We start from the raw sequence: 121,896 nt of genomic DNA, 5'->3' as shown, positions 1-121,896 counted from the left end.
TAACTTCAGATGAATACAAGTCATAAATATCTACCTTACCTAATATTAAGGTCTGTTCCTGCGCACTCAGCCTACATAGTGTTATTCAGGTTACACGTGCTGGCTGGCTCGCTCTGTACCATTTTCTTTAGAATCCCTCGTAACATCAGGGCAACTGCTTCCTTCCATACATCGCATTGAGAGAAAACATCTCCCAAGGATTCTTAAAGAAATAGCTCAGTTTCCCTTACGGGTGAAACTGAAAAAAGGTCCGTCACAAAAACTCAGTCCAACACTACCCCATCTGTCCGCAGGTCTCTGAGATTAAAGGGACCCGCGCCATAACACAGCTGACGGAGCAGAGTTGAAACCTTACTTTTTATCTTTCCCGCCAGTCTCTGAACGACCAACCGCACTGATAGTCCGTCAGGCTCCGCGCCACTTCCGTTCGCGCACTTTAATTGCGTCACCGCATCAGCTCTCGCGGTATCATCCGATGTTGGGGGGGGGGCGCCCTTCAATAAAGATCTCGCGAAATTTGTCCTGCAGCTCTAAGCTCGCCTCTCGCTCTTCCCCGACCCCACCCCCAACCGGCCCTTCCTTTCCCCGTCTCAGTCACAAAACTCCCCCCTCCCCTTTCTAGAGCTCACAGCCCTCCTCCAGTTTCCGATTTCAGGCCGGAACCGGAAGTCCAGTGGGCGGGGCCCGGCGGCGGAAAACGCAGCGGAGCCGGGGCCGGGACTCGGCTGTGGCCGCTGCCCCTGTCCCCCGCCACGGATCGCCGTGGCTTCAGGCTGAAGGTCGGTCCGGAGGCGGGTGGGCACGGGTCTCCCCCGGAGTGTCCGGGTGGCAGCCTCCCCGGGCCCCCCGGGCTCCGCGAGGGATCATGTCTACAGCCTCCGCCGCTTCCTCCTCTTCCTCGTCTTCGGCCGGTGAGATGATCGAAGCCCCCTCCCAAGTCCTCAACTTTGAAGAGATCGATTACAAGGAGATCGAAGTGGAAGAGGTGAGTGAGGCTCGGCATGGAGGCACCCGAACCGGCCTTGCCTGGTCCCAGCTCTTCAGGGGGCTCCTCGGGCCCCTGCGGTTCTCAGGGCCCCGCCGGGTCCACCCGGGAGTCCCTACCTACCCAGGCCAGGTGGAGAGAGGACTTTGCCTTCAAATGCCCTGGGGAAGCTTGCTTTCTTCTTCACTGCTGCCCTCCTCTTCTGGGTCCGGGGTCTGGAGTTCGATCACCTCAAACAGCAGGACGGACTGGTGAGATGGTGTGGTCCACCGGTTCCTAAATACATAGGTAGCAGGTTCATCAAAGACCACGGCCGTTTTGGAGTTTCGGTTCCCCGAGACTTGGTGCTCTTAAGGGCCGAGGGTTGTATTACGTCTGACGTATATAGCTCCGTACCTAGTACGAACGCTTGGTAAAGGAATCTGTCATCCTGTCGTATACAGCGTTTCCCCAGCTACCGAATGATTCTCATTTTGGCCTATTCGATAGAGCAGTAGACCTAATAATAAACGTTCTGTCCTCTGTTGGACTAGCCTGGACAAATTTTAGCATCAGTAATGTAGACTACGGTGAAACGATGTCTCAAGGTGGCATATTCCGAAGAGCTAACTCAGTGATTTCAGTGACAACCACAGTTTAACACCAAACCAGAAATCGCTGTTTGAAAACCCAAATCCGTCCTTTATTCTGTAAGAAGTTATTTTAGAGAAAGGCAGTTAGGTGCTTTTAACATGTCGTTTCTTTTCAAATATATAAAGTAGATTGGATCGGGGCGCCCGGGTGGCGCAGCGGTTTGGGGCCTGCCTGCAGCCCAGGGCGTGATCCTGGGGCCCCGGGATCGAGTCCCGCGTCGGGCTCCCTGCATGGGGCCTGCTTCTCCCTCTGCCTGTGTCTCTGCCTCTCTCTCTCTGTGTCTCTCGTGAATAAATACATAAAATCTTTTAAAAAATAAATAAAGTAGATCGGACCACACAATTTAGAAAAGTGAAAACAATGTATATTTTAAAGACACACTTTAGAAAGTGTTAAAACTTTAGTTGAAAATAGTATCTATCAGTTACCATGTATTCTTCATTTTTAAAATTTATTAAGTACTTCGCAGTACATAGTCCTTAAAGAACACTGTGTGTTCTGTGTCACAGACTTCAAGGAGTTACCTCTACTTTAAAAATCCAAAATTATTTTTAGGCAGTGGCAGGGTAAAGTGGTGAGATAATTTTCACTCAACAAATAATCTTTTTTTTTTTTTCCTATGGCATGTTTTGGAAGAATAATGGATTCTTTAAGCATGTCTTTTTATTGCATAAAGTAATCATGGAGAACAGCCTCATTTTACAAGAGAGCGTAAGCAAGGCCTTTGGAGTTAGAAGAATGTTCAGTATATCAGGTATACCATTTATTAGCTGTGTGATTTGAAGCAAGTTTCATAAACACTTTGAGCATTATAGCTTTATCTCTTAACTATAAATATAAAACAGGGATAATAATTTTTATTTAATTTTATCTGTATAACATCCTGTTAGGCAATATAATCAAAACCCAACAGGGTACCTGACACTTACTACTAGGAAACTGAGTTCCTGAGAGGAACAGTGACCCTCTTTAAGGTCACATGGCTAAAAGAAGGACCCATATTTTGAAAAGAGGGAGGAATTTATTTGTGTGTGTGGGGGGGGGTGATTTCTATTGAGGCTATGATAAATTCCTTTTTCAGAAGTGGATAGTTGATCCAGCTTTCATGGCTAACTTTCTTTTTTAAGAATAAAAATTCAATGAGTCAGTATAAAAGAATTGCAGTTTTTAAATAAGCATTTACGTCTACTCTGTGGCAAACTGTGCTGGTTGACTACAAATTGTTATATAATAATAACTTGTACTTCATGGTCTACCAACTGCTTTCACAGATTTAAACATCATTTGATTCTTACAGCCTTTATATTGTCACACTACTTTCTAAAGCATTTTACATTATTGCTTCTTGGAAGAATGGAAGTTACTGAGGAGACATCATTTCATATTACTGCTCTTCCCAGAGAGCCATTTAACTTCTGATAAGGTTTTAAGTTTCTAAAGATTCTTCTTTTGACTTAGATATTGTTTGAACCTTTTCTTTATTATATTTAGGACATTCCTGAGGAGTACATTTTTGTTTTCAGATGAAAATTTCTAATATTAGCTTGTTATCTTATTTATTTTTAAAAATATTTTATTTATTTATTCATGAGAGAGAGAGAGGCAGAGACACAGGCAGAGGGAGAAGCAGGCTCCATGCAGGGAGCCGGACGTGGAACTCGATCTCTGGTCTCCAGGATCACACGCTGGGTTGAAGGCAGCGCTAAACCGCTGAGCCACTTGGCCTACCCCTGGTTATCTAATTTAATTTTCATTTTTTAATACTCAGTTTATTTTCACTTTAAAGATTGAATTTGGACCTTTCTAAAATTAAAACTATTACATAGTTCCCATTACATTCATTTGCACATGTTAAAACAGTGTTATATAATCCATAGTGTACTATAGGCACTCAGTGAATAACTGTTTCTCAATTTAGATTTTGCTTCTAGATTAAAATCATAAATAAGAGACTGAAGAAAGATGACCAGAAAAAAAAAAAGTATTTTACATTGCTTTCAGTATTTTATATAGTACAAATATATTGCCTATAAATAAAATCCTGTTCTGTATTTCTCAAATAACAATGCGATTGAAGGGGATCCCTGGGTGGCTCAGCGGTTTGGCGCGATCCAGGGTGTGGTCCTGGAGTCCCGGGATCGAGTCCCACATCAGGCTCCCTGCATGGAGCCTGCTTCTCCCTCTGCCTGTGTCTCTGCCTCTCTCTCTCTCTCAGTCTGTGTCTCTCATGAATAAATAAATAAAATATTTTAAAAAAAAAAGCAATGCAATTGAAGCAGAATTATATTGATTCAGTTAGAAACTATGTAAGAAAAATACTCCAGCCACAGGCCAAATATGCAGTCATTTAGTAGATGCATATTTTTAAGGCATCAGCTGATTATAATCCTTACATTCCTAATCTTGTGACTCAGTAATATCAGGGTGGCACTTCCTAAATTCAGTTCTGATACCAAATTATAGGAGGTCTCAGCCTCAGAAACTTACATAGGTAGGTACCTTGTCCTTTTTTTAAGCCATCTAGTTGTTACCATTCTGGATCTGAGTGAAGAGAATATCAGAATAAATTAGAGGTATGCACATTGAAGACTAAGTTGCAAGAAGTGGTAAAGACAATGTGGTGTGGTAAAAAGTGTACTGGGCTGGGTATTTTTAAAAATTGGATGTCATACTGATTTTGCCAAAATATATTTCAGTAACCTTGAGCAGGTAACCTCAATTTTCTGGGTCTCTGACTTCTCAGGTAAAATGAAGAATTGAACGTGGTATTTAAAGTGTCTTCCAGTTCTAAAGTGAAAACACATTTGTTATTTCCATTATTTTGGTATGTTTCCACAGTAAGCTTTACATGATCTCTTGTGGAATATAGTTGGTGACAACCAACCCTGATTAGACAGGACAGATATCCCCATTTTATATTGACAAATGGTCATAGGGTTTGATTTACTAGAAGCCTGATGTCTAAGTAAGTGGTAGAGCTGGAAATTGAATTTGAGATTTCTCACTCGTGTCAATTGTTCTTTCTACTATATTTACAGTGTTACTTTAGTTCTTTATGAAGCACTCTGACCAAACCTTATTCTGAAAGTGGAGAAACAATACTGATTTCCTTTCCTACAGTGATTGGTCCTATGCATTTAATGAACATTCTTTTCTGTATACAATACTGCTAAGGTACTGTGGAAGATGAATAGAAGAATTCTAGATTCTCTCCTTGAAATTTTTGACTTAATGTCAGGCTAGAATAAACACAGAACAGTTAATAATTAACATTTTCAGAACCACAAATTTAAAACTGTGGCTATAAACTGAGCACTGAAGGCATAATTTGAAAGTAGAGTTAATCACAGAAGACTTAGGTGAATAGAAAGTAATCTGAAACTCAGTTTTGAATAAAGTAAGCATTATAGACTGGGAAAGGCACAAACGTGAATTGTCTTTGCAGTTGTTCCTCTGCCTAAAATTCTCTTCCCCCAAGAACTTCACATGGCTGACTGCTTTCCCATTCAGGTGCCACTTCAAATGTTTATTCCTTAGGGATACTTTGCCTAAGCAACCTAGATCTTTGTCAGTTTTATTATCCTTTGTGGCACTTAACCAGTAAGCAAAATTGTGTATCCCCCCAGCAAAATATAAGGTGCCTTATTCACACTTGTAACACCAATGTGTAGCACCTATTTTTTCTGTAAATATTTGGTGAAGGAGTAGTTGAAGTTATCACAGCATAATCATGAGGATTTAGTGCTCATCCAGTTCTTTATTGTATGTGATACAAACCAGAGGTTGTGATGAGTTTGTGATTTGGCTAAGGCAGCATTTACACTTAGAAGTGAAATCTGATTCTCTATCCAAATGTTGATTCCATTATACTCCATTATACCTAGCAAATACTTTGGTTTAGCAGGGGTTTTAAAAACGCCGTGAAGGGTCAGATGCTGTAAGTAAACCACTAGTGAGTTATTACTAAAATCCTAAGAAGACCCTATTTGGTATAGTTGCTTTTTAAAAGGGAGACCCACAGTGTTGACCTCAAGTATAATATAATAAGCAAGGCACATATAATCACTACAGTACTTACATGTTCTTAAACTTTGTTATAGAGACCCAAAGGTTTTGTTTTAAAGGGAAATATAGAAAGAACTTTTGGTAGTGATGTTTATTTTGTAGTTTAGATGTTTATAGACAACTGATAATGGGAAAAAACTTTGTTTATAGCGACCTGAAAAAACGGAGTCTCTAGATTTGTTAGTATTTAATTGTGGGTATCAAAAATTACTAATAAACTCTTCCATGTGAAACTTTTTTTTTTTAAGATTTTATTTATTTATTCATGAGAGACATACAGAGAGAGAGAGAGAGAGAGAGAGAGAGAGAGGCAGACACAGGCAGAGGGAGAAGCAGGCTCCATGCAGGGAGCCTGACGTGGGACTCGATCTCAGGTCTCCAGGATCACACCCAGGGCCAAAGGCAGGCGCTAAACCACTAAGCCACCCGGGCTGCCCTCTTCCATGTGAAACTTTATGATCATTGGTTTCATTTGAAATCTGGAATTGTTATCACAGTGAAGATAGGTACATGATAACTTTTATATTGTGTGTGTTTAGCTTAAAAGATGACATGGGCATATAATTTGAAAGAAAGGCCTACTAACTGTGTCAGATGTCTGTGGCAGGTTTTAAAAAACTGCATGAAAATTCAAAAATAAGTTTGAATAATCAAAGCTTTACTTCTATGTTTTCAAGACTGTCTTGTCAGCAGATGGCAGTTCTACTCTGCCACAGTTTATTAATAGATATTGAAGTTCTGAGTTCTGAAATAGTTGGAAGCTCTAAGTTCTAACACATTAATGTAAGATCTGTGCTTGTTCTGTCATGTTCCGTATTTCTAGCCAGAGCAGTGGCAGCATAGCCAGGGTCCATTCACATAGTCCATAGAGCAGGGCCAAGTTGATGTGACAACTAAAATCACTGAACTAAAAATAACATGAATTGGGGACAATTAAGAATAATATTTCATAGTAAATTAAGAGCACAAAGACATCCTTTTCCATTTAGTATAGTTTAAGTGGGTTTTTTTGTTTGTCCATTTGTTTTTAGTAACATGACTTGGATAAAGGAATAGTCTTCCATCCTAAAGAAATTCGTTTTTAAAGGAGTTGCTTTCTTTAAACACATAACAGAATGAATCCTGATTTTGATATTTGTGCTTTTTAATATCAATTGCTTGATAATAGTCTTTGCACTCTCATTCTTCTTTTCTTTTTTTTTTTTAAATGACATTTAAGGGACGCCTGGGTGGCTCAGTGGTTGAGCGTCTGCCTTTGGCTCAGGGTGTGATCCTGGAGTCCTAGAATTGAGTCCCACATCAGGCTTCCTGAGTGGAGCCTGCTTCTCCCTCTGCCCATGTCTCTGCCTCTCTGTGTGCGTGTCTCATGAATAAATAAATAAAGAATTTTTAAAAAATTACATTTAAAAATTACATTTAAATCTGCTTTACTATATGAAACTAAAGTTGTGGACCCAAAACCAAGAAGACTACACCATGGGGGTGGGGGGGGAGGTAGATGCATGTCATAAGAGAATTAATCTAACAACATTTTAATTTAGAATGAATTCATAAATTTAGGAGGAAATATTTCTAAGTTGACTTCCCTTTTAAAGCCAAAGTCCTCTTTGCATTCCTTTTGTTTTTCTGTTTTTACAGATGAGGGATTGTGAAAAATATCTAGTATTTATTTCTGAGTTTGCCATTTTGTATGGACGTGTGTGATGGGGAGAGATACTTGTAATTTGGATATGTGCCCTTTTTTACACCCTTGCTGAAAATTGATCTTTGGAGAAAGCTGTCATTCAAAATAATTGTTAATGATAATGTGTCAGAGAAACTTATGTTCAGATAGGAATTCTATCCAAAAAGCATATTTGATTTGTGAACTTGAATTAAAAATTTAGTAGTAAGTAAAAAGTGACTTTCTTTCCTTGTTTTGTAGTTTGAATGTTGGATTTTTCATTGTTTACCTTAGTTGCAAATGTGTCTCAATTTGCCATGTGTGCCACTCATTTCTACTCATCTACTGTGTATAAGGAAAAATATTGGATTGTTCACAAAAATTCCCTTTTTCTCCTTTCTTCCCGCCCAAGTTGGCATCTTAGTGCTCTGGAAAACTTTCATAAATAATATCAACAACAGGAGAGGACTCCCTGGTCTATGTGATAGCTTCCACCAGAGTATCTTGTTTCTCTGTTAATTATGTTTTTAATATAACCTAGTATTATCATTCTCAAACCAGAATCACCTAAAGAGCTTGTTAAAACATAGATTGCTAGACCCTACCCTCAGACTCAGTACTTCTGAGTTGGAACCTGAGAATTTATATTTCTCACAAATTTCCAGGTGATACTGATGCTTTGGATCCAGAAACCACAATTTGAGAGCCATTGAATTAATGCTTTTGCTGGTTTTGCATTTGGTTTCTTTTTGGAAGTCTTCCCTTGGGTTCTTATGACACTAATCTGATTTGCCTGCTACATTATTGACCGTTCCTTCCTAGTTTTTGCTGTTTTATTCTCCTCTCTTTTCAAGATGTTAAAGTTCTTCAGAACTCAGTTCTGGGGCCCAAGTATTTAGAGACTACTTTTTTGGTAATCTCATCCAGTTGATTCACTAGAAACAACTAAATGCTGTTATTTAGTTGCTAAATGTGTTATTTTACAAAAATCTGCCTACTCTCTTTGTTTTCCTTCATTAAGCTGTTGCCTAATCTAGACATTATCCTTAATTCATCTATTTTCTTTCTGCCCATCCTGCCTGCATGCAGACCATCAACAAGCTCTTTTTTTTTTTTTTAAAGATTTTATTTATTTATTTGAGGCAGAGAGAGAGAGAGAAAAGTAGGGAGGGAGGGACAGAAGGAGAGAGAAGAGCAGACTCCCCACTGAGCAGGGAGCCCAGTGGGGGGCTCAATCCCAAAATCCTGAAATGACCAGAATCAGACACATAACAGACTGCCACCCAGGCACCCCTGCAAACTCTTTTAAACTTATAATAAAACATACCCCAAATCTGCCTGTTTTTCTGCTCTACCATCAACCTTGTCCTAAGCTATTCTCTCTTGCTTAAACTGTTGAAATAGCCTCTTTGGTCTCTCTATATAGTCTAGCTTCCCTACAATCCATTTTTCATGTAAGAGCTAGAATGATTTTTTTTTTTTTTTTAATATGCTTCCCATTGCACTTAGAGTGAAATCCAAAATCCTTTTCATGATGCAGAGAGCCATTCAGGATCCAGACTCTGCCTGTCTCTCCAGCCTTATCTGGCATCACTCTTCCCTTTTTCCACTGTGCACCACCCACATCAAACACTCCAAATATTTCTTTAGGTCATCACTAAAATGTCACCTTTCTCAGTGCAGCTTTACAGGACTTCCCTGTTTAAAATTGGCGGTGTGGTGGGGGCGGGGGTAGTGCATTTGTGTGTGTACACACAAGAGTTTGCTCCTTTACTTCTTAGCACGCTTGTTATTTACTAAAATGTGTTTTCTTGTATGTCTTGCTTCATTTGTCTCTCCACAAGAATATAAGCAGTAGGAAAAAGGATTATGGTTTATTTCGTTCACTTCTATATCTTGAGGGTCTAGAATACCACCTAGTCTGTAGACAGCGTTCAAATATTGTTGAATAGGGAATGGGGTTTTTTTCCCCCTCTTAGGGCCATCACATTACTTGTTTATTCTTCTTTGGTTGGTTCCTTGTATTATTCAAGTATCAAGGTAGTAACCTCATCAGATGGCCTTACCATACTATCCATCCCAAAATTTCCATTAGTCTCTTTGTTCTATCATCTTCCTTTTTTGTTTTCTACATGACTTTTTTTTTTTTTTTGCAATCTGGTATTTTTCTCATTCATCGTTTTGTCTGTTGTCTGCTCCCCAGCCCCAAATGAAAGCACATTCCATGTAGATCAAGGCCTTTGTCTTATTTATTGCTCTATCTCTGGTATCCTAAATGGTAGCTAGATATAGTAGACCAAAAACTACTATTTTAAGGAGTAAACAAATGAAGTTCATTATTTTCTTGACATGAACCTCACCTTTACCGCTTTGAAAGGAGAAATGATTTATTTCTCCCTTGCTTACTGACTAGGTCTTACCCTTTGGTAAGATTCTAGCTGATTCTCCAAAATTTACAGATGCTTCATTAGACAGTATGATTGATTAAATCTTTGGTCATTGGCAAGTGATCTGACCTCCAGCTCCTCTCCTTTCTTCTCCTCTCCTGTCCTTAAAGGTCAGGAGGATGATTTCACTGATTCTCCAAAATGTAGCCAAGCTCTACACTTAGCTCCCTGTACTTGAGTTGTCTGCCATCTCACTGCCTGTGATATAGGTTCCAGCAATTTGCCCTGCAACAGCCTCCTTCCAACAGTTCAGAAGACTCTAATTTTCAGTTGCCTCACTTTTCTCTTGGCAAGAGGTTTTTGTATCATTTCCATGTTCTTTTGGGGCTGAGAGAACCTGAGTAGGGCCTCCCTTTGTTTATCTCCCTTGCATTCTTAATCATCTGCAGCTTCCCTTGTGGGCTAAGCTGTGTGAGGCTACCCTCTCTTAGGGATCTCTTTGAGAAATGGGAAGGGTAAGTCCTTTTTGCCCTCAAATCCCTAACCTATCCTGAATCCCTGAACCTATCACTGAAGGGGATGGGGTGTTTCTTTAGGCACCCTCATAGACTCACCTTTGGCTCACTTCAGCTGGTATTTAAAAAATTATTTTAACAGTGTTATTTTGTCTTGAGTTGTTTCTCTACCTCACAGGGGTCAATTCTGTATCTTTTTTCCTGTTAATGTCTCTATAGTTATGCTATTTGGAAAATGGGAGGTTTTTTTTGATATTGCAATCTGAATGACCAGATGTATATTTCGTATATATATTTGACTTTTGTCCACAGTTTCTGACTCAGAGTTCCTAAGTGAAGAGAGATACCCTCAGTTGTTCCTAAGTGAAGAGAGATACAAAAACCCTCAGTAGTTCCTAAGTGAAGAGAGATACAAAAATCTTTCTCCTCCTCCCCTTCTTTCTCCTGTATGTCGCATATGTGTGTTTTGTTATGGTAATGAGGTTACTTTTGATGCCTACCAAAGGATGGGGCTCCTGCTAGGAGAACCTACTTTGTGATGAGAAGTTTGGAACTTCAGTTTCAGCCTCCTGACCTTCAAGGACAGGAGAGGAGAAGAAAGGAGAGGAGCCAGAGGTCAGATCACTTGGCAATAACCAAAGATTTAATCAATCATACTTGTCTAATGAAGCATCTATAAAAACCCAAAAGGATAGTGTTTGGAGAACTTTCAGCTTGGTGAATAGGTAGAGGTAGGTGCAAGGAGAGTAGCTTGCCTGGAGAGGTCATCAAAGATCTGCACACTTTCTGCATACCTTACCCTCTGGTTCTCTTCCATCTGGTGGTTCCTGGGTTATATCCTTTTATAATAAACTGGTGATCTAGTAAGTAAATTGTTTGAGTTTTGTGAGCCACTCTAGCAAATTAATTGAACCCAAGCAGGGAGTCATTGGACCTCCACAGTCTGAAGCCATTGGTCAGAAGCACAAGTGACACCTGGGCTTGTGACTGGCATCCGAAGTTGTGGGAGAAGAGGCAGTCTTATAGAAATGAGATCTTAACCTGTAAGATCTGATGCTACACTATCCAAATAGATAGTGTCAGAATTGAACTGAATTATAAGACACCAAGCTGGTATCTGAGCATTGCTTGTTGGTGTGGAGAAAATTTCTTTTTATTTTTTTTAAGATTTTATTTATTTATTTGACAGCATGTGCACAAGCGGGGGAGTAGCAGGGAGAGGGAGAAGAAAGGAGAGGGGCTCCCTACTGAGCAAGGAACCCGATGTGGGGCTTGGTCCCAGGACCCAGGATCATGACCTGAGCTGAAGGCAGATGCTTAACCTACTGAGGCACCCAGACACCCCCAGAAATTTAATTCTTTAAGCATTAACTCTGTGTTTCTAACCTCTCCTTTGAATTCGTAGCAATTTTTTTTATCATGCATTTCAGTTTCGGTGTACAACCTTAGGCATCTTATACTTTCTTTACTATCATTTTGTATCTGTTGTTTCACTATATATGTGAAATATCTTATGGCTCTAACATGAGTGGATGCTTTTTAAAGCCATGGGCTTTTACCTTACATGAATATGCTTGTTTTATAGTTCAAAGTATTCCCAAAAATTGCTTTCTTAAGCAAATGGAAGAAAATTTATTGTGTCCTCACTTGTCTGCATTTTGTTCCCATGATTTTAAATTGAAAACTCAGACTCAGCCATTATCTCGGCACTAGATGGCACTTGTGCATCACAACTAGTCATACAACACCTAACAGTTTTTCTGACAAGTGAATGATCCACAAATATAATGTTTGGAATCCCTGCATGGACATTCCTGAGAATAGGAAAATGAAACAGGAGGAGACCTACTAAGTACCAGTTGCTTTGAGGTATTTTTAAATACATGGTTGAAGAATATTTTAAATTCATAGTCATTATTTCATAGTTTTATCAATAGTCTGGTCTCCATCCCTACCTTCTTAGCCTAATGTTGCCATAAAGTTGAAATTTGTCTCAGGACCTGTTTGCTATTTATCATGGTTAATTGTGAGAGAAATGATTAGTACAGCTCTCTTACACTTATTCATACCCAACTCTACACAGTTTTTCTTTTGTAGGACTTAAGAAAACGTGTGGCTTTGGCTCACTTAAGAACCCTGTAGATATCACTGAGAACACTGTTGAAAAACACAGAAGTGCAAAGATGTTAATCTCCCCAGCATTAATAGCTAATAGGTAGACAGAACCTATATTCAAACTCAAGTCTGTTGAGTTTTAGAGCCTGTGTGTACTCTTTCCCATACTCTGATGTTGCCAGGGTTAGCCAATAACCATTCATGTTAAAATAGCTGGATGACTAGTTCAAATGACTGATGTGGTTTCTTTCTCTTATGAGAGATACAACTCAGTGCTCAAGAACAACCCAATTAAAAAATGGGTCAAAGACATGAACAGACATTTTTCCAAAGAAGACATACAGATGGCCAAACAGACACATGGAAAGATGCTCAACATTATTCATCATCAGAGAATGCAATTCAAAACTGTAATGAGATCACCTCACATCATCTGTCAGAGTGGCTAAAATCAAAAACAAGAAACAAGTATTGGGGAGTATATGGAGAAAAAGGAACCCTCATGCATTGTTGGTGGGAATGCAAACTGTTATAACCACTGTGGAAAACAGTATGGAAGTTCCTTAAGAAGTTAAAAATAGAACTACCCTATGATCCAGTAATTGTACTACTATTTACCAAAAAAATGAAAACACTAATTCCAAGGGATCCATGGGCCTCCTTACATTTATTGCAGCATTATTTACAGTAGCCAAGATATGGAAGCAGCCCAAGTGTCCATCGACTGATGAATGGATAAAGATGATGTCATGTACACACACACACACACACACACACTGAAATATTATTCAGCCATAAAAAAGAATGAAATCTTGCCATTTGCAGCAACCTAGATGGAGCTAGAGTATTATGCCAAACAAAATAAGTCAAAGACAAATACCATATGGTTTCACATATTGATATGTGAAACCTAAGAAACAAAACAAATGAACCAAGGGAAAATAAAAAGATAAACAGACTCTTAACTCTAGGGAACAAACTGATGGTTAGTAGAGGGGAGGTGGGAGATGGGATTGGTGAAGTAGATAATGGGGATTAAAGAGTGATGAGCACTGAATAATGTATAGTTTTTGAATCACTATATTATATACCTGAAAGTAATATACTGTGTAAACTATTCTGGAATTAAAATTAAAAACTTAATAAAAAATACTTAGAGATAGGGCGGCCTAGGTGGTTTAGCGGTTTAGCACCGCCTTCAGCCCAGGGCACGATCCCATGGTCCCGGGATCAAGTCCCACATCAGTCTCTCTGCATGGAGCCTGCTTCTCCATCTGCCTATGTCTCTGCCTCTCGCTCTCGCTCTCGCTCTTTCTCTCTCTCTAATGAACAAATAAATAAAATCTTTTAAAAAATACTTAGAGATAATAAAATAAAATTAAAATAAAATAAAATGGAGGAGAATTAAATGTGTTAATGCATGATTAGCACATAGACTAGTACTTGGCACATGGTAAACATTCAATAAATGGCACATGGTTAACCATTTGGGTGATTTTATGCATTATTTAACATGAAAAATGTCTATACTACTTTGTGTAATGTATGAAGTAGAATTTGAGCTGTGGGGCACCTGGGTATCTCAGTTGAGCATCTGCTTTGGGCTCAGGTCATGATCCCAGGGTCCTGGGATTGAGTCCTGCATTAGGCTCTCCATAGGGAGTCTGCTTCTCCCTCTGCCTATGTCTTTGCATTTCTCTGTGTCTCTCTCATGAACAAATAAATAAAATCTTAAAAAAAAAAAAAAAAGAATTTGAACTATGGCTAGAGTGGCCATACATCCCAGTTTACAGCTACTGTCCTGGTAATTAGCACTTCCTTCTTATGCTAGAAAGCATTCCGATGAAAATAATAAGTTATCTGATCACCTTAGCCATAGCTAGCTTTGTTACAAAAGAGCTTTGTGCCCAGGGATTTGTTCTTGTAAGTTTATCTGAAGTGAAAACTCCTCCTCCAAGGAAAGATAACTGTTACCTTTCTGACATAGAATAGAAATATATGTGTACATATATTAGGATTCCTAACATTCTGGTGTTAAAGTCTCTGGCATCAAACTGCACTAAGTCTTTACTAATGTAGCCTTGGGCAGTTTACTTCTTTAATACTAGGTGCTTTACAGTAAAATAAGAATAGCATTAGTACCTGTCTCTTGTAGTTGTGTAAATGAGGTAATGTATGTAAAGCACTACACAGAAAGTACATCATAAACGAGAGATGTACAGAGAGGTAGATATTTCACTTAAGCAAAAAGCTTTGTGACACAAAGTACTTAGATACATTGGAAGCTGAAAAATTGGAGTAGATGGCACTTAACTAAGGTCCTTTACAATGATAAACATCTAATGATTTTGTTTTACAAGTATCAAAAGCTATTCTTTTGTTGATTTTATATCATGGCAAATTTCAAACATTGGTAAAAGTAGAAAGTATAGTGTGAGAAAGCAGTGAACCCATAAGGTACCCATCACTTAGCTGTCAACAGTAGATGGCCAATCTTCATTTTATAACTTGCAAAAACAACTTTAATGAGATATTTTACATATCATAAAATTCACCCATTTGGACTGTTTAGTCATTTGTACAAATTTGCCAAGTTATACAACCATCACCATAAATATGTTTTCAGATATTTTCATCCCCTTGACATTGAGTTATACCCATTTACAGTTAATCCCAGTTTTGTTTTTTTTTTTAAGATTTTATTTATTCATGAGAGACACACAGAAAGAGGCAGAGACACAGTGGGAGAAGCAGGCTCCATGCACGGAGCCCATGTGGGACTTGATCCCAGGTCTCCAGGATCACACCCCGGGCTGAAGTGGTGCTAAACCACTGAGCCACCAGGGCTGCCCTTAATCCCAGTTTTTACTCCATTCCAAGCAACTACTCATCTCCTATCTGTGGATTTCTGGATATTTCATATCAATGGAATCATACAGCATGTGATTTCTTGTGTCTAGTTAGCATAGTGTGTTTGAGGCTCATCCATATTGTAACATGTATCAATTAGTTCATTTTTTTCTCTTGATGAATGTATTCCATTGTATAGGTAATACATGTTTTGTCTGCCTTCACGATGGCCAGTCTTATAGCATCTATATTTTTATACTTTTCCCTCCATTTCATACCCCTACTGAATTATTCAAAAGCTATTTTTAATTTCATGAATATGATAGCTTAAAACATTGATAGTAAGTTCTTTTTATATTTGTTTTCCCAAACATCATCTTTCTATCCTCTGCCATTCATCTTGCCTGTTTTAATTTGTTTTCTTGCTCCAGGGAGTCTTTGTTGTTTGATGTTTTGGTTTTATCTGATAGTGAAGAGCTGTCTATTCTATAAACTTTCAAAGATAGAGATAAGTTCATCATTTCCTCACTTTAAGAACTTTACACTTGCTCAGTGGCAAATCCAGATAGTGATGATTTCTAAAACCTTTCAATAAGTCTTTGAAGTAGGCTTCCGTGTTGTATGTTGGGCTAGATCTGTTTATTTCTAATTATCATGGGTGTTTGTTTATTTGTTTTGTTTTAACTCAGGTTGTTGGAAGAGGAGCCTTTGGAGTAGTTTGCAAAGCTAAGTGGAGAGCAAAAGATGTTGCTATTAAACAAATAGAAAGTGAATCTGAGAGGAAAGCTTTTATTGTAGAGGTAAGTTGAGATGTTTCCAATGTGTAATTATTTACCTACGATACTCTATGGATTTAATATGAAAAAGTTGTTTCCCAATTATAATTTCTCTGTACTTGAGCCTAAGCAATTTTATTGAACCAAAGATAATGCCGTAGAAACATTTTTCATTCACACTCTTAATTCTGATTAAAAATTGGGGCAAAGACTCTTAACTACATAAATGAATTCATCCCTGAATTAAAATACAGTCTCATCTATGTAATTCAGATCTATTTCAAGGCATAGGATTTAAATTTTAAAATAGAAAAGAAATAGTATTCTTTCCTGTTATCTAAAATTAAGAAGGAAAATTTTATGCATTCATTTTTGGCTGAATATTTTTAGAAATTCAAATGAGATCACTTTACAGGGAAATAATTTCAAATTTGATTTTTTTTTCTCATTTAGCATGAAAATCTACAACTGTTCTCTTACAGATTTGATGATGGAGAATTCAATAATCATGAATTCAGTAATCAATAGTAATTATCAGATTTATTCTTTATTAATTTTGTACTATTTTGTATATTAGATCGCAGTAGTTCCTTAAATTAGTGGTTTTATCACTTTTTTTCTCATTGGCCAATGGGTAAGTGTTCTTTACCTTACAGACCTTTCTAAATTTATATGTGATTAAATTTAATTATAATTTGAAAATATACTTTATGGTATTTTTAAATGTATAACATGGAGAATGAGAAGTGAGTTGGGATTTGATGAAGTGGATTTTTGTAATTAATTGAATGAGTTAAGAAATGCTGACAGTGGGCAGCCTGGGTGGCTCAGCGGTTTAGCGCCTGCCTTCAGTCCAGGGTGTGATCCTGGAGACCTGGGATCGAGTCCCACGTCAGAATCCCTGCATGGAGCCTGCTTCTCCCTCTGCCTGTGTCTCTGCCTCTCTCTCTCTTTGTGTCTCTCATGAATAAATAAATTAAAAAAAAAAAAAAAGAAAGAAAGAAATGCTGATAGTTTGGGGTCCTCATGAAGAAAAGATGATCTCTAGTAGTATACTCCAAGAGTGGCCTCAGCCTTGCCTTATTCATGATTTTTGTTTATGATTTAGGTAAAGGTCTAAGAGTGCATTGGCACTTTCACAAAACTAGCTAAAAGCATATGTATTAAATGCTAGGAATTAGGAGTTAGAAAGATAGCTAGGATAAAAAAAATTTTTATCAAAGTTAATACGTACAGGTAATTCAGACTGTATTATTATTTAAGCATTTAATAATAATAATGTGAGAATTATACAGTATGTATAAAGTGCTGACCAGGGCCTGGCACAGAGTTTGGTAGACTGATCAGCCATAGCTATGAAGGTGGTGACGGTAACATAGCTTCTTCTGCTTTGGATAACTAAGCTCAGTGCCATCTTTGGGATGGTGTCCTAACGTTTTTAGTTGAAGTTTATTTTTTTTATTTGTACTTACCATGGCTTGTTCAATACTCCTGTTATAGTACTTTGCACTTTGCCTTAATTGTTTACGTCTGTCTCCCAAGTAAAGCATGAGAGCTCTAGGACAGGGAATCTTTGTCATTCTGGGTAGGCATTTATGACCACAGTGCCTGCTACATAGTGAATAATGATTGTTGAATGGTTAAACTAATGTTTTGTACACCCTAAAATTGTAATGATGCTATGAAATCAATTCTCAAAAGTTAGCATCTTTTAAAAGAAACTTTAATTTGTTACAGCTTCGACAGTTATCCCGTGTGAACCATCCTAATATTGTAAAGCTATATGGAGCCTGCTTGAATCCAGTAAGTTTGTCATTTTTTCATTGTCACCTACCTATAAATATTGACATGGTAAATGTTTGCAGGTGTGTAGCTTATGAACCTATTTTGATCTGTTATATTATTTCCAAAAAAATTACACTTTATTTGTTTCTGTCTGTTAGCAACATAGTATGTTGGAGGCATTATCTTGGATGGTCCTGTCCACTAACCTCATCTTATGAGGTTTATGACATTCCTTGACAGAGTCTACTCAGCACTGAAAGTTCTCAAAGGTTTTGCGATTGTTTTTACATTCACCTCCACTCTTATTATATATTATAATATCTATTATGTTATTTATTACATACTAATTTTGTAGTGGGCCCCTACAAGACAAGGCCTTAGATCATAGGGCCTTCTTTTTCCATTAGTACCATTTACATAGTGGGGACCAAAAGAATAATTTTTAATGCATTTATAAAATTACAGATTGAACTAAGTTCTCTCAAGTCATCTAAGATGCTATAGCCCTGTGGTTAATTATACTGACATGTTTCTTTTAGGTGTGTCTTGTGATGGAATATGCTGAAGGGGGCTCTTTATATAATGGTGAGTGTCATTAGACCTGTCTTTATATAGTAGAGTAAAATCATTGAAAAGCTTTTAATATACATTGTTAGTTACTTAATGTTCTTCACAGTTTACTACCTTCAGAATCTCAAAAGGAGGTAATTTAAAAGAAAAATCTGTTAAAGATTAGAAACGAAAAGATAAGATGCTGCAACATTAGTATGTGAAATTTAGAAGCCTATCAATCTTTTCAATTGATGGTACTTTTCATAATGTTAAAAGCATTTAAGTAAAGTAAAATTTGCTTTTTAAATAGATTTTAAAATATCTTCATACTTTTCATGTTTTTCATTTGCCCACTCTTATCTTTGAGCCTCCTTATTTGAGAACTCTTTAACTGTACTTTCTTCCCTCTCTTACTACTTAATTTGCTCTCTTTACAAAAAATAAAATTGCGAAAACGCACTTCACAAAACATTTTAATTATAACAAAGAAACAAGGTCATTTAGTTATTTTTATAGAACAGAGATTTTTCACTCTTAAGAGACACCAGCCATATAGTAAATATATTAATGATTGCATTTATATAAAATAAATTGTTGCATTTTATTTTTTTAATTAACGGTTTATTTAAATTTTCATTTATATTTAATGCCCATGTGTTCATCATAGTTAATGGGTATCTCTAACACTTGGTTGTCTTATTTGGTTGAACTATTTCTAGTTTTTAGCTATTGTAGAAAGCATAATTATATACATCTTGATGCACATTGTTTTATTTCCTTCCATACTACTCTGTATCTCAGTGCTATCACATTGCCTATAATTTATATTATTATGAAAGACCATCTTTTAAGCCGGAAAAGTGCAGTAATTCATATTAATTTTGCTAGAGAGTGTGTATAACATTTGATAGAGGTACTATTACATTTTAGATACTTGTGTGGTAGTTCTCTATTTGAAATTATTAGATATTTCCATCTTTATATTTAGAAAAGAATTAAAAGCAGGACTGATGGGAGCATGTGTAGAAAAATACCCAGTCCTGTGTCCCAATAGTGCTCTCATTCACCTTGTGTCTTTTGTTATATGCAATAAAGTTCTTTTTAGTTTGTGCCTTTCTTTTGCAGTGCTGCATGGTGCTGAACCATTGCCATATTATACTGCTGCCCATGCAATGAGTTGGTGTTTACAGTGTTCCCAAGGAGTGGCTTATCTTCACAGCATGCAACCCAAAGCTCTAATTCACAGGGACCTGAAACCACCAAAGTAAGTTCTAATAGTGTGATGTCTGTCTCCATCTCTCTCTCTCTGTCTATCTTGCCCCAACCCCTGCCCACTTCCTAATTCAAGCTAATTGTTGCACTTTCTCTTTTCTCCTCCCTTTTGGCTAGTTTGAAAGAGTTTATTTTTAACTCACCTTTGTTATTTAGTCATTTATCTAAGCTTGCATTTTAAAATACTGTCTTTAGTAGGATTTTAATTTTAGTCATATTTTTGTTATATTTTAATAACTCTTGCCATTGATTGGCATACTTCTATAATTGGTTAGCCTGTAAATCTTATTTTGTGCCTGCTGTATCTATTGTTGCCCCTAGACAGTCCCCAAGTTTATATTATTCCCCACTATATTCCTAATAACTAGTACAATGTCCATATATAATAGACATTCTACAATATTTTACAGAGTGGTTATTATTTGCCATTTTAGAGGAAGGAAAATGGACGTGTCTGGCATCTGGGTAGAACCTGAAAATATTCTGGATTTCTCCTTATTAAGGATCATAGGACTTTAAAACTCCCCTAAATAAGTACATTAACAGGCTAATACTTTGGGGGTTTTTTGTTTGCATAGGTACTTAAATAAAGAAAACATACATGTGGTATTTTCCCCTTTCCTCTCTATTTTTTTTTTCTTTATCCACTTGTGATAGTAAAAAAAAGTCCACATGCCATTCTCTCACTCCCCACCCCCGCCACTACATCAGTCCTCATATAAGAGGTTTCCCCTAGGAAATCAGTCTCAAGTATTCCATTCTCTTGATACAGGTTTAAAGCATTAAAGTGTCCTGTCTGGGTACAACTTGTCACTCTTATGTCTAATCTAATACGTTCTACATAGCTTTCAGCTCTTGCAATGGCTGTTCTCACTAGTGTACATTATTCCTACTCTCAGACTTAAACTGATTTCTAAAAAAAAAAAAATAAACTGATTTCTGTTTCCCTAGGTCCCTGGTCAAATAATGTTTAAGACTCAGATTCATGATTCTTTTATTTTTTTACTTGACACCTTGAGGCTATTGCCGTAGCTACCTATCTTGGCCAATGAAGAAGAAATCATTTCATCTTTTTTTCCTGTTTACGAAGATTGAATCATCTTTTGCTCCTCTTAATTAATATACAGCTGAATTATCAAAACAAATTCATGAGAATCATAGCTCTTATCCAGCCACAAATTGACTAATGATTCAGAGGATACAGGCAAGCATCAGGCATCTTTTTCTTGGAAGAGCCAGAAACCATCAGATGGAACTCCCAAAAGTATCTTGTTTCTTCTGCATTAGGTCATATTTTGGTTTTGGAATAACTGACTATTGTTAAACAATATACATGAAAATACCTCACAAAAGGAAGTCATTTCAGTTTTCCAACATCTTTTCTATTCCATAATTATACAACTGAAATGACTACCTTCATTCTCCATCTACCCATATGCCATAAGTCCATAAATGTTAGATTTATTTAACCAACCTACTTAGATATGTCCTACTTAAATCATTTGTAGATACAGACTCTTCCTTTTGCTAATAGATACCATCAGTATAGTTGTAGGAAGTCTAGCGTAGGTCATTCATTCCTCTTAGGCATCCTTATGGTTGTACTCGTTCTATAGTATTGCAGATTGTTTTTAGGACACCCAGTATACACTTTGGGCTTTAGAGTTAGAATTGATTTCTCAGAATGTACTGGAAAAAAGAAAAGTCTTTGGAATGGCTATGCTTTCATATATAAATTGTATACACAAGCACACATACTATATTACTGTCAGTGGAAAACCTGTGGATTCTGTATTAAGGAAGAGTGTTCCAGAGAATGGTGTATAAAGAAGGCACGTGATGATTTGATTAGGTATTTTATATAATTTCAACTTGTGTTTGTGCCCCTATTTTATTCATCTTTTGCAGGTTTGTTTGCATGTACTCCAAAAATAAAAATGTGGTTTTGGTCCCAGCTGTGTGAATGTAAGCCTACAAAGATAATTTAGGTTCATATTTCAGTGAGTCTTGAATGTCATGTTCATTGCTGGTGACCTATTAAAATCTTATGAGTGAAGGAGTACTAATTATAATAACATTAATATAAAAGTCATTCAGAAAAAATTAACTTGAATCTACTAGGTAATAAAACGAGGAAAACCAGTTTTACAGTTCTTTTCTGGGTAAAGAATAGTTAGAGCTGGAACAAGAACAATAAAACAGGCAATTTTTTGTTGAAATGCATATAAAAGTAAATTGCATTTAGCATTCTTTCCACTTCAGTTTTCATAGAAGTATTTTTGACATGAGATCTGTATAGTTGTTTATCTGGTTTATTTATCCTAGTCATTTGGACTAAAAAGAAACTGATTTCTGAATAATCTTTCTAGTTAGAATTTTAATATAAAATTATATACAAAGAATTTATAAAAACTGTAATTTCCATGAACACCCCCCCCCCAAATACTGCTGTTGAATATTACTACAGTGTGATAGTGCAAATTATCCTTATTTCTGTTTGTCATCCAAAGGAAAACCTAAGTAAGGGTATATACTACTTGGTGATTGAACTTGGATGGTATAGCACCTAGGAAAATCAGAATCTTAAGTTCAGAAAATTTACTGGAAACCTTCCATTAAGTTACTTTATTATTTAAAGATTTTATTTATTTATTCCTGAGAGAGAGAGACAAAGACATAGGCAGAGGGTGAAGCAGGCTCCCTGCAAGGAGCCTGAGGGGGGCTCAATCCTAGGACCCTGGGATCACCACCTGAGCCCAAGGCAGATGCTCAACCACTGAGCCACCTAGGCGCCCTTCATTAAGTTATTTTAACTGTAATAAAGTTATGCTCCTCCCACACACACACACTTCGAACATAAGAAACAGTTTTGAGATTAAACATTTTTAGAAGTATCTTAAAAATAAAGACATTTGGGGAGCCCCAGTGACGCAGTGGTTTAGTGCCACCTTCAGGCCAGGGCGTGATCCTGGAGACCCGGGATAGAGTCCCACATCAGGCTCCCTGCATAGAGCCTGCTTCTCCCTCTCCCTGTATCTCTGTGAATAAATAAATAAAATCTTTTAAAAAAATAAATAAGGACATTTAAAATCAGGACCATTTTTTCCTTCTCCTGTATACGTTTATTTTACCTTTTTAATTAAATTATATCTATTTGGGACACCAGAATGGCTCAGTCAAGTTGAGTGGCTGCCTTTGCCTCCAGGCATGATCCCGGAATGCCTCCAGGATCAAGCCCTGCATCATTGGGCTCCCTGCTCAGGAATCTGCTTCTCCCTCTTCTCATCACCCCACTTGTGTGCACGTACACACTCCCTCTCTCTCACTCTCTCTCTCTCTCCCAGATAAATAAACTCTTTAAAATAGATGAATAAATAAATATGTAGTTATTTTCAAATAATATATGTTCATGATTTAAAACAAATGCAAATAGAAGAATATAAAGCGAGTCTTTCCTGCTTCCTGTTTCTACTCCTCAAAGGTAACCACTATTTTGTTTTTTTAATCATGTATGATTTATACTTTATATAATGTTGCTTTTTTCACTTACATGGACATCTTTTCATATCACTATATTCAGATATTTACCGTTCTATTTTTAATAAATAATATTCCCTGTTACTCTTGGTAAATACTCGAAACTATTCTTGATCTTATAAATAATCTTAGACTTGGAAGACTTGATTTTTATGGCTGTTTTTAGAAAATATACTGCTACTGAATTATTTGATGTTTTGAGATTCTGCAAAGTTTTTAATGCCCTAAGTTGGTGCTTCTCAAATTCCTCTCCCCGCCCCTGAACAAAGTTATGATAAAATACAACCTCAGTAGTTTTAAGAGTAGGGAGAAAGAGCCCAAATAATCATCTTTTTTGGATTTTGCATGCAAATTTTGCATTCAACTTCATATATTATGTAATTTGTTTTAAAGTCAATGTTCAGATGTTAAAAATACTTAAGACTGAGTAAAAATGATGGTCTAAGGAGAAGTGCTAGTTTTAACCTGGGGCTCTGTAGGCTCCCTGCCACTTACCTTGGCACACACTGACTGGTATAGTGACAAGGTTTCATACCCTAGTTTACAAAGCACATAAAGTTAAGCCACAATATCTATGTATTTAAATCCTAACAACCTGTGATAGAGATTATATGGAAATGTGGCTTGATTCTTAATGCTCACATAATAAGAATTTTGACATTCCAGCAATATGGCAAACTAGATCAACTGAAAAACCGTCCTACAACAAACACCCAGAGATACTGCATATTACAACAAACATCCTTTTACATACATAGGTGATCTTACAAGAAAATAAGGGAAATCATCAGGGCAAAAAATGGAAAGAACAGAATCCTAAAAGAATATAATCCAAGCATGAAAGCTAAGGGACTGTATGTGAGCTTCTGTCAGTATCAAAAATATAAAGCCCCGGTTTTAATGGCTCTTGTGTAATTGGAGATAAGTCTTTTGTTCTGTACCAGGTAAAATAGCAGAACTGAGATCTCTCCATAAATTTAGTATTCCCAGAGGGAACAACTTAAAAGTAGGCTAGAAAAAAATACCAGTTTTCTTACTTAAGCAAACTTTTATTTCTTAACAGAGATCTCCCCTCTTGTTGTGAATTTGGATTTGCCCTACTTGCACACTTAAGAAAATCCCAACAAGACAATAAAAGTGTTTTGGGATTGGTAGTGTCCCAGGGCATCTGATAGTAATGAAGCTCCCATTTAAAAGTCCTGTGCCTTCAGTCCAGGCCTTTAATTATTCCAGATTAAAATTAATCAAATATGAAGCCACAGTAAAAATTACCACACCCATAAGGGTCCAAGTTACCATGAGTAAAAGTCAGCAGAAATAACACAAAGCAGAATTAAGCTCTCAAATATTTAGACTTCAAATATTTGAAATATGATGTAAATATGCCTATATTATTTACCCAAAAAAAGAATTAAAATATGCAAGGAATAAATTACTCAAAATGGCCAAAAGGACTAAATACAACATTTAGGAATAATTAAAAATTTTAAATAGGGGATCTGAAATACATGACAAGAGAATTGGCAAGCTATAAGATATATCTGCAGTTACCCAGAATGCAACACAACCAAATAAGTAAAGGAGAAAAATGATAGATTAAGGAACAGAGAAAGGAAAGACAGGACTAACAATACAGAACTACAGTAGAAAATAAGATGGAGAGAGTATAATTCAGGAGGGACTGACCAGGAATTTTCTGGACAAAGATGATTTCTAAACAGGGATAAATGAAATCTACCCTATAACACATGTTAGTGAGGCTACAGAACAACAGAAACAAAAGGGAGATTTTTAAATCAGCTAATCAGGAAAGAGATTACCTACAAAGGATTGACAGACGGAAGGGTATATTCCAGCACCATTAGTGGAAGCTGGAAAACTGGAATTATAACTTCACAGAGCTAAGAAAAAAAAGTGTACCTGCCCTAAATTATTTTTTAAGGAGAAGGGTGCAAATTCAAGATGTTTTGAAACAAAACCTGAGAGAATTTACTATAAATGGACCTTAATTGAAGGTATTTGGGAAGAAAGAAAATGATTGCATAGGACAAATATAAGATTCAAGAAGGAATGGTGAAACACATTAAAATAAAAGTTGACTGTATAAAACAAAAATACATTTATGCATGTAAGAGAAGGTGGTTAAAGGGGATTTAAAATAAATAATTATTTCTACTAGTTTACAGAATAACCCTGAGGACTGTAAGCCTTTTAGGTAATGATACAGAAAGTGAGTTACATATTTATTTTTAAATGTTTAACTCTTTTAATAAGCTAATAAAAATTGTCTTTTACTTTTATAGTTCTTTTAATACTTTCTTATGTTGATTTCAGTCTCTATAGTAGTAATAAGTTACATTGGGATATTAAAAAACCTAAGACTCTGAGTATCAGTTTCTTTAAAGGAATCATAATAGCTAAGAATATTAGTTGTTTTAACACCAGCTGCTGTAGCTAATACTGGGCTTATCACAGTAGAAATTTATTGCTTGTGCATGTGAAATCCAAAACAGTTGTTCCTGTTTGGCAGATGATCTTCCGTATTGTCATTCAAGGACCCAGTTATGCTTCCTCCATCTTGTACTTCTGCCATCCTCCAGGGCTTTGGCAACTTAATCATTTAGCCAGCAGATAAAGAGAATGGAGATCACATGAGAGGTTTTTTGAGCCAGGTCTAGAAATGACCCTCCCTTTAATCACATATCAGTGGCCACAATTCAATCTTAGAACTGTAACTTCCTAGAGGGGTTAGGAAATGTCTTGTATGCCCCCAGAGGAAGAAGGAGATGGCTTTTATGAGCAGCTGGCCAGTCCCAGTTACCCAGAGTATTTACTCCTCTAACCACAGGTTAGAACCACTTACTGTTGCCAGTTAAACATCCCAAAGGCTCTTCCAGTCACCATCCAATTCACTGTCCAGGATGAGCATTTCAAGATGACATGTGGTCCTCCAGCTGGTCTAGATGTAGCCTCCCATAGTTTAGAAACAAATGAATTAAAAGGACAAGTTATCTGTCACCTCGCCCTCTCCAACTCACACAATACATAATAACAGAAAGACAGGATAATCAGTAAAAGTTTCCACTGGGAAAAGGAAAGCGTGGAAGCATACCACAGTAACTCGTCTATAGGGATGAAGTCTTGGCATTGTCTAGTCCCTCTGCCCAGGATTTGTGAATGGGGTCTTGATCAAACCTTGCTTCAGCCCTTGGAAAGGAACTCCCTTATCCATTGGTCATGACTCCAAGCTTCACCCTTTAGTAAATTCCTTCTTAATGCATTCTTCATACAATGTCAGATGTGGGTATTGGCATATACTCTCCTCAGAGTTTGTACAGTTTTCACAACCCGCACCTTGCTTATGTAGATCTGGGGTCCTGAGGATTGTTGTAAGACTCAAAACAATCAAAAACTTTTAATTAGGAATTTGTGGTTCCTTTGGCAGTTTAATTTCCTCAAAAGTAGGCTTTTGATCTCCTTGGTTCCTGTCCGTTTCATGTACCTGTAACTATTACTATAATTCCTTTTAGACAGAATCTTGAACCTGGTTTATTTAATTTCTGGCCACACTGCTTTTTCTCAACTGAGTAGAGGCACCTTGAAGCCGTCAAGTTTTAGTGGGAAATACTTTCTCTTAATTTATTCTTTGCTGCAGTACTGAGTCTTAATGGGCCTTTGTCAGTCCTCTTTCCTGCTATTTGGAGTCTAGAAGCAGCCAGCTTTTCCAGTCCTTTAAGGCCACAAATTTGTCATAGGAGACAAATTTTACCAAATGTTTTACCATGTCACTAATGAATCTCTGTCTTTTCCAGTTTTAGCTTTTTTTGCTGCTTAGTGCTAGGCTAATATCAAATATATTAGATTTTTGTGATAGCTACATCCATTTCTATACCATTTTCTTATATTGGTTAGAGTGGCACTGTTATAATAAGCTCTGAAATATCATGGCTTTACAAAGTACAAGTTTTTTGTTTTGTTTTTTTTTTACTCATATGATGTCCAAAAGAAATGTTTTTGATTAGTGAGCAGTTTTCACATTGGTGGCTCAAGATCCCAGGCTCCTTCTGTCTTGTAGTTCAAAAGCCTCTGCATTCAGTGGCATATGAGGAAAGGAAAAGGAATATATGTATGTGAGAGATTTTTATGGCCAGGTTTGAAAGCAAAGTACATTTCCATCTACAACCCATTGACTAGAATGGTCATATAGCCACACCTAACTACTCAAGTCTAGAAAATGTAACCTCTGGGCAGCCCGGGTGGCTCAGCGGTTTAGCGCCTCCTTCGACCCAGGGCCTGATCCTGGAGACCGGGGATCGAGTCCCATGTCAGGCTCCCAGCATGGAGCCTGCTTCTCCCTCTGCCTGTCTCTGCCTCTCTCTCTCTCTGTGTCTCTCATGAATAAATAAGTAAAATCTTTAAAAAAGAAAAGAAAATCTTTTATGTCCAGGAGGGAAAGGAAATGGGGTCAGTGAGCAGCTAACCAGTCTGGCAACATTAGGTTAATCTAACAACTCATTTCTGTTCACCATAAGGTTAATTAAAATAAAATAGTTTATAAACATTTGGACAATGATCCATAATAAGAGATACTTCACAGTCTATCATGTTTACATACTAATGTGTATAAGACTAAAACAACATACATCAAACAGTATTTCATTTTACTAGTTGTGATGTACTTTGATATTTTCTATTCTATTTTTTAAATGCTTTTATAGTCTACTGAATCAATTTTGTGACCTAGGTTTCCAGATCTCTGATATAGATTTTTATGATTTAGAGGATCCCTCCTGGGTGGCTCAGCAGTTGAGCATCTGCCTTCAGCCCAGGGTAGCCCAGGGTGTGATCCTGGAGTCATGGGATTGAGACCTACATCGGGCTCCCTGCATGGAGCCTGCTTCTCCCTCTGCCTGTGTCTCTGCCTCTCTCTCTCTCTCTCTCTCTCATTAATAAATAAAATCTTTTAAAAATACAGATTTTTAAGATTTAGATTTTATGAGTAGGTTTCTGCCTGTAGCTTAAAAAACACTGCAATAGGTAGATTAAGTTTAGGGGGCAAGTGATTTACAAAGGTATTGATATCCACCTACTTCCCTTTCAGGACATATAATGTTTACCTGATAGGACTTTTTTTAAACCCTATGTTTTATTTTCTCCCAGAGAGATGTATAATCAGTAAAGATTATGGAGATAGAGATGGAGACATCAAACTTTTGGCCTAGCAGTCTTGGTCCCAAGAGAACTAGGTTAGGGTCATTTAATTTTTACAAATATTCGTCTGAACCATTAAGCTCTTAGAGTGACCAGGAAACTGGTTGGAAGTTGAATGATGACATTGTGCTTAACCATTTCTATTACCACAAATGTCTCTTCTTTTATTGTAGGAATCAAGTATTGGTCTTACAACCTTTATTTTTGATTTTTTGTAAACAGCTTACTGCTGGTTGCAGGGGGGACAGTTTTAAAAATCTGTGACTTTGGTACAGCCTGTGACATTCAGACACACATGACCAATAACAAGGGGAGTGCTGCTTGGATGGCACCTGAAGTTTTTGAAGGTAAATGACAAAATCATATTGCGATTGATAATCTGCCTTCTTACTCCATGTACATCCGGTGTGTGTTTATGGCTTTATGCTGTTTCCACAGTTTTATTTCTGCATAGTACATATTATAAAGCATATACAGTTGACCCTTGAACAATGCAGAAGTTAGTGGCACTGACCATCCCACACAGTTGGAAATACACATGTAACTTTTGGCTCCCCCAAATTTAACTACTAAGTGACCAGAAGCATTAGTCATAACATAAACAGTTGTTTATCACCTACTTTATATATGTATTATATACTGTATCCTTAAAATAAATTTGAGAAAAGAAAATAGTAAGAGAAATACATTTATAGTATTGTACTGTATTTATCCAAAAAAGAAAAAAAAAAGATACGCATTTAAGTGGACCTCTGTAATTCAAACCAGTATTCACAGGTCAACTGTAGTAAAGTCTAAGGAGTTAGTAAACAAATATAGCCCTAGATCTTAATAGCAATTTGTATTGTCTAGCACTGTTCTATGCAAGTTCAAGTATATATACAGTCAGTCCTCATTTTCATATTCCACCAATTGCAGTTATAAAAACCTGACTATTTTTAACCCTAAAACCAGTATTCTTGGTGCTTTCATGGTTATTTGCAGCCATATACAGAGCAGGGAAAAATTTTGAGTCATCAACACATGTTCCTAACTGAGGAATAAGACAACACACTGCCTTCTTATTTTGCTCTCTACTTAGTGCTTTTTTTTCCTATTTTTTTATGTGCTTTTTGTTGGTGATTTCACTGTTTAAGATGGCCTCCAGAAGCAGCATTGAAGTGCTTTCTAGTGTTCCTATTTATAACAAGGCTGTGACATGTCTTAGAAAATACATGTGCTGGCTAATCTTTATTCAGGCATGATTTATAGTGCTGTTCCATGAGTTCAATGTTAATGAATGTCCAATATATATTAAATAAAGTATCTTAAACAGAAACACATAATAAAACAAGGTTATATATTGATCAGTTGACACTAAGGTTCATAGGAACCTAACCCTGACTGCACCTACGAGCAATGATTCAGCAGTCACTAGTCCAGTCGTCACAAACTGTATAGAACATAAAGACCAAGAATAACAAGAATCAACTGTGCTTTGTATTAGTTTCCTAGCAATTAAAAATTGACAGCCTAAGTTTAAATGAGCATGCCTTAGAAGGAATGCAGGTAATTTGGTTTAAATATAATACTAAGAAAGGCAAGTAACTGATAAACTTGTTTAATTTCTTTTACATCTCTGTACCTCAAGTTATAAAAGAGAGATCTGCAAGTTTCATAACAGGTTTCTGTATGAAAATATTAAGTTATATTTTAAATGAGAAAAGTTGATTAAAGATGTGGGATTTGTATGTTAGGAAGTATGGCTGTCCAGAAGATTCAGATATGTTTAGTAATCAGATTCTGATTATGGCCTATTTATTTTCTTTTTGGCAAATTTAAAGTATTTTGTTTCTTTGTTTCTAGCCACCTGAGAGAGAAATTTACCGTGCAGTTGGTCACTTGAGTAGAGCTATTTTGCCATAAAATTCAATTAAAAAGTGAATGAACTAGCAAATGTTAAATTATACAATTAACCAAATAATGTCTCTTTTTTAAGTTCATGTGTAGAATACACTGGCTTAAAACTATTCATTTAAAATGTTTTCCTGTGAGTTAGCATAGTTTTACTATAGTGTGAAAAGCAAAAAGATTTATTTATACAAAAGAGGCAAGAAATAAGTTATTTTTAGTATTTAGAGTAGCAAAATTCATACTATGAGGCTATATAGATTTCTTCATTTCTGAAAGATGTCAGCACCTAAAACCAAAATTAGATTGTAATATCATTTTAATGCTTACAGTAGATTGCTTAGTGCATGTGAAGTACACACGCTACATACAAATGTAATTATCACTGTAATCATTGTTCATTCTTACAGTGGGTTTTTTGGGGGTTTTTGGCTGTTTATTGGGCTGATTCACCCAATTTAGTGATCCTATAAATTTTTCAGCATAATCTGCTTACTATAAATTTGTTATCTATAATTTTCACTGCTTACAACTGTTAAGTTTACAAATTAAGAATTTTATCTTGCCAGATATTTAGAAGAAAGTCATAACATTAAATTAGAAATTTCTTCTGCCTTGATAGAGTAGTTCCATCAAGAGAATGAATGGGGAAAGAAAATTTAAGATTAAAAAGTTACAGAAAGGAAAGTACAAATGCTTTATTCTCTACCTTAGAGAAAGTATAAGTCTGAGTAAATAAAAAATAAATCCTGTGCCTCTCAGTGAAAAGGTATGAAGTGTCCAGCTTTCTAAAGTGTTTTTTTAGTGCATTATTAATACTTAATTCATAAGTAAATGTTTTGTTGCAGAGACATAAGGTACTTAGGAAAGAGTAATTTCCCAGCTCTGTGTGTTGTGTCCTCCTGTTTTTGTACACAGTGCTGTTAAAAATTTATGAAAGCAGTTGTTTCTGTAAGTCATGTAGAAAAAGAATCTTGAAATTATACCACCTTTTTCTCTAGGTAGCAATTACAGTGAAAAATGTGATGTCTTCAGCTGGGGTATTATCCTTTGGGAAGTGATAACACGTCGGAAACCCTTTGATGAGATTGGTGGCCCAGCTTTCCGTATCATGTGGGCTGTTCATAACGGTTAGTAAAACGAAGTTTTTCTTTAATATATTTTGTATATTTTCTGTCTGGAAAATTGCGTCTACCTTAAAGAAGACCATTTATCAAAAAAAAAAAAAAAAAAAGAAGAAGAACGTTTATCCCAAATATTAAAATATCCAGTTCTTTGTTACCAGAATACTTTGCTCTCATCAGTCTCCTACTCTCCCCCAAAATCAAGGAGGGCAGAGGTGAGAGTGGTCCCATCCTTTGCCCAAGGCTGAGGAGGTCTGCTGATTCTGCTGATTAGGGAAGAGCCATCAGTAGACAGCCAGAGCCAAGTACCTAGGTTGGCTTTCTCCAGGGGATAGAGAAGCATCAGATTGGACTCTGTGAAGAAAATAAAATTTTTAAATTAAATTAATAAAATCTTTCTCAAGGTTCAGATAATTGAGGAGATATAACCTTTTCTTTTGAGGGAGTAAAAGATAATAAGAGTTGTTACTTCAGCTATTCATAAAGGCAGAACATAGCGCTTCACATATGCTTTCTTTTTAAAATCTTCTCATTCACCCTTATAAGGGGAGTACTATTATTGCTTCATTTTACAATTTTACAGAGACCGAGACCTAGAGAGGGAAAGGAAGTTGCCCAAGGTCACCAGATTAGTAAGTGGTATTGCTGGGATTCACATCCATATCTTTCTGACTCCCAATGCCCATATTTTTAGGTTATATTGATTTATGAATTCAGTATCCTTATATCCCTCCTGCTCCTTTCAGACATGTAATTGTGATATTTCTAACCACTCAGGATGTTAGAATACATGTTCTTCATTAATCAAGTTACTTCACATTTGATTTGGGAAAATAAACTCTTCATGAAGGGAAATTGCTTAACCTTCCTAATTTTTATTTCACTATTATTTAATTTCTATCAATTGGTTATAATCATTGTGATTATGGCATTTTAATTTTTTTGGCATTTTAATACACTGTTCCACAGATCATAAAATACTTACCTAACTAAGTATCATAGACTTGTCAAACAGTATCATTATCTGAGTAATCCTAAGTGTTTTTATTGGTTTCCTGTACTACTTTTCATTTTACTACCTTTAATGTCATTGTAGAGAATGCTAGAGTAATGACTAAGACAATTTGTTGTGTTTTTCTGTCAATTGTCAGTAAATTATCAACTCGGTAAAGTAAGGAATAAAAGAGCTAACTTGTTGGTAAAATTACAAAGACTTCATAATACTAAAGGCTTTTTTTAAGTTAGGGACCTCACTATAGTATTTACACAAAAGTTGACAGTTTTCTGGCTGTGAAATGATGGATTCACAGCAGCCAAAAAGGTCTGCCACTGACAAAAGAGTTATTTAGAGGTCACTGAGTATAACACCATAGTTGATGACTTTCCTGATATGAAAGAGGATTTTTCAAACACATTTGAAAGTTTTACAGTGAATCTGAAAATATAGTTCAGGTAAGATTACTTAAAACCACCATTTAATTTTTTTTTAATGAAGTGCCCACTAAGCCATTATTATTTGTTACAGGAAAAAGTTTAGAATAAATGAGATAGGGGGCAGCCCTGGTGGCTCAGCGGTTTAGCGCCACCTTCCATCCAGGGCCTGATCCTGGAGACCCAGGATCAAGTCCCATGTCAGGCTCCCTGCATGGAGCCTGCTTCTCCCTCTGCCTGTGTCTCTGCCTCTCTCTCTCTCTCTGTCTCTCATGAATAAATAAATGAAATCTTTAAAAAAAAAAAAAAAAGAATATTTCTATCTTACTCTTACTATAATGCACATAAAAATTTTATTTTAACTTTGCAAAAGGTGTAGCTTCCCCTTTATGAAAATACAATGTTAACAGAAAAAAAAGTACTTCACTATTCCAAAATCTTAAATTACAAGATCTATAAAATAAGTACTGTGTTGGAAATACATATAAAAATTTTATACCATTCTTTTGGATAAATACATTCTTCCCCCTCCTCTAATTTTCAATTCTAGGTACTCGACCACCACTGATCAAAAATTTACCTAAGCCCATTGAGAGCCTGATGACTCGTTGTTGGTCTAAAGATCCTTCTCAGCGCCCTTCAATGGAGGAAATTGTGAAAATAATGACTCACTTGATGCGGGTATAATCCTTCTTTTGAGGGGCTTTGGATTTAGGGGAATTTGATAGATACTGAGTTTGGATGGGGTTTAATGTGAAGAGACATTATTGCTATTTTCTGCTTTATACTTTTCTGTTTTGTCCAGTTTCAAATGGGCATTTATTACTCATATTCAGAGGAGGAAACATCATTTTGGGGAAAAAATCGAGTTCTTTATAATGGAAAGATAACTAGACTTGGTTTCTGAACTTGCTTTTTCCTCTTGCTTAACTTAGTGGACAAATGCGTTTGTCTTGATAGGACTTAGGTATTTTCTGACTCTAATACTTGCCAAACTAAATTTTAAATTTTCTTGAGTACAGATCTTCATCAAGGAGTCATTTATACAGGGCAATAGAACAGTTGTATACCCAGGCACATTTGTTTAAATGATTTTTACCTTCTGGTGTTTCATTGCACAGTTTTAGCTTTTCATTTGCCATTAAAATGTTAAACTTCTAGGATTTATAGATAGGATTTTTTAATTTAGAGGAACCCTTTCAAATGATTATCAAAATTTCTTAGTCTATAAACAAACAGTTTGAGAATTATTTGAATAATTTTAGGCCTTTAGTTTTGGGTGCACTAATAAAATCTATCGAGTGGTACTTTGACTTGAAAAGTTCACATACTTATGAAAGTGCCTGAATTTCAGAACAGTTTGCTCAATAGAAGAACCCTTCAATCTCCTTACATATAGATTTTCTAAATGGCTAGAGATTTGTTTATTCTATTGAAAATGATTTAGGCAAACCAAGCTTGAAGTAATCTGATTAAAACTTACCATCATATGTGAATTCCAGCTATACATAGGATCCTAGGCCCTAAAGATACATTCATAAGAAATCTACTTCGTCTCCGTAGTGAGATACCTTAAAACATTGGGATATAAAAATTGTTCAGATTGTTGTTGTACTTACATGTGCTTTGTCTGATTTGAAAAGAAAACCTTTCCTTTTCTCCCCTAATTTCTAATGTTTGCCCAGCAAAAATTTCCAATATTATATCTCCAGTTTATAGAGGAACAGCCATAATCTATTTTTGATATTCAAAATATTAGTTCTGACAATTATTCTATGGCATACCAAGCTCAACTGTCAGACTGACAGAAATTTCAACAGTTTGGAAGTTTGTATCAGCAGAACATAAATACATTTTATATAATTATAAAAAATACATTTTATATAATTATAAGGAATGATACTATTATATTACCTATGTTCCTCTAGAAAAATATAGCTGTGTTCTTTAGAACTGTCTAGGCTCTGTGTAAAATAGATACTTAAGTACATACATGGCATTGATCACAGGTGAAATACAAAAGAGTAGCACATTATCATCATCTTTGTAAAACCAAAAACCTAAGGCATATACTGAGTATATGTATCCACAAATTCAGTATATGCCTTAGAGAAAATGAAGCAGTATCTTTGCTACTTTCACATCTCAGGACAAGGAAATAATGTGTATTCTTCAAATTAATTTTCACAGGATTTATTTTACGTTAAAGAAATTTTAAATTGTGATTTACTTTTTCATATATAGTACTTTCCAGGAGCAGATGAACCATTACAGTATCCTTGTCAGTATTCAGATGAAGGACAGAGCAACTCTGCCACCAGTACAGGTAAATGGATAGATTGGAAGAGTAATAACCTAATTTTTTTGTCTCTGTTCCCATGAAATTATAATCAAGAGGTAATGAATGATGTCTCCATTTGCATTTTAATTTCTTCGTTTCATATGATTGACTGCAATTTGGGTTTCCAGGTGCATCATTCTTCATGAAGGTATCCAGATTAAAGAGTTACTAAAGATCTGCTTCCAAGTATTAGAATTCTTGCATAGTTAAATATAAAAATATGGAATATTGTATTGCTGGGAATGTCATTCTTTATTTGAAAGAAAATCATTTTTACACAGATAACGGCTTGATCAAATAATATTAGAAATCATTGTAAATGTAAAAATCAGTGTATTTCTTCTTCGTATTTCACCCTACTTATTTCACCCTACTTTGTAGAAAAGCCTGTAGAAACTCTTATTTAAGAACTCTTGTTTTTAGTTCAAAGTTCCTTAGTTTTCTAAATACAAGGTAATAGTGGGATCCGTAGTATGTGAACATCAAAAAAGACAGTAGAGATAACTCTCTTAGAAAAATTGTGCTTTTCAAAATATATGGCCTTTTAAGTATTTTTATTAAGATTTTATTTTTACTGATCTGTTTCCCCAACCTCGAAAATAATTACGTTTACTTTAAGCTGGCTTAATAGTTATTACCAAATTCCATCTTTACTGAAAATCTGTAAGTTGCTCTGAATTCTAAAGTGAACTTCTCTGAAATTCCATGATTTGTTTCTGCCACCACCTCCAGACTCTCTCCCTGTTTAAGTACTGTGACCTTCAGTCCTTTGATCTTTCCATCTTTTCACTGAGCTCCAGTTCTCACAGAGCCTTCCTTTCACTTAATTCCAGTTATTTTAATTTCTTGTCTCAGGCTTGTTTGGCTATTAACCACAAGTGGTCAAATCTGACACTTGCAGGGCAGCCTGGGTGGCTCAGCAGTTGAGCATTTGCCTTCAGCCCAGGGTGTGATCCTGGAGACCTGGGATGGAATCCCACGTCAGGTTCCCTGCATGGAGCCTGCTTCTCCCTCTGCCTGTGTCTCTGCCTCTCTCTCTCTGTCTCTCATGAATAAATAAATAAAATCTTAAAAAAAAAAAAAATCTGACGATTGCTTTTGCTTGCCTCTGCCAGTATGGGTGCACATGGCTGGAGACAACACGTATTTACTGTCTTCAAACACCTTAGTGATTTAGTGATGCTACATGGCTGTCCTATAATTTAGTCTGTCTCCTCTCACTTAGGTGACTTAACTTTATACTTTAACCTGTCTCCTCAAATGTCAAATAATCTCCTCTTCACTCCTCACTTTCAGCTGATCTTATTTTCTATTTCTTTGAAAAATTGGATTGATCAAAAGGTAGCTTCCAGAAGCTCCCCCACTACATCTGCCCACCGGCCGGTATCTGTGCCCATCTGCTCTACATTCTTTTCTGTTACCATGGCTGAGCTCCTCACCAGAGGCAAGCTTGTCTACTTAGGCAGTGTATCCCATCTGCTCTTCCCAGCAGTTCTTCCCTCGGTCTTTTGCATCATCAGTTTTAGCCTTTCTACTGGAATCATTCATTCCCAGGGCATATATAGTCTGTATTTGCATCCTCTTAGCTTCTCTCTTCCCATTCTCTCTAGTGCCCAGTCCATTTAGGCTTTTATATACTACTACTCCAGAATTACCCCTGTCAATGTTACTAGTTGTCTCCACATGACTAAATTGAAATGATTTTCACTTCTCATTGTTTCTTTAAAAAAAAAAAAAAAAAAAAAAGATTTATTTATTTAAATAAGCAAGAAGGAGAGAGACCATGTACAGCAAGGGCAGGGGGAGAGGGAGAAAGAGAATCTTAAGCAGACTTCCTCCTGAGCAGGGACCTGACCTGGGTCGTTTTGGTTTTTGTTTTTTTTTAAGATTTTATTTATTTATTCATGAGAGACACACATACACAGAGGCAGAGACACAGGCAGAGGGAGAAGCAGGCTCCATGCTGGGAACCCGACGTGGGAAGTGGGACTCGATCCCAGGTCTCCAGGATCACACCCTAACCCGAAGGTGGTGCTAAACTGCTGAGCCACCCAGGCTGCCCTGACCTGGGTTCTTATGACCTGAGACCTGAGATCATGACCTGAGCCAAAACCAAGAATCAGATGCTTAACCAACTGTGCCACCCAAGTGCTCCTAGTTCTCATCTTTTTTGGCTTTCAGTAACATTTAACACAGTTCATTACCTTCTCCTTATATAGAGCATTTTCTTTAGTTAGTCCACAGGTTACCATATGAGCCTGGGTTTCCATCTTCTATCTCTGGCCACTTTCTCTGATGGTTTCCTATGCTGGTAACTTTTTATCTTCCCAACCTATACATGTCACCATGCCTAGCGTTCAGTCATTAAGGCTCTTTTGTTTATCTCTCTACCCTCATTTCCTCAGTAATCTCATCCAGTATCATAGTTTTATATACCATCTATTTACTGATGTTTTGCTTCATCCCTGGCCTGAACTTCATACTCCTATATCCAGCTACTTGATATCTAATAGGAACTCAAACTTTTTTTTTTTTTTAAGATTTTTTATTTATTCATGAGAAACACACAGAGAGAAAAAGGCACAGACAGAGGCAGAGGGAGAAGCAGGCTCCATGCAGGGAGCCTGACGTGGAACTCGATCCCGGGTCCCCAGGATCATGCCCTGGGCTGAAGGCGGCGCTAAACCGCTGAGCCACCCGGGCTGCCCAGGAACTCAAACTTAACATATTCCAAACTAAGCTCCTGATATACCCTTCAAATTTAGTTTTCCCATGGTCTTCCCCATCTTGATTAATAGCCACTTTGATTTACTAGCTCAGACTAAGAACCTTACAGTCACCCTTGACTTTAGAAGACTAAGCATTTTGGTTCCCTGTTTCTGCTATCCTTAAGTTTCATTTAAAATGGGTTTGGAGGGCAGCCCGGGTGGCTCAGTGGTTTAGCACCACCTTCAGCCTGGGGCATGATCCTAGAGACCCAGGATCGAGTCCCACGTCGAGCTCCCTGCATGGAGCCTGCTTCTCTCTGCCTCTCTCTCTGTGTGTGTCTCTCATGAATAAATAAGTAAAATCTTTAAATAAATAAATACATACATAAATAAAGGGTGTGGATATCTTCATTGGCTTGAAAAGTCTTAGTTTCGATTCATATCTTGTTAGTTTAGAAAAGAATTTAAATTACATATTATTGAACAAAGCATCTGTATAATTCCCAATTTGTAATCATAAATATTTCTGCTTTCCTAGGCTCATTCATGGACATCGCTTCTACAAATACCAGTAATAAAAGTGACACTAATATGGAGCAAGTTCCTGCCACAAATGATACTATTAAACGCTTAGAATCAAAATTGTTGAAAAACCAGGCAAAGCAACAGGTTTGTTTTGTTACTAAAAGTAAAATCATATGATGACTTTACTAGTAGTCATAACTTTATACTGACTGAAACTATTTGTCATCTTCCATTATACAAATGCTGAATCTTGTTCCTGAAGCAGATAACCATAGAGACATAAAATGAGATTCTCCTACCATTTATCACAATCAAATTGTTTTCCCTTCTGATGATTGCTGCCTTTGCCAATAGTGCAACTCCCTCCCTGTGATGTTCCCTAGCTTTAATGGTTGATTAAAAATGTAAAGTGCTAAAAAAAAACCGGTTCTGCTACCCAGTTAAAGGAATTTGTCCTAAATCTATCATTTCATATTGTTCAGATTTATTATCTTTTTGTGTTGTTGGTTAAAAAGTATTTTAGGTAGTAATTTTATTTATCTTACCTGAGGCATTTAGGTTAACTAATAATTGTAGCCTCTAACTCCCAACTCCAGTGACTGCCCTTTCTTAAAAGCAGCCATCTGTAGCTTGCTCTCCCTTAACCCCTGCAATTTCTTCTCCCTTAAAACTTTCTTTCAGAACAGAACAGAATCCATAAGAATCTTAGGTGATATCTTCCTCCTCCTAGGCTGCCCAGGAGTTTTAAATTTAAAGAGCTTCAGTAATTCTTGTAATTTTAACAGAGTGAATCGGGACGTTTAAGCTTGGGAGCTTCCCGTGGAAGCAGCGTGGAGAGCTTGCCCCCAACCTCCGAGGGCAAGAGGATGAGTGCTGACATGTCTGAAATAGAAGCCAGAATTGCTGCAACCACAGGTAAAAAGGAAACAAAAACCTAAAGAGAAGTGGAAATAAAAGTTTTAATTGTTTCAGTAGTGGGAATGTCAGGTTTTTTGTGTCATAAATTTTTTTCAAGCAGGAAGTAGGCTTACACTATACTTTCTAAGTTTCTAGCCATAATTTGTATGTTTTTCTCCAATTCCAAATAAGGCAAGTATGACTTACAAAATTATTTGGATCATAAAATATATTTTTATTAAATATAAATCTTTCACCTCAAACATGAGGTCAAAATTTAAGTAGGAAATTGAAATCTTGCCAAAATTAGAATGTTTCAGCAGATTTTTAGTGATTATACTAGAAATTGTGCTGACTTCAAATAATAGCAAATATTTTGTTTTGAAATTAGCAGAAAAATGTACTCTAGATCCAAATATGATTTGGCCATACTGTGTGTTCCTCTTCCTTCCAGTAGCAAGAATAGCCAAGTTGGTATAGATAATTCTTTTAATTGTTATCTAAAAGATCATGGTAATTTTATTCAATCCTGGAAAAGCTAGTATTTGAATTCCATTTTTTCACTTAAATGATTAATGATTAATTACTGAAGGACTGGTTTTCACAAAAACAATTACAGTTGACCCTTGAACATCACAGGGGTTAGGGATATCAACCTGCCTTGCAGTTGAAAATCCACATGTGCCTGGGTGGCTCAGTCAGTTGAGCATCTGACACGAAGTCTTCTTAAGATTCTCTCCCTCTCCATCTGTCCCTTCTCCACTCACTCTCTCTTGCTTTCTAAATGAATAAATAAAATCTAAAAAATAAATAAATCTTTTTAAAAAAGAAAATCCATATGTAACTTATGACTCCCCCAGAACTTAAGAATATTATAAGGAGAATAGGGGCACCTGGGTGGCTCAGTGAGTTGGGCGTCTGCCTTTGATTCAGGTCATGATCCCAGGGTTCTGGGATCGAGCCTGCTCAGCATGAAGTCTGCTTCTCCCTCTCTCTCTGTTGTTTCCACTTCTTGTAATCCCTCCCTTTCCCTCCCTCTCTCTGTCAAATAAAATCTTTTTAAAAATGTAAGGAAAATACATTAATAACACTATATTGTATTTTTTTTAACCATGTATAATTGGACCCTCGCAATTGAAACCCATGTTGTTCAATGGTCAGTTGTATATATTTTATTACCTGAGTGAATTACCAGTTTTTAGCTAGGTAATGCTGGTTTAATTTGTTTTCGTTCCAGTTCTTCCAGGGGTAGAGGAAAGCTAATTATAAAAGTAAATACATTTCTTTTGTGGAAAATGTGGAAATAAAAACAACCAAAAACCAGTTTTCCTTAACTGTCCCCCTAAGAGATAAACTCTTAACAATTTTGTGTCTTTACTTCTAGTCTTTTAACCGTATGTATGTATACATGTGTATTTTCATGCATATTAGTATGTATATTTCTTAACTTAGCTAACCAGGTTTCTTTGGAGTTTTTTTAGGTCTTTTTTTCTCATTTGTTTTTTTTTTTTCTTCTAAATAGAATGTTGTCATTTTTTGTGGAGCTCTTTTCAGAAAGAAGTTTCCCAGAAGACCATCATATTGTACTTGTCTTCATCTAATAATGAACACTGATTATATTAGCATTAGAATCAGCTAGCTACAACAGAATATTCAAAATAGCAGTGTCTTTAACACATAAGCTTTGTTTTTCATACATAGAGAAATTTGAAATTTGCTCTATGATCTTAGACAGCTGAGCTCCTCTGTCTCTGGGCCACAATTCTATTGTGTGGCTTCCATCTTCAAGGTTATTTTGTGCTCTAGAATAGCTATCATAATTTCAGTCATCACACCCACAATCCAGGCAGCAAGAGGGGAAAATTAGAAGGCCATAGGATACATGCCCAAGTTCTTTCAAGGATCTTTACCAGAAGTTTCCCCTATCTACTTCCATAGAGATGCCTTTGGCCATAGTAATAGATGGCTACATGGGGCTGCAAGGAAAAAACGGATCTGTGATCTTTTATGTAGGAACATTGCTGTCCTGGGTAAAGTCAGTGTGCTGTTGCTAAGAAAGAGGGGAAGAATAGAGATTGGCAGGGGACTAGCAATCTTTGCCACACAGATGGATCTTCATAAATGATCAAATTGAATGGAGCTTACCAGCCACTAACAAGCTCTCCTACTCTCTGAGTCACAAGTGTTCTTCTGTGGAGTGAGGGCATCTCAGTATAGCATTAGATGAATAGTGTATACAGTGACACATCTTCACACTTGGGAAACCTTTCACTTTAGGGATGTCATTCAAGTTAGATCTGCTAAATAATAATTACTGCTCTAAAGTGGTGTTATAATTTATATCTTTTCTGGTCAGGTACTGGTTTATAATTATTCTGTACAGAAGTGATACTTCAGTAGGTTAAAAACAACCACATATATTTAAATTATCCTACCCTCTAAATGTGGAACAGATGTTGAACATCCACTGAATTTTATACAGTTCAGATTTTTTTAATGAATTGTCTTACTTTGAAAGATTCATATTCTCCAGCTTTTAACACTGTTCACATTTAATGGGAATGTACTTTGACCTTTGGAAACTACAGCAAATATTCAGCTGAATAGAAGTGTATGTAAATATTTATTTACAAAAGCATATATGTTTTGTACTTTGATTCAATAATTACCATTTAATCACAAATTTCACTTTATAGCAACTTCAAGAAACATCTAATTTGAACATATATTCCTTTGTTTGTGTAATTAAAACAAATATGGTGGCTTATTTCTTTTTAACTCCTGTCTCCCTTCCCACTTTCATCCTAGCCCTCCATCGCTTATCAGTGATTCCACTTAGGTAGATTGTTTCCCATGTTTGAAATTTAGCTTCCTCACTACTGTGCAGCTTTGTCTCTGTCCTTTTTTTTTTCCCCCTGCTAATTAAAACCAGTATGTGAAAATCTTTATTGATAGTTTGTTTTCTCCTAAATCATGCCTTTTCTTAGCATGAATGAAAAGTTAGATAGTTCTGCATGCCATTCTGCATGAAGTATTAACATAACTATTTGAAAATTATTCTGTTTTTGTAGTTAATCGTTTTCTGTGTTACTGTTTGTGGTTGTTTGCATGTATACTGTATATATATGTTTTTGCAGCCTATTCCAAGCCTAAACGGGGCCACCGTAAAACTGCTTCATTTGGCAACATTCTGGATGTCCCTGAGATCGTCATATCAGGTATCATAGACCACCTGAGTTGGTCTAATAGCTGTGGGACCGGAATAATGATCCCTGGTACTTATAAAATGCTTCTTGCTCCAATTGTTATAGGACATAAAAATAGATACCTTGCATGCAGTGATTAGGGAGACAGACTGAAAGGTAATACATTTATATATTCTGAAGCAGACTTGACAGGATACCTTAAATCTCCAAAAATGAGGGTAGCATAGAAGGCAAAATAAACCTTTTCTCAGAAGGGGAGAATACCAGCCTAGAATTTTATCAGCTTCCTCCCTGCTTTTAAGTGAGGTGAGCTAAACCAAGACTTTATTTGCACCCAGCAGAAAAAGGAAACAACTGTTTAAAATATTTACTGTTCTTGGCTCCTTTCCTTCCTTAGTTTCTACTTTTGGGGTTCCTTTTAGACTTCCTATCTAAGCCTCTTTCTGTTGGTAGCAAGTGAAATTTGAAGTTAAGAAAAGAGAATTGCTAAATAACATTTTGCCTTAACCTAGAAAATAGAAACAAAGTAAAAGAGATTTGCTGTTTTGCATGGTATCTTGCCAAAGAATCATGGTCAGTTCTGATTCTTGTATGTTATCAAGAGAATCTTCTTGCAAACTACATGTTTTTATACCTAACTAGCACATGGTACTTCAATGTCTTAAATTGGTAAATTGCATTTATTTGTTATGGTGATAATTTCATAGATAAATCTCAATCACCGTTTTTGACAGACAACAAACGTGTGTCATCAAAATTAATCATTTATTACTCTGTCTGCTTTGGGTTTTCCTCTACCTCTTCCCCGTAAAGAAATACACAGTTTTCCCACACACATTTATGGGTATGTTTTGGGTAAATTCCTCAGGGCTATGCATTGCCCGTGATTGTGCTTTTAAAATAGTTTTGTTTCGTAGTTTAATACCTACAGGTCATTTTCTCCTCCAGTAAAGTGAAAACAGAATACAGACCATGTCTTCATTATATATTATTGATTGTATCAGCAGCTATCTGGCACTGGGCCTCATGCGCAGTATTTAATAAATATGTGCCTGTTAAATGAACCAACTATTATTGACCTCCCATGGCTAGGAACTAGGATACATATAAAATCTGTATAAACTATAAATATGCATAAAACATAATTCTTAGGTACTTTGTATAAAACCACTTTATATTAGATTAATTTTTATTTTTTCAAAGTGATTTATTTTATAACATCATCATTATTGCTGTTCAGGGAAAAGAGTTTAACCTATTTCTCACATAGCAATTTCGTTAATTGAGTCATGGCCTGCATGCATAATTAACAGAGTACTTGAGATTATTTCACCTCCATACTGAAAGGTACTGTGTTTAGGGGCATATTATTTTGACTAAAGAAGTAGCAACATTTAGACATACATACTATGAAGCTGTGATTACTTTAAATGTTTGAATCAAGAGTATTTAGGCATATGGCAATATAGTCTTAATCCATGTCTTATGAGTAAGCACTAATAATATATACAAACTCATGTAGTGAACAGTGTAGCCAGTACTGTACAAAATAATGAGGGAGAGAAAAGAGAAAGAAGAGTTTTGATGGTTCTCAACCAGGATGAATATGCCCTCCAGGGGATATTTGGCAACATCTGGTAACATTTTTGGTTGTCACAAGTGGCAGGTGGCAAATAGTGGGAAGGACCCCGGGATGCTGCTAAACACCCTACAATGTATCAAACAGTGTTCCACAAGCCAAGAATTATCCAGCCTAATATGACACTTGGTCAACCTGCCAAGGCTGAGAAACCCTGCTTAAATGCTCTTGTGTGGCCTATAAAGTAGTTTAAGGTACATTATCTCAATTGACCTCTATAGCAGTCTTAATAACTAGGTTACCAGATAAAATTAACAGCTGTTTTATAAATGAGGAACTTAATCTAATGAATTTTGAGTGGTTTTCTCAGAGCCACATAGCCAGGATCCCAAACTAGATCTGATTCCAATCACATCCATTTTCTCCTCTTTTGTTTGAGGAGGAGAAGACAGAAAAATTGTCTTGCTCCTTTTTAGTGTCCACATTAAAGAGACCTTTTTGGCTAACAGACCCTCTTTTGACACTATGTCCTTATAGAGTCAGGAAACTATAATTCTGCTCTTAATTGCCAGAGCAACAATGCTGTTCACATAGAAATAGTATTCAATAACACATTTTATTAAATATTCTTGGTGACTTTTTTTCCCCCAGATATCTAAACAGTAACCTAATCAGTTTTTACTTTCTTTAATAAAAGATTAATACAAGCACTGGACTTATAACAATTGGACATAAGAGCGAGATATTAATGTATTCTTAGGTTGTATTTTTAAATTAAATATAAAAATATAACCCATGCTTTGGGAGTACTTCAGATGTCTTACATGGCCATTTTAAATTACAAAGAGGGATACTTAATTGCCAGAATTTCTTGGTACCTTGTGCAGTTTTTTTCCTGAAAGTCTGTTTCCCATAAGTTCTGTGGTATTAAATACCTCTTGATAATACCCAAACTGGTATTTATTAATATTGGATCCCAATTGTAAGCACTTTTTTAAAATATAACTATATTTTTTATCTTATCTGTTATGAATAAATATAAGCAAAGTAAATATAAGTGTAGAAGTTTCTTGCTCAGGATTTAAACTATTTGACCTACCATTTTCTAATCTATTCGTTTATTGAACATTACAAAATGATAAGCTGAAATGAACTTTGAGAAGAGGAAATAGCCTTTCTTAAATGTCTTCTAAAACTTGGAAATTTTAAAAACATAATCATTTCTCCCGTTTAGCCGGTACATTTTAACTTGTATTACTTTTATTTGAAGAAAAGGTGAATGACTGGCATGTTATTAGATTGCTTTAAATTTACTAATTTTTTTTCCTCCCAAGATTTTAATAAGAATATGATTTTTTATTTATTGGGTTTTTCCACTTGATTTTTTTACTTTCCCACATTCATTTTTGTTACTCTCCAAGCTTCCAAGGTTCTATTCCCTCCCCCAATCTTTATTTCATATACTCAAATGAAATAGGGATTATGAATTGTGAAACTATATAATACGTTTTGATAATAACATTTACTGGTGTTAGAATACCTAAATTTTGCATTTCTTTCAAAGATGCAGATGCCAGAGATAAACAGGTAAAATGTCCAAAAAAAAATTAACAAAACAGGAGCAACAAACTTTTCCCATTTAAAGCATGGAGTAAGAGACTTGAGTAGTTAAGTCATGATTTTGTTCATGGCTTTAGTTTGAGTGGTTGAAAAAAGTCAGCAGTTCTGCTCCTGTGTCCTTGAGTGAATAGTTACAGCACGTAAGGAAATCAACTGCAGTAATAATGTATTTTGAAATCCACTGAAAAAAAGGTACTATTTAAGTACATACAAAAGATTTAATTGAAACATTTATCTTCTATACTTCTTCTCTTCTAATATGAAATTCCTTATACAGAGTTTATACCAGATTGCTATCCTAAAATGATCTGTATTTCCAAATATTGCAAAAGTAAATTTTTCCAAATACTGATACTGTGTGACTACCGGAATTTTGAATATATCTTTAAAAAAGTAAACCATAAAGTTTTATAGGATATTTATATTTATACCCAGTGGTACTGAATTTCTTTGTTCAGACTAAATTATAATGCTTGAGTTGATTTAAAACACTTGAAAATTCTCATTTATTCTGTAGATAAGAATAGCTTTAATGTACTTCAATTTGAGATCCTTGAATAGTGGTGCTTCAGTATACCTTTTGCAAGGCTAAAATAACATGGCATAGCATTTTAGAATCATAGTATGCTTTGACCAAAGATGGTACTCCATCTTATATACTGTACTTAAGGATATAAGAAATAATGAAGATTGAATATGCAAAATTTTTAAAAGTCATGTAAAATATTTTTGCCCAGGACCCTGAAGAACCTGAACTTAACTGATATTCTTGTTTGTAATACAGTTCTTAAAGCTGAAAGAAACTTCAGGTATCCTTATAATTTCAGCTGCATTTAGATATACTTACTGAGAAAAATTTAATGAATACTTACATTTAATTTCAGTCAGACACGTTTAGGTCTACATTAGTTGTTTTCAAGAGTATGATGAGTAGTTAAATAGAATAAGTAGAGTATGGGAGATCCCAGGCATATTTAACAAAAATAAATGGTAGCTCAATGTCTCATACTTACACCTTTTCCTGCTTCAGAAGTTTCAGCTATCTTAGGGAGTTGGCAGACAGATTGGACTGGTGGAGGACAGTGCACTGAGGGCTTTGTAGAATGCTGGATAGCTGGAGGCTGTAATACTATTCAGAGACACTTGGGCACTATTTTGCTTTCTCCCATCAGGACAAGAATATAACCTTTTATTTTTTTTTATTTTTTTTTTTTTAAGAATATAACCTTTTAATACTATATTTGGTTCAAGAACCAGTACATACTAATGTTTTATAAACATTACTTCAAGTACATAAATTATTGGTTCATTTTTCCCCCCCAAATAGTGCAGTGCTGATGTGAAGAGACAGTGAGATAAGAAGTAGACTTTACTAGATTTGGCAAGTTCCTACCTTGGACACATAGTGTCATTAGCAGCTATAAATCTTTGGATTAGGGACTCTGAGGCTCAAGGAGAGCTATGCTGAAATATATCTGCTTCTGTCATGTGTTGTAGCCACATCACCTTCAATAAAATTCTGTATTTATGGCTAATTAAATAGGGAAGTTCATCTAACCAATATTAAAGAGAATGTTTAGTAGTCTCTTTATGTATTTTAGCCTATCAGGATCACTTTTTGTAATCAAAAAATTGAACTCTTACCTAATAAAAGCTAGTGTGTTAGAAAGCAAAACATCAGTAATAATTACTTTCCTTTGATAGAAGGAAAAAAAAAAAACCCACCCTGAAGGGCCTTCTAAGGAATGACACAGAATTTATTGAAATAAATAAAAGAATATGAAATTTGTAGCAGCCTAAATGAGAACATATATTTCTAAATTGCATAGTTTACCATGAAGTGGTGATATAATACTACAGTGTATATAGTGCTATACAAAATTTTTTAAATCTTATGTATTTTACAGATGAAGAGAACAGTGTCCCACAATTTTAATAATTCAAAACTTATGAATCTCAAAATTTCCAACATTTAGTGAAGAGATGTCTCCAGGAAAATGTAGCATTGAATTTTACATGAAAAGAGCCTTCAGGAAGTTTGGAAAATAGAAAATTAAGAGTAGTTAAGGTAAGGAAAACAATGAGCTTACTTAAACCAATTGGAAAAGACACAAGAGTGACTGGGAAGGTGGACTCTGTTCAAATCAGTTTAGGAAATAAGTTGTACTTAAAAGAGCAGCTTTTTGAAGAGATGAATTCTGTTTTTGTGATATTATAAAAAACAGTTAAATTGGCCTGTAACCCGCTATCTCAACCACCCTTTCTTTTAGGGGGGAAAGGGATTATGGGCGGGGGTGGGGGTGGCTGGGGAATTATGATGAGCTAGGGATATAGTATATTGGTGCTCTTACTTAGAAAAGTTGTTCTAAAAAAAAATGTCACTTATTCCCTGTCATAAGTCCTAAAAGTTCCAGAATTTATTACAAAATGAAATACTCAGGATGCTTTTGCAGGTTTCGTATTCCTCCATCAGGCATCTGTAGACATATTGGCCTTTGATTCTACTTTTTTCATTTATACTACCATGTGAAATATAGGTATGCATATGATAAAGAACTACGAAAAAATGTAAAATGAGTGAGTTTCTAAATTAGTATTTAGTTGCAAAAAAAAGTTCAGAATCAAGCTAAATTTACTGAGAACATACTCTAATTTTCATTTGCAATAATAGTTTTATTTTTTTTTTACATTCACATTTCTAAATTATGACTTAAAATTTAATATTGGAGCAATAAGTATTTGTTGATTGCAGTCCTTTTTTGCTTTGTCTAAACTATTTGCCAGATGGTTTTCTGCCATGGTTATGCTAATTAAAATGCATTGCCTAATATTGCTTGCTTTGACTCATGTTGTAGCTTGAAGATTTCTCATTTTATGGCATTTGTTAACTGTGTCACTTCTTATTTACCCTACTTCCTTAAAAGTTTTTATTCCCCTTCCTTCTACTACCCCACTTAGATTTGAGTTTGCTTTTGTTGTTATTGCAGTGGTGATGTAATGATTTTTAGACACATGTGCTGGGTGGTTCCCCAGATTCACAAATGTTGCTAATCTGAAAAGAGAATTCCAGACACTTTTACAAGCCTGTCTCATCTCAGCTAATTTTAGAATGATTGTGTTGAATGAAATGTGTCTAAAATTGCTTATTAGTCATGGTGGTGGCAATCTTTCTGTCCTCAGGAAGCAGGAATAGTTAAAATTTTTCACAAAAGTATCTTAGTGTGCCTGATTGAACAAATGTACTGTTATTTATGTTATTTTAATTTGTATCCAAAAGTTGGAACTTGGAATGAAATGAAATTTCAAGTAAATTTGAGCTAAAATTCTGCAGAGAATTCTAAAACATAGTTTAAAATGAAAAAAAGTGATGATATCTTATAAATTTGAGTGTGGCTATAAACTTGAGTTCTTATATTTACTACACATATTACTTCATTAAACTTCATTCTGTTGTAAGGTCCCTTTAGTTTACATGCAAAATAATCAGATTAAGATGTTAAATTATATTGCTGATTGTTTTTAAAATAAGATTCTTAGGATTATAGAAATATAAATTTTTTTAAAGATTTTTATTTATTTATTCATGAGAGACACAGAGAGAGAGGCAGAGACACCAACAGAGGGAGAAGCAGGCTCCATGTAGGGAGCCCAACGTGGGACTCGATTCCAGGTCTCCAGGATCATGCCCTGAGCTGAAGGCAGGCGCTAAACCGCTGAGCCACCTGGGCAGCCCTAGAAATATAAAATTTTAAGAACAAATTCTGTCTGCTAGTTGGGCCAAAATTTTTAGAGTGCATGTTGAGTGCTGCCTACTAGTTGAGAAATTATATAATAGAGCTTTCAGAGTTAAAAGAATTCTGAGTATTTTATCAGCTGTTTCTCACAATATTTTGGTGTTTCCTTTTAGACAGCTGATCTCTCATCTTAGAAGATACCATATAAAAAGCTCTATTCCCAAATAAAAGTACCAAGTGAAACTGTTGCTTAATTCATTCTATTATGTTTATGTTTGTAACATTTCTTCATAACTGCTTTTTAGGTTAAGTTATTATTAGCGTGGAAGTTCCTAAAGCAGGATTAACACAATAGCCATCTCAAAAAACGCTGTATATTTGAGAATGGAATGAGGGTCATTCATCTTCAGTAGAAAATTAAAAGTTATTCACCAAAAATGAACTACTAGATTCTTACAAAGATTAATGGGATTAAGTAAGTGTGCCTCAGTATAATAAATTTAAGCCTAAACATCCTTGTAGGCCCTGAAGAACAAGGTACTGTTGTTGGTTAAAGGCAGTCATGTCATACAACTTCCTGGCTAGCTGTCTTGCTGTAGAAACTGTAACGTAAGGCCCTTGAAATAGATGCCATCATCAGCCCCAGCCCACAAGCATTCATCTATTTAAATACATGACAGAAGATGGTGCAAGAGAGTTCAGTAGCTATTCATGTGGAGTAGGAGTGGTTAATTGTATTAGGACCTACTTTGCCGTAGACCAGCAACTTTTGAGTTAAAACTCTGCAGCTGTTTCTCTTCTTTTCCTTACAACATTCTCTTCTTTTTTTTTTTTTTTAACAATAAACTAACTTAATTATTTTTTCTACAAACATTTTGTGTAGATCCACGGAGCAACAAATTTCAACTTCCTACTGTAGCAGTAACAACCTTGTTATCTGTTTGAATAGATCTCAGTATTCTACTTTTTTTTTTTTTTTTAATCCTTTAAAAGGCAACGGACAGCCAAGACGTAGATCCATCCAAGACTTGACTGTTACTGGGACAGAACCTGGTCAGGTAAGACCTAACATTTGAACCTTCTATCTTTGAAGAATAATAATGAGCAGAGATAAAGAGTTAACTATAATGTATACACTCTGCAGAATTAGTTTCCTGAGTTGACCTAAAATCGTAGTAGAGACGTTCATTGGCACTTGAATTTAAATACCTTGGAAAAAAAGTATATATGCCATTATTAGTTTAACATGAGGGATAATTTATCATGGTAGGTTAATTCAATAGTGCTCCATGTGCATTACATGGTTTCTATATATGATTTAATAAGGAAGTATCAGCCTTGTAATTTAACAGTTTCTTGTTATCCTTGTCCTCAAAAGTTAATCATTAGTGCAGTCTCCTTTTTATGAGGTGAAAAAAAATATTTTTACTAATTATTAATATTTACTAGTGAATATTTCCTCAAGAAAATGTCACTCTTGTGGCATCACATAAGACACTGACAGATCTAGATGACTCTAATATCTTTTAATTTGTTTTGTCTACTGGATTTATATTTTTGTGAAGTATGCTTAAGACATTCCTAAGCAGATGGATAAATTCCAGAAAGGCTTTCATCGCAGTTGCTAAGGTTTTCTTCCTCTTGTATTTCTGGACTTTCTTCTAAACTCCTCTTATCTCTTTATCACTTTCTTTCTAAATGATCCAAACACTGTTCTAATTTAAGCCGTTACTGACTAGCACAGAGTTTTAACCAACAAGTATATACAAATAGCATTTCGGTCATTATTTTTTCTGTTATTCAGATCAATATACTGGACATATATAATATGATATTTTTAAAATGAATGAGAACTAATTATGAAGTATTTTTATTTATTTTCACTTGTGTTGAAATGAATGTTAGTACAGCATACATCTGAAGTAATAAAAATATCACATTGTATCAGGTAAAATTATAGGATTATATATTATAAACAAAGTGATTTAATTTATGGTAAAATGCACAAGTACTTTTCATTCTAGAAAAGTGTTTTATTATTATTTAATTTTTATAAATATTTTAAATTTTAAAGAATCTTTGTAGTCATTAAAAATTTGAAAGCCCTTTATGGCCATCAACTTAACTAACAAAAGCACTTGAGATATTTATGGTAAATATCTTTATTCTTTATTCTTTATATCTGGAAATATTTCTATTTCTTACAATACCTATACATATACTCAAACATGCATATATACACAGACACATTATACATATATATTAAATTATTTTTATATGATATTAAGTAACCCTAAATCTGAAAGTATTATGGATGAATACAGGCATTTTATTTCATTTATTTAATGGGTTTTTTCATTATATTTACTTTTGTAAAACCCAAAAACTTTTGAATGAAATTTCGCACTTTCTCACCCTCAAATACTTCAAGTATTAATGAGGGCATTTAGTAACAGATAGTTTGGCATCTGGTATTTGCTTTGATTCCTTAGAGGCTTGATGAGCTCAGCCTTTTTAACTTTGTTTACTATTGCCATTGATATTCCAGTTATGAGAAACTCTAGCCAAGTATTCTCCCTTTGACTGAGAATGCAAAGCCTGTTCTAAGGCAGTTCAGGAGCATCTGCTAACGCAAGTGCTTTTCTCTGTACTCTATACTAAAAGCATCACTGTAATTGAGGACTGACCTCACCATACCAAAGCTTCCTTATTTCATCACAGGTTCTATATTAATTGAGATTTTGATTGCTACCCTTTCATACCTTCAGTAGGAAAACACTAGAACTGAGGCAGACTGTGGTTGTGTGACAATCATTGCATGAATTGTCATGGACTACTACAAAAGATTTGGAGTGAGGGGGAATTTGGTGTGGTAGTACAACCTGTTCTAAAACAGATGATATATAACCATTATGTAGCCAGTTTTTACATTGATCCATTCTTTCAAAATTAAGTATTATAAACTTAAAATGCTAGTTTGGGATGAGGCTGGCAAATAGTAATTCTAATGCACTGTGAAAACATTTTCTTCTGAAGTGTTAGGATAAATGACCATTAAATATTTTTAATTACTCATGAAAATAGCATTAATTATTTGAAAAAAAATCATGCACATTATGGATTTTTCAAAATTAAAAGTATAGTTCTTTTTTTTTTTAAGATTTTATTTATTCATTCATGAGAGACACAGAGAGAGAGAGAGGCAAAGACACAGGCAGAGGGAGAAGCAGGCTCCACACAGGGAGACCAATATGGGACTCGATCCCGGGTCTCCAGGATCACGCCCTGGGCTGAAGGCGGCGCTAAACCACTGAGCCACCCGGGCTGCCCAGTATGGTTCTTTAAAAAGTCTGGCTTAACAGTGATAAAACAGATGCATGGTGGTTTTTTGTTGGTTGGTTGGTTGGTTTTAGCCATGGGATTGATAAAGAACATGAAGAAAAATATTTGCCCACCTAGTACAATCATCAGAGGAAGAGAGAAGATTTATTAATAAAGTTTAATATTATATCTCATTAGAGGAGAGTGAACTGATTGGAGTTTATACTTTGGCTCTTGATTCAAGACTGACCTTAAAGTCCTTTAGACTTTACATCTGTAAATTAAAATTAGATATTTTTTTATACTGCCATTGCTAGAGTGGAATGGTGAAAGAAGCAAGCACCCCGCCAGTCAGGCCTTTAATACATGTTATTTAAGTTGTAACCCTGAAAATTTCATACTTTTATTTTCCTCATTTTGCAGATGAATAAACTGAAAATTAGAGAAACTTTCCAAAGTCTCTTCCCTTGTACTACCAGTAATTGCTATAACCAGGTTATGAATCCAGACCTGATTCCAAAACACACAAACTACACTCTGTCATTCTGTCTTGCATGTAGAATTGAATGTATTGCATGCTAAAGTAGTCCTACATCTCTCCAATTTCAAGTGTTTTGACTTCTGATAGTCTGCATTATCATTATTTAAATAGTTTTCAGTGATGACAAGTTTTAGCTTGTATTATATTATTGAGCAAGGCAAATTCACCTTGATAATAAATTCCTGCAGATGTCTACACAGAGTTATTTATTATATATCTGGATGAGCCTTTCTATGTTTCACTAAAATTACACATTTTTTGTGCATGTCTGCATGCCCTTTCTGGAGTTTTATCCAATATAGATCTGTTTTCTGGAAGTCTCTTGGTGAGGACACCAGTCAGTGAAAATCATGACCATAAATGATGCAATTATTATTGTTTAGAGAACGAGAATACTGTATTTTTATATGGACTTTAGAATATACTTTTATTAGATATGTGACACTAGATAAGTTCTTTAATTTCCCCGAGCTTCAGCAATCTTACGTACCAGTGGGGACCATAACACCCACCTCTTGGGGTTCTTACAGACACACTGTAGATGCTTAATTATGTATACCTGCTTCCCTATAATGTACCTGCCAAGGTTCTTACCACTTCCTTGCTCTCAGTATAGTATATTGCTATCCAGAAAACAAAAATACCACTGGGAAAGAAGTAAAATCCCATTGGCATTCAGTTCTTTTATATTGTAAAAGAAATTTGTGTTAGGGGTCATAGAAAGTATTTGCCTTAAAGGCCTTTTATCACATATCAGTTGTTACTTATTTAAGGAATATAATTTTTTATACTACCTCTTTTATCTGTCCTCAGTCTGTACCTCCTTCAGTGCAAATAATTTTCTATTAAAGCTCTAAATCAGAGGCTTATGTAGTAAGAATAATAAATTTCCAAGAATTTAGAAGGTAAGGAATAAGAATAATAAAGTTCCAAAATTTCCTTATAATGAACTATAGTGAAGCTAAAATTAGTTTGATCCTATACCTTCAGATTGTAATACAGATGTTTTCAATATTATCTGTCATGTATAGATTTAATTGAATTATCTGTGACTGTCCTAATGGAGGAAGTGCTCTTGTAAATCCACATCACCAACTTGATACCCATTTCTTTTTAATGCTATTATTCAGATGTTACTTCAGCAGAATTATCAAATCAACATTTAATCTCTGTGTTTTGTGCTTGTATAAATTTAGCAACTGAGGGCTTTAAATAGCTCTTAAATGTCAGTCTAAATAGTAGCACTGGCCATGAATTTTTGACTTATGAAAATATTTTCCCATTCAGGTGAGATATAAAAAGCAAAGCTTTATTTTTGTCTGTAAAATAACTCCCAATTCCTTTTTATAAATACAGAGATAAAGTTCTGTGCAAAGTCCAATTCTGCTTCATGTCTACTGGTTGTAATTTGCCCTCTGGTTTAAATTTGGCTTCGTATTCTTTTGCTGCCTTAAATTGCAGTGTGGCATTCTGTACTCTTGTAACCATTTTCATATCCAATCCTTGTGGTAAGTCAAGTTTCTCTGTCTCTCTTAAACTTTACAATTTGTATAAGAATAGAATAAAGTAATTGTAAATGTCTTGAAGAAAGGAGCAACTCAAATGAGTTTTGATAGTTTGAGAGCATACATGACCATAAGAATTTGACCAATGATTTTTTTTTTAAGTAGCTACTATAAAGTAAGACTTCTTAGTAGTTTGCAAATAGTAACATAAATTTAATCCATAAACTAGCTCAACTTTTTTAAATTCTCAAATGTTACCTGATCCTCTTATTTATACCTTATATTTTTCAGGTGTTAAAGAAATACAGTTATGGCTTGTTTTTAAATATTTCTTTAGTTTTTTTAATATGAACATTTCAGCATATTGTGATTCATCAAAAAACTAATTTCTTGAAATATAAAGACTTAGTTAACTAATTTATGGATGTAAATTTAGCTCATGATGGCTCCGAAAGACTGAGTTACTTATTCAAGTTCACACTTGAGTTTAAGTCTCCACAAAGTTTTAGACAGTCATGTGAATTTGCTGGTATTTAACTGTTTTGATGTGTAAAGGTGTCAGTTTCATATAGTTCAGTTGTCACATTTGTTCTTTGCATTAGACCAGATACTCCTTGAATGAATATGGGGTCCAGATTAAAAGTAGAAAGAGAAAGAGGGACATAAGGAATTGTCAAAGGGGAGATGATCTGGATAGGGAAAGTAAAATCTGTCATTGGAGGGTCAGAAATGCCAGGGTGAGAATTCCAGAATTGATCATTAACAACCAGTAAATAAAGATTTTGTATTCCACACACTGCTAGAACAAAGCAGTCTTCAAACACAGGGTCTGCTTTTGTGTGCAGAAAACCAAGGATGTGGCAAGAATGAGCATTTAATGTAGGGAACCTCAGCTGGGCCCTATAGGATGAAGAAGAATTAGCAAGGAGGAGGGAAAAACAGAAAGAACATTGTTCAGGGCATCTTTGTAAATGTGGGATGAATAAACTAAGGTTTTTGAAAGACCAGTCTGATGTGGAGTTAAAAATTGTTTATGGTGTAGAAAAGCTTTTTGGAATTTCTGAAGCAATTTCAATAGGTACCCAAGATGAAAGTAATAGTCCATCAATCTTTGCAAAAAATTTTTTTAATCTTCCTTTTCTGTAATTTTATTATTTATTTTTTTAAGATTATTTATTTATTTATTCATAGAGACACGGGGGGAGGGGGTGGGCAGAGACACAGGCAGAGGGAGAAGCAGGCACCATGCAGAGAGCCTGACATGGGACTTGATCCAGGGTCTCCAGGGTCACGCCCTAGGCTGCAGGCGGCGCTAAACCACTGCACCACCGGGGCTGCCCAATCTTTGCAAAATTATTTTGTGATTTATTTCTGAAATTGTTATAAAAGTGCCTTTTAATTAATTTTTATTATCCTCAATTCATTGTGAGTTTTTAAGTCTTAAAATAATAGAACTTTAGCAGTGGGTAAAGTACTAAAAGTTGCCACATCCTTTACCCAACCCCACTCCCTCTCTAGATAAAGAAGCTAAGACTTCTTGAAGTAAACTAAATCAGACATTGCACCATGGTTAGAACTCACATCTGCTAATTTCTATAGTAGTAGTAGAGAGTCATTTTACTTGTTGGAATCTTTGAGTGTTTCTGTTTAAGTTTCTTTTGTATTTATGTACTTTTTTATGTTCTACTTTGTATAACTCCTTACTCTTTTTTTGAGTCTCCTACAGAGTATTCAGTAACGCTTTAAGAAAAAAAAAAAAAAAGGTGCTTTTTTTAAAAAAAGATTCTTATAAAATCCATTTTTAGCTTATATGTCCTTTGAGAATTTTTAATATATATAACACTAATACATAAATAAGAGTACATGTAATATGTAAGTTCTGAAGCCTGATAATAAAATGGATGCTCATGAATCCACCACCCAACTTAAGAAATGGAACATGATCGATTCCCATGAGTCTTCCTGTGTGCTCCTTGCCTGTGAGCACCAGCCTGTGTCATCCACCAGCCCACAGTGCCATTTTCTGTGCTACCATATTTCTAGACTTTTTATAAATACCACTTCTCTGGCTAAGAAACTATGTTCTCTTAAATGAGATTCAAGTTGTTAAATGTAGTTTCATAAATGGCTATTAAATTTTGTCAAATGCTTTTTTTGCATTTAATGAGATTTATCTTCTTTAATCTGTTAATATGATTAATTGGATTAATAGAATTCCTAGCATCAGGTGACCTTTGCATTTGTAGGATAACCTCAACTTCTCAAAAGATTTTTATTATTACTGTTTTTACACTGCCAAATTCCATTTGCTAATGTAATTTTTAGGACTTTTGACTTTTGTACCTATTTTCATCAGTGAAGTTGGCTAGCAGTTTTTTATTCTGTCTTTGTTTCTTAGTCAGGTTTACTGACTTAACAATAAATGAGGAACTGTCTTTTTTCTAGAATAATTTCTTTAAGATGGAAAATGATAGAACTCAACTATAAATCCTCTGGGCTTGGTATTTTCTAAAATGTATAGAAACTTGAGTATTCACTTTATGAGTGGTTTTTTTTGTTGTTGTTGTTGTTGTTGTTTAAGAATTTATTTACTCATGAGAGACAGAGAGAGAGAGAGGGGCAGAGACACAGGCAGAGGGAAAAGCAGGCTCCACGCAGGGAGCCCAATGTGGGACTGGATCCCGGGACTCCAGGATCACGTCCTGGGCCAAAAGCAGGAGCTAAGCCACTGAGCCACCCAGGGATCCCCAGATTTTTTGTTTTATCTTTAATTTACTAAGCACCAAATTATATTCTCTCATTCTTATTTTGTAACTTTTGAGGGAAGGTTGATGATTTTGTTCTTTTTCTAATTTTGTTCTTGTCTTTGTAAATTAAATCCCTAGTCACTGCTTCTAGTTTACTTCATCTAAAAATTTGGAATTTTGAAATTTGCCTTACAGCTTAGTACATGACCCGTTTTTATAAATATTCCGTGGTGCTCAGAAAGAATGCATATTCTCTAGTTTTTCGATACATGATTCATTTATATGATTAGATCAAGCTTGTTTTTTATGGAGTTCAGGTTTTACTGATGTTGTACTTTGTTTTTTGGTCTGCTTTTATAAATGGTTTGCAGAGGAGTGTTCAAATATCTCACTGTGGTGAATATGTCCCTTCTTCAGTTTTATTACTGTGTCCATTTGGAAGCTATGTATGGATATGATATATCTTATAATAGGTAGAGCATATAAATTTTGAATTGTTATATAATGAATTGACTCACTAATCATTTTATTTCTTTGTCTAGTAATTTTTTTAAACCCTCAGATGTATTCTCTCTCATTAATTTAGCTACATAACTTTTCTTGGGTAGGTTTGCCTGATTATCTTTTTTCATCCTTTAACTTCCTGTTTTCTCTACTCTGTGAATTGCATATATCTCTTTTTTAAAAAAAAAGATTTTATTTATTTATTCACGATAGACACAGAGAGAGAGGCAGAGACAGAAGCAGGCTCCATGCAGGGAGCCCGATGTGGGACTTGATCCCGGGACTCCAGGATCATGCCTGGACCGAAGGCAGACGCCAAACCGCTGAGCCACCCAGGGATTCCTGGATATATCTCTTATAAAGAGCATTTAATCCACCCGACAGTTTGATTTTTTTAAATAACTGAAGATTTTAATCCATTTATATTACGGTTACTGCTAAATTTGCTCCTTCTATTTAATGCTTTCTCTTACTTCCCTTTTTGGCTCCTTTTTGCTTTCCTTTGAATTGAACAAATATATTTCTCATTCCGTTACTTGTCTTTGTAATTTGGGAATCCCATATATTATTATTACTTTAGTAACTACCTGTGGAATTCTAACACTCATACTCAACCTAACGTTAATAGCTTTACCCTTATCCTCAATATAAGGATTTTTTTTTTAAGGTTTATTTATTTATGATAGAGAGAGAGAGAGAGGCAGAGACACAGGAGGAGGGAGAAGCAGGCTCCATGCCAGGAGCCCAACGCAGGACTCAATCCCGGGACTCCCAAGATCGCGCCCTGGGCCAAAGGCAGGCGTCAAACCGCTGAGCCACCCAGGGATCCCCAACATAAGGATTTTTAAATCAGTGCTTCTCTTGCTTATACTGTTTTATTCAGGTTTTAGTACTGTCTTATTTATTTGTTTGCTTGGTAATTTTGTAAATTAGTCATATTTCCAATGTTTAATATTTTCTGTGTATAGATTCATCCTTCTGTTTAGCAGTATTCCTGATAGCAACTTGGCCTTTCTGTCAGGGAAAAATTCTCTTATCCCTGAAGTACATGGTTTAAAAATTGTTATGATAAGAGCCTACGGATAATAGAGTCCATTTTTGCTTGTTTAAGAATGTTATTTTGACCTCATTCTTTACATTTTTGTTGGCTAAACAATTCTAGGTTGGTAGTTATTGAAGATATTCCACACTCTTCTAGCTTCCTTTTTGTTATTGAGAATCTCACTGGTATGGTTTGTAAATAATCTGTCTCAGAGGCTGGTCTCTGCTATCTTCTATTTGTCTTTGTTTTCTAGAACTTGACTACAAATGACCCATGTTTAATTCATTATTGTAGTTTTTCTGTTATTTTATCTGCTTGGGTTTGGTTGTGGTTGGGATTTGTATCATCCACAAATTATGGAAATAGTTTGTGAATTCACATTGGATACATTTTCTCCCCTCCATCCAGAGCCACTCCCAACACAGACAAATTTATTTGCTCTCTGCTTTTGTAGGATAGATCTTTCTTCTTAGTTTACTCTTTCCCCAAGACTGAAGCTTTTCTTGGGTTTTAGCTTTAAGCACAGTAGTTCTCCAGTCTTACTCCCTTCCTGGAAAGGCCCAAGACATAATGCCTATTCCTGTGAGTGTAGAAGGTAGTCAATACAAAAGCTCTACATCATTGGTATTCAATTGAAATTCCCGGGGCTAACAGCTTTAAATACTTACCGGACTCCTGATTCTGCTTCATTTCTGGTCTCAGAGCATTTCTCTTACTTTTTTGAAGACTCATCAATTTTAAGAGATATCATACATGAGTGCATATAAATTTTTTATGTTTGTGTATATACGTGTGTATGTGTGTGTGTGTGTGTGTGTGTGTAAAATCTTAGAGGATTTATTTTTTGCAAGAGTATTTCAGGACCTCATGATAGAAATGGAAGTCTATCCTTTGCTTTATAATAAAAAATTTTTTCTTATCTTTTTTTTTTCCACATATAAATCATATTTTGTTCCTTCTGTCACTTCTTCCTATAGGTAAGCAGTAGGTCATCCAGTCCTAGCGTCAGAATGATCACTACCTCAGGACCAACCTCAGAAAAGCCAACTCGAAGTCATCCCTGGACTCCTGATGATTCCACAGGTGACCAATGTATTTCTTCATTATACTTAAGAAGTTGAATTCATCGTATTTGTTTTTATTTATTTATATCATGATTCTGATCTTCATAAAGCCAGGCATTTTACAGTAGTTTAGATTTTCATATTAATAAAATCAAATATTTAGCAATAAACTTAAAGATGAGTTTTTAAGTACTGAGATAAATTGTCTTGCCTTCTGCATTTTTTTTCCCTGGATACTAAAAAATGTATATTGAAGATGTTTTGGTTTGGGGTCACTGCAGAGAGGAAGATACTATATTCCTGATACTTAAGTCCGTCCGTGATTTTCCTATTTTTGATCCATCCTACTGGATGATAGTAGTAAAGTCCATTATCTTTTAAATAACTAAAATCAGCAGAATGATAAAAATAATCATCTTCGTCTTAGTCATTTGTTTTAAACATAAAAGATACCATGTATGTCAGTGAGAAAAAAATTTTCTGACCATTGACTTTTTGAATCATTTTTAAATGGTAGGGAGGATTTGATTTCAGTTACAAAATTTCTGTTAACTAGACCTTTTAAAAAGCCTTTTAAGAGTTAATTAAAACTCCCTAATATGAATGACTAACTGGTCAAAATACTAGTATTAAAATCTAATGATGGAATACTTTTATTATGGGCAAGCAGGAAATTATGTGTCATGGTGAAATTAACTTTTCCTTAGCATTAAGAGAATTCCCTGATAAATACTCAGTAGTATCATTCTATGAAAATTTATTATTTATATTTTATTATGTCAGAGAGGGAAAGATGATTCCTTAAACCTTGGAAAATGAAACCATTTGGGATTTTATGTAAGATCAACTATGTTATTAATAGTGGCAATTAAATTGAAATTAAAAAGTCAGCTTTCTGCTTTTACAAGCTAAAACACTACTATAAGTATTTATAGATTTTTGGCATGATTTAGTGAAGTTCACAATTTAATTTAAAAAATTAACCGAATAGCTTTTCTGTTTCATGTAAGATACAACTATGTTTAGCCAGGGGTGTACTCTCTAGTTTTAGTAAGCTTAAATTTAGTAGTGGCAAAAACTCCTCTGTGTTTAACCCCTAGCATAGCCCAACCTAGGATTGTCCAGATCATTCACTGCTCACCTCAGCACATGTGCAGAATTCATCACTATGTGCCTCTCCTCAGAGGTAGATAGGGAAATGTCTCGACCAATTTGATCATTAACATTCAGGTAATATTAGTTCTTTTTGGTTCTTCAACCTCCTGGTGAGGGTTGCCCTGACATTACAACATTTGACAAGACCTAGCGCTCACCTTGGCAAGGCCTCCTGACTTCAGCCTAGACTAATCTGGCCATACCAGTCAACATGACTAAATTCATGAAAGTAAAATAAAAATTCTTCTTTGCTTCTCTCTTCCAGCCTTTCAACCCCAATCTCATGTTTTTCTTTTCTGTGACCTAAAATACCAATAACTAGAAATCATGCGAAGGTCCAAAATTGACCTAGATTTTGGCTTTGCCTTGAAATACGGCAAGCTTGTGGTTATCATTTTTAGATAATTTTGTATGTAATTTTAGAAGTTGATACTGGTTTAAGCTTATATTTAATGAAGTTCAGCTTTTCACAATTTCTGAGAAAAAGTATTGATAATCAAGCTAATCAGTAAATTACAGGGAAGACATATTGGTGAAGACTTTTTCTTTGAAGTCCCCCTGATTCAGGAAAAAATTAGAAGTACATACATAGGTTTAAATAACCTAATTAATTAGGTTTTTTTTTTAAGGGGGGATTTTTATGCATTTTTGGAAAAAATTAAAAAGCTTATCAATTTAATAATCATAGCACATACTGAGTGCTCTTGGATTTCTATTTATAATATATTAGATATAGAGAAAGACATGTATACCCAAGAGCAGTTAGTGAGAGAAATGACTAGACACAGTAGAGGGAGCCACAGAGGGGGAAAAACCCACTGAGGAATTTTTCTTATTTGCAAAGATGGAAGTATAATACATGGCCCACTGCTTGCAATCTTAGAGTCATAATTCTGGCACATTAAAAATTTTAAAAAAATCATCATACTTTATTTAATAAATTTAAGACACTACTAAATTTTCAGCACAAAGCTGAGTGTTTTAATAGTTAATAGCACAATCCTTGAATTTTTTTTTCCCCATTCCCTGAGTACTGTGAAACACTGGTATACTTAATTTTAAAATACATATCAGACACAGAGTATTTATTTAATAAGATATATCAAGTATGAAAGATTTAAGAAAGAGTAATAGGAATAGAAACGTTGAAAGAGTTCAAGAGACTAATTTTTCCTATAAAGTCAGGGGCAAATAATCTTTAATCAGTTGTAATCTTGTTAGAGATTACATAGTTTGAAACTGTTGATGTGGGTGGGGAAAGAGTTGGTCAGAGAAATAACAAGTTAAGTGTATTTCTTGTTCAGCCATTTCAGTTAGTATATGATTTTTGGGCAGATAAGACTACTAGGCAATACACTGTTACTCTTTCTTTATTGCTGTCCAGTATTTAGTAAACATTACTGAATGTTTTTTCAAACTGAAATACAAACTTGAGTATATAAAATTACTCTTCCTTCCTAATTCTCCATTTAGTATAAATAACAACAGCAATAACAGTAATAATAACCACCATATGTTGAGTGCTTACCATATAGGTTAGCATTGCATGGTATTTCTTACATGCATTATCTTACTTCATTTGATTTAGCTTAGCTTTTGGAGTTACTTGTAAGCACATTCACGATGGCTTTGAAAAAGAAAACTAGAATATCAGTCAATAATAAATTATTGAAGTTACTGAACCATCAGACTGTCCTATTATTTTATTGCATTGCATGCAGTGCATTGCTGTCAGCCCGACCTTGTCTTTATCTGCACCACTCTTTCAAGGAGTTACTTCTCAGGGAAAGGGCTGAACAGTTCACTTGTTTAACTCATTTACTCTCTCCTAACAGTGGGAAAGCAACTACTTCTGAAATAAAAAGATCCTATTACTTCACAGTTATCCTGCCTGCTTCTGGAGGCATAAATGTTAATCCCATGTGACTCATGCAAGTTGTTATGACAGTTTACCTCTTTTGAAATACAAACAAAAGCTGTCTGTTCAAAATACTTTGGTAAAATCGACTGGTTGTTGGATTTAACCCATTCAGCTGTTTTGTGCATGACATTGAGCTATAATTTCCATACTGTTCATACTCCCATCAAAAACATCTTCCATTTTCTACAGTGATTCTTATTAGGAGAAGTGGGAGGGGGTTCATGCTAGAATCTGTATAAATAGAAGATAATCTACTGGAAGAGAATGTGTCTCTTGTTTTCCCCCTTTTTTCATTAAAGAACACGAGTATTCAGGGCAGCCCCGGTGGCTCAGCGGTTTAGCACCGCCTGCAGCCCGGGGTGTGATCCTGGAGACCCGGAATCAAGTCCCACGTCAGGCTTCCTGCATGGAGCCTGCTTCTCCCTCTGCCTATGTCTCTGCCTCTCTCCCTCTCTCTCTCTCTCTCTCTCTCTCTCTGAATAAATAAATAAATAAGTCTTAAAAAAAAAAAAAGAACACTAGTATTCAGGGAATTGACACAGCCTTATAGTACACAGCATGATTAAGGAAAGAGAGCTATGAGGTTTGATTAGGTAGGGTCAGTGAAGACAATATAAAGTATAAAGGTCCCATTACCACTGTTTTTTTTTTATTTGCCTTTAAGATTTTGTTTAAATTAAAGTTGGTTAACATATAATGTAGTATTTAGTCTCAGGGGTAGATGTTTTTGTTTTTAATTGAACAAGGGCTTATAAGCTTTAATGTTACACAATTTATAGCCAACTTAAATTGAATCAGAGTATGGTTGCATTTTGATTATCTGGTAATTGGATGTTCTCTTTTACCTTTAGAATTCAGAATAGACTTTCTTCATTACCAGTAGTAATAACTTTTATGTATTACTTATTTTATGAAAAAAAAATGCCAATATCTCATGCATGCTTTCTTGCTTTGTCCTTATAATTATTTATGATAGAAAATAAATAAAATACATACTTGAATTCCAGATACCAATGGATCAGATAACTCTATCCCAATGGCTTATCTTACACTGGATCACCAACTACAGGTAAAGAATTGCCTTCTCAGTGACTGTTTACTATTTCCTTAGAAAGTTTAGAGAAGTTATCTAGAAAGCTGACAGTTGTGTTTATATCTGTCATCATATATTCACTTACTTATGCTTTTAGTTGGCCTACTTAAACTTTCTAAAATCAAGTTAAAATGATTCATTCAGTTAAATTAATCAAATCTGAAGTTGGCAAAATCATATGTTCTTAAGATATTTAATTGTCTTAAAACACTTCCATATCTTTGTTTAAGAATGGCAAGAAATAGGGCAGCCCTGGTAGCTCAGTGGTTTAGCGCCACCTTCAGCCCGGGGCATGATCCTGGAGACCCAGGATCGAGTCCCATGTCAGGCTCCCTGCATGAAGCCTGCTTCTCTGCCTCTTTCTCTGTGTCTCTCATGAATAAATAAAAAATCTTTAAAAAAAAAAAAAAAAAAGAATGGCAAGAAATAGGAGATGCCTGGGTGACTCAGTCAGTTAAGCATCTAACTCTTGATTTTGGCTTGGGTCATGATCAGAAGGTTGTAAGATCAAGTCCCACATCAGACTCTGCGCTGGGTATGGAGCCTCTTGAGGTTCTCTCTCTTGCTCTCTAAAAAAAAAGGAAAGAAAGAAAATGCCAAGAATATAGCATTTTTGATCTCTAATTTTAGTACTGTAATATAAAATTTGCATAAGCTCATTTGTACTTAATAGATTTCATGATACACTGTCAATGTCTCATGTTCATAGTGACTGAAAACATAAGTAATACACTTCAGTGTCTCCTCATGAGTATGAAAGCCATAAACTTATCGTATAATATGGTTTGACAACCTGAAATGTAAAACCAGAGGCGAGTGATACTCTATAGTCATGATTCTCTGTAACAACAAAAGTGTTAAGACAGCAAGTGTGAATTTAAGTTCTGAGTTAACTCTGACAAAAGGACACTGAAATTTTCTAGGCCATGGTCTAACACTTACTTTTAAAAGACCATTGCTTTAGTGCTATAAAAACATGTCACAGTCACTGTCTTAACTTTCAGCTTGATATTAAGATTTGATTTAATTATGTTTTAACAGTCCTGATTTATTTTCAGCCTCTAGCACCGTGCCCAAACTCCAAAGAATCTATGGCAGTGTTTGAACAGCATTGTAAAATGGCACAAGAATATATGAAAGTTCAAACAGAAATTGCTTTGTTATTACAGAGAAAGTAAGTTATCTTTTGTGAATAAACACGTTAGTATTTTGAGTTTAAAATATGTTAAGATGAAATATTGTTGGAAGACATGAAAGCTTGATAATTTTTAGAACTAATCATTAAGCATGCAGATGCCTGTTGAACGGCTTGGGTGTTGGGGTGCTGAACCCCCACTCATTCAAAAATCCATGTGTAACTTTTGACTCCCCAAAAATGCTAATGGCCTACTGTTGACTAGAATCCTTACCAATGACATCAGCAGTCAATTAACACCTATTTTATATGTTTATGTATTATATACTATATTCTTAAAGTAAGCTAGAGAAAAGCTTTTATTAAGGAAGTCATAAGGAAAAGAAAATACATTTACAGTACTGAACAAAAATCCATGTATAAGTGGATCCATTTAGTTGAGACTCATCTCATTGTAGGGTCAACTGTATTTCCAATTTGGAGGTTTTATATGTGTTCATCTTTTAAGTTTGAAGGAACTTTCGGCTGTTTTTCATGTAAAACTCAACCCATTGGCTGTATGTATTATATTAAAACTAAGGAAAATAAACTGGTGTTTCATGTTCTAAGAATTTTGAAACCAGAAGCTGGTTAGATTTATAGTTACAATGATTTATTGTTTCCTTAGACATAGGTAAAATAATTTGATTTACTAATGTTCAACTGTACTTTATCTTAGAAATGTTTTATTGATATAGTCTTTCCAGGTATATATTTAGGAGAGTAGGATTACTTTATTTTATACCCATGAGTGTTTTTATAAGGTGTTTTATACTCACGCATATGTTTTTCTGAGAGTTATTGAGTTTGCCTTCCTCTCCTCCCTTTTTTAAGAAAATCAATTTTCATGCTCCTTTATTTGAAATTCTTAAAAAAAAAAAAACAAAAACTTCAGTTTCTGCATGGATCCTCATTTTAGAGGGAACTGAAATGAAGTGCTATAGGAAAAAATCATGGCATGGTAATAGGATTCCCTCTATTGATTTTAATCTAAATAAGTGAAAATTTCTTGCTTCCTGAAGTAATTTGTGGAAAGTTTCCGTTTGTACTTCAAAAAAAAAAGAAAAAATAGCTCTATCACAACTTATTGTTAAATGATTTCAACTCTACCTTAAAGGCTCTATAGGAAATAAATATTTGAGTCTGCAAATTGTGGAGCTAATTGTAGAACTGTTGACACTTTATGTTTTTTAAAAAAAACCTCTTACTTTACATATTTAGTCTATACTTTTTTCCTTTTTTATTCATTTGAACGAGGAGTTGGTTCTGTGCTGGAAAAAGAAATGATAGATTGAGGGAATGCGAAAACTATGACAATTTTAATCAATTTTATTTAAATACTTTGAGAAATACTACAAGAAAATCATCTGGAGGCTCTTCATTAATTATTCATTTATATCATTAATTAATCACTTATAACTTCACTTTAGGAGTTAAAATTGAACATCTCCCAAATAAAGGGGTCTTTAAAAAGTTTATCAGGCTGTAAAAGTCTCTAATGGTCTTCCTGAAAATGTTTGTAAAAGTAACTCATTCGAAATTGGTACTTTGTATTGTTCTCACTTTTAAAGTAGGAAATAGATTTAAGTTGATAGCATCTATTTTAATTAGCTTGCCAATGTTTTATGAGCCCCCACTTTGTACTGTAGTTAAATAAGATGTAACTTCAAACATAAATAAAAGTTCACGAGTGTAAAAGTGGAATGTGAATGATAAAACATGTTATTTTCCTGTGCCTAGAGCCCTTCCCCAGCCTTTTTTCTTCTTCTTACACAAAGGGGATACCAAGTAAAATGTTTTGAAACTTTTGTTATGCCATTTTATCTGCGTTCATTAATTATCTAAGTGCAGTTACTTACAAAAGGATCGTGGTGTGGTGTTCGTGTGGGTACACCAGAAGAGTGGGTAATAGTTTCCATTCTAGCCTACAATTATATTTGAGTAGTGTACCTAAAATGTGTAACAGTCAATACAGAAAGCCCTAACAAGCCAAGCTCATCAGTTACTAAGTATGGATTTTTTATCATGTACAAGATGTACAATATTTTATTATGTGGTATTTGTTTTTAGGCAAGAACTAGTTGCAGAACTGGACCAGGATGAAAAGGACCAGCAAAATACATCTCGTCTGGTACAGGAACATAAAAAGCTTTTAGATGAAAACAAAAGCCTTTCCACTTACTACCAGCAATGCAAGAAACAACTAGAGGTCATCAGAAGTCAGCAGCAAAAACGACAAGGCACTTCATGATTCTCTGGGACCTTTAAATTTTAAAATATGCAAAGACAGACTTCTTTTTTTTTTTTTTTTAAGGAAAGAAAAGCCCTTATAATGACAATTCATGAGTGTTAGCTTTGGGCGTGTTCTGAATGCCAACTGCCTATATTTGCTGCATTTTGTTTCATCGTTTATTTTCTTCTTTTCATGGTGGACATACAATTCAACTGTCTCCTTACATAACATGGGGGCATCTGTGACTTGAATAAGCAGCAGTTCTCAACTTCAAAACAGATGCAGTGAACCATGGCTGTACATGCATGCTCATTGTGTGAAGGCTAGCCTAACAAAAACAGGGGTTATCAAACTAGCTGCTATGTGCAAACATCGTCTTTTTTTCGAGGTGGAACCTCAAGAATGATTTTGTTCTTGTATCTCATCTCAGAAAACAATTTTTTTTCCAAAAGATGGTATATGCCAAGTTGAAGACAGGGTATTATAAATCTAGAATAATTGGTGGTACATTATAGAAATGCAGAATCTTTAGGGACAGTTGCAGGTAAGGGCTCTGACGCCAGCATCCTGCAGTCAATGCTGAGCTTAGTTCCACCCATAAAATATTTAAAGGTAAGTGGCGGCTGCTGTATGTAATAAAACCATATTTCATTGGACTAAAATTTGACTATGATACATTGAACAAAATGGAACCCTTTTTTTAAGATATAAAGATTTTTAATTTGTGATTGCGTGTATGTGTGTTGAAACTGTAAAGATTTTATGACTCTAATATTAATATCTCTTAAATGAAATTAAAAGGTAAATGAACACGATCCATCTTAAATGATCATTCCTTCCTGCAATGATTATTGGATTGTTTTAGTGTATATTTGAAAAAATAAAGAGAAATAGTGGAAAATGGAAATAATTGCTCCAGCCAAAAGGCTTGGGCTTAGATTCCTTTTATGAAACCAAAAGGGGTAAAAAACCTGGCAAATCAGGAGAAGTTAGTAAGGAAACTAAAGAAGTCAATATAAAATTCATCAAGTATACTATTTATCAACATTGGAATAATTGATTTTCCTTGCAAGCCCATCCTAGAATGCCTGCTGCCTTTCAACAGTTTTAAGGGAATTTCGACACTTATAAAGAGAAAATTTATATTGTTAACAATAACTTTGCTACCAACTTTGAAAATAAAAGTAATTAAAGAACTTCATTGAAATAATAGACTATATAAGCTCTATTTTTTCAGTTGGTATTAAAATAAATCACATTTTGGTACCAGTACAAGGTGTCTTTTAAACAATGATGTCATCAACCTCATTTTTATAGCATTAATGTTTTATGAAGAGAAAATTAAAAATGAAAGCATAATTGCTGTGATTATTAGAATTATATCATGATTGTATTGTAGTTTTGCTCTGTTTCAGATAAGCAAGTTGATCTAAGAAGTTATCAAAACTATTCTTAAAAATGCTAAAGCAGGTAACTTTTTCTTCTGTTATTTTTTTCCTCCTCCCACTGAGTTTTATAATGTATTCCTGTGTATACAAGCAATAAAGGTAAAAGACAGTTTGTACTAAACTGTGTCCTTTTTAGCTTCCTCAAAATCTATTGTTAGAAAGTTTCCAGTAAGTAGATGTCTACCATTACTTTAAAAAAAAAAAAAAAGAAGGGCTATCATTCCCAAATAATTTGATTGCCTAGCTGAAAGTGATACTGGTCTCAACACATTAATAGTAAAATAAAATTGGCACAGAAAATAACTATAGACTAAGGAAAAGTAGAACTCTTTCATAGCATTGCTGCTTGTTGATATATGTGTGTCACTCCACCAAAAGGGACCTAGTCAGTGTTCAGAGACTTTTCTGATTATCTCAGAGCATGAGATATTCAAGTGTGGATGCTAATGCTTGACCTTTCCATTAGGATTTAGCACTATAGATTTCAGCTTTTATTTCAAGTCATGAATGTGTTTTTGCTCTATATTACATACTTAAAGGGAAATTTAATTGTTATCACATGTAATCACTTCATAAAAATCTCAAATAGGAAAATGGAAGAAAATAGTAATGTTAAGTCATGGTGCCAAGTGCAAAAAAAGGTTGTTGAACACTTGCTTGTTTGTTTACAGTAAGTTCCTAGGGATTCTCACACTGTAATTGCCCTAGATGCTGAGAGTAGTTCAGCCTAAAGTAGTTGTGTTGCAAAGCTCATACTTTTTATAAGTCCTTGATTGTCCTTGATGGGAGAAAAGGACAGCAGGGATCATTAAAATCCACCGCCAGTTTTAACCAGCATCCTCACCCATCAAACCTTTAAAGAAATTTTAACAAGGAGCCAAATATTTTATGATTCTGGTTTCACTTTTTATTCGAAGCCTCATTTTTGGTTGGAAATGGCGAACAGACAAGCAAGTGGCATAAAGGTCCCCATGTAGGAAATTCACAGACAATCCCTGAACAATCCCTAATTACATTTCATTCTTTCCTCGAGGGAAAGAAAACAGAAACTGCAAAATTAAAATCAACTTTTTTTGAGTCAAATGAAAATCATTTAAAATTATTTACTTTATAACAACACCACAAATTGAAGAGATTTGCTTAAAAGTTGTTTACATATGTCTCACTCTTTTTGCTGAACCGGTTTAGAGTGTTTAATGTGTTTTTTTCCTCCCAAGTTTCTTCTGTGTTCCTAGTTTCAGCTCCTGCCTGTAGCCAGAGATCACAGGTCTTGTCTGAAACTTTTTTCTTTCTGTAAGTGTGTGGTTTTTTAGCAGTTGACTCCTCTCTCCTTCAAATGGTAGGAAGTTCTACTTCTGTCATTCAGAACATTTTATGTAAAACAGTGTAATGCAGAAATCCTTGTGCATACTGTATACTTGAAGGAAGCTTTTCGATTTATTTTTGTTTATAATAAAATAGAGATTGTTACTCTAAACCTGTTTATAAAAGTGATTAATGATTTATTATCAGCAAATGAGCTGTGAGGTGTTCTGCTCTAGCAGTGTGTTTACCAACACAAAATTGAATAAAAACCAAAAAGTGAGTATTCTTAAAATACTCAACATGGTTTTAACGTAATCATGATTTTTGAGAGGCTGATTGGCCAGCTAACATACCCATCTATAACATTTCAGATTTTTTGTTAAATCGGTGCTCTTCACAATTTCATTAAATCACGATTTATGTGAAATACAGCATAGTATATACATTACTGAGTGATTCTTCTCATTAGAAAATTGATTTCCTGTAGTGTGTCTACGTTACATTATTTCATTCCTTGATCAACCTCTTAGCCTCCCAACCATCACATATGTACACACACTCTTACAAACTTGACCCTCATTTTAATAAATCAGCTCATTCATCATTCATTCCTTCCTTTAACAAATATTTATTGAGCACCTATTAAAAGTGAAGCTTATGGCTAATGCCAAATCACATGTTCTCTTTGATCCCATGGTAGTTAGATCATATTCCCATTTCTCTGATGGAAAACTAGGCTCCTAAAGTTTAAGACTTGTTCCTGAGTCTGCTTTTCCCCCATTGTCTGTTTTAGGCAGAATCTCATGCAAGGGGACTCTGGTAACCATCAGCTCATGATGTGAAGAAGAACATGAGAAATGCAAATGATGGGGGGCGAATATGAGGTAACTTACATAGTTACCTCATAGGCACAGACTTTGTGACCACTCTATAGATCACAACAAAGCCAGCACTGAGACCCACATGTGTCTTGTAAACCCAAGTCTGCGCTCTAAACCACTTCGCTGTACTGTAATTTAAAACTTGCTGAGTGCTTCGGCTTTCATGTTCATTTATTCAGTGAGTGGGGTGTCTTCATTCTTCCTTCCCTCAACTGAAAGCTGTACTAAAAATGGAAATACAAATAATGATATTGTGAGGCTTGATCTAAAAAGAAGAGTTGTCCTCCACTCTCAGGAAAGGCTTAATCTAGGCTTTTTCATTTTTGGTTTGTTATGTTTTTTTGTTTTCACCATTTTGTTTTTAATTGAGATTTAATTTTTATACAAGAAACTGCATCCATTTAATGAGTACAGTTTACTGAGTTTTGACATGTACATATGCTTGGGAAGCCATCCAACAAGCAAGATAATGAACATTTCCTTCCTCCCACCCCAGGGTCTCCCATGCCCCTTTGGGGTCCTTCCCTGCCTTTACTCCAGGCCCTGGGCACAGTGCTTTCTAAAAATATAAATTTGCATGTTCTAGAATTTTACATAAATATAATCATTCAATATGTACTCTGCTTTTTAAGCTTTTTCCCCCTCTTGAATAGTTGTTTTAATTCCTTTGACAGGAAATTTTAATTAAACCATTCTTAGTGATACTTGGAAACCTTCCAGTATCAGTAGAGAAAACAGGTTTTAAGAAGAAATAGATGCATCCATTGTGGCCAACTTGGTCATGTAGTGTTGCCTTCTGAAACATTTAAGATCACTTTAGTTTTACATTTTTACAGAACCTTAATACTTTGTTCACAAAATCCTTCATATTGTTTGTTAAAGTAAGCATGTTGACCACTGTATTTAGGTGTTAGAATGCAATGCAGACATGGACAGTAGCATATTAGTAGGTACATGGTAGTTTTCAGCAAATATGGTTGATAAGTGTAACTTTTTACAAATTCTTCTTTTCATTTTCGTTTAGATTACAGTTGCTGTTTTGCTTGCTCAGAAACCTGGGAAATAATATTTTAAATAACAAACAGTCTTCTGTATATAGTATTTGATATGGATATCTCATACCCATACTGTTGGTGGTCCTGTATGCTGTAGAGGTGCCCATAGACATAAATAATAGGATTACCCTGGTAAATCATGCACTGCTTACTCCCAGGACCTTCCTATTCCACCAGTAATTAATACCTGCTCTCAGCTTCTCATCTCTACTGCCATGAGGTCCCACCTAAACTGAGTTTGTGAAATGAACTGTCCTTCATGTCATTTTCAGCAAAGTCTTTTTGAGAATCAAATGCTTATTTAACTTTCCCTAGTTTCATGGTGCCTTTATAGATACACATATCTATAAAGGTTTTATTATTTGAGAGAGAGAGAGAGAGCACGAAAGAGGTGGAAAGGAAGAGGGACCGAGGGAGGAGAAGCAGACTCCATGCTGAGCAGAGAGCCCACTGCAGACCTCAATCCCAGAACCTTGGGATCATGACCTGAGCCAAAGGCAGAGGCTTAACCGACTGACCCACCCAGTCACCTCCATGGTGCTTTTATATTTCCAAGTAATGAAATGTATTTTTTATCCTGTAGTTTAATGGTCAGTGATACCTTATAGATGCCATATGGCATTATCAAGATAATTGCTTTGAATACCAGAAATCACTGAGCAAATGCTGGATATTTATCTTCTGAAAAGCAAAAGTAATGTACAAAATGCAGTTCCTGCTCAGACTTTTTTGTTTCTCCTTGTGGGTACCTCTTCTTTAAGTTATTATAGGAAAATCTGCATTGATCATTGATGATAAATTTGCTAAATTCAAATTAGAGACTGAAGAAATCTGAAAATGGGTGTAACTTTTTTATGGTTGAAGAAAAAATGGTAATATTACCTCACATGCCTTTTTGACTTTTAATCCATTACCTGTAAAGATACTACTTAAAATCCATGTAAAATGTCATGAGCATATTACTTGGAAAAATCTGTACCACACTTCTTTCCTTTGAATGTACCATGAGAACCTTTTTTTTTTTTTTTTTAAGATTTTATTTATTTATTCATGAAACACACAGAGAGGCAGAGACATAGGCAGAGAGAGAAGCAGGCTCCCTGAGGGGAGCCTGATGTGGGACTCGATCCCAGGACCCCGGGATCGTGACCTGAGTGGAAGGTAGACGCTCAACCACCAAGCCACCCAGGTGCCCTCCATGAGAACCTTTTAACAGATACGATTTCTTTGAGGATTGGAAATATGTCTTTATTCCCCTAGATAAATATGGAAATGATAATTTATATGCTGAACAAGTGATCTGTTTCAGTACACTTGGGCGATTACATATTAGTACATTGCTGTTGGACAATAGTCTTACTTAAAAATTCATACTAAAACTCAATATCTGACTACATAATTCTGTCTTCCCATTCATGATTCCACACCTTATATACAAGAGACTTGAGGAAGTGGTACAAAGTTCCTTGGCCTAAGCTGAGTATTTCTTCCCATTTCACTTTCTTTGGCAGCCATATCAGCAAATTCTCTAGTCTCTGTGCCCCATGTACCCTGTGATTCATAAGAACACGAGTTTGGCTGCTGCCCAAAATAATAGTTTAAACAAGATAGCACTTTTTTTCTTTCTACCAGAAAAAGTCTAAAGTAATGTGGTAGTTTTGCTCATTTGCATCCTAGCCAAAGAGGAGAGAAAAAGGGCAAGAGCAGCAAAGGTGCAGGTCACTTGTGCTCACATCCATTTGCCAGAACTTAGTTATATGCATTTACCTTACCTGCAGGGAGGCTGGAAATGTCTGTACAAATGGGCAGCCAATGCCTAACAGAAGGATCAAAAAGATTCAGAGGACAATGAGTACCCTTCACCACAGTCTTGGAAAGGAAACTAGACCACTGCCGCCTCTACTTCCTCTGTCCCCTCTCTCCATATGGAAAGTAGGCAAAGCAGAAGAATGCATAGTAGTGTCAGAATCCAATCAGTATGGTGTACAATATTTAAAAGAGTTCCCTGTATTTTTTAATTGGTGCAGCTTAGAAAAATAAAACTTCAAAATGTGAAATTAGAGCACTTTAGTTGGATCACTAATTGGAAATCAGACTTGAAGTAATTTAGATATTTGATAACAGACAATCCACCTTAGAAAAGAAACGTTAAGTTGTATCTCGAATGAAAGAGTAAATAGAGGGACGCCTGAGTGGCCAAACGGTTCAGCGTCTGCCTTCGGCCCAGGGCATGATCCTAGAGTCCCAGGATCGAGTCCCACATGGGTCTTCCTGCATGAAGCCTGCTTCTCCCTCTGCCTGTGTCTCTGCCTCTCTCTCTCTCTCTCTCTTTCTCTCAAATAAACAAAATCTGAAAGAAGAAAGAAAGAAAGAAAGAAAGAAAGAAAGAAAGAAAGAAAGAAAGAAAGAAAGAAAGAAAGGGAAAGAAAGAAAATAGAAATGTCAGAACAAATCATTATTGATGAGAAAATAAAAAATAGCCATAAAAGGAAAAAAAATTTTAACAGACTCGGAGATATTGTAAAGAAAAAAAAGAACTGGTATTTACTAAGTATATACCATGTATTAGGCATTTTGTACTTTTTACTCTTGTTTTAGAAATAAAATGAAGAACAGAGGTGTTCAAAAACTTGCCCAGCTAGTAAATAATGAACTGCAGTTCACATCCAGGTCTTTCTTAGCTTCAAGGCTCAGAAAAATTCATTTTTAATTAGTTTAGAATTTGGAATACATTTTCTTACAGACTTAATAAATGGGAGAACTAGGTTCCTAAGTCTATTTATAGAAGTGTATTTAGTCCTTAATGGAAATGAAATAATGCCATTGAATGGAACAGTTCCAACAAAGGTGTGAGAGAAAATGGAAAAATGACGTGGTTGTTGTCTTCGGGTATAGACACTGTAGTAATTTTTCCTTTTTAAAAGTTCTTTACCTTTTTATTGTTTTCTGCACAGTAAAAATTAAAATCAGGAGAACACAACCTTACATATCACTCTAACCATGTTTCTTTGGCAGGAACTCGGGGCCCTTTGCCTTGGGCATAACCATTGGAGCCCTTGCACGAATCCCACAGGGGCAAGAACTTCCCTTCTGCTGCTGGTCCCAGCCTGGATCCCTGCAGGTAGAGGTAGACCCAAAGGGAGGGGATGGCAAAGGTCCTCCCATGGATTTTGGTGAGGATGAAGCACAGTCTCAACAAGAGGAGCAAAAAAACATAAATCAGAACTTTTTTTTTTTAAGATTTTTTATTTATTTACTCATAGAGACAGAGAGAGAGAGGCAGAGACACAGGCAGAAGGAGAAGCAGGCTCCATGCAGAGAGCCCGACGCGGGACTCGATCCAGGGTTTCCAGGATCACGCCCTGGGCTGCAGGCAGCGCTAAACCGCTGCGCCACCGGAGCTACCCTAAATCAGAACTTTAATGTCTTGAAGATGATGATGATGATGGTTATTATTATTACCGCACATTCTAGGGACCCCAGCCTCTTAATTCCTGCTTTACATGACAGGCTATTATTCAGGCATATAAACTTTTTTCCCAAAGTAATTCCTTTACATTGACAGTTTTGAGAATTACCTAACACCATAGAGCAGACAGGGCTATTGCCATTGTAAATTTTCTATATTCTAACCCATCCAGTGTTGTATAAACTAAGAGGAGTAGTATGATATTGTGATGTATAATAAGAAATCTATATTTGGTCTTCTTTCAAGTGTTCTGGCACACAGCTGAAATTTATTAGTTGGTGAGAACAATAAAGAGGTCTTGCTTTGTTAATGAGGCAGTTTTTTGGAAAGCCCCTAGGTGGGTATAGGAGCTAGTTGTCTGGGAGACCAACCACTGGATTAGAAGATAGGAATTCTTATTCCCTCCTCCACTTCAGGGAAGGAAGAAGGTTAGAGATGCAATTCAGTCACCAAAAGCCAGTATTTTAATTAGTCGTGCCTGTGTAATGGCGCCCCCATAAAAACCCCAAAAGACCAGGGTTCAGACTGCTCCTGGGTTGGTAAACACTCAAAGGTTGGAGGAGAATGATGCACACAGAAAGCATGGAAGCTCTACACCATTTCCAAATACCTTACCCTGTACATCTCCATCTGGCTGTTCCTGGTTTATATCTTTTTATAACAAACTGATGATCTAGTAAGTAAAATGTTTCTCTAAGATCTCTGAGCCACTCCAGCAAATTAATCAAATCCAAGGAAAAGATTGTTGGGACCTCTGATTTATATAGCCAGTGAGGTCAGAGGCACAGATTACAACTTGGACTTGCAATTAGTTCCTGAAATGGGGGCAGGAGGTAGTCTTGTAGGACTGAACCCTTAACCTGTGGAATCTTACACTGAGTAGATAATGTTGGAATTGAGTTGAACTATAAGACACCCAGCTGGTGTCGAATGATTTGGTATGGGGGAAACGCCCACACATACTTGGAGTCAGGGTCATGAATGCTTGAATGAGTCAGTGAAAGATAAAACCTGCTGTGTCCCTGATATTCACCAAACATAGGACCATGGAGGTAAGATTCGAGAAGATGCAGAGATAGAGCTTCAAAAATATAGAAGGGCAACTCAGAATGTCTTTAGGTAAGTGGAGCCTGGGGGAGAAATCCACCTTTCTGTATAAGTAGTGATGCCTGAACATCAGAAATTCAAGAAGTTTTGAATATATGAACCTTGTCTTTTCTACCACTTCCATCTCTATGGAGGAAGCATAGAAAATAAAGGTGAAATCAGAAATCATTTAGAGGTACATTGTTACACAATTGTGTTTATCACAGCATTTCACTGTTTTGTTTCAAGATTTTATTTATTTGAAAGCCAGTCAGGGGAGGAGCAGAGGGTAAGGGACAAGCAGACTCCTAGCTGAGTGTGGAGCCCAGTGGGCTTGACACAGGGCTTGATCCCAAGACCCCAAGATGATGACCAGAGTCAAAGCCAAGAGTCAGACATTCAACCGAGCCACCCAGATGTCCCAGCATTGAGTTTTTGAAAAGCAATCTAAATAGCCATTGATCGGTGTTAAGTAAATTATAGTAGCTCTACACCAAGTATTGTAAAACTGAATAAAGGAAACCTTATTTAAAATGGGAGGGGCACTTGGCAGGTTCAGTCGGTGGAGCATGCAACTCTTGATCTCAGGGTTGTGAGTTTGAGCCCCATGTTGGGTGTAGAGATTACTGCAAATAAAAATCTTTAAAAAAATAAAATAAAATGGAGTTGGGAGGCCAGAGGGGGCAGTTTTTGTGTACTACCACTCATCATTAATGCAGACCCCAGCAGGAAGAGACATACCTTGCTTTTCCAATAGAAAGAAGCCTCCTAAACTACTCCAACAGGAAGAATTTCTGCGTGCAATTAGCGCAACCAATAAGAAAATACCACACTCAGCCAATGAGAAACCCTCACCACCCTGACCTCTCACTTTGATTCAATAGACTTTGGTTCAAAAAAGCCCCTCCCAACTTCCTCCTTTTCTCCATCAAGTACCATTCCTCTCCTTCTATCTGACTTGGTTATGGTTTGCCATAGTTTATATGTTTCAGATTGTAATTCCTCTGCTATTTCCAAATCCGTTTTGCTGTTAAAATAACTTTTTTAAGGTTGACAATGTGATATAGTTCTGCAATGGACAAATCTGTCCAAGTTGAGTGCTTCAAAATATTAAAAGATTGACATATGAAGAAGTATTTATAACAAAACTGCAACATTTTTTTTTAAATCCTCAGTGTCATTCATCATTTAAATAAAGAGATGCCTAGGGGACATTTGATAATATTTACAATAAAAGAAGGATTAAAGTGGAGTTTCCCAAACTTGATAAAGATCACACATCTAGACCAACAGCATACTGATTAAATAACTATTATTTTCATTAAATCTGAAACAAAGCAAAGATACACTGCCATTCGGCATTTTTTTTAAGTTTTAGCTAATGAAAAGACCCCAAAATAAAATAATTAGTGTAAACAATGGGAAGATTATCATTACTTGCAGGATATAAAATTATATTGAAAGCCCACAAGACTCTACTTAAATTCTAAAAATTTGAGACTTTGCTAGAGTAACTATATCTGGTATGTATCAAAATTAGTTTTTTCTCTATAATAACAATAATCAGAAGTAGAAATGAGATTTTTCTCTTACTCCTACTGCCAATGGCAATAACACTATAAAATATCAGAGAAAACATCTAACAGGAAATAGGACTGATGAACACTATAGCCTTAATAAATAATATAAAATAAGACATGAACTTAGCATTTTCCTAAATGAGAAAACGATATCATAAAAATTGTATAGATTTTTTGTTTAATGTAATTTCAGTCAGAAGCCCAGTGGAGTTGGGAATAGATTTGTTTTAAACTGGAGAAAGTGATTTAGGAAACAAATGCTCAATAGTTAAGGTATAATTTTCATACAAATTGCAAATATTTAGGTGTACAATTTGATAAGTTTTACAACATGTATACATCTGTGAAACCACCACAGTCAAGATACTGAGAATTTCCCCAATTCCAAAAGCTTCCTTGTACCCCTTGATAATCCATCCCTCCTCTTCCCTCTTTCCCAGACAACCACTAATCTGCTTCCTATAACTAATTATTTTCTAGAATTTAATCCTATGGAATATAGTCTCATGGGCAGCCCCAGTGGCGCAGCGGTTTAGCGCTGCCTGCAGCCCAGGGTGTGATCCTGGAGACCTGGGATCGAGTTCCACGTCGGGCTCCCTGCATGGAGCCTGCTTCTCTCTCTGCCTGTCTCTGCCCCTCTCTCTCTCTCTCTCTCTCTCTCTCTCTGTCTCTCATGAATAAATAAATAAAATCTTAAAAAAAAAAAAAGGAATATAGTCTCTTTTGGCTGGCTTGTCACTCAGCATAATGTTTTGCTATTCACCTAAGTAGCTGCATATATGACTAGTTTGTCCCTTTATTATTTTTCAGCAGGGTTCCTTGTATAGATGCAGCAGTTTGTTCATACACACAACTACTGATGGATATTTTGGGTTTCTAGTTTTTTTGTTTTAAGATTTTATTTATTCATGAGAAACACAGAGAGAGAGAGGCAGAGACACAGGCAGAGGGAGAAGCAGGCTCCATGCAGGGAGCCCAACGTGGGACTGGATCCCGGGTCCCCAGGATCACTCCCTGGGCTGAAGGCGGCGCTAAACTGAGCCACCCAGGCTGCCTTGGGTTTCCAGTTTGGACTCTTAACAAATAATGCTCCTATGAACATTGGTGTACAAGTCTTCACATAGACGTGTGTTTTCATTTCTGTGGGGTACTTAGAAGTGGAACAGCTGAGTTTTATGGTAGGTATATATTTAACTTGTTAAGAAACTGCCAGACTTCTCCAGAGTAGCTAATTCTATGTTCCCAACAGCAGTACTAGAGCAGTATCAGAATTTACAGTTTCTCCACATCCTTGTCAACATTTGGGATGATCAGTCTTTTTAATTTTAGCTACCCTTATAGATGTGTAGTGGTAACCTACAGCGGCTTTAATTTGAGTATTTCCCTGACAACTAATGATTTCCAGTGTATTGGCATGTGCTTATTGGGCTTTCATATAATATATTTTGTATAGTGTCTGTTAAAAATCCTTTGCCCATTTTTTTTAAAAGATTTTATTTATTTATTCGAGAGAGAGAGGCAGAGACACCGGCAGAGGGAGCAGGCTCCACACATGGAGCCCAACGTGGGACTCGATCCCCAGTCTCCAGGATCACGCCCTGAGCAGAAGATGGCACTAAACCGCTGAGCCACCGGGGCTGCCCCTTTGCCCATTTTTTAATTGGGCTATTTCTCTTAATATTGAGCTGTAAGATTTCTATATACTCTTGTTACAGTTTTTTTGTGATATTTTTGTTAATGTTTTGTCCCAGTCTGGCTTGCCTTTTTCATTTTCTTAATCATATTTGTCAAAGAGAAAAAGCTTTTATTTTTTCCTATGAAATTCTTTTTTTAATAGTCTTTATTTAAGTGTAATTAACATACAATGTTACATTTTAGTTTCAGGTGTACGATATAATGATTGAACAATTCTGTACATTCCTTAGTGCTCATCAAGATAAGTGTACTCCTAATCCCCTTTACCTATTTCACTCATTCTCTCTCCCGTCTCCCCTCTGGCAACCACCAGTTATTTTCTATATTTAAGAGTCTTTTTGTTGTCTTTATTTTTCTTTATTCATTTATTTTGTTTCTTAAATTCCACATATGAGTAAAATCATAGGGTATTTGTCTTTCTGTGACTTAATTTCACTTAGCATAACACTTTCTAGGTGAAATCTAATCTGCATGATAGACCCCTTCCCTTCCCCCAAAGGAAAGTGACCTTGCCTGAAATAATCCCTTTTTTTAATGACTTTCTTCTCCATACACCCTTCTGGCTATCAAAGCCTTCCATTTTGTACAGTTCCTCAGAGTTCCTTTCTACTTACTAGATGTGATGTTGCTCAATCACATCTAGTGAGTAAAGTCAATTAGGTCTTCAAATCTACTCAGTTGAAAATGGTTTATAACAGGGTAAATAGAAGTGGTCTGAGAGCAAGAGGTACAGCGTACGTTGCTCATTTTGCTAGACGATACATTTGATTTTAAAACTAGGTGCAGGGACCCCTGGGTGGCTCAGCTTAGGTTAAGCATCTGCCTTCGGCTCAGTGTGTGATCCTGGAGTCCCTGGATCGAGTCCCAGATCAGGCTCCCCGCATGGAGCCTGCTTCTCCCTCTGCCTGTGTCATTGCCTCTCTCTGTCTCTCATGAATAAATAAATAGCATCTTTAAAATAAGACTAGGTGCAAATATTACTTTAAAAGATTAAAGTGGATCTTTAAAATGCATATAAAAAGTCAGACAAATTGTTAATTTACTTGCTGAGGTGTATTCTCCTTTGCTCTGAAACTTCTCCCCACCCAGCCTGTGGTCAGGCCACCATGGATGCTCTACAATCAAGACCCCTAATGAGCTGACCCAGCAGGCAGAAGTAGAGGAGGCGTCAGCATTTCAGGGTTTGTTTGGCCCTCTAGTTATCAGAGCCAAGTTCTGAGGAGTTTTAATTAAACTCAAATTGGGAATGAAGAACTGGGAGGGATTGAGAGAAGAAAACCCCATCCCTTGTCCCAGCTTGCCTTGTCATACATTACTGCTTACATAGCAATGATCAGCCATACTCAGCTACCACCAGGGAAATTATCATATGTAAATAAGAAACTCGGGATTAAGAAAGGTCTTTGAATGTTCAAAGTGATTAGCGTTCAACTTAATCTTCAGGGATTAGTATTTATGCCAAGTTAACAACTGAAAGGATATTCTGTAAATGACTCATTTAGTCATAGCATACACTTACGGTTTTACACAAATAATCACTACAATTTATGGTGATTAAAGTATTAAGTTCACTTTCCACTTATGTTTGGAAGCAGCTGTTTCTCTCGGTGTCCCTCAGGTTTAACACAGCAAGACGTAGAATGGGTCATATGTTGTTGTATCTGGGAATGCTACCCTGCCATTTTACCAGAGAAAGGCTCTTTCCATTATGCTGGTCTTGCAAGTACATCCCTTGTGCAGAGGAGCAATAATCTGGCCCAAATCCAGACTCTTCTGACAGACCTAAAGATCTATGGGGAGTTTGACTATTATATTCGTTCACAGAACATTTACAGATTCCTAAATCAAGGTAACATTTTTAAAGGCACTATATAAAGAATTTATGTTAACGGTGTTAGTGTAAATGAAAGGACTTAGAATCTTTTCTGAAATGAGGAATCAACAAATAGACATTCAATTCGGTTTCCCCTCCCAGCATTTTGATGCATTCTTGCTCATCAACACCTTAAGTATATCTGTAACAGAAGAAATGAATTTGCCATAGTAGAAAATGGGGAGGGTAAATTAACAACACTGAGATTACAAGCATTTAGGATTGGCTCCAGGCCACCCTGTGTCCTTGGCGTGGAAACTGGCTAGGCCTCCTGACTCCCAACAGCAAGGTGGCATCTAGCCAGGCCCAGAACCAGTCTGCCTCCAAGGTCTTTTTCCTCCAGGAAATTACTGTTCCTTCACCAGTCAGCTATAACCCTCTCGTTTTCAGACTCCAAGCAAAGCTCATTTGATGACTGCACCTCCTTCCCCACAGCCAGGAGCAATTTAATGAATGCCAATCTAGGGGAAAACGGAAATGTACTTGTTACCATTACATCTGTAGATGGCATGCCTAGCTTGGAATTACAAATAATAAAAACTGGAGATTGTCATGTCAGTGAATAGTCTGACCTTGTCCTCACTAGTATGGTTCCTTTCTTTTTCTTTATATTAAAAAAAAAAAATCACTAAAAAACAAGACGGCTATTCACCAAAGAAAACGTGAAGTATTTCCATATGTTCTTGAAATCAGTTTGTAGGGGACAGTCTTATGAAATGTCACATTCTAATAGATAATAAAATGCTCCATTCCTGCCAGCCAACAGAATAAGAGAACTTGGAACAAAGGTAGTAAAGGAAATCTTTTAAGTAACAAATATTTAATACTTCTAAGCCCCCATTTGACTATTTTTAAGTATAAAATAAGACATTTTCCCCCAAAATAACCAAAGCACTGTGTCTCAGTAGGGGCAAATTTTATTCTTTCATTTTAATGAACCTGCCTCTTGTTCATACGTGGAACAGTCTGCTGAAACAGACTACTTTTGCATTGCGGACCAACCACCTCCGCATATGTCACTATGACAGGTTGTTATTTAAGGGAAATGGCAGGTTGTTCAGATCCTAAATGAAGTTCTAAGGAACAATTATAGCAATGTTTAAACATTTCAGGCAGCAAAACTGGCTCAGGTACTAGCTTGTTGAGGCAAGGAAAAATATAAAAGCTGATTTCTTGTATTTTTCAATTTATCAACCTACCCAAAGAGTACATGCTTTCTTTCTGTTCTTTTCAAATAGTCACTTATGGGGGTGCCTGGGTGGCTCAGTCGGTTAAGTGTCTGACTCTTGATTTCAGCTCAGGTCATGTTCTCAGAGTTGTGAAGTCAAGCCCGCGTCTGGCTCTGCACTGGGCATGGAGCCTGCCTTAAGATTCTCTCTCTCCTTCTCCCTCTGCCCTCCTCCCCTCTCCTATCTCTCTCTCCCCCTCTAGAAAGAAAGAAAAAGAGAAAGAAAGAAAGAAAGAAAGAAAGAAAGAAAGAAAGAAAGAAAGAAAGAAAGAAAGAAAGAAAGAAAGAAAAAGTCACTTTTGTTAGCATGTTGTTTTAACTGTGATAGTTGGCCTAGCTAATATTGGAAAAAGGAGACCCATCTAATGCTTTCTGAGAATAAACTAAAGTAGCTTTAAAACTAAAGTATCTCTCTTCAGTATTTTTCTCTAGTCTTTTGTCAGCCCCCAAATGGTTGACAATATTGGCAGGGCCTCCGCGGAAGCACAGCAGGAAACCTACCCCCGCACCCCCATCCTCTTAAAAAGAATGAGTAACCAAAGTTAAAGGACATTTCGGTGCTAGTAAAGGTATGTGTTCATGAAAAGGACCCTGCTTCTTTGGTTCCTGGTTTCAGATCTGGTCACATAGACGCAAAGGGGTTTTGCTTTGTCTATGCAAATTTTCTGTCTGCACGTATATTCTGTCCATGGGAATCTGCTCGCAACTCTATATAAGCTGAGGGTTTCAGTGAGATTGGAATTTGTTTGTCATTGACTTATGAATTCACCTTCATTTCTTTCCCAGAAGGGAGACAATTCAACTTCTTGAAGCTTTCCTTGGGTGCTTCAGATCAAAAACATTGGGGTGCAGAGAGATTTATGATTCATGATATATGTGGCTGCAGATGTACTCTGAAAAGCTGCTAGTTGCAATTTGTTCTCTTCTAGATGGTTATAGGCCAGTTCATTATGCTGTGCTCTTGTATTTTCCCTCCTTCTCACCTCATTTATTATTAGAGTCTGTCACTATTTACAGACTGGTTATTACAGAAGATCACTTTTAAAAAGAAAAGAATATTCTTGATTATCTAAAAACCATTATCTTTGCAGGCCTTCATTAGGTTGATTACATTATATATGTTATAAATCCCTATAAATACATTTTATGAAGCTTTATTCATCTGATACAACTACTTTTAAATTACTATAATTTAAAACATTTATTTCAAAAATGTAAATCACTTTTTTTGTAAACCAAGAAATTCATATTCTTGTTGCAGAATCGATTACAAAATACACAAATAGAAATCTCCTGTAATTCCCACTCTCCAACAGCAACCTGTGTCCCCATAGACCACCACACCTTCAATACCTGACTTCTCACTGTTCCTTCTCTGCTTCTCCCTCCTTCTTCAAACGTAGATTTTTAAATTGCACAGTTATCTGTGCTCATCAAACATGCCAAACAATTCACAATTACATTTAAAAAGGTAATAATTTGTTAAGAGTATCCTTCCTGACTATTTTCAATATTCATATGCATGTCATATTATACATGCAGGCTTTTTGTTTGGTTTAACTTTTTTTTTTTTTTTTACCAAAACAGCATCATATATCTACTCTTCAGTGTCCTATTTTCATGTCATAGTAGATCACAGAATCAATCAAGATCAACATATATAGACTTAATTCAGTCCTTTAAAAAAAAACTGCATCATTTACCATAATTTAATCTTTTCCCTATCAATAGACATTTTTGAGATTTAGAGTATATTTTTTTAATTAAAAAATATTTTGGGGGGACGCCTGGGTGTCCCAGCGATTGAGCATCTGCCTTCAGCTCAGGGCATGATCCTGGAGTTCCGGGATCAAGTCCCACATCAGGCTTCCTCATGGGGCCTGCTTCTCCCTCTGCCTATGTCTCTGTCTCTCTCTTTCTATGTCTCTCATGAGTAAATAAATAAAATTTTAAAAATATATTTTTTGGTTATAATGCAGTATTTAACTTCTTGGCCCTTATATCCTTCTATACAGGTGCTCTTAATCCTGTAGATTCCTCAAAGTGGGAATGTTCTATCTAAGAACATGATTTCACTTTTCATAGACACTCCCAGAATGCTCTGGAATAAGTATAACAAAACAAGAAATAACAAGTATTGAGGATATGGAGAAAAAGGAACCCTTGTGCACAGTTAGTGAGAATGCAAACTGATACAGCTACTATGGAAAACAGTATGGAGGTTCCTTAAAAAATTAAAAATAGAATGCCCCTATAATTCAGTAATTCTACTACTGGGTATTTACCCAGAGAAAATGAAAACATTAATTCAAAAAGATAATATGCACCCTGTGTTTAATGCATCATTATTTGCAATAGCCAAGATACAGAAGCAACCTAAGTGTCCATTGATATGAATGGATAAAAAAGATGTGAGGGGGGGTGTGCGTGTGTGTATATATATTCCATTCCATTATATATGTTATAAATGTTATAAATATATAATGGAACATTACTCAGCCATAAAAAAGAATGAAGTCTTGTCATTTGGAACAACATGGATGAATCTAGAGTGGCCAAACCCTGAAATGCTGATGCCTCCTCTACTTCTGCCTGCTGGATCAGCTCATTAGGGGTCTTGATTGTATAGCACATCCATGATGGCCTGATCACAGGCTGGTGGGGAGAAGTTTCAGAGCAAAGGAGGAGAATACACCTCAGTAAGTAAATTAACAATTTGCCTGACTTTTTATATGCATTTTAAAGATCCATTTTGATTTTTTAAGGTGATATTTGCACCTAGTTTTAAAATCAATGTATCTTCTAGCAAAATGAGCAATTTATGCCCTGCCTCTTGCTCTCAGACCACTTCTTCTATTTACCCTGTTATAAACCATTTTCAACTGAGTAGGTTTGAAGATCTAATTGGCTTTATTCAGCAATTCATGAATTGAGCAACATCACATCTAGAAGTAGAAAGGAGCTCTGAGGAACTGTACAAAATGGAAGGCTTTTATAGCCAGAAGGGGGTATGGGCAAGGAAGTCATTTTAAAAAGGGGGGAGGGGGATTATTTCAGGCAAGGTCACTTTCCTTTTTTTCCCTCTTTTTTTTAAGGTTTATTTATCTATTTTAGAGCATAAGCCGTGGGAGGGGCATGGGGAGGAGAGAAATTCTCAAGCGGACTCCCTGACAAGCAGGGAGTCTGACTCAGGGCTCAATCCCAGGACCCTGAGATCATGACCTGAGTCAAAATCAAGAGTTGGATGCTCAGGTGACTGAGCATCCCAGGCACCCCAGCTGCTTTCCTTTGGGGGAAGAGCAGGAGTCTATCATGCTGATTAACTCAATAATGTTGATCATGAAATTTCAGACAGATAGTTCCAAATGGCATTCCTGGGAGAGACTGAAACTTTGATTAGGTTAGGTATTAGATCTTAGTCTGCTGGAATGGGGATTAGCACAGGTGACTCCATTTGGGGCCTGTTGTTTCTTTTTATCTCCATACTTGTAAATAATATGTTTATACTGCTATTTATTTATGAATTTTGCATACCAAAATTTTGACTTCATATTATGGTAGTAGAGGATTTAACCAGTTACCTGTCCCATTTTCTCTACCCTTTCATCCCAATATAGTTAGATCACATTTTTAGATTAAATCAGTCCATATTGCATTATTATGACTATATAACTAGTGTTCACAGGTGAGCCAAGTGATGTATGACTATCATTATATGGTCTTTCTCTTAAAACCATTTGTTTCTCCTAGTACCTTTCTCATTTGTCTATAGATTTATCACCTTTTTTCGGCATTTTATGATTTTATTAACACAGATATGACATGCACAGAAGCTGTCTATTCATTTTCTTCACTAGAAACCTGGTATTGGGATTGAGGACTGATGGCCAGCTGAGCTGTTCTTTCCCCAGTAGCTTTAGGGTTCTTGGAGGGGACATTGTGAGCAGTCTCTGTACAGTAAGACTTTTGCACATCAGCAGCATTTCAGGCTCCTTGACATCATGGACTAGGGAGTCCCAGAAGCCACTGGGCAGCATGTGCTTGTTTTCTTATAGCTCCCATAACCAATGTTGGGCATCACAATCTGGCTCTTGAATCTTCTGCCTCTGGATTTCTGTCATTTGTGCTTGATTCTGATATAATACTCACTGGTGCTGGATGAACTTCTTGGTCCTCTTTAACAACTTTGGGCTTCACCAGAGGTCTGAAGGCAGCCATTATGCCAGGTAGGAGATGGCTGCCACCTCCGCAGGCAGTGCCAAGGAAGAGCTAGATTTATAACCTTTAAAAAAAATGCTCCAACAGATTTATCACCCACACCTATTAATTTTTCATATTCTCAAACACTGTTGTGGATCCATTTCTGGAGCCATCATTCTGCAGATATCCACTACAATTCCCTGAGCTCCCATACAGACTTGGTACTCTCAGGCCATTGCTGAGCTGTCATCCAGTGACTTACCTTTGCTGCTTTCTTGGGCCAGATCCTTACTTCCTGGACTTCATGTCTTCTTTTGTGGTTTACTCATTTTGCTAAAGTGTGTCATCCAGCAGCTTCTTCAGAAACGGCACCAGTGTGGTAAACTTTTTGATACATTACTTTGTCTGAACATATCTTTATTCTACTCTAGATGCCTAGTGACCCCTACACTTCTCCCAGAGGTGTACTCAGTTCTGTCATATGTTTGTCCCCTGAAGCCCGAGCACCACCACCTCAGAGGATCCTAAAATGGCCTTGCTCAACTGTTTTCTAGACCATTTTAGACTAAGAAAACTGATCTTTTCAGTTTTCAAGTCTCTTCCCTTTTATCATATAAGGAAATACGTGCTATATATTTTTTTCTTTTTTCTTTTTCTTTTTTTTTTTAAGATTTTGTTCATTCATGAGAGACACAGAGAGAGAGAGAGAAGCAGACACACAGGCAGAGGAAGAAGCAGGCTCCATGCAGGGAGCCCAATATGGGACTCAATCCAAGACTCCAGGGCCATGCCCTGAGCCACCCAGGCAACTCTATATGTTTATTTTAAATTATTCTATCCTTAGGCCTTTTCTGTCCAAGGACATAGATTGGGATGAGGAGAGGCAGAAGTCCTAAGTGAAAACTCAACTGCCTCAAAGTTGACTCTCCTTGGCCCGTAAGAGTTTGGCAGTATTACAAGACAAGCAACATAGGGTAGTATTTTCTCTGGCTGCCATCTGTCCAGCTGTTAGTACCATGAGTTGTGGTGCAAGACTTATGTGCTCTAACACCTCACTGTGAAGGATAAGGATTGATCAGTTTTATAGAGAAGAATAAACTGTCTTTGAGAAAACCAATACCATTTTTTTCCTAAAAGGAGCCAAAGCAATTTAATATTCTTCTGAAAAGGGAGAGGGAAGGGGCATCTGGGGTGCTCAAATTAAGGGGAAAAGGGCGGGGTGGGGGAAGATTTAGGGATCCCTGAGTGGCGCAGCGGTTTGGCGCCTGCCTTTGGCCCAGGGCGCGATCCTGGAGACCCGGGATTGAATCCCACGTCGGGCTCCCGGTGCATGGAGCCTGCTTCTCCCTCTGCCTGTGTCTCTGCCTCTCTCTCTCTCTCTCTCTCTGTGACTATCATAAATAAATTAAAAAAAAAAATTAAAAAAATAAAAATAAAATAAAAACTAGATTTCCAGCAGTCATTATCTTTACCACCTTCTGTCTTGCCTCTGTGGAGGCTGGAAACAAGAGATTTGCATTTCGAGCTTCTGTTACAGGCTGGAGTGGCTGAATAACCTACATATTGTTAGTAGGGGGAAGACTGCTGGGAGGGCTCCTGAAAAAGCCTTTTTTCCAGACTGGCCTAAAAGGAAGCAGGCTTTTGCTCCCATCTGTCCTTCCTGCTTAAGACCCCTCCACTAGTACGTGGAACCTTCATATGATGGTGGTGACAAAAAGCCCACAGGTAAGGGTATTGGGGCAAAGGATGGGAATGACCTTGACAAGCTGCCCCACCAACCCTGAGATCACAATTTCCAGACTTCTTATTAATAACCAGTAAGTGTTCCTACACAGAAAGCCACAGCAACTTGGATTTTCAGCCACTTGCAGCAGATAGCTTACCTAACTGATAGAACCAGTCAAGGAGAGCCTTTTCCTACTACCACATCCCTGTCATGATGCTCCATGTGACTTGACTCAACCCTGTCCAGACACTGGGAGTGTGGGCCACTCAGAAACATAACGTTCCCCTTACTACTCATCTGGCTGAGCTTATGCCCTCACAGGATGACAGCTTCCCTTTAGGGCTGGGTTCTACCTTGATCTTGCCCATTGTAGGCCCTAATTCCATTAATATCATCATCAAATATGTTAGCAGGTGATCTAACTCAGATTGTGCAATTCCCTGGCTATCTGACATCCAAATATGGTCTGTTCCCAGATGTCCTATTTTGTAGCCCATGATACCCTGCTAGAACTTTCAAAGGTCAGCTACTTACCTGAATGGCCAGTTACCTTCACTGATCACCTTCCTCTCTGGGCACCAAGCTCTACCTACCTGATTGAAACACCTTTCGGACATTCACTGGAGTTTGCTGATCCTTCCTCTCCCAATCCTTGCCCAACCCCAAGGGGGTGTCTGGTTCCATGTCCTGCCCCTGAGTATCACATGTGCCAAGTAGATGACATCTAGGCCATCTACACATCCTCCGCATGGTGGCTACTTTGCATTTTAATCATTGATTCTGTTACCCATGGTATTGAAGTTATGAACTACTTCTACTTTTTGAGGCAAACAGCAGATAAACGCTCACTAAAGGTTATTCAGAAAGTTGATAGAGTCAAAATGTAGCAATGGCTCAGTCACGTTGATTTTGCTCAAAGAAAAAAAGTCATTTTTCTTTAGCTAAGCAAAGAAGTATTTTCCATTTCAGTTTTCCTTACACTGTCTTAGATTTTAGCTTTTTCTTATCAGTAAAGTCTTTAATATGAAAATTAAGTTAAAGCTATGTTGTCAGGAATGTTATTTCTTTTTTCTTTTGGTAGGGGATGATCTTTCAGTCCAGGCACTGAAAAGAATTTTTTTTTTATCAGTTTGATAAATAGGAGGAGGGTACCATGACAACCAGACCAAAGTCCTTAGGCTGTTGTGGCTTCAGGAAGATGTGTTTTGCCGTTGGGTATATTGCTGGATGTATTGCTACGCAGGCGGCAGCAGTCTTCCCAAGCCAGCTGTCTGCAGCCTGTCATCACTCTACATAAAGGAGAAAGGTGCAGGTGGAATTGTGGGGACAGGAGTCCCAGCTGCTTTAGCACACACAGCAACTCCCCTCTGTTTCCCCTTCCTCAGAAGGTATTTGTGGCTGTTGCCAACTCCAGCCACTGCTCTGAGAGTATTATAAATATTAACTTGTCCAGTGTTCACAAAAGCTCCAAGGTGGGTACCATTATCATCTCCAGTTTACAAAGGAGAGCACAAAAGCATGGGGATGAGGAATAATCTGCTTGAGGTTACCCTGCTAGTGCATGGCAGAGGTGGCATTCAGTATAAGCTGCTTGGGCTCCAACACTATGCTGAAGCCTAAACACCATCTGGGTGATAATAGATGAATGTCTTCGGGAAATGGATAATGTCCTGAATAACAATGAAATGAATATATTTTTAAAATTGGGTCTTCAAGAGTAAAAACTTGACCAATACTTGCAACTCAAGGGTTAAATGGCCATTAGAACAATAGGTCTTTATTTATTAATCATTTATGAATTGCTAGTCTTCAGATTAAAGAGCTAGAAGTGTCATGAAAAAGGAAGGAAAATAACCTACTGAAAAGTATTGTTGGCATTATGAACAAAAGGAACAGTGAGAGGGTCGTTCACCATGAGAAGACGGCAGAACTAAATGTGATTAATATTGTCGAAGGATGGAGACACTGAAAGGTGGAAAGAGCCAAGCATTTCAATAAGGGACAGTATCTGTGGGAGGGTGGAATGGAGATCTTCAGTGAAAAAAGAAATGATGTGGGTTGGGTTTTTTTAAGATTTTATTTATTTATTGAGAGAGAGAGCACAAGCATGGGGAGAGGCGGAGGGAGAGGGAGAAGCAAACTCTGCTGAGCAGGGAGCCAGACATGGGGCTCAATCCCAGGCCCCCGGGATCATGACCTGAGCGAAAGGCAGACGCTCAACCAACTGAGTTACTCAGGTTTGGTTTTTTTTAAGATTTTATTTATTTATTCATGAGAGAGAGAGAGAGGCAGAGACATAGGCAGAAGGAGAAGCAAGCTCCCCACAAGGAGCCCAATGTGGGACTCGATCTTGGGCCCTAGGATCATGCCCTCAGCCAAAGGCAGGCACTCAACCACTGCGCCACCCAGGCATCCCAAAAGAAATGATGCTAACCAAGAACTCAAAGCAGATTTCAAAGAAAGGCACCTTGAGTTCTGACTCCGTCTCTTGAAGGAATTCATCTACCTCGGTGTATAATGCAAGGCAGCAAGACAAAGGAATTCCTGCCTGGAGGCATTTATGAGTTAATGGAAAAAACCAAGGGGGTAAAACAGCAAAGGCCACCCAATCCCTCCAGAGTGCTGGAGGGAGCTCCTAAGGGGAGCCCTATAGGAGCCTGGGGCCAGAGCCACATCAGCCTTAGCTGCATGTCACAGGTTGAAGAGAAGTTGGCCAGGCAAATATTATGTGGAAATGTTTCAGGATAGGAGCACAATGTCCAGTGGCCTGGAGTGAAAGAGACTGCGGTACCTCTTGAACTCCTGAGTACTGAGTGCCTGCCATTCCTTATGGCTGGAGCAGAGGCTAAGAGCTGAGGAAGTTGACGTGAGCCAGGGGAACTGGGAGGGGACAAGGTCATGATGACAGGTGTGACCCTGGAGGGTATGAACCAAATTGCCTGTCTCAGGGACTTTAGTCCAAGTCACTGTTGTGCATTGCATTCTTCCTGCGTCCCTGCTCTGCTCTCTTTCCTCTGCCATCCATTCCTGCAGAATTCAAAAGTGATAATGTTGGGACGCCTGGGTGGCTCAGCGGTTGAGCGTCTGCCTTCAGCTCAGGGCATGATGCCAGGATCCAGGAGCAAGTCCCATATCAGACTCCCCGCAGGGAGCCAGCATCTCCCTCTGCCTATGTCTCTGCCTCTCTCTCTGTGTCTCTCATAAATAAATAAATAAATCTTTAAAACAAAACAAAAGTGATAACCTGTAGGCTACTATGACTGTACCTGGCTAGAAACTCTTCAGATTTCCCATGGCATTTGTGATAAAATCTGAGATACTTTACATGCCTACAAATCCTTACCTCATCCTGCCACTGCCTTCTCCTTCAACTTCATCCACAGCCACTTCTTGTCAATGGCATGTTCTCAACAACCTACTCCTAGCTAACTCTCGCTAACCTTTAGGTTTCAGCTTAAACTGTGCTTCCTCAGAGAATCCTTGCTTGATCTCATTTTAAAATAGGCTCCTTTGCTATGCCTTTTGGGGGTTTTTTTAGATGAAATTCACATAACAGAAAATTAATGATTTTTAAGTACACAGTTCAGTGGCATTTACATTCACAATGTTGCACAACCACCACCTCTAGTTTCTTTTTTTTTTTTTTTTCACCTCTAGTTTCAAAATCTTCATCATCCCACAAGGAAATCCTGAACCCATCAGTTACTCCCTATTCTTCCCTCCTGACTGCAGGCAACCATCCGTTTTCTGACTATCCATTTATCTATTCTAGATTTTTCACATAAAAAGAATTGTATGATATGTAACATTTTGTGCCTTGCTTCCGTTCAGCTCCTTTGTATGACTAAATAACTTTCTACTGCATAGATACCACCAAGTTTCATTTCTCCATTCCTCCACTGATGAATGTTTCAGTTGTTTCTGTCTTTTGGCTATTGTGATTAATGCTGCTATGAACAGTTGTGTACAGGTATTTGAGTACCTGTTTTCAATTCCTTTGGATATATATCTAATGAGTGGAGTTGCTGGTCATGTGGTAATTTTGTGTTTAACTTTTCTTTTTTAATTTTATTTATTCATGAGTGACGCAGAGAGAGAGAGAGAGAGAAAGAGAGAGAGAGAGGCAGAGACACAGGCAGAGGGAGAAGCAGGCTCCCCATAGGGAGCCTGATGTGGGACTCGATCCCACAACCCTGAGATCATGCCCTGAGCCAAAGGCAGACACTCAAACACTGTGCCACTCTGGTGCTCCTATGCTTAACTTTTTGAGAAACTGTCAAACTGTTTTCCACAGTGGCTGTGTGCTTTTTTTTTTTTTAAGACGCTGTTTATCTCTCTGTGTCTTTTTCTTACCTACCTTACAAACTCTGTAAATGTCCTGACCACATCTGATTTATGTACTGTTGTGTCCCCAAAGGCTTGCAAAGTACGCACTCAAAAGATATTTGTTGGCTGAACAAGGAAATGCATGAATGTGACAAGACCACTCAGGATGCAGGTAATGGATGGATGAGAGGGATCAGATGTGTGACAGAAAGCAGCTGGAGCTGGCTGCATAATCAGGAGCCTGACTGGACCCACAGACCAGATGAGAGACCTTCCTCCAAGTTGTCATCACTGCCAGAGCACAGCCCAGCACACTGCATTATACTTGTCTGTCACCAACAAACTCATTTGTTGGTGAGTTCTTTAGGACAGCCATCACCACGTTTTTCTCCATTGCCAATTAGTTACACAGTAGATTCTCCACCAGCGTTTGATAAATGAATGGATGAATATGAATGGAGAAGCAAATAGTAACTATATGATCTTAGGCAAGATACTTAAAGTCTTAGTTTCAATGGTTAAATGGAGACAGTGATGGTCTCTGCCTCATAGGATTCCTGTGAAGAGGAAAAGAAATGAAGCCATTAAGGTTCTTGGCACCAGGCTGCCCGTGGCAGGCATGCACTAATGGCATCATGCACTCTTTATGACTGCAGGCATAATTAGAACAAATGAGCGTAAGGTAAAGAAAGAAGATTTTGGCCTAAAAGAACAACATCCTAACATAGACATTAGGAGAGCAGGACCACATCCATTTTGTTCCTTTGGCATCTCCAGTGCTGGACACAGAGCCAAGACACACTATTGACTGAATGTGTAGTATGAGACTGAACAAAGGTGGTGTGGGCAACCTGGGAGGTGGAGAACTACTCATCACTGGAATTAATCAGGCAAACACTGAATGTCCACCTGTCGGAGATACTAGAGAGGGGAACCTACTTTGGTAGGACAACAAAGGAGTCGGCCACAGAGATCCCTTGCAATTCCGGGATAATTTGTGTTCTTTGCTTATCCTTGTGAGACAGCAAACTCCTCCAAGGCACAAATTGGGAACGAAGTAATGCAAGTACATCTCTAAAGGTAACGGTTATTGAACACAGTACTTGTATCATCTTTCATGGGGAAAGGGAAGCATTTTAAATGCTTCAAAACTGAAGCTGATGAAAGTGAAATTTGGAATTTTCTTGAGAGTCTAAGGATGAAGGAAAGCTTCATAGAAAGCTAGGAGCCCGATACTCAAAAAGATATCTGTACTCGCATGTTCATTGCATCACATCATTATTCACAGTAACCAAAGCATGGAGACAACCTAAATGTCTGTGGACAAATGAATGGATAAAGAAAATAGGGGAGTGGGGGAGTGTATATGTAAAATGGAATATTATTCAGCCTTGAAAAAGAAGGAAATTACCACTTGCAACAACATAGATGAACCTGAAGAACATTATGCTAAGTAGAATAAGCAAGACACTGACAAATACTTCATGATCTCACTTGTATGTGGAATCTAAAATAGTCAAACTCATAGAAGCAGAAAGTAGGACTGTGGTTGCCAGCACCTTAGGAGAAATGGAGGAAATGAGGAGAGTTGGGTTAAAGGGTACATCTCTCAGGTACTTAAAATTTACTAAGAGGGTAGATCTTAAGAGTTCTCACCACACCAATAAAAGGAGATGACAACTATGTGGTGGTAGATATCTTAATTAGCTTGATTGTGCTAATCATTTCACAATATACACATGTATCAAAACCTCAAGTTTTATTCCTTAAATATAAACAATTTTTTTTATCTTTCAATTATACTCAAAAAAGTTGGGGAAAAAAGCTAGGAGCCTAAGATTCTTTGATAATTGTGTTTTGCTTAATATGCTTTTCTTTAGCAATTGCAGAAACTTTTGTATTTTCCAATTGGAAAATTCTAAGTACTATTTTCATTGTGGTAAAATACATATAACGTGAAGTCTACCATTTTAACCGTTTTACCACTTTTAAGCCTACAGTCAGTACCATTAAGTACATTCACATTGTTAAACAAACTTACCACCATCCAGCTCCAGAACTTTTTCATCAACCCAATCTAAATATTTTTAAATACTAATATTTTGCCTAAGAAATCTGTTTAGAATTTGAAGGTAAACTGTTGATTAGCAATTAGCTTTTTTTAAAAAAAGAAAACCAATAGAATTTTATTTTTCCACTATGAGCACATGAAGTTGCTTTCATATGAAATAAAGTAGCCAAATTTCTTGAGTAGAAAAGGTACTTTTGAGAGATTTTCTATATATATAAATTGATTTAAATGTCATTTGTTTGAGGGTTCAGAAGGATTAAAAACCATATAGATTTCATGCATACCAATCAATAAAAACTTTCAAAACCTTTTATTCCAAGAGTCAATAAATGAAGCTTTTACAAGCATAGATGCTAGTGGGAAAATGAAAATCACCAGCCTCCGGTAATTTGGTTGCTTGCTTTATTTGCACCTATTTGAACTACAGTTGCTTTCACAGCAGGGATATAATAACTCCACCTGCCCACATCAGAATCTCATAGATAAGGCATGAAATCTATTAACAATAAGTCATTTTTGACAGCAGAAGTAGTTTCTGTTTCCTCTTCAGCTGACCTCACATGGCATCTCCAAGCAGCTCTGTGTGCTGGGCTCCACTGCCTTGGATCAGTGCAGAGGTGGGACTGGACCTCACACATCACTCCATCACCTGGGGGGCTCCAACAGCCCACAACAGTTCCTGGCAAAAGTGCACAGCAGGCCCAATCAGACTGATTATAATCAGCTTCATATTGTTTTATTTTACTTCCTCCATTTGATCAAAACAGAATCACCAAATTCAAAAGACTCCTGAGCAGCAAAGGTGAATGAAACAAACAGCTAATATCAGACACCATTTCAAAAGCAACTGCCTGGATAAGCCTGTAATAGAATTTCCCACTTTACAACTCTGAAGATGAAGAAGGCAAGTTACCATGGAAACAAATACTCTCTTTAAAGAGAGACAAGCTCCTCTCTTAGTCTGAGCTCTTTCCAGAAGGGAGGAGGGGAGAGAGGAGGGAAAGGCAGGCCAAGGATCTTCAACGAGAACAATGAAGTTTTCTTCTCATTATTGAAATCTTACCTATGAAATTTGCTTGGAGGGTCAGTCAGCTCAAGACTATTTCATTTTCTTGGCTGTACTATTAAAAGAAATTCTCAAAAAATGCTTGGGTTAGATATTTTAAGATACATAAGCAAAATGACATTTTATTGATAGTTTCTTTACATTTTTTTCTTTCTTCAATTAGTGACACATGTTGGTGACAAGTGGAAACTGGCAATACATGACACAAAAGGCAAAGAGGCTTCCCTTTTCCTGGTTCCCTTATTCCCCACACAGACTCTAAGGTAACACTCTTATTTGGCCATTTTTCTCTGCCTCTGCCTTGTTCATGTATAAATACATTTAAAAGATTATATACAAACAAAAGGCCCAAATAACCCATTAAAATGGACAAAGAACTTAAATATTTATTTCTCCAAAGAAAATATACAAATGACAAGCACATGAAAAGGTGCTCCAACAATATTAATAATTAGGAAAATGAAAATGAGTAATCATAATGAGATATACCACTTTATACCTGTTAGGATAGCTGTTATATATAAAAAATTACAAAATAAGTATTGATGTGGAGATATTGGAACACTTATGCACTGTTGGTGGGAATGTAAAATGGTACAGTCACTATGAAAAAGAGTATGATACTTCCTCAGAAAATTAACAAGAAAAATTAGCAACAATTACCATATGATCCCCAGATTCCACTTCTGTGTATGTACCCCAAAGAATTGAAAACAGGAATTTGAATAGATATTTGCACACTTATGTTCTTAGGAACATTATTTACAATCACATTATTATCTTTTTTTTTAATTGAAATGTACCTGACACAGTGTTACCTTAGTTTCAGGTGTACATCATAGTGATTCAACAAGTCCATGTTACACTACAATGGCATTATTTACAATAGGTAGAAGCAACCCAAGTGTCCACTGACAGATGAATAGATAAACAAAACATACCCCTTAAAAGGAAGGAAATGCTGGGGATCCCTGGGTTCAGCGGTTTGGTGCCTGCCTTTGGCCCAGGGCGCGATCCTGGAGTCCCGGGATTGAGTCCCGCATCGGGCTCCCGGCATGGAGCCTGCTCCGCCCTCCTGTGTCTCTGCTTCTCTCTCTCTCTCTCTATGTCTATCATAATAAATAAATAAATAAATAAATAAATAAATAAATAAATCTTTAAAAAAAAAAAGGAAGGAAATGCTGACACATGCTACAGTATGGTTGAACCTATAAGAAATTATTCTAAGTGATGTGAGTCAGTCATAAGAGGACCTGTATTATATGGTTCCACTTATGGGTGGTGCCCAGAATAGTTAAATTAATAGAGACAGAATGTAGAAAGGTGGCTGTTAGGGGCTGAGGGGAGGTGGGAGTGGAAGTTAGTGTTAACTGAGTACAGTTCCAGTTTGGGAAGATGGAAAAAGTTTTGGAGATGGATGGTGGTAATGATTGTAACGAAATGTGAATATATTTAATGCCATAGAACTATACATTTAAAAATGGTTAAAATGGTTCAATCAATACAGTCCTGTAAATGTATTTTCTCTTTTTTATGATTTTTCTTAACACTTCCTTTCTCTAGCTTAATTTTTTATAAGAATTTTTTATAAGAATACAGTATATTATATATATATAAAACATAAAAAGTATGTGTTAATCAACTGTGTTATCGGTAAGACTTCTGATCATCAGTAGGCTATTAATATCTAAGTAGTTAAGTTTTGAGGGAGGCAAAAATTATATATGGATTTTCAACTGTGTAGCGGGTGAGGTCGCATCCCTAACTCCCTACATTGTTCAAAAGGTCAACTGTATAGATGTTTTATACGGAGAGATATGGGAATACAGAAATTTCATTTTTGCTCTTGATTGCTTACTTTTCCTAAAAAAGAATTATACTACACACGTATTCTTTATGTAACAAACCCCAAACCTTAATAATATAAAGTGGTCATTTAATTGTGCTTAGATTTAGGGATGCAATGAATATCAGGAATTTAACCCATGCACAGAAGGGACAGCCATCTCTTCTCCATGGTATCTGAGGCCTCTGGAAAGAGTCAAAGCCTGAAGATTGGATCATCTGGAGGCTTCTTCACTTACATATCTGGCAGTTGATATTGGGTCCTCATTTGGATTGTTATCCAAAGCATCTACATGGGGACTCTCTATGTGGGTTGCTTCCTTGAACTTCATCATAACATGGCTACTGAATTCAAGGGATGGTATCTATCCCAAGAAAACAGAGTAAGTATATAATATTTTAATTTTTTTTTAAGATTTTATTTCTTTATTCATGAGAGACACACACAGAGAGAGGCAGAGACACAGGCAGAGGGAGAAGCAGACTCCATGCAGGGAGCCCGATGGAGTACTCAGTCCCAGGACCCCAGAATCACACCCTGGGCTGAAGGCAGGCGCTAAACCACTGAGCCACTCAGGGATCCCCTATATGATATTTTTATAATCTAGCTTCAAACGTCACATTACATCCCCTACTATACTGTCCTCAGTTGGTTGAGGACATTACAAAAATCTGGCCAGGTTCAAGGGGAACTGCTCAGTGGGAGAAATGTTAGGTCCTTTGAAAGAGGAGTCTGTGGAGGGACAGTGTTGTTGTGGCCATCTTTGAAAAATACAGTCTGCCACAACACATTCATTAGTTTGCAACTTGCTTTTACAGCATTTCCGTGGCATCTCTAAAAGTCCCTAAAGATGTAATTCTTCAATTTTTCTCACTTATTTATAATTACAAAATTACTTTAAATTCTAAAAATAATATAAATATAGAACTTGGAAAACATGACAGAAAAATCTATCCACAATCCCCCTCCTTCAACCAATCACTGTTACTATTTTTTCATCTTTTTTACTCCATAGTTTTCTTATAATGTACACAGAGTTTTGTGTTCTTTTTTATTTTCCCTTAGCATATAAGCCCCCAAGTTCACATCCCCAAAATAAGTTATCTTCTTTATTTTTCTTGTGCTCAGCTCAAAACTTTAGCTTAGCCTAATCCTACCTCGAACTCCCTAGACAAATCACACCAGAGTTTCAAGTCCTCCATCTTTTTTAATGAACATAAAGCAGAGACATAACACACTGACCCTGGAAAAGTAATGGCATGAGTGAGCTGTGCTTCTGGCCACAGTTATAAAAGGATCAAGCCAGTGACTGGCCAGGTGTAGAATGCCAGCATGCAAGCTTTCACTCACTTTCCTGCTACAAAAACTTGGCTTTGGGATTTCGACAAATACATGGAGCTAGTATATTAAAGATTGGCAAACCCATATCTCCCAAACACTGCTCCAAACTATCACTTGTTGTCACTGGCCTGCTGTGAAATGAGAAAAAAAAAAAAAATAATGAAAAGGTGATGAGTGTTTCATAAAGTTAAATGTATTTAATTTTTTAAAAGCTAGACTTTCTTCTGGGATCATTTTTTAAATGTCAACATTTATTTTCTTTTATGACATAATTCTGACCATAGATTTTCTTTTTTTTTTTTTTAAAGATTTTATTTATTTCTGAGAATACACAGAGAGGAGAGAGAGAAGCAGAGACACAGGCAGAGGGAGAAGCAGGCACCATGCAAGGAGCCTGACGTGGGACTTGATCCCGGGTCTCCAGGATCAGGCCCTGGGCCGAAGGCGGCGCTAAACTGCTTGAGCCACCCGGGCTGCCCTGATCATAGATTTTCTTAGCGTTTCTTTCTTTCTTTCTTTTTTTTTTTCTTAGCGTTTCTAATGAGCAAAACAAATCTGGCAATTCTAAACTTAGTCGTCCTTAACCTTAGATTCAACAATTTTACTGATCTGTGATGTCCCAAAGTCTAGGAAACACTGATCTAGCCCCGACTGCCTCCTTACAAAGAACCTTGTGTTTTGACATATGTTTGTCAAAAGGTATGACATGCTGAACTAGGGGGAAAGACTGACATGAGAGGAGGATCCAGAACGCTGAATCCTGCCTGTGACAGTCCAGTTGTATGCATCAAGCAGGTCACTTATGCTCAGAGTCTCTTATCTCAGCCATCAAATCCTGTCAGTTCTTCCACGTTCTCCCCACAGTGCATGGAGTGGTGAAAGGCTTAATTGTGTTAAGTGCAGAATGCTGTGTCAGTGCTGAGCATGTTATTGTGCTGCGTCCTGTCCTCCTCGGAGCTCTCCCTCACAAAGGCAGCTCAGCAGGTCCTGCAGTAGCAGGTGTAAAAGTATGAGGAGGGATGCTCGAACATACCAAGTATTTCCCTGGGAGTTCTTAATTTCAATGAGAAGAATATTCTCTAATTAAAACGCCGCTGCAGAATTTTTTAAAAAACAAATTGCCATCTAATTTCCCTTTGATCTGCTTTTTCCACTTGGGTTGCAAGGTTTTACAGAATTTTCCCCAAACGCTTTGAGTCTGCAGTAATTTTATTTCATTCTGATTAAACTTCAAAGGACAAAATGCTAAGCTGCTAGAACAATCCTTTTACCACTTCTCTTATGCAATAAGCATTTTCAGGGCATCTGCAATGTACATGACGTTGTGTTAGGTGTTGGAGATACTGTGCTCGCTGGGTTCAGTGTTTCCAGGACATGATCAAACCATAAACAGTTGACAATAGAGATGTCATCACATAGCTATTGTATAAAGGGCCTTTTGAGAGCAAAATGGCGGCACTAGCTGAACTGGCACTTTTTTATTTTTAAAGATTTTATTTTTAAGTAATCTCTATACCTAATGTGGGGCTCAAACTCACAACCCCAGGACCAAGGGTTAAGTGCTCCTCCACCAACTGAGTCAGCCAGGCACCCCTGAGCTGCCACTTTAAATGAAACTTAAAGGAAGACTAAAATCCAGAAAAATGAATGCATGAAGCCATCCCAGGCAGAAAGAACTGCACAAGCTCAGGTCCAGGAGTAGGAAATGGCATGGCACCCGGTGTGTGTGTATGCATGTGTGTGATGTATGTTCATGTATGCATCCATGTATGTGTGCCTGCCTCTTTGTGTGTGATCGAGTTTCCAAGACCCACAAAAAATCCAGGGTGCTGCTAGCTTGCTTCAGATCAACATGCTTGTCCTCATTGCCTTTCTGTTAGGTCCCCAGACCATACCTACTTCAGCCTTTCCTATCATGGAGGGATTCAAAGGTTTGCTTTAGATAACCTAGAAAGAAGACAAAACTGACTCCTACACAGACCAATTTGACTTTAATGGATGTTTTGAACACACTTATTGGAGGCTCTGTGGAAACCAGTGCTCACCCTCGGAATGAAGAACCTAAGGCCTCCTGCAGAAATGATGTGTGGGGCCTTTGTCTTCTGGTGGCCCATCCAGGACTTCTCAAGGCTTGATGTCCCTATGAATCACTGGAGATCTTGTTAAGATGCAGATTCTGGTTCATGGCCTAGGATTCTGCATTTGTAACAAGCTCCCAGGTGATGCCAATGCTGCCATCCACAGAGCACTTTTGAGTATCAAGATTCAATGCACTTGTCACAGTCTTGATCACTTGCCAACCCAGACAGACCATAGGGGATTCACTACCCTTGAATCACTAGTCAATGGTACAGAGTCTGCCAGAGAACCGTGTTTGGATCCTCCACACACCTGGGACACAGGGTCCCCTCCAGCCGGAGTCCAGGCCCTCAGGTTTGGCTCCACACTCCTAGAAGTGAAGGGGGGTCTTGGGGAAGAAAGAGGTAGAAATGGTGGTTTGGGGCTGACACGTGCTTAGAAATGGGCCCAGATACCTCGTGTGACAGGGATTAAGTGAGATACTAACGGGCACAAAAAAGGAACCAAGAGCTCAGGCAAGGGCCCAGGTGGAGCCTCAGAGTCGGGGTGCTTAGCACTAACTGTGTGCCAGGGACTGAATTTATGCTTTACACAGAAGTCACATTTCATCTTCATCCAAAGTCTTTGCAAAACAGACTATAAATCCCTGCTAACAAATGAGGAGCTTGAAGTGCAGAACAATTCAGTAAATCACCCAGCGTCGCAGCAGACACACAGTAGAGCCACAGTCACATCCAAGTCTGCATGATCTGAAAGCCCAAGGCTTTCCAGTACCACACACTGTCCACTGTCCTTTATAATGAGGAATGATCCAGTACCACACACTGTCCACTGTCCTTTATAATGAGGAATGATAGCCAGGCTCTGGGCCTGGGCCTGAGGTATCCTAGGGTAGGGACTCTTGATACTTGAATCCAAAGCAAGTAATGTCAGCCACGAATAAAGGAAGCACTAGGCCACGAGGAAGTGGGTCAGGAGAAGCTGTCATCTGAAGGACACCTGGTATCTGGAACTGGACTACTCTTGGAAAAAGAGTCCTGGCCCTCTTGGTCCTGAAGTTCACCTGCCTCCATGTAGACCAGCCAAGGGTAAGAACTCTCATGGTCTGAGCATGTGCCCAGGTAGACAAACTGGTTGGTGGGCATCTTAAAGCCATCTCCAACAGAAACTTTGGCAGAAATGGAATATCTCCCTGAGAAAAAAAGGAGACAGAGCACTAAATGGGAAGACTATATAATATGACAAAGTGCCTTGAACATAGTAAGCAATCAGTGATTGGGAGCTGCTATTACTATTATTGTTGTTGTCATGGGGTGCTATGCCCATGCCTTGCTAGAGAACCAGCCAGCAACATTCTTGGAACATTCCCAGGCATAATTCAATATAAAATATTCTCAGGAAACCAAAGCCTAAATGAGTCCAGCAAAGTGGCCAAACAAACCACCGGAACCTTCATAAAGTACTCTGGAGGAGCATGTGCCTCACCACGTCGTGCATCACTAACATGCAGAAATCAGGATGCCGTTGACACTTGGTTGCTGCTTACGCCCGCTTGTTCCTCCTCCATCTCGCAGTTCAAAAGTTGTGTTTCTAGATGCCAGGAGCCTTCCTATACAAACAGCCTCAGACTGGAGTTGGAAGACCCTCTCTGCTCCTCATTTCCGTGTTCAGTCTCCTCACGTGTAAAATGGAACCAGCCCCCTCCCCCTCATACTTTCTACCTTTGGACCAAGTGGGAGGAAATCTGTGAAAGGAGCTAAAAAAACCTGCTGAGCCCTCCACACACAGAAGCAATGACATTAGTCCACAGATGTCTTGCCATTCTATTTTAATTTGGGAACTTATTCTTTATTAAAATCTTATTACTATACCCTCTGAGTTTCCTCTAAACTGCCTCAGATCCTTTGCGGAACCAGAAAGCATTTACTTGCATACATATGTCCATACAATAAAAGTCTACGTGGAACCTAAAAGCAAAATTACACGTATAGATCTAAATACACCTATAGGTATTAATAGATACATGTATGTGTGCATACAGACACATATGTTTCTATATCTAGGTATAGATATGTAGTTTCTCCTCTGTACTCAACTCAGAGGACCATTTGTTGAAGCAGGTGAGACATTTGCACAATTAGTCTAAAAGATTATTATTTAAAAACAGAAATTTAAAAAAAAAACAGGAATAGCTTGAAGCTGATGTCTGGAAATCATTTCTTGCTGCAACTCCAATGAAGGAAGCTGTCTAATTCTTGGAAATTTAGACATTCTGCTAGTAATTTAGCACAAAAGTGGGCCTGGCTCAACCTGCTCTTCACATTTTGGTAATTTAAAAGGACATAACGGAATTTTATTTTAATGGTAATTGCAAACTCATGCAGAAAATGTAAATGCACATTTCATGATTAGCTTACAGCATAAACTATGGCTTCTATTAATGTATTCCAATTTGTAATTCTTTTCACAGTATGAGATTTGAAAGCTGTGATTAAAATTAATTAGGTTAAGTAAAGTTTATCCCCCCTGAGCACTGCTATTGGGAAAAAGCAAGAGGAAAATGCGAACTACATCTGGCTCTGCAGGAAGCTGTGTCTTCACAAGAAGTCGGCTGACTTCTTTTCTCCCCACAGAGGTTGCATGCTGCTTATTTGGCATATCTCAAGCACCATGTATCTCCTCAAGGAGCTAATTGAACCATTAAACTATTCTTCGCTGGCTCACAAAAACCACATAGACTGTGACTACATCATCTTCAAATAAGGGTATTAGGTAGATCCATCAATTGTTTAAACACAATAAATCTAGGGGGGGAAACACATACATCTGGTGAACCTAAGGTAATGAAGGCCACCCAGAATTCAGTACCGTAATTGCTATGAAAGAGGTGCCAAGGGATCCCTGGGTGGTGCAGCGGTTTGGCACCTGCCTTTGGCCCAGGACGTGATCCTGGAGACCTGGGATCGAATCCCATGTCGGGCTCCTGGTGCATGGAGCCTGCTTCTCCCTCTGCCTGTGTCTCTGCCTCTCTCACTCTCTCTCTCTCTCTGTGTGACTATCATAAATAAATTTTTTTTAAAAATTAAAAAAAAAAGAAAGAGGTGCCAAATGAAGGAACAACAATAAAGATAATGACAGACACTTGTACGGAGCTCTCTGCTTTGCATATTGTCTTAAATATTACTTCACTTGATCTCCTTGACAATCCTGACAAGGAATCCTTACTGTTGTCCCATTTCACAGATGAGGGTACTGATATTAAGTGAGGTACCCAGGATCAAAAAGTGCTGGAGATTAGACCCAGTTCTAATCCTACACTCCAATGGCCCAGCTGTATGACTACTCAACAAAACAAAACTTTTAACCTATGGCTGGCCTATGTTTTCACAATGGGTTGAAAGTCATTACTAAGCCTCATATAATAGGAACTAGGGCAAAGGTTAACTGTTCCAGAATGGTGTCATGCATTCCAGCAAGTACAGCATAAATTTGGAAGGCCAGGACGAGACAAAGTGAAAAACTGGCACAGAGATGCTCTACTTCTCATTGGAGAGCTTGGTTAGAGTTCTCCAGTCTTTCTTTACTGTCTCTTTGCTTGATACCCAGCAATGAGTGCTGCCTCTGCACACCGCACCCTCTGGATCCCATTTCCTTTGGCACAGTGAAGTCCCAGCTCTAGTCCAAGCCCTGGGAGTGCAGACATGGATGATATACACCCTGCTTCTGAGCTTGCCTGTCCCATGTCCTGAGTCACAATGAACCCTCCTGTCCCGTGACTCATCCTACCTGGCTCTCTACATTGTCCACCCCGACTTCATTCAGGGAGGAATAGATGGTCCTATCGTTACCTTGTGATGATGCATTTTAAAACATGCTCTGTATAAAATACAATCTAAAGGCAGAAACTTCTAGTTCATATGATAGGGGATTAGTGGGAAAGATGGCAGAGTCGGTGGGACCTAGTAATGACCATTATATCCTGCCAGATGGAAAACCACAAGCTCCCAGAGACTAAATGCAGGATGAATCCTGCTTTAAAGGTGGAAGATGGTGTAAAAAGACTTCATTTACCAATGGAATGGGGTCAGGGAAGCATATACATGTTCTTGTACGGCTGGTTCCTATAGCATATTGCTGGTGTGATTTGGGCATCTGCTGTAATACCAAAAAAGCAAGAGGGAGTAGTCTCCAAAACCAAACTAGTCTTTGCTTGCAGAGGCTCCCAGTAATCTTGGTCTTTCCTCCTGCTGTCTGTGAGTGAAGATTTAGTGAGCTCTCCTAATATCCACCCACCTATGAGGAGCACATTACATGGAAATATGTCTTAGCTGTGCTAGAGAATTACATTCTATTAAAGCTTTCCAGCAACAGATAGACTAAACAAACTTACGAACTCCTTTTTCCTAAAAATCCACGCAATTCAACAAGTGGGGACAGCACTGAACCATAGCTGTAGAAAAACAAGATGTATGAGGTGTGCCCTCCAACCTTCAGGCAGGGCCATTCAGAGGGTGAATGCAAATACACTGTCCGTGCTGGGTTAGAGGCAGCAAACTATCATGGGGAGTTTATGAACCAGGTTAGATTTTTGTATTTGTAAATATTCCCTTGTGAGCATATACAATACTTAATAAGTGTGGACGGCTGTGGACTAGCTAGAGTTACTAAACCAAACCAAGCTCGGACTTGCGTCCCTCATTTACTCATAAGGCTCGGGAGCCCAAAGGGTAAATAGTTGGTTGACGCTTGAGAAAGGGCTTGAGCAATGGTTTCCGGAGCTCGCTTTTACGTGATCGCCCACATAATACAATTGATATAATGTGTTCTAGCCTGGTGGTAAAGTTAAATAGGGGTCTGTGCTATTCTTACTGGTCTGTTAATCATATCTATTGTCCTTTTGAAAGTGTATGCACCTAGAATAGCATGTTTATCTATTAACTAGGACCCTCCTGTGTCAGTAGGGTCTGTCATGCATGTGGGTATTCCTTTATTTTTGTTCTGCTTGTGCTATATAATACCGTAAGAACCTTGAATAAAGTTGTCACTGCTTGGACATCATCCACTGTGTCCCTCCTGTCCCCAACTCTTTACTTTTATTTTCCTCACCCTTACTCTCAGGCCCCTGATCGTGTTGCTGCAGAGCGTGCAACAAGTGGCGCCCGAACAGGGACCTGAGCACATGCAAGAGAAGGTGCACATATAGGTGAGTAGTCGCTGACAATTAGGTAAGGGGAGCCCGGTTACTTAGGGCCACAACAGGAGTAAAAAAATATGGGGCAGTGGCAGTCTATGGAACAGGTCTTTTTTATGACCGCTTTGTAGGCCCTTATGAAGCTAGAAGGGTCCAAGGTCTCTAAAAAGGCCTTGCAGCAATTCTTTTGTACTGTATCAGACTTGTGTCCCTGGTTTCCAAAAGAAGGGACTGTCAGTTTGGACACCTGGCAAAGGGTAGGACAGGAAATTAAAAATCAACTTAAAAAACGTGGTCCTATGGCCTGTCCTCCAGGCACCATGCAAATTTGGGAGGAAATAAGGGAGGCTTTAGATCCACAACATACTTTCACATTAATCTCTATAGCCTCTCATGAATCCCTCCCTGAAAATGATGTTCAGACCTCTTCAGAGGAACAAAAAGAGAAAAATAATTCGATGATTGAGTCACCATCACCACCAGGAGGTCGGGATTTGCTCACCAAGATGGGGGCACAAATTCGCTTCCACCCCGAAGGAGCAAAAGTCCTAAATAAGGAGGGGCACCCAATTCAGGTGCTTGTCCTGAGTTTAGAAAACGGATAGCAAAAAGACCACCAATTACTTAACACTGCCCCCTCCAGATTCCCCCACCAGTGTCTCAGATAAAAATTGACGAAGGGGAGCAAATTGATTAACTTTAAGTGAATCCAGATGGAACATAGTAAACAGGTCTTGAAAATTATCACTACTAAACCTGAAACTTTTATTCTACTGAAGTTTACTAAAGGTCACATAAACTCTGTTATCTTTTTGCAATGTTAGTAAAAAAAAAAAAATTTACTAAACTGATGGCTGTCTGTTTCCAAGTTTTCATAAGTAATTGTTAAGATACCTTTCAAAGTCCTTGGTAACCTGAAACCTTAGTCACACGTTGATAATAAATGGAATTAAATTCATCGGACATCCAGGTCTTTTCCGAACAGGAAAAAGTGCTAAAACGTTGATTTGAATCTATTGGTGAACATGCTTTGTAGTTAACTGTTTCATAAATTTGCCGTCTAAAGAGTTCTGGTGTTCAAAAATCGGTTACTCCTTAGTTTTCACTGGACACTAAGGTTCCTAAAAATGAAAAAACTCTGCTAAAATAAGACTGATGACTGATAAGGAAAGCAACTCTGTATGTAGAAAAGGAGATATGTAAGAAAAATGTAAGGAATGGGAATATATTTTTGTTCAAAAAAAAATTTACGAGAAATCCTCTAAGGCTAAAACAACTTATCAAAGTCATTATCCCACTAAGTCAGTACAGAGAGCTGAACTAAAGGCTGTCCAACTGGCTTTGCGAATGTTTCCTGAACCCTGCAATCTGTTCACTGACAGCCACTACGTGGCTCGAGCTGTTCCAGCCTTGCCACGCGCTTATATACTCACAAATGATGAGGAGTTATATCACTTATTCTCTAGTATTCAACAATTATTAAGGGCCAAGCGAGCTCCTATTTTTATATCCCATATATGGGCCCTTACTAATCTGCCTGGTGCCCTCTCTGAAGGCAACCACATTGCTGACACCATTACTCACACTTATATAACAAACATAAACAACAAACAATTGGCCACGCAGAGTCATGCTAGTTTTCATCAAAATGCCTCAGCTCTTCGTTGACAATTTCGCATCACTAGAGAAGAGGCCTGCCAAATAGTAAAAAACTGTCCGGCCTGTCCAATCCACCATCCTGTTCTTATTCAGTTAATCCCAGAGGATTGGTGCCTAATCATCTTTGGCAAATGGATATTACCCTCTTTCCTGCTTTCGGCCGCTTACAATATATACATGTCTCTATCGATACTTTCTCTCGGTATATCCACGCTACTGCACATTCTGGAGAAGCCTTTACTGATGTTCAAAATCATTTATTTTCAGCCTTCTCCCGAAAGGGAACCCCTAAGGCCATAAAAACTGATAATGGCTCAGCTTATAGTTCCAAAGCCTTCCAGAACCTTTGTGCTACCTTTCAAAGTAAGCACTCTACAGGAATTCCCTACAACTCACAAGGTCAAGCCATAGTTGAAAGAGCTAACAGTACTCTCAAATCCTACCTTAAAAAATTAAAAAAGGGGGAGGTACTACAGGGCACAGTGAAATATTCTCCCCATATGCATTTAACTCTAACTCTTTGTTTTAAATTTTTTGAATGTTGATGATATAGGACGGACGACAGCTGAACGGTTTTGGCATCTAGATTTTTCTCCTCTCCCTTACGCTAGGTGGAAAGATCCACTGACTGGCATTTGGAAGGGCCCTGACCCTGTCCTTCGCAAGGGGCGTGGGTTTGTCTGTATTTTCCCCCAGGATGAGGACACCCCGCGCTGGCTCCCGGAGTGATGGTGTCGACTCCTCACCCCTACGCCGGAGACTAGCCAACCTAACCATAACTCGCCAACAAAAAAGAAGAAGGAGACGTCTCCCATCCTACTGTTGGGCCCGGATAAGGGAACTGATCAATCAAGCGATAAGTCTGGCTGAACAGACACAGCCTAATGAGTCCTTACTTACTATCCTTCTTACTGTATTAGCTATTACCACCCCTCCCGTTGGTGAAGCGGCTGTATATTGGGCCTATCTACCCGACCCACCTACTATAAGGCCGGTTACTTGGGATGATCCTACTCCCCAAATACACACCAATATGACAGAATATTTTGGAGGGAGTAGTTCTGATGACATGGAGGTTGCAAACCATTCTATCAATTGGACGGGCCTGGCAGCTCAGGTACCCATGTGCTTCCAATTACCACTATGTGACCAAAAACCAGTTAATGGTTGCTTGGTAGTTCAGCCAGTACCTCACATAGTAACATATCTCTCAGAAATGGAAAAGAATGAAAACCCTCCATCCCGACTTAACATAATGTTAGAAAGGTGGATTGTCTATGAGGTCACTGGTGACACCCCTCCCAGTGAACCTCAACAAGGTAGGCGCCCTCCCGGGTACCCCAATTGTCCTCAAAACTTAACCTATGCTATTTCAGGTCCTATTTGGACAGAGTGCCTTCAGAAGACACCTTTGGTCATCTCTCCTCACGGCATCCCTGAATTTTCTATCACAGACTGGTCGAGAATGACAAGAAAGGAGCCTCTGCGCTATATTGCATATCCACCTGGTCGACCAATGCATAATGTGACTATACCCGGAGGAGTTTTTTCCACCGTCGGAGAAATGTACCACGCAGAACTCTGGAAATTGGTCACCGCTATGGGACCAGCCAAGAGGCAGATGGCTAAGAGCGGCTACACGAACACAAAGGACTTCAATCTTACTATACAGGCCTGTGTCCCTAAGCCGTTCCTATTGGTGGTAGGATATGGAACGACAAATTTTTCCTTTATGCAAAATAATGGAACTGATATGTTATTTGAACTAGGATGTAAAAATTGTGTATTAACCAATTGTTTGCCTGTGCACTTGCCCTCACCTCAAACAGGTCCTATCACTATCTTTTTGACTATGCAACCGCCTTATTTACTATTACCTGTTGAGATAGAAGGCCCTTGGTATGCTAATTATGGTTATCAGTTTGCTGTGGAATTGCAGCTACAATTAAAAAGATTGAAACGCTTCCTTGGGCTGTTGATAGCCGGTATTGCTGCATTGGTTGCTCTGATAGCTACTGCAGCTGCAGCCTCTGTGGCCTTATCCCAGGGCATACAGACAGCACAATACGTTAACAACTTAGCAAAAAACGTCTCTTATGCGCTGTCTACTCAGGAGCGTATAGATCAAAAAATTCTCAGTTGTCTTGATGGGCTTGAAGAAGAGGTAAAATTTCTGGGGAATCAACTATCCCAGTTGAAAACCCAGATGTCCTTGGTTTGCCATGGTGGGTTTCAGCATATATGTGTCACCCCTATGAAAGCCACTAATGTAACATGGGGACAAGTTAAAAAACATCTACAAGGAATATGGTTTCATAGTAATATGAGTCTTGATTTGTTGGAATTGCAAAAGGAAATCTCCAGTATCAGTCATTCTCAGAGAGGTATGACAAACCCAGCTGAAATAATGGCTCATATCTTGGATGGCCTGCACGGATTTAATCCAGGCAATCTATTGAAACATTCATTCTGGATGTTTATAATTATATTTACTATTGTGATGATTCTATTTTTTGCATGGTGTGTGGTTCAGGCCAAGGCAAGACAACACAGGTTCAACATGGATGCACAATTACATTTCCTCAATCTTAAAACAAAAAAGGGGGAAATGTGGACGGTCATGGACTAGCTAGAGTTACTAAACCAAACCAAGCTCGGACTTGCGTCCCTCATTTACTCATAAGGCTCGGGAGCCCAAAGGGTAAATAGTTGGTTGACGCTTGAGAAAGGGCTTGAGCAATGGTTTCCGGAGCTCGCTTTTACATGATCGCCCACATAATACAATTGATATAATGTGTTCTAGCCTGGTGGTAAAGTTAAATAGGGGTCTGTGCTATTCTTACTGGTCTGTTAATCATATCTATTGTCCTTTTGAAAGTGTATGCACCTAGAATAGCATGTTTGTCTATTAACTAGGACCCTCCTGTGTCAGTAGGGTCTGTCATGCATGTGGGTATTCCTTTATTTTTGTTCTGCTTGTGCTATATAATACCGTAAGAACCTTGAATAAAGTTGACACTGCTTAGACATCATCCACTGTGTCCCTCTTGTCCCCATGTCTTTACTTTTCTTTTATTTTCCTCATCCCCTTACCCTCGGGACCCTGATCGTGTTGCTGCAGAGCGCGCAACAAATAAGTTTTGAAAATTAGCTGAAAGTATGTTTACAGATTGACTCTTAGGAAGGATTTTTGAACCTATAACTTCAATACACCTTTCAAATTTTGTGTTTCAGGGACTCGGCACATTCTGGGGTAAAACTCTGGTTTAATTGTTGCTGAATTAAAAAGAAAACCACCCACAGAGTGGCAAGGCCATGTGAATATTGTTTGATATTCTTAAGGTAGCTAATCCACATTCTTTTAAAAAAAAAGATTTTATTTATTTATTTATTCATGAGAGACACAGAGAGAGAGAGAGAGAGAGTCAGAGACACAGGCAGAAGGAGAAGCAGGCTCCATGCAGGAAGCCCGATGTGGGACTCCATCCTGGATCCCAGGATCACACCCTGAGCCGAAGGCAGACGCTCAACCCCTGAGCCACCCAGGCATCCCACTAATTCACATTCTGAAGCTAACAAGTCTCCAGAGATAAAGAATATTTATTAATATTAGTATTAATAAATAAATATTTATATTTCCTTGAAATTTAGGAGTTACATGAAGGACTGATTTTTTTTTTACATGATAGTTAAATTAAAAAGAACAAACAGTATCTGTTTAGAAGTTGGAGAACACAGTTGGTGGGTAATGTCCCTCCAGGCAAGGGGCAGAATTGATTCCATGTTAAATGGCAGGAGTATCTTTCTTTGTACTCAGACCTTTCCCTTATCCACACAAAAATGTCCATTTTCTGTCTTCTAGAAATCAGGAGTAAAGGGGATCTTGGAGAGTATTTTATCCAGCTCTTCCATGTCACAGCAAGACAACAAGTTGAGAGATTCACACGGACTCTGAGGTCCTGGCTCTGCCCTGCCTTCTTCGAATCAAACAGAACTAATTCTATTTAACAGAAACCCCTTCCAGTAAACCCTTCCCAGTACAGGCAATACTCAGGGGTAGGAGAAACTTTTCAACAAGTTCTGAATGCTGCTTTTGGGGTCCAACATTCCCATTTCCCAGTCAGCAGAGCCAGACTGACTTGGAGAAGGAAGTAAAAGCTACAATGTCCAGCTTTGAGGTCAGACATCACATTTTCACAACTTCTAGAACTGGCAACTCTGAACAAATTACCTCACTAAGCTTGAGTTTCCTTTATAAATAATAAAATCAACTCATAATGCTTTTATGCAACAAATGCAACAGTGAAGGCTTTATAAAGATTAAGCAATCCATAAATGTTAACTGATTTTATATTAATATTATTAGCAAAGTTGACTATTCTGAACTTGTATGATGAGTCTGGGGGTTTACAAATAGGCAGACCCTATTTCTCATGGGATGATGCCCCTTGAGGGCATTACTTACCCTCTCCCAACCTCAACTTCAGTATGCAATAGGGTGCTCACTGACCTCTCAGGATGGCCTTGGAGATTAAACTATACAATGTATGTAAGTGAACCATTAATGCTTATATCCAGTAGATGCTGGAGAGCTGTTTATCTCTACTTCAGCGAATCATGACAAGAGTCCTTTCAGGAGAATCAGGAAATCCTGTAATACAGGGCAAGAAAGTTAATGGCCTGTGTCTGAGGTTCTCCATCATGCATGGCCACACTTTTCTGAGACACCCCACAGTGGGTGTATTTTAGAGGAATTGTGGTTCCTCCCCACACTTTTCTGGCAAATATCTCCCTCAAATTTGAGCTTATATGGCAGCCTCAGGAAAAGATCTGCTTTGTCTGTCCAGCTTCTCTTATCTAATGCCAGCTCTTGAGATATAACCTCTCTATGCCTGGACTGTAGCTCTTACAGACAGAGGAAGGGTCCACGCCCACCCCAGACCCTTGATGCCCAAAGGGGGTTGCATTCACTCTAGAGCATATGCATGATGAAATGTTATGTATAAATTTCTCACCCTTTTAGATGATCTTTTTTGCAGATGTCCTATAATATACATGATACACACACACAAATATTTGTAGTGAGGCATTTGCTTAAAATGATTTTACAGATAGGGGTGCAGAGGCAAACAATTTGGGAGACCTCTGCCCTGGAGGTCAGCTGGGGACACAGGACTCACAAACACAACCAGCCCCATGGAGAATAAAAGGCAGGGTCTGACCTTAGGGGAGCACTGAAAGGTTTGCAGAATCTCAGATCCTGGGAAGATTTCAGAGATCAAACAGGAGCTGAGCCAGGCAGGAAACTGTTCTGAGGATGTCTCTACCCAGGTCATGCAGGAATGCCCAGGGCTGAGCCTGGGGAAGACAAGCAGAGCTCTTCGTCTCTGCTTGGGGTGGGGAGCATCATTTGGTATAAACTCGGTATGTCCTGTCTGTTATCAACCCACCTCAATGTGTTTTGTCCTCTAAATTAAGTTTTGTCCTGGGAAATGGGTGACTGACAGGTGTACCCCTTGACTCTTTTTATTGTTAACTCTCTCCCAGAGCACATCCTGGACTGGCTGTTCCCCACTTTTTATTTGGTTTTTATATTCTATTTCCAGTACCAAGGTGGAGGGATCTCCACTTCCTGGGAGAGAAGAGGAGGTTGGCTGGTTGGTTTCACTGAAGGATGGGTGTGGGCATCTGGGCTCAGAGAGAATCCAGGTGAAGTCGAGGACCCAGATGTTACAGGAAAACATCATGCTGTTTGTAAAGGGGCTTCATACTTGAACTTCACAGCCCCCCAGACCCTGGTATTGTTAATTTTCATTTTTATAAGAGAAAATGGAAGGTTTAAGCCACTTCTCCAAAGCTGTACGATGAGCTAGTGACAAATGAACCTCTAGACTCCCAGGCTGGTCTTTTGGTTCTACCTTGAATCTCAATGTTTCAGTGCTTGGGCCAGGGTGGGGGGGGGGGGTTGATGTCATTAAAGTAAATCAGGGGAATAGCTTGCAAAGCTGTGAGTACTGTGTTCATCTTACAAAATTTCCGTGAGGAAGATACCGGTTCTTGGGAGTAACTGCACAGCTGGGTGACATTTAGGTCCCGAGTCCTCCCCAGACCGGGGTCTAGTTTTTTGTAACCACTAGGTGGCAATACAAGCACAGCCTTCCAGGGACCCCTCAGCATCCACTATCTGCAGCAATGGCAAGCGAGGGCTTTCCTAGTCGGCTCTGCTTAGTCAACCCACAACTCCAGTGTCGTGGTATCAGTTTCAGTGTGTTTGGTTATCTGGAGTTTTCTCTGAGCTCTCTAACCTTACTAGAGGCTGCATAGTTTTGCTGGGGGTGACACCAGCTATGGGACTTTCTACTGGATTAAGTACAGTGAATGAGGGAAAAGCTTCAGCAGGCTCCCCACCCTTTGAATACCCAGTAGTTGCCATCCCTGTGAGTAAGCAGAGCTGCCTGGGATCCTGGAAGACACCCCAGGTCTCCTGCACTGCGCTGCAGAACCAAACCCTCAGACTTCTTAACGTCCCAGCCACTTTCAGTGACGTGACCAGCTACAGACGAAGCGCTGTTGAAAGGAATCAGAGACTCAGCAGTGGCAATTTACTGGGAGCAAATTTCTTCCAACACATTGTGTGTAGCACTCACATGGCAAAGAAGGGCATCTTTTGGGGTGAACCAGCCTGTCTGCCTCTAGAAAGGAGCGCTCAGCACTAAAATTAATTATATGATTAATATTTATTAATGCATATTGAGCACATGGTAAGGACTGTATTACACACTTAATCTGTGACTAAGAGGTGTACACTATTACTACCCGAGCTCCAGGACCATGAGGGTCAGAGAAGTGAAGTGAGTTGCCCACGCCCTAGAGTTAGAATCTAGGTCTCTCTGATTGAAAGCCTATGCTCTGTCTCCCCAGAGTTGTGTTTAGCACATCCTTTAGCAGCGCATGGTGTCTCACCCTGCCTCTGCCACAGAATGGAGGCATGCCAGTGGGGCCCCGTGTTCTAGTGCTAAATCCTTTGGTGAGTAAGAGCAAGATGCCAGGATAGAGGGCCCGGACTGGGACTGCCCCACTCAGCAACCTGGGACAGGCGTGAAGTTTCCGCAGGCCAATCTCAGCAGAGGTTCACGTAACTGGGCTCATCCCATAGGCCAGGGAGGCTTAGCAGTGATCCATTTTGATCCTGACCAGCACAGGAAGACTGAGGTAGTCCAGATGCTCGGGCTGGTGGTTCCACAACACAGCCAGCATGTGCACAGGTATTCCCATGTACTCATCTGGATGCACGCGTCTTAGTGGGTTTTATGAAATCCAGTTTGATCAAGTGGCAGTCACCACTTCTCTTTTGTGGCCCTGGATGGAAATCCTTAAGTCTTAGGGTCAATTTGGAGATAAGATAGTGCAAGCCCAAGTATCGTGATTTCACTCATGGAAACAATCCTGGAATTGCGAATCTCCCTCAAGGTTGATTTCCCAAACGTTTGTCCATGATGACTCTTTCCTTGATTGGCATCAAAATGAAAACAAAAAGACCATATGGTCAGTTTTCATGTAGCTACATTTATTAGATTTAGAGGATGATCCCTAATGTTTAGATTCTTTCCTTTTTTTTTTTTCTTAGATTTTATTTATATGAGAGACACAGAAAACAGTGGGAGGGAGAAGCAGACTCTGCCTAGCAGACCGCCTGACACAGGGCTCAATCCCAGGATCCCAAGATCATGACCTGAGCCAAAGGCAGACGCTTAACCTGCTGAGCCACCCAGGCACCCCTATTTCTTTATGGTTAAAATGTTTCTCATAGGAAACAATGGAAATTGATTTGTATCTTAATGATGTTCCTAGAAAAATAATTTAACAAGCCTATCCAGCGCTCCCCTTTTCTTTTTCTTTTGAAAAAAAAATTTACAGATTAAAATCTGGGAACCCCAGTTCTGGGTAGTCCTAAAACTTCCTTCCCCTGAGCACACGGGAGTGCGTCATATACTGCCACCCAGTGGTCATCCTGGCACACACGCACAGACTCCTCCCTGAGGACCTAAATGGTAGGCATGTGAACACATGGGGTGGGTGGGTGTGTGTGTTCAATTAGGTGCCGACAAGCAGAGATGTGTTAGCATGGAAAAATGCAGGTTTTGAAAACTGTAGAAATATTCGGAGTGAACAGACCTCCTACTCCAAACCCATGTGGGCAGAATTGAAAGCAGGTGTGTGGGATTAGCACTCTGTATTTTTTCCAACATCCACCACTGAAAGGGCAGCAGCACAGAAATGTTTGTGCTCAGGAGTGCTATCAGCTAATAGGACATGAGAAGCTGTAGAGGAAACATTTTCAAGACTAAACTTGAACCAAATGTGTTCACAATTTAACTCATACCTTTTGAACAACAGAGACATCCCTTCAAACTCTGGGAAGACCCATCAACCTTTCAAAAATGGGTAAGTATGTATTTCTGCAAGAGCCCAATGTCTTCAGGGGGGGGGGGGATGTGGGCTTGCAAACATCAGACAGTCTTCATCTTCTGAGGGACCTGCATTTAGACCTGGCCTGTCCTCCAGCAGCCGGCTTCTCCCATTCCTGTCCTCTGTGGCTGCTTGCAGCCTCCGGAGTTCTCTGTCTTCAGCCTCTCATTGACTGCCTCCTCTGAGCCTGCTGCTTATCCACCAGACAGAGTGGACTCCCTTTCAGACTGCCAGAGAGAGAGAGAGAAGGGGGAAATGGGAGAGATGCAAAAAGCCCCAAGCCTAAGCCAGACAGGCAACGGCCACTGGATCCTTAGGAGTCCTACTACATCTGCACAGCCCTTCTGAAATCCAGATGACCTTGTCCAAAAAAAGCTTTAAGCCATATGGTGCTCTGTAACTCACCTGAGTTGTCCTAAAATGAGCCAGGGGAATTCAGGTTCTGGACACCCGTGCACAAGCAGGCGGTCTGTAACTTGCTAACAGGTATATACTCTGAAGTGTCATGTGTATATGGGCATTTTGAAATCTGAATTACATTTACACATAAAACCAATAAGCCATAGTGCTTAGGTTCTCAGGCTGGCTCAGGAAACCCATTTAACCTATTCTGTGTTTCTGAGCTGCACTTCAGACCTCCCTTAAGCTTTCCCCGAATGGGGCACATGGATGGGTTTGGGGAGGGTCTGCAGAGACTCGACATTGATTCTTTTAATAATTCTCAGTGGAAATTCTTAGCACATCAGAAGAGTACCCAGAGGGTGGGGGGACTAGAAATAAAGAAATAAATCTGAATATAATTAATCACATTTGCCAAGGGGAATGTGTTCAAAGAATTCTTAGAGAAGAAAGCAGCAATAGCAAAAGGGGGGAAACTGCAAGGATACAAACAATTGTTACGGTGCCCTTGCTCTTCTGGGTTCTGGACACCCAGGGCTGATTTTTGTGCCTTTCAGTTTCCTTGTTATCTGCACCCCTCAGGCCTGGCTCACAGTAGGTGTTCAATAAGCCTCTGATAAACTGAACTGCCAACAGCAGGTATAATCTATTTTTTTCATTCATTCTATGTGTATATTAAGTGCCCACTGTGATGCAGGTGTGTGCTAGGTCCTCGAATCAATACTGAGCATGGGGAGATTGGGTTCCTGCTTTTATAGCCTGTGGCAGGCTGAACAATGGGCCCGCCAAAGATGTCTTCATCCTGACCTCTGGAACCTGTGAGTATGTCATCCTGAGATGGCAGGAGGGACTTTGCAGAAGTGATGAAGTTAAGGACCTTAAGATAGGGAGATTATTCTGAATTATCTAGGTGGGTCCAATGTAATCATAAAATCAAAATCTTATGAGAGGTCCCAATAAGGCAGGACCACAAGCCAAGGAGTGTAGGCAGCCTTTAGAAGCTGAGAAAGGCAAGAAACAGATTCTCCCCTGGAGCCTCTGGGAGGGACACAGCTGTGCAGACACCTTGAGTTGACCCCACTGAAACTGGTTTCAGACTTCTAACCTAAACTGTAAAGTAATAAATTTGCATTGTGCTTAAAGTCACTCAGTTTATGGTAACTTGTTACAGCAGCAATAGGAAATTAATGTAAGCTGAATATAGCTATAGCTTATTAAACATTTTGTATAATGTTTAACAGACATTAAAAAAGTGATCCTTTATTTAAAGATTTTATTTATTTATTCCTGAGAGAGACTCAGAGTGAGTCTGAGACATAGGCAGAGGGAGAAGCAGGTGCTTGACACGAGACTGGATCCCAGGACCCCGGGATCACGACCAGAGTCAAAGGAAGACACTCAACCACTGAGCCACCCAAGTGTCCCTAAAAAGATAATCCTAATAAATTATGACAATAGAGGGAAGTATCGAGTGTTGATTAGCTCATTCACCTTCTCTCTTTTGATTGGCTTCATAATTTATCCTTCTTTTTGCCAATTAGAGGATCTGTCTGAGGCTGTCCCTTTCTCAGGTAGCAGAATTCACTTTGTAGCTTCTGATATCAAGTCTTGAAGCTTCAAGAATGTTATAAAAACATTTGATGGATGAATCTCTCCCTATAATGACAACAACTTTCACATAGAAGGAATATTATTCCTTAATTGACAGTCAAGTTCAACTTGGTTTTCTGGTCATGGCACCCTTGAAAAATAGAGAGGAGATCTTATTTGCACCCCATTTCTCCAGGGGGGAAACTGAGGCATGTGTCTGACCAAGTTTGCTTTGCCTCCCAGGTTCAAGAATATGAGCTCAAGGGGCGCCCAGTTAGCTCAGTCAGTAGTTCTCAGTCAGAGAACTCTTGATCTCTTGGTTGCAAGTTTAAGCCCCACATTGGGTGTAGATGTTACTTAAAAATAAAATCTTCAAAAAAAAAAAAAGAGAAGAAGAAGAATATGAGCTCAGCTCTTTTGACACTCCAACCAAGGGCTTTCCCTTGGCCTCACTCATTGTTTCCCGAGGCATTAAGGAAAAGAAAGGCATTAAACACACAGCAGGAAGGATATACTCAGCTTGCAACCAGGAGAGGAAAGGAATCCTGGAGAAAGGCTAGCAATCAGAATCTATGGAATAAGAAAGCCTCCAGCTTTTTAAATTAAAACTTGGGGGAAAATTTGACAATCGGAGGAGTTTCGTTTTGAAACTCATTTAACCCGAAAAGTCAAAACGAAACTCGAGGGGTGTGAACCCACAACAATCAAAATAAAAACAAGTTTTCACAAACCCGTTGCAAAGCTAAATATAGATTTTTCAGATAGACCCACTCACCTCCAAACTCATGACTTTAGAACTATTTCAAACATTATTTTGCAAAAGTGTCAATCAAAAGAAAAGTAGGTTTGTGTGGGAGGTGGAGTAAAGCCGGGCGTGTATGGGTGAGGAGAGTATTTCTCTATTTTGTCCTCCCTCACCAAACTGTCAAGATGTTTTTAAATACCATTTGTGGTCACCTACACTGGTAATATTTTCTAATTGTGGTCAAAAGAAGCTGACTAAAGGTTTGTGCGTTTGCTCCAAGAGGAAACTGTCAGGTGCCGGTGCCTTGATGTGCCTGCAGTCGATTTATTTCTGACCCGGTTTGCAGGTGCACTTGTAGGAGCCTCTCTGCCTTCTGACCTAAGGAAGAGCACAGTTAAAATGGGGAACCAAAGGCCTCCAGCTGCAGCGTACATTTCTGCTTACTCTACCTCTGTGCCTAGGAGGAAGAGGGAGGGGACTTGCAGGTTGGCCCGGAGTCACCTGTGGCCTAAGGGTTACCCCCGGAAAGATAGCCTCTCAGGCTCCTCCACGTGTGGTGAGGGCTTTGAACCAGGAGGTTTGAACTGCTGAGCAATTTCTAATTAAGACGTGAACACCGGAGTGTCAGCTGGAGCTTTAGGCTTTTATTTGTGGTGGGCTGTTTTCCTGCCACGGTTGTTGTGGTTTACCGTCTACCTGAGTGTTCAAAACTGCTTTGCAGAATCCAGTGGCTTTGCTTCAGATTTGGTACCTCTCGTGCCTCACCCAGCCTTGGCCCCAGTGACACGGCCTGCCGCGCTCCTCCTTCCTAGGCCAGGCTGTGCTCCCAGGGGAGAAGAATCACCTAGGGAACAGGCACTGACATTCTCAGACCTTCAGCGTGGTGTGTATTTCCAGGAATGATAATTTAGGGAAAACTAAGGTTTCCAGACTGCTGTGCCAAAGATGATTTCCTAAAATGGACAAGGGAAGTCAATCATAAGACCATGTGGTCCAAGAAAGGAATTATTAAATCAAAAGCCTTAGAATTTTGTGACCTCTGCCTATGAAGTTATGCTAAGGAAATCATCATAAACATGTGAAAATTTTACAAAAATAAAGTCACAAGGATATTTATTAGGAGCTGATCATAACAAAAAACTGGAAAAGATCTAAATAGCAAATAGGCTATTGATTGAATAAATAATGTTATAATCACATTATTGCCATAACCAATAGTTAGAATTCATTCAATGCTTACTATGTGCTAGATAATACTGCTAATTGGTTCACGTGTATTGTTACATTTAAAACACCCAGGAACTTACGCGAAGGAAGGTAAAAGCCCTTATCCATGAACATAGCGCCCATGGTATCATGAAATAAATAGCGCCCCCCTGTAATTCATGTCCACTCTGAACCTCAGAATGTGACCTTATTTAGAAACAGAGTTTTGTTTTTTTATTTATTTATTTATTTATTTATTTATTTATTTAGAAACAGGGTTTTTGAAGAGGTGATTAATTAGGGATCTCAAGATGAAGTCATTCTGGGTTCAATGACTGGTATCCTTATATGAGAAGGGAGAGAGCAGTCTGAGACACCTAGGGACACCAGAGGGTAGAAGTCTACGTGAGGATGGAGGCGGAGATTGGAGTTACTTGGAGCCAGGGAATCCCAGGGGTTACTTGGCAGCTGCCAGAAGGTAGAGGAGAGAGGTATATGCAACAGGTAGATTCTCACTCGGAGCTCCCGAAGGAACCAGCCCTGCAGACACTTTGGTTTTAGGCTTCTGGACTCCTGAACAATGAGACAATACATTTCTGTTGTTTTAAGCCACCCGGTTTGTGGTCATTTGTTACGGCAGCCACAGGAAGTGAATACAGAT

At 37.6% G+C, this 121,896-nt stretch overlaps 1 protein-coding gene across 4 annotated transcripts; it reads left to right on the top strand.

The window, feature by feature from the left end:
- Window positions 1-508: 508 nt before the first annotated feature.
- On the top strand, window positions 509-77,134 carry MAP3K7 (mitogen-activated protein kinase kinase kinase 7). 4 transcript variants are annotated; one of them, XR_007401301.1, is made up of 20 exons: window positions 536-985; window positions 15,903-16,013; window positions 17,727-17,792; window positions 18,314-18,359; window positions 19,452-19,590; window positions 28,569-28,693; window positions 31,238-31,366; window positions 33,342-33,472; window positions 35,036-35,117; window positions 38,379-38,509; window positions 39,151-39,280; window positions 42,400-42,480; window positions 50,395-50,459; window positions 60,039-60,144; window positions 64,209-64,270; window positions 65,353-65,468; window positions 67,539-69,171; window positions 71,248-71,338; window positions 75,406-75,511; window positions 75,654-77,134. XR_007401301.1 is itself a non-coding variant. In XM_025444967.3 (17 exons), the coding sequence occupies exons 1-17, from the start codon at window positions 866-868 to the stop codon at window positions 67,717-67,719; spliced, it is 1,821 nt and encodes a 606-aa protein (XP_025300752.1). In that variant the 5' UTR covers window positions 536-865; the 3' UTR covers window positions 67,720-69,270. The 4 variants fall into 4 exon arrangements, 2 of the variants coding, with proteins under 2 accessions (XP_025300753.1, XP_025300752.1); XR_007401302.1 differs by lacking the exon at window positions 71,248-71,338; XM_025444967.3 differs by lacking the exons at window positions 71,248-71,338; window positions 75,406-75,511; window positions 75,654-77,134 and having other exon boundaries at window positions 67,539-69,270.
- The last annotated feature ends 44,762 nt before the right edge of the window (window positions 77,135-121,896 follow it).

The sequence above is a fragment of the Canis lupus genome, chromosome 12 (assembly GCF_003254725.2).
Source record: "Canis lupus dingo isolate Sandy chromosome 12, ASM325472v2, whole genome shotgun sequence".
In the NCBI taxonomy this organism is placed as follows: domain Eukaryota; kingdom Metazoa; phylum Chordata; class Mammalia; order Carnivora; family Canidae; genus Canis; species Canis lupus.
Note: the sequence above shows the minus strand (reverse complement) of the source record. Positions and strands in the feature narration are given on the sequence as shown.

What these genes read in the sequence shown, in the direction of transcription:
- MAP3K7 (XM_025444967.3), top strand. Translation starts at nt 866, where the DNA reads ATGTCTACAGCCTCCGCCGCTTCCTCCTCTTCCTCGTCTTCGGCCGGT. An exon ending in TAATGACTCACTTGATGCGG is followed by an intron (nt 33,473 to 35,035) that starts GTATAATCCTTC and finishes TTTCATATATAG; the next exon opens with TACTTTCCAGGAGCAGATGA. An exon ending in CAGAATTGCTGCAACCACAG is followed by an intron (nt 39,281 to 42,399) that starts GTAAAAAGGAAA and finishes ATGTTTTTGCAG; the next exon opens with CCTATTCCAAGCCTAAACGG.